Source organism: Neovison vison, chromosome 1 (assembly GCF_020171115.1).
Source record: "Neovison vison isolate M4711 chromosome 1, ASM_NN_V1, whole genome shotgun sequence".
In the NCBI taxonomy this organism is placed as follows: domain Eukaryota; kingdom Metazoa; phylum Chordata; class Mammalia; order Carnivora; family Mustelidae; genus Neogale; species Neogale vison.
The window spans coordinates 234,015,141-234,159,319 of NC_058091.1; the positions used below are offsets into that span (position 1 = coordinate 234,015,141).

The window sequence follows — 144,179 nt, forward strand, 5'->3', positions numbered from 1 at the left end:
ATTCTTTCTTGGTCATCGGCTCCTGACCTCAGCCCACCAAATCTCACCTAGGTTCTAGAACTTCATCAGTGGGAGTATTTACAGTAACTGCCATCATTAGGCATCGGGGCCTTGTTTTGGCGGTTTTTCAGAAGGAGAGCTGTCTGTTAACTATGTGTGAGTCCACTGGAGGGCTCAGTGGACCAGTGGAGAGACTGGCCTGAAACTGAGCACGGACAGTTCACTCACAGGAACAGAAGAGAGGGGCAGGGCATTTGGACAGCGGAGTAGACAGATGTGGTCAAGAATGTTTTCCTATTTACTAAGTAGAAAAGGGAACAAGGTAGTCATCTGAGGATACGGCTGGGAAGGAAGTGTGGGGTGTTTGAGGTGAGAGACTGTGGCACAGTTAGTGGATGAGAGAAATGTAGTTTGTTTGTTTTTTTTTTGTCCAGCACCATTAAAAGGCCCCTTGAGGTTAGTGGTTATGAATTTGAAAGCAGGGCTGTTATGGTGGGTGTGTATTTGTCTCCAGTCTCTTGCAGTGGCAGAAGTGAAGCCCTGAGTAACGGGAAGCTGGATTTACCCAAGTGTGAGGTTTTGCAGTGCTGCTATGACTATGTGTGTCGATAGCAGGCAAGATAACCGTGAAGGTCACCACCTCAGAGAACCACCTTATTCATTCAAGCTAAAATCACGCCCCATCCCCATAACCATAATCCATTATCCTGTTTGTTTTCCTGTTTTGTTTATTAGATGTCAGATCGCCTGGCTCACGCATCCTCTTTGCCAGCCGGGACCATACTTGATTCACTACGGAATGTGCAGTTCCTACCACAGCGCCTGGCACAGAGTAGATGCTCGGTAAGTGATAGGTCGAATAACTTCCTGAATAAATGAATTCACTTGCAAAATGAATTCACTTGCTCGATCTTGGAAAATCCGTGCGGTCCAGTGAAAAGTACTCGGATTCTTCCCATGTCCCTTTGTTCCTTGCTCCATGGTGTTTGAACTTTGAGGAGCATAGGAATTCCCTTACAGGGTCGGACATGCTAAGCCGCGAGTTCTTTATTTCCTGAACACTCCCAGGCTATATGGGCCCAACTTAAAGCTTTTGAGGCAGCTGTCTGGGTCGTGTATGCCCTGCAGTTGCTGACCTTTGTCACATGGGACTCAGGAACACGGAGGAGGGTTATATTACAAGCCAGACTTGGAGGCCGGTGGTTTCCGTATTTGTGATCACTTTCCTTAGGGCTGCTGCGTCTGAAGAAGCTCAGGCGAGGTGACAACAGAAAAGCAGGGTTCCAAAGGCGCAGAGCCCGGGGCGGTGGCTCCCAGGCCGCGGGCGGAGCGGGCCGCTCCAGGAGCCTGCAGGGCCCAGACCCCCGAGTCCGCGCCCCCGCCTCCCGAGGCCCGCCGCCCACACCCCGCGGTGGCGGAAGGGGGCGGGGCCCGACTGCCCGTCTGTTCCTGCCGGAGGACAATAAAGTTTCCAAAGTTTGAAAAGGGAGGGAAAAAACCCTTCCCCGCCCCTTTGGCCGGGCGGGTGTGGGCGCCCGCGGCGGCGGCAGAGCCCGGCGCGGGCGTGCGGGGATGGGGGTCACGGTGGACGTGCGCCAGGTGTACAAGTACCCCTTCGAGCAGGTGGTCGCCAGCTTCCTCCGCAAGGTACCCGCCCGCTCCGGTCCGGGCAGCGCCCGCGTTCCCCCCCACCTCCTCCGGCCGCCCCGACCCCCGGGCCCAGATGTCTGTGTCCCGGGGCGCCCGCCGTCTGCCCCTGCTCCTTCCCGTGGCCCCGCGGGAGTTCGAGTCCGCGTTCTCGCGCCCCAGCTGCGGGTTTTGCCTCGGGATGTGCGGGGCGTGGGTGGAAGTGCATTTCCTCGAAGGCTCCCCACCGCTCCCTGGGGTGCGGGGAAGGCTCCGTGCGCGGCAGCACGTTCACATCCTGCCCCACAGTCCTAGGGAATGCACGTTCTGGAGCCTGGTTGAGGTTGCTCATGACTTGTCGATCTTTCTAGTACATCATCCCCCCCCACCCCCCAGTACAAGCCAGTGGGAGCGGTGGAAGCGATCACCCTGGTTTACTCAGCACTGTTGCTCTACCACCTTAATATCTTTTGAAACAGCCGTGGGGCTTGCGGCTGGTAGCTTACCCTCCCTGTGCCTTAGTGTTTTTGATCTGTGAAATGGGGGAAATAAAAGTACTAACGGAAAGGGCTGGTTGTGAGGAATCAAGTGAGATAATTTATGTAAGTGCTCAGACTGGTGTTTAGGCCTCTAAAATGTTAGAGTTGTTCGTACGACTATAACTGCACCCTAGGCTCACTGCTCAGTGGTCCTCTTTATCCCAGGGGCTCCTGCTAGGACTCTGCTCCTGACAGTAGAATAGGGAATTTCTTGAGAAATCCAGAGCACCCAGGCCTGGGAGCTGAGACTCCTGAACTGTACTATGTCTCTGACTCTAGTTACTTCATTGGTCAAGGGTCATCTTCTCTTTTAGGCCTCTCTTTTTTCATCTGAGATAAGAGTGTTGTATTAGGCATTTTAGAATCCCTTTCAGCGTTCATTTTTTACAGCAAGATTTGCAAGAATTCTAATTTGCCTTGGGTAGCAGCAACCAGGAAGTGTGCCCCATATATAATGCAGAAGCAAAACAGAGAGGCTGGGAGAAGAAGTTAATTTTTTAAGTGGTAAGACGAGACCTCTATGGATGATGCGGTTGGGGACCCAGGTCGCAAGGATTGATTAGGACACTGGTTAACATGGTCTTGCCATAGAGCCCCCCCCCCATGTCAGATCGTTTGTATTTTTCACCTAGTAGATGCTTAATAAAAACTAGTAAATGATGAATGAATAAATGACTGAGAGCTTGAATTGTGGATCTGGTGGAGACTTTGCCTTAGGCCAGACTTCTGGGCCCAAAGGAGAAACAGTGCATACTCCATTTTTTTTATTAGGACTGGCAGTCTGGAGTGTGGATTCCTTAATGCCACTGCTCCCTTGGAATGCCTTTCTGGATTAGGATTATCCTTATCAAGAGCTGATCTCCATCTTGACAGAACTGGGGGAGCACTTGATCTAGGCATCACTACCATCTTCTCCAGTGTTGGATAGTTACTTACGCACATACCTTTTCTCCTCATGAGACTAAGCTTCTTGGGGGAGGACTCATTCCCGCAGAAGCACATAGCACAATGCCAAGCTCTCTTTTACAGAGGACTTTGCATGTGGTCATGCTTCTGGACTAAATGCTTTTCTTTTATTCAGCAGGTGTTTAGAGATATTTTTCTTCTGTGTGCCAGGATCAGTGCTGGGTCCACCCAATAGATGCTCTTCTCATGGAGCTGATGGTCTCTAGTTGGGGAGACTGACATTAATAAATGAACAGCTAATGAACACATACTTACAATTGGTGATGTGTATTTATGCAGAGAAAGTTCACGTTGCTGGGACCAAATATAGCAGGGAAGTCCTGCTAAAGTTCCCCAGGGTGGTCATTGGGAAAGGCTTTCCCAAAAAAGTGGCCTTTGTCAAATGATGGCTGAAGTGTATATAGGAGTTTCTTATGGAAGAAGGGAGGGGGAGGAAGTGCTTTCATACATCATCCCGTTTACTTCATCCAGCAGCTGTGGGAAGGATTTAAGGACAATTTCCATTTCACTTCCTAGAGAAACTGAGGTTCAAAGAAGTTGAAATAACTTTTCCAAGTTCTCACAGCCAGCTGTTGGGAAGCCAGGATTTCACATCTGAATCCAGTCTCAACCTCCATCTCCAGGCTGTGTGGCCTACCACATAATAGGCACTGAGATGATTATTGAGGGGGGGGAAATGTTCCAGAATCATCTTTGCTGTGCTCTTTATCTAATCCCAGTGTTCTTTTGTCTAGTCTTTTCTCAGGGTTTATTCATCGGGGACCCTCTGTGCCTGATATAAGGGCATAGTATTGATGTGTGCTAAGGTGAGAAAATACAGTGTTTCAGTTTTCTGTTGCTATGTAACAAATCACCCCTGTTACTTAGTGAATTAAACCAGTGGTAAACTTTTGGATCTCATGATTTTGTGGGTTGACTGGGCTCAGCTGGCTGGTTTTTGTGTGCCATATGTTTACAGGTGAGGTCATTCACAGCACAGAGCTGCATTCAGTTACAGCGTTTTAGTATTCTTACAAAACACTTGGCCAAGTGACCGGCACATAGTAAATAGGATATTTTGGAAGGTAGGGCTAGGGAAAGAATATTTTCAGAAAAGGCCTAGCAGTGGGACAACGCAAACACTATGGGTGACACCATACTTCTGTTCTTTTTATTCACAAAACAATGCCTCAGAGGGGCTGTGTGAGTCAAATTACGAGATTTCAGTAAGTCTATTTACTGTGAGCATTTCACCTTACATTACTTAAAGCCATGAACTGGAAGTCAGTAGATCTGGATTCTAATCTTTGTGCTTTCCCCATTAAAAGTGGTTTTTGGGTGGCCTTGGGACACGGTTTTCAACAGTCTGTACTGTGCCCTTGTGCAAATTAGAAAGAGGCCTCATCTGGGTGGTGGGCTCTACAAGCTCACAGACAGTGGGGCTAGTGGACAGGAAATGGGGCTATTTATTGAAAATTAGCAAAAGGAACCATTACCCAGTCAGGCTCTTGGGCTGTCTAAGCTCTAGAATTGGAGGCTGAGTGGGTGTTCCAGGCAAGGCTTTAACAGGGCTTAATGCTCCAGTACAAGGGAGACAGAAAAAAGATTCTGCAGTCTGGATCCCCAAGGAGAGGTTTTAAGGAGGATTTGGCTGAAAAAGGGTCATCAGTGGGGAGGTCCATCTTGGCTTAGATTGGTTTGGTTTTCACAGTCAAGCATCCCTCTTGGGTGGAGGGCTTGTACAGTGTCTGAGGTGGATCAGACCAGTTGAGAAGTGTGTCTGGGGAGGTGGTGTTTGGAGCTTGTGCCCCTTGGCATCCAGCTTAGTTTCTGATGGCAAGCAATACCTGCTGGCAGGGCTAGAAAACTGGGTTATTGTGGCTTGTTAGCCAGTTCCTGGGTGTGGGGACCTAAGTGTGGTCCATGCTCTGTCTCAGTGCTCCTTCCACTCGGTGGCTGTAGACCTGTGCCTGCTGACCTGCGACAGCCCTACTGCCTTAATTTCGTGTCTGTGAAACAATAATGCCACGTACCTCACCTGTCTCCCAGGATTGTTGTGAGGATCAAACATACGCGAGCTTGAGAAATATAAGCTTTTTATAAGTGTAAGGTAGTAAGAATGATCTTTGTGGGTTAATATACTTTTATTTTTCTTTTAGTCTTTATGTATTTTTTTTTTCAAAGGAAGGCACTTGGCAGAAGGAACAATCATATGAGGATCTCTGGAAACATTTAATCTGATTTTGCACAATGGTATGTTTGAAGCTGTTTCAGCACCGAGGATGTTCTATTTTAAATAGAGTCTACTGATCTACGTCTTTTGGTATGTTAGGACTTGCCTTCCAAGTTATTATATACTACTATTTTTAAAACCTGAGGAATGTTTGCTCTTCTTACACCTGCCTGTTGGATACCACAGGCAAAATATTAGCTACATGCTTTCAAAGCTAAATGGCACCTTGAAAACAAACACCACAGAACTCTTTGTTCATGGAATGTAGTGTTTCTCAATGAACCCTTATGGAGGAATGCTGTGAAACCCAAAATGGTTTATTCATCAGATGCTAAACTGTAGTTTCCATGCACTATATTGTTGGTGCACCTGACAGTGCATTAGGCTTCTTTGTATGACTCTTAAGCTTTCCAGCTCTTACTGCTTACAGCTGTTGCCTTCCTTTTACTTAAAACCACCTACAAAGAGCAGGCAAGGTTGCATCGGTGCAGGCCAGAAGCTCACTCATCTCTACAGGCTTACATGGATCTGTTTGCTGTGTTTGCATTCATGAGCTGGATTCAAACACTTCTTCAGTGTTGTCTACCTAAAATTTAAAGTAATTGAAAAGGACTCAGAGGGCCCTTGTGTTGACTGGATGTTCTTGTTTATACTCAGTTAAGGCCAGAGAAGGTAGAGTTTTTCTTTTTTTTTTTTTTTTTTAAAGATTTTTATTTATTTATTTGACAGAGAAAGATTACAAGTAGGCAGAGAGGCAGGCAGAGAGAGAGAGGAGGAAGCAGGCTCCCTGCCGAGCAGAGAGCCCGATGCGGGACTCGATCCCAGGACCCTGAGATCATGACCTGAGCCGAAGGCAGCGGCTTAACCCACTGAGCCACCCAGGTGCTCCGGTAGAGTTTTTCTTACTATAGAGTTGTTTGTGTTGATTTTCTTTTTGTGCTGTAGGCAAAGCAGGCATTGTGAATAGGGTGTAAGCTTTATGGGCAGAGATCTTTCATTTGTTCCTGATGCATCCCAAGCACCCAAAGAGATCCTAGAACATAGTAGGTGCTCAACAAATCTTGTGGAATGAGTGAATAAAATGCACCACTCTGGAGTTTAGCCCTGTGTAATTTCAGATGGAAGTTAGTGCGGGGGTCAGTCTTACGGCCCTATAATAAAATGGGCAGATTAAAATAATTTCTTTTTGCTTCAACACAGTGGTCTCAGGTTTTTATTTATTCTAGCCAGGAGCCTGCTGTGCTGAACAAAATGGTTTGAGTGTTTACCCTTAAACTCATAAAGGGGATTTATGAATGGCTATTTCCATTTAGAGTAGAAAGTTGATTGGGTAATTAATAATGTTTCCATCTCTGATCCTATCTTTTCTCCCTTGCAAATCTGCCACTTGTGGGGAACATCTCTTCCTGAAAAAAATCCTGAAATATTTGGGGTAAACTGATATTTCGGAAATAAATGATTTGACAAATTATAGGGCTAGTTTAACATAACAGTCATTTATCTTTTTACTTACACTGTAATAGTCTTTCTTTTATCTTCCTATCCTCAATCCTGCTAGAAGAAGATTAGGTACGACATGAAGCAGAATGGTGCAGAAAGAGCACGGGCTCTGACATCAGACGGGGGGACGGAGTGCTTCTAGCTGTGTGAGTTTGGGCAAGTCACTTCTTTGTCTCAGGGTCCTCATCTGTAGAATATGATAATAGTAACTGTCTTCTGGCATTGTTGGGGGAAATTAAGTGGATAATACACGTAGTTGCATGTAACGTACTTAACTTCATGTTGGCACACAGTAGGTGCGTTAAAGTACTTGGTAAAAATCTTGATAGTAATACTAACCACAATAACTTCTCACATTGATTCTATGAATATGAAAATAAAAAGCTGAGAGAAGTAGTCTGCAGAAATCTTCACCAACCTGGAATAATAAAGAAAAGAACGAGCACGAATAAATGTACACATTTGAATTATGACTTATTGTTTAACTGTTGTTTAAATGACGTGAAGGTGTGCTTGGAAACTTATGTAGTGGTGGTTGTGGCTTAATCAGTTTATAAAAACTCGGGTAGTTTTTAACTATCAAAACAGTAAGAGTGAAACTTTCGTATGTCTACTAGTGGACATTTATAATAAGTCTGTGTATCATTTTGCCTTTGGGAGATGAGGACATAAATAAAACATGGCCTGAGCCATCAAGGAGCTCACTGTTAAGGGGACAGAGGGAAATATATTAATTTTTATCATGAATGCTTTGTCAGGGGCATATTACAGACATAGTGTGTGGTGCAAGGATCGTATCTTTTTGTAAGATTTTATCTTTAAGTAATTCCTACCCTACTGTGGGGCTCGAACTCACAACTACCAGATCCAGAGTCACATGCTTCACTGACTGAGCCAGCCAGGCACTCCATATATTAATTGTAAATCTATGACAGCTTTTAGAGTACTTAGGGTTTATTGCCTTTTTAAAAAGTAAATATTCTCTCTAGTCCTCCTACTTCTCTGACATGATGCCTTCCCTAATGCTAATAGGAATGTGTCAGGAGTTCTTGTCACACGGACTTTGAATCAATAAAGCATGAGCTTATGAAGTTTTACAAGTCTGGAAAAGAAGAAATATCTTCTAATAATTTTTAACTCATCGCCTAAATCTGTTTGGTTTCCAGGAAGATACTAGGCATATACTCCATGCCACACCAGTGAATTGCAAGATAGGCACTGAAGTCCTGAAACTAAGTTTTAAAAATGTTGGTTTCATTCTTTAGCAGCAAAAACCACTACTGTTTATTGAGCACTGGCCTGGTGTTTGTACTTTATATAACATTATTCCCTTTAATTTCTCTGACAACTCTTTGAGATGGATCCCCCCCCCCCAATTGTATAGATGAAGAAACTAAGGCAGGCTGAGATTAAAGTAATTTGCCCAAGACTCCCACAGGTGGGCTTCAAACTGAGGTCTCTTGGATTCAAAACTCATTCTGTTTGCAGCACTCTGTGTTCTCATTTTCATTTTGTCTTTTATTTCTTAACTTTTCACTGAGAAATCATTTGACCCAAAACAACATAGTTTTAGGGGCCCTGGCCCCCACACAATTTAAACTCTGCATCTGTGTAACTTGTGACTCCCCCAGAACTTAGCTACGAAGACCCTGCCAGTGACTGGAAGCCTTACCTGTGATACTAGTAATCGATGAGCACATTTGTATGCTATGTACGTTTATGTACTGTATTCTGACTGTAAGAAACCTAGAGAAGAAAAAATGTTAAGGAAACTGTAAGGAAGAGAAAATGCAAATACCGTACTGTATTGTATTTACTGGGGAAAAAAAATCCACATAGAAGTGGACCCATGCAGTTCAAACCCACGTTGGTCAAGGGTCAGCAACCATTTGACTTACAAAATATTGCAAAACAGAGGAAGAATTCCTTTACCCAGCTTCCCTAAACCAGTGTATTACTTTTAAAACTAGGGAATTAACATTGATACTATGGTAACTCATCTACAGGCCTTACTGAAATTTCACAGTAGTCCACTCATGTCATTTTTCCAGTCCAGGATCCAAGAATCAGTCCAGGATCCCACATTGCATTTTGTTGTCGTGTCTTAGTCTCCTGCAATGTGGGATACTTTCTCCCTCTTTTCTTTTTCTTTCTTTTTTTTTTGTCTGTTTGGATCCTAGTACTGGTCAGTTATTTTGTAGATTTTGTATCTTTAAATGCATTTGGTTTATGTATGCCTTTAACATTGAGGTAGGAGGGTTTTCCTTTGTGTCATAATTGTAAGCTGTTTCCTTCTAAAAAATTAACTGTGTGAATTCTGTAAGACTGATGAATCACAGACCTGTACCCCTGAAACAAATAATACATTATATGTTAAAACAACAACAACAGAAACTTCCTTATGTCATTGCCAATTATTAGGACTTTTTTTTTTTTTTTTAAGATTTTATTTGTCAGAGAGATGACAGTGAGCAAGTGCACAAGAAAGGGGAGGCGCAGAGGGAGAGGGAGAGAGAAGCAGGCTCCCTGCTGAGCAAGGAGCTTGATGGCAGAGTCAATCCCAGGACCCTGGGATCATGACCTGAGCAGAAGGCAGAGGCTTTAACCTACTTAGCCACAGAAGTGTTCCTGTCAGGACATTTTTGAGTGAATAATGGTGATGTGACATCGTTGGCCTTTGTTTAGAACCATAACTTTTCTCAGCCAGACAGGACCTGGGTATCCCTGGCTTCACAGATGGCAGCATCACTGTCTGTACGTCTTGGCTCCTTGTCCTTTGCTCTTTCTACTTCATTCTCCTGCTGATCTGAAAGGCCAAGAAACAACCATTCAAAAATTTATTGACTTAAATATGTTTTGTCCTTGATCATTGAAATTTTGATTAATCAATGATTCATTTGATCTTGGTATAAAATTAGCTTCACTTTCCTCTAAGATACACCATTGCGTGTAGCTCATTAATTTGGTGCTGTTCTGGGGCACCTGGGTGGCTCAGTGGGTTAAGCCTCTGCCTTCGGCTCAGGTCATGGTCTCAGGGCCCTGGGATCCAGTCCGGCATTGGGCTCTCTGCTCAGCGGGGAGGCTGCTTCCTCCCTCTCTCTCTGTCTGCCTTTGCCTACTTATGATCTCTCTCTCTGTCGAATAAATGAATAAAATCTTTTTTTTTTAAGATTTTATTTATTTATTTGATAGATGGAGATCACAAGTAGGCAGAGAGACAAGGCAGAGAGAGAGTAGGAGGCAGGCTCCCCGCTGAGCAGAGAGCCCGATGCAGGGCTCAATCCCAGGGCTCTGGGTTCACGACCTGAGCCAAAGGCCGAGGCTTTAACCCACTGAGCCACCCAGGTGCCCCAAATGAATAAAATCTTAAAAAAATAAATTGGCGCAGTTCATGGTGATTTCCTTGTTTAGCTCAAGGCCAGGTCTCTCTTCAGCAGCTCCACCCCATTTGCACATGCATTTCTGAAAGCAGCAAAGATTCTCGTGGTACTTATAAAACAGAAATGTTAATATACAGACTTATTTTAGGTCCTCTTGACCTTTGTACAACTAACCATATAGACCTATCAGCTTAGTTGCTTCCTTGTGCTTTCTTGAATGATGCCATTTGGAAGTTGGGAAACAATGGTTCCTTCTGAGGTCATTAACTCTTTTTTGGGGGAGGTGTTATTATAAAAGGCAGGCATTAATTTCTGAGCTTTTTGGAAAGTTGGCATTTTAAAAACTCCTTACTCAAGAACAGGCTTTATGAAAGCTTGTATATTTTCCCCTTGTAAATAAGAAAGGTGAATAACTGTATCTTCAGGAAGCTCCTCCCATAAATATGTTGTATCTTATTCCTGTAATTAGATGGACTCAATTTCTTGGCCTCTCACATTTCATAGTTCTTTGTTTGTCTTAATGTAGATTTTCTTTTTTATCCAGTGTTTTGCAGTTTAGGTCCTCTTAACCTTTCAATGTGTAAAAGGAAATGAAAGCAAAGTATATGACATTGTAGAGAAGTCTGCATTTTAACCTTGTTAGACTGTGATATTTGCAGTAGATTTACATCTTGGGGAAAGATAAAGGATTTCTTTTATAGATTCTATAAAGGAAATAAGATCATAAGGAAGTTCAAAATGAAGTGAAATATACCTTGGAAAATACTGGAGGTCCCCTAGGATATATGGCACACAGGGCGAATGTACGTGGCCCCACGTGGTAATTGTTATGCTGCTACATTTTGTGGCCCACTGAGCCAGGTCCTGGGGTGGCAAGCAGTTTTGGCAGATACCTGGTGTTTAGACTACTTTGCTTCCATGAGAGTTGCTGGTTAGGAGTGGGGATTGGGAAATCTCTGTGACTCTGCTTGCGTGCAGGCTTTACGCCATTTCTGCTTTTAATGCAAACTCCTTGTCTTAGTAATAGTTAGTGGGCTTACTCCTTTGGGGAAGTACTAAATGAGATAATGCCTAAGATGGCCTCTGATACCCAGTGCAGTAGATCAGCAGATGCTCACCAAGTCTTCGATGGTCTTAGCTTGATCCACTCCATTGTCACACCATGTTTAAAAAGGTATCCAGAGAAACCTGTCTACCGCCTCCTGTCTTCTCAGATTGGCATTCCTGGTGGTGACCCTTTCTGAAAGCCTTCCCTCTCTCAACCCCTTGTTATCTGACTTCAGGTTCATGAATTAAATCATGAATATTCAAGTTACCACAAGATGGCGTTAGATCATTTCAAGTAATGCCAGGTAGGGGGAGCCTCAGCACAATAAATCTTTATTTTTAAAAAAGTTAGAATATATGCTTTTCACGTCATGGTATTTAGCTGTTGTAAATAAACCTCTCATTTCTTTTCCCATTCTCAATGTGGAAACATGAGACTGTGTCTGTTCAGTCTGAAGTAGTTGGGTGAGAAAATGACTTGATTCCTACAGATGATTTTACTAAAGTGAATTGTTTAGGATCACTTGTTGTTTACAAGCATTGTCTAATGGGTGACCCTTTGGTATTTTACAGTGACCCCTCCACAATTTCCCGTTTCCCCATTGTTCCTTAGTCTGATGGATTTTTCTCCTGGTATGTTTATTTTTTTGTTTGTTTTCCCCAACTAACATGGAAACTCTGTAAGAGGCTACAGTTTTGTTTGTTTCTTTACTACATCCTCAGTGCCTGGAACTGTGCCTGGTGTGGTAGGTACTCAAAACCTCCTAACTGAAGAAAGAATAGAGAATTTTCATTATTGTTTCAGTCAGTGCCCTTTGGCTTACTGAGAAATCTTAAAATTATGTAAAAGTATGAAGTTTCTGAGTTTATGTTCTTTAGGAATTTCACTGATAACTTAGTGATGTAATCCGAACTTTAAAGCTTTTATTACTGTCCTCCTCTGATGATTATATTTCACATCTCTTCCGTAATTTAGTTCAGTAATCTTCCTACAACTTACAGTATATTTGTAATATTCAGTCAGGAAGTATTGATGAATACAAAATGAGCAAACTAGGGCTTGTGAAGGAAATACTTTCAGACTTTTATTTTACCTTAGTATGAAAGTTTTTATTCATGCACACAAACACGCACGTAATTCAGGGGATCTGTGTAAGGCTTACATATTTTCCTTGCTTCAGGAGTGCTCTGTCAGGCCCCTTGCCGAGAAGCAGAGTAGCTAAACCTGACCAACCCTAGTGGACGTTACTTGAAGGTTAAACTTCAAGAAAGCAGTCATCGTAGTTTTGAGCATTTATTCCTGGAGCAAAAAAATGAATGAATGAATACTTAAGAATCCACTTTGTGACGAGTTCTCAAGATGGCAGTTGCCAGGATATGGCATGGGGCACAATGAAGTGTCAAGCCTGCTGAGGACTGACCCTCTGGATTCTCTTCATAGATAGGTCCCCAAGCAAAGTGAGGTTTATTTCCCAAATTGACCCCTGAGGTCAGCGAAGTTCATCTTCCTGATTATTCATTCAGCAAAAATTTATTGAGTGCCTGCTATCTGCCAGACACTGTGCTAGTGGTAGGGATAGAGGAGTGACTGAACTAGCTCGTATTCCTGTTCTCACAGAACCTGTGTTCTCATTCAGTGTCTTTTGAGGCCACAGATACCTTTAATATGTGTGAAAGTAGTTGACCCTTTTCTGCGAAGACCAGTTAGCCAACCTCTCTCTCTCTCACACACATGCTCACATGTGCGTGTATAGGTGGCTGTTGTGAGACGAGGAGACCCACACTGAGTGACATATACCACTTCCTGGGGTTCCGAAGACTTCCCCTGCCTGTCAGCCTCTTCACTGCTTTCATTCCCCCTCGGCACTTCGTGATGTCTTGGATGAGCCTGCCTGCAATTTCCTTTATAGGTTTGGTCACATCATGTAGCAGTGTGAGCTTCTAGAGAAAGGGCCCAAGGGGTGATCAGCAGGCTGGGATCAGGGAGTGTCCTATGGCTTGGAGGAAATCACTTCCACTCCGGAAGTCTTTTTCTTTGTATTGGAGCAATAGAAAGGATTGTATTGGAGTAATTCTGAGGAGATTTAAGGATAGTTTAGGTAGACACACTTAGAAGGCAGTAGAGAATATCTGAGGGTAAATTAGTCTTGGAGCTCTTGAGCTGGGAGGTTTTGAGCAAACTACTTAGTTTATCTGGGCCTTATTTTTCACATGTGAGAGGGGAAAAAGCAGCATATATCTCATGTTATTAATTTGAGAATTAAACTGAAATAATGTATGTAAACTTCCAGGACAAAAGTGGTAGCTTTTTTTTTTCTTTTTTCAGCCTTGTTATATCCAAATTGTCTTTCAGGGGAATTAATAGGTGAACGATTTATTGAGCACCTGGAGTAGATGACTTCTATAATTGTTCTCCTGTGATGCCAGCCAAGCTGCCAGGCAGTGGCATATGATTCGAGGGAAAGATTCACTTTGTATGAGGCCTGGTTTAATTTCACGGCTCTCCCACTGACTAGCTGGGTGATCCTAGACTCTCTGATCTTCATTCAGTTTCCATCTCTGACAGATGAGACAATGATAACACGTGACCCGGTCACAGCAGAGAGGCTCTTTCGGGATTTAAACAAGATGGTGTAAGTAAGTAGAGCATGTGGCACACGGCATGGCACAGAGGACACCCTCCATTTCTGGTTCCATAATTAACCTAGTTAAGCTCACCCTCCCTTCTCTGCCCAGGGCTAGGTTGGATCTCAAGAATGTTTTTCTTGGGTTTATACCGGTTCAGCTGACGATAGCCTCTTCCTTACCTAGTCCCAAGTAGTGAAGTGATGAGTCTTGACTGAAAACGGGCCTTCGAGGTTGCTTGAGAAATATATACTGTTCCTGCAGAGAGCTATGGTTGCTGGGAAAGAACTCAATTTGTTAATTCTTCTTTATGTGTTTTCATTTAGTATCCCAACCCCATGGATAAAAATGTCATCTCTGTGAAAACCGTGGAGGAAAAGACAGGTAAGTTTTCTGAATGTACCTCAGTTCGGTGGTGATCATTAAGTGATACTTATTTTTCTAAAGGTGTTTGTGTTTGTGTGTATAGCCTGTTACTTTTGAAACAGGTGTATTTCTGTATTTGAAGTGTTAGAAAAGAGTACCCAGCACTTAGAGCAGCAGAAGGCTTGCTTAGTATGCTCTTATCACTCTCTCAGTTAATAACTGATGACAGTAGTAATAGCTAACATTTCTGAGCACTTCGTATGTGCCAAGCATTCTCACTCATATTAACTCATTTAATCTTCAGACCAATGTATGGTGTATGTGTTATTATTACTCCCATTTAATATATGAAAAAACCAAGGTATGGAGAGGTTAAACAAATTGCCCAAGATCGCATGGCTGTAGCCCTATAATATATTCATGTCTCATTTTATAGGTGGCAAAACAGTTGTGATTAGTAGCATGTATGTAAAATTGACTAAAAAGTGATTAGACTACGGAATCAGACCTGTACTTGACAGCATGGTTCCATATTGACCAGAGCAGGGGCTGACGAACTATGCTTGTCCTGCTTGATGTTGTGAATAAAGTTTTATTGGCATATAACCATGCACACTTGTTTATATATTGTCTATGGCTTCTTCCTGTCAACAACAGCAGAGTTGAGCTGTTGTGATAAGACTATCCGGCTCACAAGACTAAAAATGTACCGTCCGGCCCTTTACAGGAGATGTTTACTCAACCCCGAATGAGACTGTAGGAGTTTCACTGCTTGCTGTCATCTGTATCTCACTGGAAGCATTTTCACTGTCCTTGCTTGGACTTGAGAACTGGGCCATGCAGGAAGCTTTAGTGATGCACAGAGTCAGTATATAAACCTTTGGAGACACCCAGGCCCACTTCTGACTTGCTCTTGGACCTTCTGGGAGAACATAAGATAAGCCTCTGTTCATTACATGAGTCTGAAGTATTCTCTGTGCTTGGTGAGCACGACACTGTCTTTTGCTTTTGAGAGTCCTTTCTTCATGTCCATAATTCTAAGTTAAAAAATCTAATTCTAATTAAAAAATCCTTAAAAAAACCTTTTCTTCCCCATGTATCTGCAGTCAGTGTGGAAGGGATATGTTATTTGGCATCAGAGAAATCTGATTTCAAGCCCTGATTACTACCTGCATAACCTTACTTGTTGAAGGCTCAGTTTCTTCATTTATTAAATGAGAAAATAATAATAATCCTGCTTTTAGTTTGTTGTGAAGATCAAATGAGAGAACAGTGTGCACATTGCAAAGTGATACAAGAACATTAATTATAATTTCAACCATTGATGGGGGTGTCTTTGCCTGCAGGAGCGGCTAATCTGTTTTAAGTATGTGTGCCGCAAACCTTGGATGGGATGGCTAAAGGAATGCCAGCCGGCAAGGAGATGAGCCCGCTTCTTACCCTGGCAGTGGCTTCTGGGTAGTCTGGGTGTTTGCACCAGTGTTCAAGGCTACTCTAGCCAGAGCTTTGAGAAACCCTGTAGGAGCTTGGCTGAGTCACATTAATTTGCAGGGCAAAAGACAACACTCAAGCGTTATTTTTTTCTCTGAACCGGTTTCCCTTTTCCTTAATTCACTTTTATTTTGTGTTTTTTTACCTTATTGGTGCTATTCTGGAAACCAAGTTCCAAAGCAGAGTAGTACCAGTCACTGGGAAGCTGATTCCCTATGAGTAAAGAGTGTGGCTCATATAATTAATTACAGATTTAAATTTTGTAGCCAGAAGCCTGTTCTTGAAAACATGGTTGGTGTAGAAAGTGGCAGAATCAGATTCTCCATTCTTTGTTAAAACATTCTCTTTGTTGAAGTTGAACAAAAGGCTCATTGGTCCTTGTCATTGGAGGCTTGACATTGATAGTCCAGAGCAGTGAATGGTTTGTGATTCTTTATCCTTGACTTCAGAATGTGCAGTGTGAATTAGCTGTCTTACCCTTATTCTTCGGTCACAGATGAGTGTATTTGGAATGATTTGGCCCAGAAAAGTCAGGAACACCGTATTTTGAGTTAAACATTTTTCTTTGGGAATTCTGCATATAGAAAATTGACATCGACATGAAAGGCTTTATTGACAAAGGGCAAGAATACTTTTCCTTAAAAATTTTTTTGAGTGTAAAAATTTTCTGTTTCTAGATGTGTCAACAGGGATCATCTATAGAAAGAGGATTGCAGTCTGTCAGAATGTGGTTCCAGAAATTTTAAGGAAGGTAAATTCATTTTAAAATTTAATCAGATTTGGGTGATTTTCACATAGTCCTGGAAAGAGACAGCATTTTCTGCTGTACAGGAGTGTGAGAACTTGTCCAGGTGTACCTTATAGCCCTCAAAGGGAGAAAGCACTCTCATATCCACCTCAGTTTTGGCAGATGCCACCAGAGATAGTTTTTTACCCTGTCTGTCTCTGCTTCTCTTTGCTGGAGGGCTCTTAGTGGACACAGAGATGACCTATAATTATTGTAAAGATACCTTGCACATTTTGCATGAAGTGACCAGCTTTTCTCATCTGTCCATGGTTAAATATGAATTTTAGATAAGAATGATCAGAAACGGACAGATGGTAAATATTTAGTCTCATCTTTAGCAAGGAAGATAAAAGCTTCAGTTTCTGTTTCACTATCAGAGAATAAGTTATTTCAGGGAGTATAATGTTCTCAGTGTTCTCTGTGAGTCTTTGTGTGTGTGTTTCTATAATGGTGGTGATGATGAAATCTTCATGATAGCAAATTGTTTTCTCTCTTTGAAATTCTTAAGCACTCTGGTGATGGTTGGCAAAGGTAAGTGGGAATTTTTAATAACATTACTTAAATCATAGTGGGATTATTGACAAGAGTCCTTTTAGAATCATTAGGAAATAAGACGAGAGCATCTTGAAGTGCATTTCATACGCTGTCTCTGGTGGTTGTTTCAACCTGGAGGTGATTCTGTTTGTGATGGAGAAGCCCATTAGCTTGCAGATTACACTGCTGTGCTGTTTGCTGTTTGTAGAAAAAATGGTGGCTTCTGTCACTTCCTGGTCATGCATTAAGACTGTCACATTCTTTGAAGGAAAGAAAGCTCTGATGTGACAAAGAACTTTATTTTATTTTCCACATGGGAAAATGTGTTGCACTGTATGCAGCAAATTATCATTGGCTTTTTCCACAGGGTGTATACCCTACCTTTGCCCTATATACAGGCTTTGAATCTATTATTTAAAAAGACATTCAACTTTGTCTGGTATCTCAATTCTTAAATAATTTAAGGACACCTCTGACTTCTACAATGCTGCCTTTGTAGTTTCCCATGTCTCTTCTACCTTGGAAACCATACATTTCGAGATATCGGACAGTTTAAAATGAAGAAGATATTTTATCTGATATTGTCCTGCTGCATGCGAGCCCATCTGTGGGTCCAATTAGAATCCATCAATTTAAGAAGGCCATAACCAGCCCTAGAGGAGACACGAAGGAGGTGGATAATTTGCTTAGTGTTTAGCAGTTAGGGGAATGAGGCCATGGACTGTACAGCCTGCATAAATCCTGGGCCATTTGCATGTCCTCACCAGCATTTAGTAAGGTCACGGTGTGTTGGATTATCAAGGACTCAGAGCCATTGGTGAGCCATCGTTTGCATATGAGCATCACTTGTCCTCTTAATTACCCAAGACTGAAAGAAACTCTGGACTTAGTCTTTAGGTGGCTTGCTCTTCCTCATTTGAGAGAGCCTTCCACTCTCTGTTGGACAGGTGAGCATTTTAAAGGTACCTAGTATCCAATTGGAAGAGGAATCCTGGCTCAATCCTCAGGAGAGAAACATGGCTATACGGAGTCACTGCCTTACGTGGACACAATATGCATCCATGAAGGAAGAGTCTGTCTTCCGGGAAAGTATGGAAAATCCAAATTGGTAAGATCAGTTGTGTGTGTGTGTGTGTGTGTGTGTAGGTTGGATGCAGGGATGCACGGATGACTGCATATATTAAAAAGCTATGATTCCATACTTAACCTCTGTTTACAACTCACATAAGGTACGTATTATTAATCTTTTTATCTTAGAGAGAGAGAGAGATCATGCATGCATGTGGGCAAGTGGGGGGAGGGGCAAAAGGAAAAGGAGGGAAAGAATCTCAAGCAGGCCCTAGTCCAGCATGTGGGCTCAATCTCATGATACTGAGCTGAAATCAAGAGCTGGACGCTTAACCGACTGAGCCACCCAGGTGCCCCATATTATTAATTTTTAATCTTGAAAGTAATTAATGAATAGATTGCCCTTTGGGGGAAAAAATAACAGACTTCAACTCTGTTCTGATTACCCTGTCCAGACTTGGTGCCCTTTTGCTCTCTTGAGAGGCAGTGAGTGTTAGCAGTGTGCTGAGGATTCTTCCAGACTTTCAAGAGATACCGTTAGGTACTTACATGTGTATTCACAGAGTCTGTATAGCTTGGTTTTGTGTCTTTTTACATATATGCTTTCATTCTGTGTCAGTCATTGGGTACTTATATTTTTTTGCTTAATAGAACTTTATCCATTTAACAGAGAAAACCTAGCTTACTCCTTTATACTGTTCGTGGTATTCAACCCTATGATTATACTGCATCTGGTTAGCTTTTTTTTTTTTTTTTTTAAGGTTTTATTTATTTGAGAGAGAGAAAGCACGTACGCACACTAGTGCAGAAACTGGGGAAGGGACAGGGAGAAGCTGACTCCCCGCTGTGCAGGGAGCCTGATGCAAGACTCGATCCCAGGACCCCAGGATCGTGACCTGAGCGGAAGGCAGACACTTAACCGACTGAGCCATCCAGGCGACCCTCTTCAGCTTATTTTTGGTAGAGATTCAGACGGTTTCCAGTTTATCTTTATTACAAACAGTAGTATAGTGTTTGTGAAGCATAGGATCCTTACATAGGCAATACGTGATTGTTTCTTTAAAGGAAAAGTTTTAATTGTTAGGTTTATTGAGTATATTATTTACAGACAGCAAAATTTATTCTTAATGTACAGTTTTATGAGTTTTGACATCGTTGTATAAACACTGCCACTGTCAAGCTATAGAACATTTATGGAAGACTTTGAAAAGCAATATGCCAACACTATTCAATGAAGAAAGAATGTTCTTTTTAACAAACGGTGCTGTCACAACTGGGTATCTACAAACAGAAGAATAAAATTAGAGCCCTACCTCATTCCAAATAAAAAATTAATTGAAGATGGATCAAAGACCTAATGAGAGTTAAGACCTATAAAACTTGAAGGAGAAAACAGCTGAAGATTTGTGAAATTGGATTAGGTAGTGATTTCTTAGATATGATACCAAAAGCCCAAGCAACAAAAGACAAAATAGGTGAAATTGTTTACATCAAAATTGAAAACTTACGCTTCAGGGGTACTGTCAAGAAGGTCAGAGGACAATGCAGATAATGAGAATGCTTGTAAACCATATATCTGATTATATATATATATCTCCATAATTTATGAGAGTGTACACTTATTTTGATGAGCCCTGAATAGTGTATAGACTTATTGAATTGTATTGTACACTGAATATAACACTGCATGTTAATTATACTTGATATTTTAAAAAAATTTAAAACATGAGCAAAAGATTTGAGTAGATATTTCTCCAAACAAGATGTGTAGATGGCCAGTAAGTACATGAAAAGATGCTTAGCATCATTCTACATCCAGAAGTGCAAATCAAAATCACGATGAGATACCACTTCAAACCTGCCTGGGATGAGAGCAGTCAAAAAGATACATAGTAGCAAGTGTAGGGAATGGTGGGGAGCCATTGGAAGGCTCTCACACTACTGATGGCAGTGTAAATGGTGCAGCTGCTGTGCAGATCAGGTTTTCAGGGCCTCAGAAAGTTAAGCATAGAGTTACCCTGGAGCCAGCTTTTTCTACTCTGTTGAAAACATACGTGTTTTGTGAAAACACAGAAACTTGTACGGGAATATTTATAAAAACATTGTTCCTGATAGGCAGAGTGTGAAAATGTCTGTCTACTGATGAGTATGTCACCAAATGAGGTATACTTATAAATGGAATATTATTCAGTCATAAGAATGAAGGACAGGTTTTATAATGTGGGGGAGGCTTGATAACAGTATGGAAGAAGCCAGTTACAAAAGGCCACATAGCCTATGAGTCAACTTACTTGAAATGTGCAGAACTGCTATGTCCATAGCGATGGGAGATAGATTAGTGGTTGCCATAGTGGGCAGCGACTGCTAATGGGCGTGGAGTTTCTTTTTGGGGTGATGAAAATGTTCTGGAACTCCCATTGATGGTTGCCCAACTCTAAGTATAGCAGAACTGTTGAGAGTACACCTTAAAAGAGTTCGTTTCCGTAAGCCAGCAGTTCCTATTCACATACTTTAAAAAAATTTTGCCAAAATAATGGGTGAGAAATGATAATCCCTTTTGAGATAGGCTTAAAAATAAAGGCTAAATATAAGGAGCATCAAGTATTAATAGTGATTACTGCTGTGAGTGCAGATTTTAGAAATCCTGTACTGTTTTTCGTTTTTCTGTATGATTTGAATCTTTTATTAACCTGTCATTTTCATGGAGATAGTAAGACTCTCAAGCTCAGATAACTAAAACCCCCGAATTTAAAATTCATTGTGGAGACCCATCACTTGTATGGATTGTTACTGCTCCCCGTGATTTCGGTCCTGCGGTGCTAATTCTCAGATGCTCCAGGTGCACCCGGAGGAGTGTGAAGGTCTCGGCTTACAAGCCTCTGAGCGGGTGTGCCTGGAACCACCTACTAGGTGTGTTTCCTCAGCCTCTCCCTTGACAGGAGCTTCACACGGAACATGGATGTTTGGGATTAAGTATAAAAGCTGTGGCTGGAGTATAGGGGAGTCTGTGTGTGTTTGTTTTGTACATGGAAGTAGTAAAAGGACAGAATTGTCTGAGTTTTATACAGAAAACAAAAAAGCCTTTAATCCACCTTGTTTTAGCCTTGGTTTTCTCAGAGATCCGGGCTATTGGCTAGTCTGCACTGGACCTTTACCAGTGAAATGTAAAGTGATAATTGGCCCTAACGATCCAAGGAAAACATCCTTCAGTACCTTTTCCCTTTGTGTCTTTTTTTTAAAGTTATTTTTCCAATACCTTGATTCTGGAAAATATGATACATGTGTCTTATAAAAAAATACTAATCAGGGTCACCTGGATGGCTCAGTCGTTAAGTGCCTTCCTTCGGCTCAGGTCATGATCCCAGGGTCCTGGGATCAAGCCCCGCATAGGACTCCCTGCTAGGTGGGAAGCCTGCTCCTCCCTCTCGCACTTCCCCTGCTTGTGTTTCCTCTCTTGTTGTCTCTCTCTGTCAAATAAATAAATAAAATCTTAAAAAAAAAAATAAAGCAAGCCAGTGGACTTATTTGGTTAAAAAAAAAAGAAATATATAAATATGTATACATACATATGTATACATATATATGTTTCATATATGTATATATGAAACAGTTCTAAGGGGAGAAACCAGTTTTCATTACCTAGAAATAGTGTTTATTTACATAGTTCATTCTAGTTCATTCCTAATTGGCATTTAGAATATTTTTTTGCATGTTTTTGCTATTACAGATAATCCTGTGATGAAATCCCTATTATGTCTCTCTGTAGTTATTCAATAATCTTTTAAGGTACATGGAGCAAAGTTGGATTTCTGGGTCAAAGGTTATATTTTGATACATATTATCAGATTGTTTTATAAAAAGGTTTGACCAATTACACATTTTTTCCTCTTTGATTTGTTACATTCTTGTCCTCTCCCAAACACTCTTTTTAGATTTTTGATGTATCAGGCCAATATTTTATTGACACCTACCATATCCGGGTCAAAAGCAGGTCCTTCTCCAGCAATGTTTTAAAGCTGAGGTTAAATAACTTATGCATAGTGAGAGGAAGTTGCCAAGCCAAGGTGTGAGTCCAGGTATCATGGATGCCACCTTGAGCAAAGTGGTGAGCTAGAAATATGGACATGGGTAAAGGGTGGAGTGATGTCAAACTGTAGAGCGCCTTGGATCCCAGGTTATGGAGGAAGGGTCTTGTTCTTTCAGCAGTCAGCAGCCGCATGAAGGTTTCTGAGCAGGGGATAATGTGATGAAAGCTGTGGTCCAGACTCTAGGAAACTTGTTGTCTTAGCTCTTGACATGGATTTAAGGAAGGCATTTTAGACATTCTAAATGAATTGGTAATCATGGGGGGACATCGAGGAAAGGACATTATTTCTTCCCCCTCCTTTGCCAGGGAATGTGACAATGATGGCTGGCCACTATACCCAGAAGATGAAATATGGACAAACCCCGCCCCCGCCTTAAGAGAAAAAGCTGTCAAAGCTGTTGAGTCTAAAATTAGACCCTCAAGCTGTGTGTTGGTTAGCAGGTGTGAGTATGTGATGGGAAACCAGATGTCATTGTGTCCCTATATGTGGCCTGTTGGCTCAACTCAGAGATGGGCTCCAAAAGGGTTCCTTAGAATTTGACTAAGCCTTGATCTGTGTTTTTTTTTTTTTTTTTTTTTTTTCAGAGGGAGAAGCGGGCTCCCTGCTGAGCAAGGAGCCCGATGTGGGACTCGATCCCAGGACGCTGGGATCATGACCCGAGCCGAAGGCAGCTGCTTAACCAACTGAGCCACCCAGGCGTCCCTGATCTGTGTTTTTTATAAGACACATGTATCATATTTTTATAATTTCACATTCCCTCAAGCACACCAGCTCTGGGGCTGTAAGCTCCTCAAATGGACAGTCATGGTTTCTGCTTTCTGAAATCTTACATCCCAAGATGAATTTATTAATTTCTTACTATTTTGTTCTATTTTTCCCAGGACTCAGGGATCACGACCTGAGCCAAAGGCTTAACCAGCTAAGCCACCCAACTAAGCCATCCTCCCTTTTTTTGTTTTAAAGATTTTATTTGAGAAAGAGTGAGTGAGAAAGAGAGCCTGAGCAGGTGGGTGGATCAGAGGGAGAGGGAGAAGCAGAGTCCCCGCTGAGCAGGGAGCCCAATGTGTGGCTTGAGCCTATGACCCTGATATCATGACCTGAGCCAGAGGCAGATGCTTAACTGACTGAGCCCCCCAGGCACTCCTGGCTCTTTTCCTAAAAACAGATTTTTAAAAAACTGTACTCTGTGGGCATGTAATTGATACAAATTTGATTTGGCTTTAATGTTGGATATTTACTTTATCCAGGCAATTCGAAAAAGATAGTCATCTTGTATTTTCTTGGGCTTTGCTCTTTCACCATAACTCTATGGGTTTTGTGGTCAGCAGTAATTTTTCTGTTATCTTGAGGCAAGATTGTAGTTATCACCATCAGTGGAGACTTCGCTTTATTCATGATGTTGCCGAGCTGGATTGCTTTTGCTTTAGGTTAAGAAGGCCATGCTCCCATGCTCATTGCTGAGTATCTTAGTGGCAGGTGTCTTTTCCCACCATGTGGGACAGCTTTTGTTTATTCATTGATGCCTGTAAACCTTATTTCTGAGATTTAAAAGGTGTAGCCTCATAGAGTATGTGGGTTAATAACATTGAATGTATTGACCTAACATTTATAAAATATCAAAGGAATTTCTCTGGAATGTAGTAAAAGAAACAAGCCAGAATCAAACTTTACACCGGGATTAAATTAATGGGATGAGCAGCTGTTTTCAGTTCAGTAAATTTTCATTATAATTGAAGTTACACTTATGAATATTCTTCGTTCTCATAAGATGTACAACATTTTTTATTTTTTATTTTTCAATTTCTGGATTAAAACATCCCAAGCCTTGAGTCTTCATCTGGTGAATCACAAATACAATAAATTTGCATATTTCAAGAGGCCCAGGCTTGGGCAGTATGTGTGTGTGTGTGTGTGTGTCTCCATTTTTTCCTTGCTTTGAAGTCTTTTTTTTTTTTTCCTCTCTCAGAGCAAATTTGACAGTTTGGTGACTTCCTTGTGTTGGGCACCAGCCTTTTTTGGTTGACCTTCAAACTTGCTATCACTGGAATATTAAAATACTGTGGCTTTGTTAACTTTACTTAGGAATTATTTCTAAGCCCTATTCCTGACAATAAAGGGCTTGAAGATGTAGTTACCAAATAACCCAGATAAGTACCACCGTATTCATCCCAAGACATAATACCCCATGCTTATATTCACCTTAATTTTCAGGGTACCAGGAGGTGATCAGACAATTAGAATGTATTGCCAGTTACAGGAAACTGATTAACAAGGCCTTTTCTGTGTAAATAAGATATCTGGGCAGGAGTCTTATTTTTGGTACAGAAGACTGCCCTCTAAAAGATAACCATTTGCTTTTTATGTTTGTGTTCCTATAATCCGAGTTTTCTCTGGTTTCCAGTCCTTCTGTATCTTAAGTACATAGCACAGTGCTCAGACGCTTGCAGAGGAAGCTCTGTGCTGTTCGTGGACAGAATGGCAGATTGTGCTGCTTATGTGCTGAAATGGGGACGAGGAAACTGAGAAGTGGTGGAATCGGAAGACGGTCAAGTGCAAACTGGGCAAATCCAAGATGAATTGGTAGGAAATTCAACATAGAGGAGATCTTGAAATCACCAGTAACATGGAGACCTTGCTCCTTTTTGCTGCTGGGTCACTTAATATCGGTTTAATTTTGGGAGAGGCAGAAAGCTGGCCTGAAGGCCCTCATAAAGTAATATGAAGATTTACTAAGATAACAACAAAGGAGAATGCTCTCTACCTGGAGAGTATAAGGCGCTACACGCATAAAAGTTGTTGTTGGAACTAATGGTGAATAAATTTTCAGTTTAGTGGCGTAAGCTCTTTGATTGAAAATAGTGGTGATAATTAACAAGGGTTTAGTTAGGGGAGCATTCTGTGCCATTTAAAAGTAAGAGCTTTTGAAATATCTTAGTTGACGCCTGTTGACTTTTTGTTTTTATCTTCTTTGCCCTTTGGGTTGTGTATTAGTGCAGGATTCAGGGGGAAGGTGAAATGGAGATTTGTTGTGTTGGCTCTAGTTTTGTAGGCGTGGGCTGGTGCTCGGGATTCGGTGTTTTAGAAGTTCTTGAGGCGAGTCTGTTGAGCAAATAGATTTGGGAGCCCCTGATATCTGGTCTGTATCTTGTGTTCCCAGTGGAAACACACTGCTAGCTCCTCTTTGAAATCCCATTTTTCACAAAGTTCCTGTTAATCTCCAATAGCATGACCAGTTGATAACCTGGCTTGTCAGGCAAACAGTAAACACTTTTTGGCAGAAGCACCTTCCTGGAAAGTTTAACAGAATTCAGTTGAGGGTCCTCTTAAATTTATGTCAGAAAGGAATTTCCTGTGGAAGTAACAGAAGAAGAAGGGAGACTTAATGAGTCTGACTACTGTCGAAATTGTGTTGCAGTCTCGGCTCTTATGGATTAGAGATGCTGCTTGTTTTCTTTTTCTCTTTTGGTTAGTTTCTTAAATCTGTAGTAAGTAAATATGTTGAGTATTAAAAGTTATAATACTTTATCACCATGCATTGATACCATGCAGAACAACCTACAGGTCTGAGGACAACAGAGCAGGAATCTGATGCCCGTCTGCTCATTTAAGGATCTGTCTTCTCCATCAGGTTGAGAATCGACATCTGGGAGCTTGGTTGTTGTCTTTCCAATCAAGGATAATATAGGAAATAAGGAAAGAGACGGAAAGTAAAAAAGCCACGTGGACTTCAGCTTCCTGGTCTGCATTTAAAGCTTCATTTTGAGACATCTCATGTGGAGGTGGAGGCAGCTCCCTTTCTATGTGTCTGACCTCAGGAGGGTTGCAGTGCTGAGAGGAATTGAGGTGGTGGTTTCTAGCTTATTCTTTAATCTCCCCTCTGCTTAGGGATGACTCAGCAGCCTTCTGTCTGACAACAGGAAAACCTAACCCTCACATAGTTCTAGTTTGGATGAATCTTATTCCAAATATCCTTTGTTATCATATGTTCTGATAATCGTTCCTCTTTTTTTTTTTTTCTACAAGTATTGCCTATTCACCATAGGATGGTTAAAGTATACAGATAAAAACAGTATGTTCATCCGCTTGTTGGGTATGTGCTCATTCTAGTCCGTGGCCCCAAAGGGAACCTGTATTCTGACTGCCATCTTTATAGATTAATTCTTGTGGAACAGAATCAGGGTCTGTACTCTGCTGTGTCCATTTTCTTTTGTTGAATATAGTGTCTGGGAGCCTCCTCGGGGTGTATCTGTACTCGTTCCAGTGCTGTGTAGCGTACCATCCTAGAGCATGCTGCACTTGCTACAGTTTATTTACTCATTCGGCAGAAAAATCATTTTTACAAACATGGAATCATACCGTACATGGTGTTCTGACTTTTACATTAATTTAACATTACATTCGGGACTGCCTTTCCTTATTAAATATGTCATTTTAAAATGATTTTCCATGGCTGTTTAGATGTATTTGTTGGATAAAATTATTCTGGTGTGTTTTATTAAATGCCCATATTGGGCATTTGCATTATTTCTCATTATTTGCTCTTCTACATAATGGTGTGATGAATTTCTTTATAGGCTGCTCTAAGCCCTCAACTAAGATTATTTGCTGAGGACACATTTTTAGAAGTAGATATATGAGTCTAAGGGTTTGCATGTGTTTGAGGCTTGTATAAGGTTAGGTATTGCTAAACTGAAGCACACATTTCTACACATCTCAGAAAACTCCCGAAGGGGAAGGCACTTGGCAGTGTTGTATAGACCTGCATTGCAAATGGGAGGGGGAATAGCTACCTAATTTACAGGGCCCAGGGCAAAATGGAAATACAAAGTCCCAGGACGTCTGGGTAGCTCAGTGAGTTGAGCATCTGCTTTTGGCTCAGGTCAGGTCAGGGCCCTGGGATCGAGTACCACATTGGGCTCCTTGGTCAGTGCGGAGCCTGCTTCTCCCTCTGCCTGCTGTTCTCTTGCTCCCTCGCTCTCTCTGACAAATGGATGGGTGGAATCTTCAAAAACAAAACAAGAAACAAAGTCCCTTGTTCATAGTAGTTGAGAACTTCAGGAATAGGGACATAGATCATTTAACCAAGTGTGTAGCAAACCATGCAACAGCACAGGTGGCATGTCCTTGAAGCCAGTACCAAATGGGATGTGCGCTCCGGGAGGCCTGATATCCCAAGGCAAGACTCCGAATGGACCAGCTCACAGACTGTTGTAGATTTTGAAACTTTGCCCACCACTCAGATGTCAATAAAGCTTGCCCTAAATAGACATTTTTTCCTAGGTAGTAAAGTTGCTGGAAGGGATATGGGATCTGAGGTTAACTGTGTGGATTTAAATAGTGGCCCTGTCACTTAACTTTTGTGAGACCTTAGCAGATTTGCCTCTTTGAACCTCAGTTTTTTAAAATCTGTACCATGGGGTTAATACTACTTCATAAGACTGTTGTGGGAATTAATGGAAATGTATGCATATAAAGGACTTAATGCAATACCATAGTGGGCTACTAAAAAGTGTTATTATATGGGGCACGTGGGTGGCTCAGTCAGTTAAGCATCGACTGTTGATCTCAGCTCAGGTCTGGATCTCAGGGTCGTGAATTCATGCCCTGTGTTGGGTTCCACACAGGATGTGGAGCCTAGTTTAAAGAAAAAAACGTGTTATCAATTGTAATTGATGATCAGTTCTTAAGCCTGCGTTTTAGGAGACTGAGCCACCTTGCCCTGTAACACGTACCTGCGCGAGGCTGTTGGGCTCCTGAGATTCCACCACTTGATAAGTCCGTAGTATTACGGAATTCCCTGCTGCAGCTCACGATTAATAATTTAGGACTCTGGTCAATAACGCATTCCTGGGACTTGTTAGAGGAGAGCAGCTCGGAGGGGGAGGGCGCCAGGACTGGGGGCTAGAGAGGCTAGTGGGTGCTCGGTTTCCCGTGGCTGTTGTGCAGAGTGTGTGAGTGTGGTGTGTGGTAGCAGGGTGAGGAGGAGGCTGGTAAGATGGGAGGGCTCCAGCGTGCGAAGGGCTTTGAATGCCAGAATGGGTCGGGAGGGATTCATTGCTAAGTGGTTTAGGGTGATTGAGTGTCACCTAGAATTTACTGAGGTGCACAGGTTTGGGAGTTGACCAGAATTGGATTTGTGCTGTGAGCATTGAACTTCCCAGGCTCGCTGTTTGTCTTTGTGTGAATGGGAATACTGATGGTGGTGGTAGCAGATGGCATTATTATTAGTGGCAGTAATAGCAGTAGGTTAGTATTATTAACTAACATTCCGGAATGCTTACCCAGATTACATTGAGTGCTTTACACATACTACCTCATTCCTCCTGTGGAAAAAACTATGTAATAGTTATTATTAATCCCATTTTACTGAGGAGGCTGAACCTCACATAGCATTAGGTACTTGCCTATGTTGGCAGGTCTCCATTCTGTGTGAATCCAAAAACTATATCCTTAATTATGTTCCCTTTCTCTTTCCGTGTGTGTGTGTGTGTGTGTGTGTGTGTGTGTGTGTAGGCTAAGACTGCTTGGCACTTACTGAGAACTCTGCCAATTGGATTGGTTCTCTGAGGAAGCATTATGATATGAGTGGGCTTGGTAAGACGGGGTGGGAGAGTCCCCGTATTCTGGCATGGTGGAATTCATGTAGGAGCCGGAGAGGGTCTCCAGCACTGTTGGGCCCACGGAGCAGGAGCAGGCAATCTGACCTGCAGGCCCTGCCTGTCTTTTGGGCTGTCCCTCTGTGTGGTCGCAGGAGAAGGCCAGAATCACCATGATTAGAACTGAGATGTCATCACAACAGGAGTATCTGTGGAAACTTTTTCCCCCCTCAAAGACACTTTAATTAAATTCCCATCATGAAAACAATTAGGCAAGATTTGCCATACCTAACCAGTCAATAATTCAAGGCCAGGATCTCATTAAGAGCTTTTGCTTTCCCGGAAACTGCTGTTTTGAGGATTCAGAGCTAGTGGCTGCATGATCTGGGAATTAATTTATCCATATATCCCCCGAACTTTTTTATTTTCCCCAGTCCGAAAGGAAACACATTTTTAAGTGACCCGAAAGTAGGAGACTGGTTGTATAAACTGGCATTCGCTTTCACAAAGGCGTTCCTAGGTTTGAGGTATGCATTCTGTCGTGATTCTGTTGTGGTCTGTGGAAATATGTCTGCCTGCCTGCAGACAGAGCGAGAGATGTGACTCTGATACAGGCGCCACACACATCAGGGAGCCTCCTCTCCTGCCATAATTTTCCAGATACTGTGGGGACTTATCTTTGAGCCAGGTGAAGGGTGCCCCCTACTGACCTTAGCAGGTAGAAATCTCGGGATTCCGCGTTCAGTTGCCCTGACCAGGGTATTGAGATGTACTATAAATTCTCTCATTCTTTTGCTTCCTTCTCTTCTCTCCCTGCTCTCCTTCTCTCCGTGCTTTTGTTCCTAATGCGTTACTGATTTTTCTACAATATGCTAACCATTGCAGTTGGCACTGAAGCAGTAAAGAAAAAAAAAAACACACACAAGTATAACCATTTAGAAAGACAGTTGCCGTCAAGTTGAAACTGCACATGTCCTCTGACCCAGACATTCGGCTCATCTGTATGTTAGAGACACTTGCAGACCTGTGTACCTGGATTCCCTGTAACATGTTCATCTTCAGTAGATCGGAGAAATAATTTGGAGTGTTTTCAAGCAAGGGAACACCATGCGCCAGTGAGAGCGAACGGACAAGTTACACGCAGTGGTACCGATGAATCTCCGCTGAGCAATGCAGGTGTATTCTCTGCGACTTCGTGAGTGGTCCGTGGCAAGATCAGCCGGTGCTTAGGAAACTGATTTGGGCAGCGTGGATTATAGAGAGCGTACACTGGAGACCAGGAAACCCCATGAGAGGCAGTTGTGGTCCTGGAGAGAGAAAATCGCTGGGCTAACCCAAGGCAGTGGCCATGGCAGTGGCAGGGAAGAGAATTGCGTGGGCTGCTGAGGGGCCGTTAGAAGTAAAATCAACACTATCTACTGACTGGCTGAGTGTTTGGGTTGATTAGGAACGGAATACTATAACCCGTTGCTGCGGTCTCGAGTATCATAGACGAGGAGGATGGCTGTGTCGTTAACTGACAAGGGAGCAGGACTGGGGTTTTGAAGCGGTAGGTAATGAATGTCCATCCACCAAACTGTATGACCCTGGGCAAGTTATTGAACAACTTCTTACCACAATATCCTCATGTGTAAAAAAGAGAAAATGTTTTAAGAGTAACGACCTCAGAAGATCATACGGTGTCTGATACACTGTTGAAGAGTAAAAGTGACCCTGGGTATGTAACATCATAAACGTGATTGGTCCTTCCTTTAGGCTGCGTAGGGATAAAAGACAGATGTAGGAAAACCTGAATCGTCTTTATGTCTCTTGAGTGAAACATCAAACACTTGAAGCTTGGGAGCAGTGGAAAGTCTCAGGACAAAAGGCACAAAAACCAGAGGTTGCACAGTGTGGGAAAAGGGAAATCAAGAGGTGATTTAACGAGATTTAAAGTGAATGATGTCAGAAGTTAGCATGTACCTTGACTGAGAATTGTCCTTGGGATTGCAGAGCCTTTTGAAGAATCACTTTTTATTTATATAGAAATGATCCTCAGGTCCTTATTATTATTGGTTTTGGTGATTACTAAGTAATACATATTATAGAAAATTAGTAAAAGGGAGAAGATAAAAAAAACTATAATTCTAACATCCAGAGATTCTTTTCATATTTTAGCTCTGTCCATTCGTCTTTCCATCCATCAGTCTATCTTTTCTTTCGTGCTTTTTTTTTTAAGAGCTGAAATTAAACTGTATCTTGTGCAACCTGCTGTGTTTTGCCAGGGAACTTAAAAGAAGGCTTATCTAGCATGAGGGATTTACTTTGGCTATGTGTAGTAAGAAGAAAATGTCTGATGTGCTTTGTCAATGAATTATTGAGGGAAGGTGCAACATTTTCTTCTCTAGCAGGCTTAAAATATACTAGGATAAACTCATTTCAATGATGGTGAGGGCATGACCCCGCTTTACTGCCCTGTTATTCTCTGATATGTTGACAAGCCAGGAGAGTGCTTTTCTGAGCACTTACATCTCCCAAAAGTAGCAGAAAGAAATATTGGTTAGAGTATGATGTAACAGAGACTTTTATTAATCCCTCACCTACACTTGCCTTGAGGACTGAAGAGTTTATCTCTCCCAAGAGTGTAAGACTGCTCAACTTTTCATTTTTAAATATTAAAATCACTGTAAAATTCTACTCTGACTAATCTGGAATAAAGACAGGAAAGATTAGTGTCACTAGGATATAGTTTTACATGAACAAATCATTTTAAATAGGCTTAAATCTAAGAGGTGGAAGCTGCTTTGCCTAGACTGACTATTTGCTTAGACTATTTATGTCAGATTGGCTAGGATAATTCTGCGTGTGTGAGAGAGAGAAGCTTTCCTTTTATGGAATGAACGATCGAAATGTAGAGGTTCCTGCTACTAGGGAATTAGAAGGTCTAATAAGAGTTATGCTAATTATTTTTTACCCAAATCACAGCTTTTTGGATCCATGATTTTCCTCGAGTATCTTTCTTGGTGTGAGCAAATGTGTCTCATATATATATATATATATATATATATATATGCCCACCCCCACCCCCGCCAAATCCACATACAGGAGACATGGCTCTCGTCTCTTTTCCATAGAGATGGATGAAGCTAGAGGAAATACTTTCTTTGTTGAATATTTTTGGTTACAAAGAAATTTGCTATTTATGAATTTATTCACATAACAAATGCTTACTGAACTCACTGAGTGTGGGTACTTTGTTGCAAATGGGGGATAGGAGATGGTCTAAAAGCATTTAAGGGTGGCAATAAGCTGTTTAGTCAGTGGTGCACTGTAACGGTTTGTCCGCACCTGTTACTTTGGTGACCTCAGAAGTGGAGTCCTTGCTGCCTGCAGGATAAAGTCTAAACTCCTCAGCATGAGTAAACCATTTGCCATCTGGTGGTCTCCATTTGTCTTCCAGTCTCCTCTCCTAATAGCTGCTGTGGCCATTTTATGCTCTGGTCATTCCTATGAACAGAGTTTGTTAAGCTCCTTACTAAGTACTGGGCATTTTCAGATAACTTGGGGCCTCTCAGACATTCTCTGTTTCTTTGTGTTCTCTTGCTTGGGTCCTTATGGTTTTCCTTACTGGAATGCTCTGACTCTGTTCGCTGGTATGACACTCAGCCACTCTGGCCATGAGATTTCTCTGGAAATCTCATTGGAGTTCTCTTATATGTGTTAAATTGCTTTTCCCCTTGCTGCTTTCAAGATTTTTTGCTTGGCAATGGCTTGATTATAATCTTTTTATTTATTTATTTTTTTAAAAAGAATTTATTTATTTATTTGACAGAGAGAGATCACAAGTAGGCAGAGAGGCAGGCACAGAGAGAGGAGGAAGCAGGCTCCCTGCTGAGCAGAGAGCCCGATGCGGGACTCGATCCCAGGACCCTGGGATCATGACCTGAGCCGAAGGTAGTGGCTTAACCCATTGAGCCACCCAGGCGCCCCTATAATCTGTCTTGATATAGGTCTCTTTTAGATTTTTTTTTTTTTTTTGGTATTCATTGAGCTGCTTGAATTTGGATGTCTAATTCCTTTCTCAGATATGACAAGTTTTCAGCCATTATTTCTTCAAATAGGCTACCTGCCCTGTTCTCTCCTTTTCTTTTGGCATTCCCATAATGTGTAATATTGATCATTTGGTGATGTCCCGTAAGTCCCTTAAGCTATCTCGCTTTTCTTCATTCTTTTTTCTTTTCACTCACCTTAACTCCATAATTTCACATGACTTGTGTTTAAGTCTTCTGATTCTTCTGCTTGTTCAAGTCTGCTCTTGAATCCCTGTAGGACATTTCTCAGCTCAATTATTTTTACTTCACCTTGTGAATTTGTTTGTTTGCTTTTTAAATGTTTACTGTTTGTTTGTAATCTCATTTTGTTCATGCATCATTTTCCTGGTTTTGTTTAGTTGTCTCTCTCTGTTCTATTTTAGTTTATTGAGGATTTTTTTAAGGTGATTGTTTTGCATTATTTGTCAGATAAGTCATAGATCCATTTCTTTTAGGCTTGGTTTCTAGAGGTGTATTTTGCTCCTTTGAGTGAGCCGTGTTTCTTTGTTTCTTTGTATACTTCACGATCTTTTCTGGAAACTCAAGCATTTGAAAAAACAGCCGCCTTCCCCAGTCTTAATGGACCGGCTTCATTGAGTGGAAGACCTTCACTAATCAGCCCAGATAGAGATTCTGGAGGTCTTTCAAACCTTTTTTTTTTTTTTTTTTAAGATTTATTTATTTATTTATCAGAGAGAGAGAGAGAGAGAGAGGGAGAGAGTGAGCACAGGCAGACAGAATGGCAGGCAGAGGCAGAGGGAGAAGCAGGCTCCCTGCCGAGCAAGGAGCCCGATGTGGGACTCGATCCCAGGACACTGAGATCATGACCCCAGCCGAAGGCAGCTGCTTAACCAACTGAGCCACCCAGGTGTCCCCAAACCTTTTCTAAGGATGATTCTTCTCTAGCTTTGTGTGTAAAATTTTTTTCTTTCTTTTTTTTTTTAAAAACATCTTAATTTAATTTTTTTTCAGTGTTCCAAGATTCATTGTTTATGCACCACACCCAGTGCTCCATCCAATCTGTGCCCTCCTTAATACCCACCACCAGGCTCACCCAACCCTCCACTCCCCTCCCCTCCTTCTGAGTCCACAGTCTCTCATGCTTCGTCTCCCTCCCAATTCCCCCCAATTCATTTTTCCTCTCCTTCTTCTGGTGTTTTCCATGTTATAGTTAAAGAGGTCTACCCCTGATCCCCAGTTGCCACGACCTCTTGCTGTGCCTGGTATCTGTCTGGGGCACTTCAGAGTCCGGTGCTCTAATAGGTTGCCACACTCACCTTTGTTCTCAGCAGCCCCCAAAGTATCCTGCCATTCCTTTCAGCATTCTGAGTCAGGTGAGAGTTGGGCAGCCCCCTTGTAAAGCCAGAATATTGGATATTCCGTTCTTCTGCTTGCCTCCCAAGGGAGAAGCTAGAAGTGGGGAGTTTTTCCTCAGTTGCACAGTGCTTTGCTCTGTGAATGGGAGCTAAGGTGGGTAAATGGAATGAACTTCCTTTCTCACTTTGGTGTGGCTTTTTTGACTTTGTACTCACCTGGCATGCTGCAAACTGTGGAGTTCTCCCAAAGGCAAGTTGGTCCATATACTGTTAACTTGGAACCTCCATGGAGTAGTGAGGGCCTGGAGTTTTCTCTTCTGCCATCTTTCTGATGTTACTCTCAAGTGTTACCTAATCCATTTTATGAAGTGGAGATAATACTGGTAGACCTTTGTTTTTTAAAGAATTTATTTATTTGAGAGAGAGCATGTGAGCAGGGGCAGGGCAGAGGGAGGAGACTCCCCACTGAGCAAGGAACTCGGTGCTGGGCTGAATCCCTGGATGAAGGCAGATGCTTAAGTGAGGGAGCCACCCAGGTGCCCGTATTTGTAGAACTTCAAATAGCATAGTGGCACATCTAATCACACCAGCCTCTCCCCTCAAGGATAAAAGAAGTTATTCCAGGCTTCTGTCTTTCCAGTCTGTCTCTACTGCCTGTTTCTCTGTAGTAACAGTGGCTAACATTTAGTAAATACTCATTGTTTCTCAGGAACACTTCATGTTCCCATTATGTGTATTAATTGATTTATTTCTCACAATAGTTAGGATGACACTATGATTATTCTCATTTTGTACATGAGGAAACGGAGTTAAGAGAGTCTTAGTAATCTAATCAAAGTTACACATCCGTTAATTATCTCAGATTCAATTTTAAGAGCCATTTTGTTATATGAAATGAATATATATATTCATAATTATATATATAAATGGGAATTAGTTAAGTTTGTTGTGGGACAAGTAGAATGACATTTTATAGATAGAGTACAGACCTCAACTATCATAATTTTATCATGAGATTACGTCATAGGTATGACTAAAAATCCTATATTCTGCAGTTGCTATAATTAGAATAATGCAGCTATATGTTTTCTTTTTTCCCTGAGCTTTATTGAGCTATAACTGACATATAGTGTAAGTTTAACATATACAACATAATTTTATGTATTTATATTATTGAAAATTTATATTACAAAATGTTTACTGTAATAAAGTTAGTTAACACATTCATCACCTCTCATAGTTAAACATATTTTTGTGTGTGATATTTATTTATTTATTTATTTATTTTTAAGATGTTATTTATTTTGACAGACAGAAATCACAGGTAGGCAGAGAGGCAGAGAGAGAGGAAAGGAAGCAGGCTCCCTGCTGAGCAGAGAGCCGGATGCGGGGCTCGATCCCCAGATGCCGGGATCATGACCTGAGCCGAAGGCAGAGGCTTTAACCCACTGAGCCACCCAGGTGCCCCTGTGTGTGATATTTAAAACTTACTCTGTAACGATATGAAAAAATATTCTTTAATTTGAATAAAATAATAGTATATATAAGCTATAAGTAAGTCTCTTTTTAACAAAAATTTTGTTGTCATAGGCAATTATTGAATTGTTATGGACATTGTTTTGTACTGATCATAAGTGATAATTATGCTGTTGGCAATCTCTGTAGTTTAAATATCCAAACATAGAATGACATTAAAGATGCATTTTTTTTTTTTTTTTTAACAGGACGGAGTTTATTCAGAGAGGCAGGATTTCAATTACAGGGGCTGGCTTTCTCAACTGCATTTTGGAAACTTTTGCCAGCACATTCTTAAGACAGGGTGCCCAGAAGGTAAGCTTGTTTCTGCTTTGAAACAATATTCATTTTAAGAAACCACAGATAACCCAATAACCCATTGGGTTATTGAATAAGGCTCATGAGCATATGTCATGAGAAAAAAAATACAGTTAATAAACAAAAATAAATAGATGTGGAAATAATTATGTTTGCTATTGATTACCTAAATCCAAATCACAGTAAACCTTAAGTGCTGTTTTTGACCCATTAAATTAAAAAATAGCCCAGTGAAGATTATGTAATTATATGGAAAATACATTGAGTCTAAATAAGAGATACAATCAGAACAAACAATTATATTTTCACTACATACAGTAGGGTGACAACTATTTCCTAAAAAAAGATAATAGTTAATATTTATTGAGCACTTACTATATACCACTTGCTGTAAAAAGAATTTTTAATTTTTCATCTAATTTAATCCCCACAAACGCTTGAAGTAATTCTTTTTACAGGCTTCTCGTGGTCAATCCTTGTGGTTTTCAGACTCCATGCTTGTGGGAGCTAGGCTTCCATGAAGGTGATTCAGAGGCTGCCTTACAGTTCTAAGGTCTATACTGTGTTTTAAGTAGTACTCTTCTATTTTTACATTTTTTTTTTTTTAAAGATTTTATTTATTTATTTGACAGAAAGAGATCACAAGGAGGCACAGGGGCAGGCAGAGAGAGAGGGGGGAAACAGGCTCCATGCTGAGCAGGGAGACTGATGTGGGGCTCGATCCCAGGACCCTGAGATCATGACCTGAGCTGAAGGCAGAGGCTTAACCCACTGAGCTACCCAGGTGCCCCTGTAGTACAGTTTTTCTAGTCAGAAAAATGGGATTCTGTTTTGTGGGGGAACATAATAGTTAGGCAAATTGTGACTCAAAGTTAGTGTTTCCTACCATCAAATTGCAAGTGTTCATTTGTAAAAACCATTCTTGTGGACCATACAAACACAGGTGGTGGATTAGATTTGGCCTGTGGGATCCACAGTTTGCCAACCCCCACTTAAAATGTATCAATATTCTTTGATTAATTCAGGTGGGTCTATATTCGACCTGTCCATCAGTCTGAACCTATTACTGGTTGTATATATTCTGATCCTGTGAGATGCATAAAGTAGACACTATTAGTCCCATTGTGTTGAAGAGAAATGTCTAGAAGGCATAAGTGTACCTAAAATGTGGGTGGCTGCTAGTCTGCCTGCCCTTTTCTAACATATACAGGCTGAGCACCTGCTTTGTGTTAGGCACTGTGGTAAGCATAGGCTAAATGGATTTACCCAAGGTCATGGGACTAGCAAAGGGTGGAGTCTGGACTCAACATCCCCATCTTTTGCAACAAGTCTTGCTCCTTGCCCCTTTACTGTGCAAGATACGTTCCGATAAATGAAGCAGAATGTTTGCCTCCTTAGCACCATCCTGTGTATTAGATGATTTATGTTGTGGTCTTACTCCCTCTGTAGTTATTACTACTCTTTGGTGGAAACTACTTTAGGCTCATTCACTGTAAAGGGTACAAGGGTAGTGAGGCAGGCAGACCGGCTTCAGAATGGTCTGCCTGGACAGAGAGCTGCCAGGAGCCCATGCTACTCCTTCTTCAGCAGAGAATGCATCTGTTTGATTCTCTTCTCTGCTCCACAGACTAGAGTATGACGTGGGCCTCCACCGTCCAGGTGTGCATGGTCTGTAGAGCTCTGGCCAGTAAAGAGACTGTCTGCTTATTTCATTCATTTCTAAATTCTTTGGAAGGGACTCTTACTGTCCTTTCATAGGTCAAGCATAGCCAGGAGGGTGGAAATCAAGTTTTATGAATAAGGCTTGACTTGGGATGTGAATGTTTGGGTCAGGGTTGGGACGTCACGTCCCAGGGAAGGGAGGTGGTAGGATGTGCCAGTAGTCCCAAAGGTTTCTGGCAGAGAGGCGTGTTTTATTAATCTTAATCCCAATTCCCCTCAACTCAGAGTAGCTAGGTCAGTGCTTCTACGTTTATGTGGAAATGAGTAGAAAGGAGGTAGAATGCATAGTTCTATCTCAGTTGGTTTCTGATGAATGTGATCTAGAAATCATAAAGTGACTAAGTGAGGAAGCCAACTAATTTCTCTTTTTTTCTCACTTTTGCTCAAAAATAAGAATATGTTTTTCCTGCTAGGTTTGCCTTTTCTGACTTTCTTTCTTTCTTTCTTTTTTTAAGGAGGCTTAGTTTAATGAGTTAGCTTTTCAATTTTAGGAGCCACTAGTGCTAAATTGTCTTTTACCTTTTATCCAAGTGCTGATGTTTTCCGGTATCAGCCTCACTTCGTGATAAACCTTCACAGCGGAGCCTGCATAAATGGCTTTTTGTGGAAGTTACCATGAGAGTGTTTTAGGTGACTTTATTTTCACTTTAGGACTTTATCCTTGAGGCTCTTCAGTGATGCTGAAGGTGGGATCTGATATCTATTTTTATCCAGAAAAAGCACAGTGAGGCAGTCAAAAAGTTTCTGTCTCTGTTTGTCAGCTAGAAGCTGGCCCTGGATACGGGAACCCAAGGTGAGGTTGCTTCTGTTTCTGTGCCTCCAAAAGTGGTACGATTGCTTTTCTCTCCTCTCTTCACTTGGAGGTGACTTGTGATTTGGGGGCCTTTCTGAGACAAAGCTGATTTTTCATATATCCCTTGGACCTCACTTTCCTGTTAGAATGAATGGAAGTTTGCGGGCAGTTGAATGACAACTGCCCCCTGTTAGCCAAGTCAACAACTAGGTTTTTGAAATAGAAGCTGTTCTAATGTCTAGCACTAAAGCCCCTTGTGTTTGTAATGAGGCACAACTCAACGTTATCCTCTGATCCTAAATTTAATTGTCTACAAGGTGGGAATTTAAGATTTTTAAAAAAGATTTTAGTTATTTGAGAGAGTGAGTGAGAGAGCAGGAGCAGGAATAGAGGGAAAGAGAAGCAGGCTCCCCACTGAGCAGGGAGCCTGATATGGGGCTCAATCCCCAGGATCCTGAGCCAATGACTTGAGCTAGAGGCTGACACTTAACTGACTGAGCCACCCAGGCGTCCCACAAGGTGGGAATTTTAATGCATTCCACAAATATGTGTGAAAACTATGTTTGAAAGTTTTCAGTTGATTGAAAAACAGGTTAAATATATATAAGGTGTTCTTCCTGTTTTCAAGAATTAAAAAAAATTGAAGTCACATGCTTTTTCATACTTTGTTTTTATGGTTACGTTTTTGTTTCTTCAAACTCATAGGAACACACAGTAGGTTTTAAACTCAGAAGTTTAGTTCCACAAACACTTTGGGTATCAACTGTGTGCCAGGCACTGGGTGGGATGCTGGAGACATAAATAGGAAGGAGAATTCATGAGAGTGGAATATGTGTCTTATACAGCTTTATTTCACAGGTATCTAAAAGCTTGGGGTGGGCAGCTTGACAGGCAATGAATAAACATCTGATAGTGAGAATTTATTGAGCCCCACTTGGTGCTCGGTGCTTGGCACTATGGACAGTGCTGAGAAGGGTGTTAAAATAACAACTGTAGTTAAAAGAGGTTACTAGATGCCAAGCACTATGCATGGCATACATTACCTAAATTACTTTTCTTTATCTCTTTCTCTCTCTTTCTTTTTCTTTCTCTCTTTCTCTCCCCCCCCTTTTTTTTAAGGATTTATTTATTTGACAGAGAGAGAGATCACAGGTAGGCAGAGAGGCAGGCAGAGAGAGAAGGGGAAGCAGGCTCCCTGCTGAGCAGAGAGCCCGATGCGGGGCTCGATCCCAGGACCCTGAGATCATGACCTGAGGCCAAAGGCAGAGGCTTAACCCACTGAGCCACCCAGGTGCTCCCTTTCTTTCTTTCATTTCCTTCCTTCCCCTTTCTTTCTCTTTCTTTCTTTCGTTCTTTCTTTCTTTCTCTCTCTCTCTCTCTCTCTCTTTCAGCTTTATTTACTTTTTTTGGTGGGGAGAGAATGAGTGTGAGCAGGGGGAAGGGGCAGAGGGAGAGAGAGAATCCAAGCAGACTCCCTGCTGAGCCCACCCAGTGTGGGGCTCCATCCCAGGACACTGAGATCATGACCTAAGCCAAAATCAAGAGTCAGACGTTTTAACCAACTGAGACACCCAGGCGCCCCTTCCACCCCCAAATTACTTTTCTAAACTCTGTGACATAGGAACTTTTAGTCCTGTTTTATGCATCAGGAAACTGAGGTCCCAGGCCATAAAGCAGTTTTCTCACGGTCACAGAATTAGTGGTGAACTTGGGATTTGAACCCTGACCTCGCGGGCTGTAGAGTGTGCTGTTAATGATTATATCCCACTGCCACATCTACCCACTCTGCCCTCGGGCAACCGCGTGTGTGGTGGCAGATGTGGCCTGCTTGCTAGAGCTAGAGCAAGGTGATGTGGTATTTACAGGAAGGACAGAGGAATGCAGAAGCAAAGAATTCATTTGCTATGGAAGAACTTGGAATGGCCAGGGGAATGAGGGGCTCTGATGTTGGTAGTTGAAAGGGTTTTGAATGGCTGGAGAGTGTCCTCCCTTCTGGTCAGAGCTCCCCGCTTCTCGTTTTACCCAGCTTCTACCTGGTCTAAATTCCAGAGTGTCAGACAGGTTGAAGGTATTTTCAGCTGTTAGTTATATCCTTTTTTCTGCTTTCCTATGGACTGTGAGTTTGTTATTGTGCTGTCTTGAAAGTATCTTCATATTACAAAAAGAAATTTCAATGGCATTTTTCACAGACGTAGAATAAACAGTCCTAGAGTCTGTATGGAAGTAGAGAAGACCTCAAACAGCCAAAGCAGTCTTGAGAAAGAAGCTGGAGGCATTGTGCTCCCTGATGTCAAACTATATGACAGAGTTGTAGTCATCAGACCCTTATGGTATTGTCTAAAAACAGACATACAGATCAAAGGGACAAAATAGAGAGCCCAGAAGTCAACCCATGCTTATTTGGTCAATTAATTTATAACAGAATAACCATGAATATACAGTAGGGAAAGGACAGTCTTTTCAACAAATGGTGCTGGGAAAACTGGACCTCTATATGAGAAAGAATGAAACTGAACCACTTCCTTACACCATACACAAAAAACAATAGCAAAACCCCTAAACAAATGTTAGAAAAAAAAAAAAGGGCAGAGGAACCAAATAGACATTTTTCCAAAGAATGCATACAGATGGCTAACAGGTACAGGAAAAAATGTTGAATATCACAAATTATCAGGGAAATGCAAATCAAAACCACAATGAGATACCATCTCCCGCCTGTCGGAGTAACTGGTGTCAGTAAATGGGAAATAATCTGTTGGCGGTGGGAGAAAAGAGAACTCTTGTGCATTGCTGGTGGGAATGTAAGTGGTTTTCCAGCCACTGTGGAAAACTGTATGGAGGTTCCTCAAAAAATTAAAAATAGACCTATCCTATGATCTGGCAGTTCCACTTCTGGGTATTCATCCAAAGGAAATGAGAACACTACCTCAAAAGATAGATATACGTCCATGTAATAATGAATTATTTATATTAGCTGAGATACGGAAACAACCTAAATATCCACTGACAGTATGAGTACATAAAAATACCGAATCATCACGTGGTAGACCTGAGACTAATATAATGTGTGTGCCAGGTGCATTTCAATAGAAGAAAGCACACCCGTGAAGGTGATGTGGGGAATGGTGTGGTTGGTGACATAAAAGACGAGGCAGAAATGTCACCTGTCAGTTGGAAAGTTCAGGGAATCGTGGATTCTCAGGGTGGAAGGACCTTCGCTTCCTGAGCTGCTAATCAAATCCAGATTCAAGCACAGCACAGATACTTTCTGGCTTAGACTCCTGGGGGCACGGTGGAGGACGAGCTGTTGAGTACATGCGACGGTCCGCGAGTTTGGGAAGTGGGGCCTCAGAGAAGAGGAAGCACGAGTTTTCCAGATGTTATTTGACTTGCCAAAATCATAGATCTAGAAGTAGAGGTAAACCTACAGTAAATATTTCCCGGTTCCCCACTCTCTAAATATTAAAAACTATATTAAAGATTTTTTGTTGTGATAAAGTTACATGTTATATAAAATTTACCATTTTGACTATTTTTAAATGCACAGTTTACGGTCATTAAGTGTATTCCATGTTGTGCAGCTGTCGGCACCATCCAAATCCAGAACTTTTTCACCTTCCTAAGAATAGCTAAGTAGCTAAAATGTTAACTCCCCATTCCTTGCTTCTCCCTACTCCCAGCAACCGCCCTTTTATTTTTGTCTCTATGGATTGGACTTCTTGAGGTAGTCCGTGTAAGTGGAATCATACAATATTTGTGCTTTTTGTTTCACCCAGCATAATGTTTTCAAGGTTTATCGGTGTCATGGTGTGTGTCAGTATTTCTTTTTAAGGCTGAGTGTTGTTCCATTATGTATTTGTACCACATCTTATTTATATTCATCTGTCAGTGGACACTTGGGTTTCTTCCACCTTTTGGCTATTGTGAGTAACGCTGCCATGAATATGGGTCTATAAATATCTGTCTTTGCTCTCAATTCTTTTTCTGGATTCTGTGGTAATTCTGTTTAAATTTTTGAGGAACTGCTTAAAAGTTTGTTTTTGAGATAGCTAGCTATCTTTGTCCATGGCAGCAATGGACTGTATACCATTACTCTGTATTTTTCTCAAGTCCGTCCAGAAGAGTGGTGCTATATATATACCCTCTACTGTTGGCTGGTGACACCAGTGAGCATGCCATATGGTGCTCTCCTCAGTCTGAGAGGCATTCGGTTGTCTCCTGACTCCGCCATAGTCTCTGTCCCTGTCGTAATTTTGGGTTCTCGGGAACAGTTTTGATCCATGACGGGTTGGAACTGTTGAAAAGTGCCATAGAAAAGTAGCACACTGGATACTACTTAAATACATATTTTAACTTGCCTTGAGGCAAGCAAGCACATTCAAAAAACAGATCCAGAAAACAGAGGGAAATGAAAGTAGAGGTTGAGAGAAGTCTGAGATGCATGAAAGGCATCATACACATTTCTGGAGCCTAGGGGGAATGGCTAACAGCTGTGAAGCAGGGCTGGTGGAGCCCAAGCCAGGCAGGTCCACCTCTGGGATCCTAGAAGAAGGACACAACAGAGAGATCAGGATATTCCATGGGTACGTGCAGCTCTGCAGTTGTCTGTAGTTCTGGGAAGGTAGCCTTTGGGTCTTCATCTTCAACCTTTTCTTCATTATCATCCACCCATAACCAGTGAATCTTTTTAGACTTCTTTTTTTTCTTGTTTGTCCCCTCCCCATGAAATATTAATGCCATGGGTATATGATTATCTGCTTATACATAACATTTTGCCTTGGTTTTATACATAAAAAGTATAAGATATTTTTCACTCCTCCAAATAAATTGCCACCTTGTTTTGATACGGTTCCCACTGAGACAGCGTGCTTCATACACACTGGTTGTAACTGTCTCCGAATCTCCCAAATTCGGTCTCCAGTCTCCCGGCCCCAACCTGCAAAATTCCAAACCAAAAGCAAAAGGACTTTTTAGTGATCTCCCAAGTGGTTCTTGCATATTTCCAGTTTTCTTCTTCTGGATGGGGCTTAGGAGATAATATGGGTGATAACACTCTTGTCTGGAAGTGTGCTTTTTTAGCTCCATTGTCTCTGTGTTTGGAGACACTGCAAAAGCTATGGAAATGCAGAGCTCTCATGATGTACTCAGGTAGAGATTTTTTCTTTCTTTCTTTTTTCTTTTTTTTTAAGATTGTGAAATACATTTTCAATGAGTAATAAAATAATTTGTTATCCTAGCCACTCTCCTAGTAAGGCCGCATTATTCTTCCCATCATTATTCTTGTGTTGATCGGGAGGCTGAAGCGGAGAGAGGCTGAATTCAACAGCACATGAAATATTTGTCACTGAAACAATGTGGGCAAGTCAGACAGTTTGAATATCAGTTTGAAGAAGATCTGGCCTACACATGCTTCAACTAAAGATATCTGAACATGCTGTTTCCATAGGGGGGTTATAAAAACCCATTTTAATAGTGGAATATAATTCCCTGAGACAGAAGATGCTATTCTTGTGTACATACCAGTATATATAAGTATGTGTGTGTGTGTTTGTATATGTATACACACACACTGTACACAACACACACACATGCACACATGTACACGTACCCTGAGACACGGTGTTTGTAGTAGTCCAAATGGGCATTTGAAAAACCTGGCTACTATTTGGTCGCCTCATTTCTGTAAACTCTGTTAGTCATCTGTGGCAGTATAACACATTATCCTGGCGCCGCACAGCTTACAACAACACGCACTTACTGTCTTTTGGGTTCTGTGGGTCTGGAGTCTAAGCATGGCTTAGTCGGGTCTTCTGCTTCATGGTCTTACAGAGATGTAATCAAGGTGTTGGCTGGGGCTGTGATCTCATTGGAAGGCTCTGTGGGGAAGGTTCAGTTCCAGATGCATTCACATCGTTGCTGGTAGGAGTCTACCAGCCGCCCTTGGTTCCTTGCCGTATGGGGCTCTCACAACGTGGCAGCAGGCAAGAGAGGGGGCAGGGGATTGCTAGCAAGGGAAAAGCCATAGTTTTTGTTACCTAATCATAGAAGTGAAGTCCATTTCTTTTTTTGTATTGTGTGTGTTAGATGTAGCCCATCCTCAAGGGAGGGGGATTACGCCGGGGCATAAATTTACACCAAGAGGCGGGAATCACTAGGAGCAATGTCAGCACTGCCTACCATTCTGACCTCAGCTGATTGGTATGCCAAGTCGCACGTACAACTGTTAAATTCCTTTTGACACCTGTTGGGAATTGATGATAATTAGAAGTTGTTAAGGGTCAGCTGCACCCTCACAATCTTACTACCACCTTATAAAAAAGTTCTGCAACGCATGCAGACGTTTTGTTAACCCTTTGTTTATAAGTAGGCACAAAATAGTTCACCTGTTTTATCAGTTTGATTAAATCTCTGTCCTTTCAGGTGCTTTGACCATGAATTACATAAGCAGCTAGCTCACTGAAAACAGCTGACACTTCCAAAGGCAGGATTCAACTGTTTTAAAGATAGCCTCAGGCAGCCAGATCTTCTGATCCAGTGGGCAGTCATAGGACCTGTGCATAAACATAGGACCATAGGCATAAACTTTGGGTGCCATCCCTAAAGTTGGCTGGTGTAGGGCTTGCTGGAAAGAATCTTAAGAGCTTCATTGTGCAAGGATGGGTCTGTCTCTGGAATTTTGAGCTGATTCCTGTATCTTAAGTTCCACTAATGAGATTAAGGTGAATCCATGTGGCACACTCACTAGGAAGTCACTAGCTTTACCAGTGAAAATTCACAGTTTTAACAATCCTTATTCCAATTATCAAAGCCCCTGCTGTTTTCAAGGATAGAGGTAACTGAAGTTTCTGGAGAGTAGGTTTGCTGATTAGAATGCTCATAGCCCGACACATAGAGCTTGCACCCTGCATCAGGACAACTGACACAGGCACCTGGATAAGATACTGTATGTGCTCACATATTTTGAAGCAAATTACAGATATCCTAATAATCATACCAGATACCAATTCCTGAACCTAGTATATTCTGCCTTTAGAAAGATCATTCAGCTTGAAACAAGGTTTTGGCTGGCTGTGTGTTTAACACGGGATTGAATATGAAGCTTCAGAGAAGTCGTCTTTGGTCCATGCTCTGGTTTTTTACTTCCTACACATTGCATTTCACATCTTGGACCCTGAATTTTCTCACCTCCAAAACGTAGTGTTGGTGGTCGTACTTCATAGGGTTATTTTATTTATTTATTTATTAAAGATTTTATTTATTTATTTGCCAGAGATCACAAGTAGGCACAGAGGCAGGCAGAGAGAAGGGGGTGGGGAAGCAGGCTCCCCGCTGTGCAGATTGCCGATTCGGGGCTCGATCCCAGGACACTGGGATCATGACCCGAGCTGAAGGCAGAGGCTTTAACCCACTGAACCACCCAGGCGCCCACATAGGGTTATTTTAAAGATTAAGTGAGGGTACATATATGAAATACGGCTGGCAGATAGAGAAGCTTCAAGAATTATTCGCATTAAGAGAAGTTCTCTGATGAGAAAGTTACTTTTATATGTAAGTACCTCTTAAATATTTATCTGGACAAGAATTTTAGATCACAGCAGTTTATTTTTATTTATTTATTTATTTTAAAGATTTTATTTATTTAATTGACAGAGATCACAAGTAGGCAGAGAGAGAGCAAGGAGGAAGCAGACTCCCCGCTTAACTGAGAGCCCAATATGGGGTTCTGATCCCAGGACCCTGGGATCATGTCCTGAGCCGAAGGCAGAGGCTTAACCCACTGAGCCACCCAGGTTCTCAGTTTATGGTGTTTTAAACATTATTTATCATTTGTTTAAATCTGTAATTTTAATACTTACTGTGTCCACATTTAACATTTTGATTTAGTTCCTTCTGTGTGTCTTTGTGTATGTTGGCATATGTATGTATGTATGGTACTTTTTTGGAAGACAAAATTGGGATTATTCTGTTTATTTAGTCCATCTTTTTCATTTATGGATACACTGGTAACATTTTCCTTGAAAACATGAGTTTTGCTGCCTTCATAGTATTCCATTGGCAGAATTGCTGCTGTTGATGGTTCCTATTTTTTCACCATTATAGATAATATTGTGGTAGGTCCATGAATACACATACTTGTGTATATTTCTCATCACTTCCTGGGTTAAAGAGTGTGCACATTTTTAAGGCCTTTGATGCAAATCACTAGATTTCTTTACAAAAGAATTTTTGCCAGTTTGTAGCTTCCATCAGAAGCCAACTGGGTATTACCAGTTTTCTTGCTGTGTGACTTGAATGAAGGACCTAACCTCTTAGAATTTCCTTTGTCATTAGGAAAGCAGGGTTCGTTATTCTACCCTCGTGGGATTCTTGCGAAGAGGAAATGAAATTGTTAGCTCCAGTCTTCTGATTCTTCTACAAAGACACTGAAAGTTAATGCTTTTGTCGTTAACTAATTGTTTGACCTCAGTCCTCCTCCAAGCTGATGGTGTTCCCTCGGACTGGTTGTCCTGAGCTGCTCAGCTCCTCATCTGTGAAATGAATGCCTAGTAGACACACACGCAGGGCAGTCACAACCCTAAAAAAGAGTGGACATTCAAAACCCAGTAATAGAGGAAGACAGCAAATAAAAATGTCATTCAGAAGAATAAATGAGGGTGCCTGGGTGGCTCAGTGGGTTAAGCCACTGCCTTCGGCTCAGGTCATGATCTCAGGGTCCTGGGATCGAGTCCCGCATCGGGCTCTCTGCTCGGCAGGGAGCCTGCTTCCTCCTCTCTCTCTCTGCCTGCCTCTCTGCCTACTTGTGATCTCTCTCTATCAAATAAATAAATAAAATCTTTAAAAAAAAAGAATAAATGAAAGTCACAACAAGTATGACATACGAACATCAGTGTAATAATCTGATGGCATGTTGGATACTTATATTTCCTTGGTTATGTGAATCTTTTCAAGACTTTTTACATCACTTGAACCACTTCAAAGAACTGATGAATTATTTTCTGTCCTTACTTCCACAGGGTTTATTTCCTTGCTCTCAATTTACCTCTGTTGATAATACTTTTTAATCCCACTCTTGAGTGCTCAAATAGATTGATTTATTCCCTATTTATTCATTAGATGCTGTGAGACTATTACCAGGAGTTCTGATTTTTAACAGCTTATTGCTAGATCAGTTGAATGATAGTAACAGCCCTCAGCTTACCTGTCCCCTCCCTGTCAACTCAGCTTGTTCTGCTAGCTCTGTAGAGTTTTAGTCCCGAGCAAGGTAGCCTTTGTAGTGAAAACCTCTAGGTCAAAATGAGTATGCTGTGAGTGGTTAACAGTCTTTGGTCCTTTCCCTGGGTTTAAGTCAATGCCTTTACCTTGACTGTGAGACTCGAGGATCCAGTATTCCTTGATGCTCAATTGAATTCATCAGGGTGGTAATAGACTGCTCATTGGTAAAGCTTTGGGGGAAACCTTGCAACCACCCAGTTGCAGCTGTGGGGCATTGCCTTCTATGAAACTCGATGAACCTGAGAGATTAGGTTCTTAGGTGAAATGGCAGAAAGTGGTTTCTTGAGCTCCAGATGAGTCATTGGCATTGTTTGCATAGACGTGCATCATAAAGCATTTAACGCAGGCTCCGAGAATCAGGAAAGCCAGGTGGTGACCCTCCCTTGGCCACAGTCAGTGCTTGGATTGGTTGCTCTGAACTCCAGGGATTGAACTAGGAGAGTTGATTTTAATTCCGACAGGATAACGATTTTGTTGTTGTTGTTGTTGTTGTTGTTTGGAGCCGTTCCTCCTTTCCTTCAGTGTGTAAATACCAAGATTTGAATTTTTTTTCTAACAGATAGTTTTTAAGCCTGCCTAAACATTCAGGAGTTTAAGCTAAGTGGGGATCAGGACTGTCAGAGATAATTCATGTAACAAGTAGGTAGTCAAGGGTTGAGGTGTTGGTGATGAGATACTTAAAAATAATAAACATGCTTGCATAAAATACTAGTTAGCAAGGTGATAAGCATTTGGTAGGGAAGTTACAGTTTCACTTGATAGTCCTACTCAGATCAGCTAAATAAAGTGCTTATTACAAAGATCTGTGGGTGTTGTAGGGGTCTTTGAGCTATGGGTACCCCATTATAGATATGTTGCCTTATTTTTAATCATGCTTTCTGAAAGCACAGACTGTTCTGGAAATTTGGAGAAAACTGGATACAATATTAATATTAACTATAATCTATTGAGTATTTACCATGAGCCAAACACTGCACCATTTTATAAGCAGTGGGTTCTCCCAATGATTCTGAGGGAAAGAGAGAGACTATTCTACTGCTCCATTTTGCAGATGAGGGAGTGGTGGCACCAAGGTTGTTTTACTTGCACGGGGTCATCAGCCAGCAGGTGGCAGAGCTAGAATTCCAGGGGGTCTGACATCAGAGCCCATCCTCTTCACTGCCATACTCTTTGACTCCCTGACCTGGAGGGCAGAATCCTTTCCTCCAAAAAGCTTGGCTGAGGAGACAGGACAAATGCATGGTGGGTCTCCATCAGCATGGGGTATGACCTTGGAGTCTGATGACCTTGAAGTCAACACTTGTTAGACTATAGGGAAAATGTCATTGTCTCGTAACACTTACTGAGATACTTGCTTTCCTAACCTTTCTTCACTCTCACTCCCACCCAGGAGTCTCTGGAGATGGGGGAGCCGTGTTCTCCCTACTGTTCCAGATGGAATTTGCAACCCATCTATTACTTCTCTGAGCTGACTTTCCCACTCTCTTGTGCTAAATTCAAAAGCAGAGACAATGAGAACATAGGTATTTGTGGCCACTGTAAATCTTCACACACCTCATAGAAACCCAAGGCAGACACAGAATTGAAAACTGAAACGGCTCTGGCCGGGTGGCATTGAACTATTGGAAAAATTGGGGCTGTGTCTGCAGATTGTGTGGATTAGATGTATTTGAGGCACAGTTTTTGTGGATCAAATCTGTTGTCGGACTGGACTTGAATTCAGCTGGGTTCTTTGTGCTAAATTAAGATTCTTAGTTTAACCAACAAGGCCGAGAAAATGTCATTGAGGCTTTTCAGATCAGGAATTAATACAGAACTCTGGGTAGAGCAACTTGAATTGCAAAGGTAATTTAATTTCTTAAAGGTACATCCAATAGTTAAACTTCAGTTGTGTGCTTAAGCCCTGCAGCATACTAATTAAATGCTCTGTGGGTTCTCTGGGGTGTCCAGCTGTTCCCCTTGATCATTCTTTCTCCTCTGTAGGTGGTGATTTCTTTTTTTTTTTTTTAAAGATTTTATTTATTTATTTGAGAGAGAGAGTGTGAGAGAGAGCATGAGCGAGGAGAAGGTCAGAGAGCGAAGCAGACTCCCCATGGAGCTGGGAGCCTGATGTGGGACTCGATCCCGGGACTCCAGGATCACGCCCTGAGCCGAAGGCAGTCGTCCAACCAACTGCGCCACCCAGGCGTCCCTGTAGGTGGTGATTTCTTACTCTGTCTCCCCACTCTGTGGTATAATTTTATCTCTTGCTGAATGACCCCTTTGGTTTGTGCCCACCCTTTGTGAGACTTGTGGTACCAGGCAGAACCCAGCAGGAGAGGGGCACAAGGCTAGAATGCCTGCCGGGTAAGGAGGAAAGAAGCCTGTGGCTTGTGAACCGTTTGTTGGAGTGATATTTCTTTGTCACTTTCCATTTCTTTAGAATCCCCCTTGCTGCCTGGAATTTGTCCCCTTCCTTCCTCTCCCCTTGAGAGAGTGAGGGGGGAGGGAGGGGCAGAGTGGGAGATGGAGAAAGAGAGGAACAATTTTTTTTTTTTTTTAAAGATTTTATTTATTTATCAGATTGAGAGTGTGCTCCAGCACAAGCAGGCAGAGGTGGAGAGAGAAGCAGCCTCCCTGCCAAGTAAGGAGCCGGATTGCGGGACGCCATCCCAGGACCCTGGAATCATGACCTGAGCCCAAGATGGTGGCTTAACCAACTGAGCCACCCAGGCATCCCGAGGGAGAGGATCTTTTTTTTTTTTTAAAGATTTATTTTATTTATTTATTTGACAGACAGAGATCAGAAGTTGGCGAGAGGCAGGCAGAGAGAGAGGAGGAAGCAGGCTTCCCACAGAGCAGAGAGCCCGATGCGGGGCTTGATCCCAGGACCCTGGGATCATGACCCGAGCCGAAGGCAGCGGCCTAATCCACTGAGCCACCCAGGCATCCCGAGGGAGAGGATCTTAAGCAGGCTCTAGGTTCATTGTGGAGCCCAACACGGGGCTTGATCTTATGATCCTGAGATCCACTTGAGCCCAGATCAAGAGTCAGACATTTAACAAACTGAGTCACTTGACTCCTTATTTCTTGTCTCGTTTTCTTTACTTAGATTCTAGCTAAACTATTTTTCTGTTTTTCTCTGAATTTCCTTAGTAAAGGAAAATGGTGGGTTTTTGAGAGTAGCTCCTTTCATATTGACACCAATTTAAGATTTACATCGCTCTGGTGGGGATGTAGCTTTTTCACTTTTCAAGATACTAACATTTTTTAAAGCATACTGTTTTTTTTCTGTTCTCTTCATTTCTTAATATGTTTGAATATTTCATAATTTTAAAAATGGCTGCACTTCTCCCAAAAAGACTCGTTTAGTCTGTAAACCAACAAAAAACCATGAAGGTTTTGTGTTAAAATGTTTTTGAATAGGTGCTGCCTGCACATAAGTGTCATAAAATACGTATTTTCAGCAGAGCCCTATAGGTTCTTTTGCCCTAGATCTCTTTGAAAACCAGCAGAATGTCCTGTACTGATCAGCTGTGTGACCTTCAGTAAGCCATTTAACTTTCCCAGTCTGGTTTTCCTTCTCTAAAGTGAGGATCATATTGGAACCTATTGCATCAAGTACTTGGGAGAAGTAAATGAGTTACATGCATGAAATGCTCAGGACAAGACTTGGCACACAGCAAATAGTTATTATTTGAAAAGAAAGATGCAAGAAAGTTCTAAGCGAGAACTTGTTTTTCCTATGAAGGCTACAGACAGTGGTTTTTAGAGGTTTTGATAAACCTGTCTTTGGGAGCCCGACCTTAAATCTCTGGGCCCCCTCTCATAGGGTGTGTACAGATTGAGCCTCTGATGGAATGTGAATGATAGTACTTACCTTCAGGAGCAGGAGAATAAAAGGGAATGGTATAAAGAAGTGCTTAAAATATCTTGGCACATATTAAATACTCCAGAAATGATAACTGTTATCTTGCTATTATAGCTCAAATTGGCATGTTCTTTTCAGTCTTTTATATGCAGATTTTTAAACAGCCATAATTGCGGTATAAGTACAATTTCATGTCTTGTTCTTTTCAAGTAATATTATATCACAAATGCCTACCACAGCAGCTATAGAAACTGCAAAGCCAACATTTTAATGACCACATAATATTTCGTTAAGTTGTCATAAAATAATTGATTGCCCTGTTTCTTTAGGATTGAGCATTGAAGTTGTTTCCAGGCTTCCCATTAGCAGCAAGACCATGTGAAACATCTTTAAACATGGAATCTTTCATATTTTGTGTCAACACCTTAGAAAAGATTCCCTGAAGTACTGTTACCAAGATGTAACTGTTGTCGTGATTCTTTGTCTTAGTGAATAGGAGACTTCAGTGTGGGACTTAGCACATAGCGCATACATAGTCCATGCTCAGTCAGTACTCACTCAGTTAGTGAGCACGTGTGCATGTTACTGGATGATTTTTTCCAAATGTATGAAGACTTCATGTTTCTATCCGATTTTTTTTTTTTTTTAAGATTTTACTTATTTATATGTCAGAGAGATCAAGATACCGAGCACAAGCAGGGAGAGTAGCAGGCAGAGGCAGAAGCAGGCACCCTGCTGAGCAAGGAAGCCGATGTGGGACCTGATCCCAGGACTCTGGGATCATGACCTGAGCCAAAGGCAGATACTTAACCAACTGAGCCACCCAGGTGCCCCTGTTTCTAGCTTACTTTATTTATTAAATAGTTTATTTATTAATAATTTACTAAAATAGTCTTAAAAGCAGTGAAGGGACGGTAATAACAGGTCCTATTTGTTGAGCACTTCCTTTGCCCCAGGCTTCATCCTCAGTACCTACCTGTGTTACCTCCTTCAATTTGCTTAACACTGCTCTGGAGTAAGGACTGTTAGGACCGTTTTATAGATGAGACAGGGGTGCGTTGACTTGCGCCCAAACACCCGGGTGCTGAGTGGTAGAACCCGTGTTCACGTGATCCCGTCAGACCCTTAGTCTCTGCACTTGATGAACAGGCTCCAGAGTCCTTCTGCTTCACTTTACCAGCAGCTCACCCTCTTCCACGTAGGCCAGTCTAAAAAATGATTTCCCAGGGAACCTGAGTTTCTTGGCCAGATTCCAAACGAAGTGTGAATCAGGTGTCCCTGAGCCTGGAGGGTTTTGCTTCAGTCTCCGAACGAGAGCCAGAATGCCTTATAGGGGCCCGTTCTTTAGAAGGAGTCCCACATTTGCAGTTCACCAAGTGAAGGATGTGCAAATCTATTTTTTCTTTTTTTATAAACCTAAGCTTTTTTTTTTTAATTGAAGGGAAGAATTTTATTACACTGTTAAACATTCAAGGCAGCTGGTAGATTTAGAACATCATGCATGTGGGAGTTACTAATTCATGAAGGAATATCTGGGACCAAACAATACGAAGGATAAGATCCTAGGGATTAACCAGTAATGCTTCCATTTAGTTAGCAATTGAAATACAGCAATTTTTAAAGAGTATCAACTGCGTTATTACCACCATTTCTTCACTCTCTCTTTCCCCTTATCAGTTTATTGTCTGATAATAATGGCAATAATGGGAATAATGGCTGGGGATTTTAAAGGATATTTGCATCTGTGAACACGGCATGGTATTTTTTTCCCCTTCGCAAATAAATGACTTTTAGAAAAGAGCAGGGGCTATTATTTGCACGTAGTGATTTTAGATTTTAGTTGTTTATTTGTAGCTTTTGTTCTGGTTGTTTGTGTTCATTTGTAATATTAAATGCTTGTATTTGCCATAGACGTCACGGTTCTGCCGTTGCACAGGTAATGTGAAGGATGGGGGAGTGAAGGTGAGGCCTCCCATTTCTATAGCTAACGTTCATGACAGCCCTCCGGCTCAGAGCTGTAACCTCAGACCTCATTCAACCTCCCTGGGGTTTTATCCCCAAGAAATGATGAAAGGCTTTTTTGTGGGAAGTAACAGCCTCACTAGTTAGTTGGCTTTCGATAAAACTGAGGAATTCTAATTGGCAGATATTGGGTCAAAATAGAAATGTTTCCTGTGCACGTGCCTGTCCTCCAGCTTCTTCCTGGTGCATGAAAGAGCTTCATTTGGTATCAACAGAAAACAAAGTGCATTTGGAGATGAGGTGAGGTGCTCTTATCCTTAGGCCAGTTTTAAGAATTACCTGTGGCTTGGTCGTCTTAGCCTGCCTCCCTAAGTGGATAAATTAAAATCACCCAGATGTACATGGAAATAACTTTGAGATGGCAGGAAGGGACTGTGCCCAAGGCAACATGTCATTTTTTGGTGATGTGAGAAGAGAACCTTGCAGATGTACTTTTTGAAGGAGGTGGTATATTGTGGGCTCAGTCACAGGAACCTGAGTGTGAATCTGGATTCTGCGCTTTCATTGCTGGGTGCTATTGGTCAAGTTTCTGAGCCTCTCTAAGTGTCATTTTCTTCATGTCGCTGACTCGTACATTGAGTGTGAGGATTAAATGAGACCAGCCTATAATGTGCCCGGCATAGCCTAGTAGGGCTGTAGCCTTTCTACAAACAGTTTTTTCCTGTGACCTGGATTCTAGTTCTATTCTTTTGCTGAAGACCTTGTGAGCTAGAGAAAGCTGCTTTACCCTGCGGGGCTCAGTGTTGTCAAATACAAGTTTCAGTAACTCTTAGAGGTGATGTGAAGATCAAGTAAAATGTACCTGGAGAAATCTGATCCAGGCATGAGGTGAGCCCTTGTGGACACTTCCTGTGGGTCACTGACCATCCACTGAACGGGGGGTGCCTGGTTGTGGGGGTCCTGTTGTGAGGGGCCCATAGTCAGTTTTGGGTCTGCTAAGAAATCAGCAGCCACTTTTCAGGCCCCAGGGAGTATAGGCAGGAATGCCTAATAAAAGTCTGTCATGTGTCAGGAGCTTTATCTGTTGCTTCCGTGAACCCTCACGGCAACCCTGCAAGGAAATATGCTTCCTCACTTCCTTCCGCCCATTGTATGGATCCAGAAACAATGAGGTAAATACTCATTGTGGAAAGAGTTGGAGAAATCCAGGTTTAAATTTCAGGTTGGTCACTTAACTTGCTCTGTGACCCCAAGCAAGTTACTCTCATTATGGCCCAATTTCCTTACCTGGAAATGGTGAGAGTGAATGTGTCTTAGCTGCGGGGACCATTGAGAGGATTAACTGAGATAATGTCGCTCAGGTTGCTCAGGTCGCTCGCAGGTAGTTAGCCCACTATCCTCAGTATTGGTGAGAGGTGTTGTGATGGATTTTTGACTGAAATATGGCTTTGGAAAATTACATTTTCTTCAGAGGACACACAAGATTTGAAGACAGTAGGCTGGCCTCACATGTAAAGAAAATTGTTGACATATAGAAGTTAATATGAATGTGGGTGAAGAGAAGGGGAGAGGTCAAAGATAAGAGAATTATCTGGGCATCTAGGGGCTTTATTGTTAGAGACAATAAGCATGCTGGTAATCATTTTATCTCAGAACGGGGAAGAAGCAAGGCAGAATTATGACTGCGCTTAAATTTGATGAATAGTGAATAAATGCCAGTAAAGAGAAATGACAGAAGCCCTGTTGTGTTTTAGTTTGTTTAAAGAGTTGGTACTAGACCCCTTCAGTGTGCCAGCCACTGAGGCAGTGCCACCTCAGTGTTGGGAAGACTATCTTATAATGAGGACTGACAGATGGAATAGGCGTAGAAAGCTTCTCCTTAGTGGAGGTTTCTAAGCAGGTAACCGAAGATCATTTGTCAGAAATGTCACGGATGGCATGTGGCACTAGGTAGGAGGCTGGTCTGTTGATTAGTCAGTGGTGAGAAAACCATATAGTCCAAGTCAGGAAAAATAAAATTATGTGTAGGTTGTTTTAAAAAAATTAAAAATGAAAATAGACTAATGGGGTTACATTGGAGGGTCGGGGAAGGAACTTCATAAAATAGGCAAGCACCAGTGCCTAAATGCCTTTTAGCCACTAAGAAGTTCGTGCCAGGTCAGAGTTTGAGAACCGGCAAGATGGAAACGGCTTGGGACTCTTTCATCTTGATACTTGATCCTGGGATACCTTTCTAAGTCAGGTGGGCCACCTTCGGTTCCTTGAAAAGACTTTCATCTCTGGACTAGGTAATACAGTGTCTTTTCCAGTTTTTAGATTTTATTATTTGGGGGTATATTCTTCTCCATCACCAGTTGTGAGATTAAACATTCTCTTTAAGGAGAGAGGGTGTTTTATCATGTGATGCACAGACATCTGAATTATTATATCTGTTCATGTTCTGCAGTTACACCTAAAGATTTTGGGTTACTTATCAAAATAAAAATGAATCTACTCAAGAGTTTATTAGCTACTATGGGAAAATTTTATATTGAGGTCATACATTCTATCAGCTCTGCCTACTTGAAAAGCATTGTATTTAAAATAATTTGTAGAGGTGATTAAATATTGATTCATATATTAAGAATCATGCCATTTAGTTTGGGAGCAGGGCTACAGTGTCTGATTTATTTATCAGGCTTTTTGAACATAGTGAATAGAGAAGGGAAGAACAAGCCCCTGCTGTGTACCCAGCGTTGTAACAGGCGCTTTCACATACGCCGTCTCATTTATGCCTTCCGCCCCCTTGTGCTGAAACATACTGGATCCTGGACTTGCAATCCTGATTGCTTTGGGTCAAATCAGGACTCAGCTTCTTAGTTATTGTGTGACTTTGGTCCAGATGCTTAATTTTTCTGAACCTCAGATCTCATCCCCCCACAAGAATAGGTTAATTCTCTAAGGCAGATAGGAGAATGAAGTAAGCCAGTGGCAGATAAAGCACTCAGCACAGTGCTTGGCATACAGTATGTGCCACAGATTTTGACTGTTAGTATTGGTTGGCGTTATCCCAGTTTTATGGATGAGGAAGACCTAAAGACCTAAGGAATTAACCTACATCAGATTGAAGATGCTTTATGGGGCAAAAGATATCTTCCTGGAGAAGCTTTGAGCAGGGTTTCTGTTATCTTTTTTTTTTTTTTTTTTTTAAAGATTTTATTTATTTATTTGACAGAGATCACAAGTCGGCAGAGAGGCAGGCAGAGAGAGAGAAAGAGAGGAGGAAGCAGGCTCCCTGCTAAGCAGAGAGCCTGATTCGGGGCTCGATCCCAGGACCCTGAGATCAGGACCTGAGCCGAAGGCAGAGGCTTTAACCCACTGAGCCACCCAGGTGCCCCCCATTCTTTATTCTTAACTTGTTTTGTTCTTTCATCCCCTGGGCCGCCCTTGTGATCCTGGCCTTTTCCACTGCCCTTTGAAGAAGGCTAACCACTGGGCAGATAGCAACTGTAAGGCTAAATAAAATTCAGCCTCTTTCAGTCTGGCATTGGAACGTAATCAGTGTATCAGCCTGGTAATCCATTGACATCACGAACCTTTTGTGTGTCAGATTCTGCACCGGTCTTTTATCGTTGTGGTAATTAAGTGAGCAGTTCTTGTTTTAAGAGCGCCCCATAGGTGTGTCTTTTGAAAACTGCTTTAGAAGTTTGCAGTTTTTACAGGGTCTGATATCCCTGTCTGTGGGGCCTCCTAGGTCACTCAGGGCTTAAGGAAGCATCCGTTGGAGAAGAGAATAAATACTACCCTGTCAGGATGGAGCAGCCTGTAGTTCCGTTTTTTCCCAGCTCCCCCTTCAGACAGGCCTTTTGTTTCCCACAATAATCAGCTGTTTCTCAGAGACGGTTAGTGTGGGGGATCTCTGAAGTGTTTTCAATCCGTGAGGCTCTGGGACGCGGGACGCCTTTGTGGGGATGTGCTTGGCCGGCACAGTGTTGTATTAGGGAAATGAGACCGTGAGAGGCCTCACTTATCTGTACATTGGCAAATAGAGAAAGATAGCCTTGTAATAGAAAAAAATCTCAGAGGGGAAAGGAGTAATAAAATCAAGCTGGTTTATGGTTTGTCAGTCCAAAAAGCTTTTAAGCCATATCTATAAAGGTGGATTCACTTAATGTTTTCTCTTCATTTCAGGCATCATTGTGTGATAAGTGGTGTAAATTTAGCCTCTTTAAGGCTGATCTCCTAGGGGTTGAGTTTTAAGCCTTGGAACTTTATTTGAAAGGACTCTATTGATTGGGCTTTATTTGGTCCCTCCATACTGTAGAGAGGCACTAAGTAATGGTTTGGCCTCCCTGTTAAGTTTTTTTTTCTTTCTTAATTCACTTGATAGGTCTCTCTCTCTCTGCCCCTGTTCTTCACCTTCTATTTCTAACTGTTCTCCTTAAAAAGACTAAAGTGGTATGGGGGGGGGGAAGGGAAAGAAAAATCAACTGTCACATTGTGAACATAATTGATTCAATAAATAACGTCTTTCAATTCCCAAGGCAAACCTCAAAGTCTTCACTTATGTCAATTAGTGTTCAGCTCGGTAAGTGGTGGCATTCTTAATTTGGACGGATGGGGAGAGTTCACCAGTGCTCACTTCCTAAGGAGGGAGTGTGCTTTTTAAAGACATACCACCAGATTCATGCAAAGAGATGGTTGCAGTGGAATCAACGTGGCCATTTTTATTCTTCCTGAAAACAGAAGGAAGGCATTTAATTATTGTTCAAGGTTTTGTTGAAACAAACAGATGGAAACAAGGGGAATGAAAACTACTGGATTGTAAGCTCCATGTGGGCAGGGTCCGTGTCTTGTTTGTTCACCCTTTAATCTCTAGTGCATGCAGTAGGTGCATCTTATTTATTGAGTGAATCTGTTAATGAGTGAATGAGAGCAGAAATGAATGGTTAAATCTTAGGGAAAGAGTTAGATTAAATTTCATTGCACTGGTGGTTTCGTCCCCACTCTCCTCCTTACCCCCTAAGTGTTTGCAAGGACAGTAACTCTAAGAGGACCAGAGGGCAGCATGTACCTTATCTTCCAAAATGCGTTCTCAGACTGGCAGAGCTGGGAGGGATCTTTGAGGTGGTGTCAGGCTGCCATTCACAGATTCTAGTAAATGAGCCAGTTTGGCTTCAGAACCACATGAGGTATATTACAAATCTGCAGGTTCCAGGCCCCAGCCCTAGAAATGCTGACGGCGTGGGTCTCAGCAGGGCGTGGGGATGCGCAGGTGCATCTGCGGGTTCCCCTCCCAGTTCTGGTGTGCAGCTGCACTACCCCTTTGGCCTGGCTGTCCTCTCTGCTCTCCGCTCTTAGTTACTCCTTGGTAAAGAGGGACTCAGCTAAAAATGCCCGGAATAACTTGGTAGTACTGTGACCGGAACCCGGGTCTCGTGACTCTGACAGCAGTGCTCCTGGTCTTAGAGTTTGCAGCTTTAGTCCCCCCCCCCCCCCCGCCCCCGACTCTGTGCTGGTCAGCATTCTGTCAGAATCCTTTAACTGATACTTCTTCCGTGTAGGTTGGGGCAGTATTGGTGGCGATGGCTAGCCACAATCTGAAGGAGCATCTAAAACTTCAAGGATATGTTACATTTTGTTTGGTGTACTTTGGCACTAAATATATTTTATGGTCTTCTCTAGAGGCTCACCCGCTTGCCGTGGCAGAGAGTAAACACCTAGTAGGAAGCCCCAGACTTTCTCATGAAGCTCCCTCACTGTTTCCCAGACCTGCCTGATCACGGGAATCCCCTGGGTGCTGGATAACAGTGCACAATTCTGAGGCCTGCTTGAGTCCTGTTAAATCAAAGTCTTCCTGTGTGTGGTCCCGGGATCTGTGTTTGAGGTTAGCTTAGATCATTCCTGTTTCCTGTAGACTGCTTTCTAGTCTCTGAGAACGGTGTCTCCCATTCCCAGATCCCAGATCCCCCCATATCCAGCTCTGACTTCCTTAAAACTCTCGTTCATAATTACATCATCATGTTGTCTTTCTCTGTGAAGGTTTGTGCCCTGGTCTGCAGAACTTGTTCTTGAACGAGGAAGGAGGGAATATCTGCTTTCCTCTTTCCTCCAGGGCGGATTTTGAATGGCAAGGTGGGTGTATGGAAGGTCGGGATGTGCAGTCATGGAGGGAGCTTGTGAGAAGGGTCAGGGAACCTCTGAAGCCAGAATAGAATGGCTCTGTTCTTTCCTTGCATTATTACTCAACAGATACATGATTTATGGGACATTGTTTAAACCTCTTGGAGTTACTGTTTCCTCATCTGTAAAATGGGAGTAAGAATAGTACTTGTTCAGGGGCTTTGTGTGTATCAAACCAGGTGTCCCAGGCTGGCTCTTGGGACACAGACTCAGAGATGGAGACTTTGGTGCAGAGGGTGACTGGAGAGAGCCTCTGGGAACAGCCCTTGAGAGGGAGCAGGGGAAACAGGTTTCAGGCAGGAGGGGCTTTAAACTGGGTAATGTTACCGTGAAGGTTTCACCTGATTCCATGAGGACCTCCAGATGTGGGGTGTCCTTCCCAGTTGTCTGGAGTTGAGGGAAGGGGCCAGGGCCTATAGACCTCTGTATCTACCAGTTCTTGGATGTGGGCTGCCCCTGGAGAGGGGTTGATGACCTCAGGTAAGGCAACTCACCTTTGGGTGAGGGTGGCTGTGCCTCCAGTGCTGGCAGGTGGGGAAGGGGTGCCCAGGTGCTGGAGGATGTTCGTGGTGTACCCTGCACCCACTGCCCAGGACCATGCTCACGAAAACCTGGGCAGTCAGCATAGCGCGTTTGTAAGTGCTCAATAAACACTTGTTATTGCTGTTATGATTCGGCTCTGGCAGTGCCACTGAGAGGGCCACTTTCAAGAAGCGGGCCACTTCTCTTGGCCTGTTTTTTTCTTAAGTTTAAAATGGAAATTCTAAACCCCTGTACCCGTTTTCCCTTGATTAATTCTGAGCCCATGTAGAGAAAATGGATGTGACTTTGGTGAGAAAAATATTGTAGAAATGTAAGGTGTGGCTATGAGCTTACTTTTCTGAAATGAGAATAGGACTGGATTCCTTGAAGGGAAAGGGTCACGATGAATGTAAAAGTGCTTGTCCACGAACTGTGGCGTTCTGATGGTTCTTTCTTCTCTCTCTAGGGAATTAGAATAATGGAGATGCTGCTGAAGGAGCAGTGTGGTGCCCCCTTAGCCGAATAAAGAATCATCAGTGAGTACCACAAGCAAAATCAGGATTATTTACTCCAGCCATGTTTTCATGCTTTTGAGTCCTGTATAATGCATCAGCCTCCCTGGGCTACTCCCCCGTACACTTCCCAGTTACAGGTGGAGGATACGGCCTCACAGGTGTTTCCTGATCGCTTCAGGACCGTCATTTACTTACTTCTTTGATTTTCAGCGCAGCATGGTGCCACGTGCTGGGTTGCAGCCGCATTCCAATTGTTCAAACTGCTCAGCACAATCCAGCATGATTGCGACCCTCACGGTGCCCTCGATTTGTAGACTGTGGTTTAGGATTAACTGAAGCTTAATTGTATTGTTCTGGGAACAATGAAAGGGGGAGGGGATTAAAAGCTGTATTTGAAGCAGGAAGAGAAGTAAGAAAGGGGCATGCTTTGATTGGCCAGTGAAAGAAATCTGTTTCACTGGCCATAAATCCTTTCCCTGGTTGGGAGTGGCTGCCTGAAATACTACAGAGAAGGATTCTGACATCTCGAGGACACTCCCAGGTGTGGGGGAGGGTGCCGTGTGTGAAGCTGGTGGATCGGCACTTGCCACATCTCCTTGAGGACAAACACTGTTGAGGTCTCAGGGAAGCAGGTTTAGAATCACTTAATTTTTTTTCCCTTAAGTTTTTATTGTCTACATGAAGGAGAATGGTGTCCATAATGGAAGGGACAGAACAACATTATTTTAGAGAGAACCAGAGCCTAAAATAAATTATAGTAATGGATTTGCTTCTGACCAAATCTATTGGACTTGGATTTTTAACACGTGAGAAGGTAAAACCTTGGAGTAAAGCAAACATTGTCATGGGTGATTCATCATTACCTCAGATTTCCTTATGTTGGCTTACTGTAGTATACATGGTTTCGTATAAGCAACCTTAGACTCTATTTGTGATACACAATAAAGTTTGAGGACAGTTCACCAAAGAAGAAGCAAAGTGAACTTTTATATACAAGTTCTTCTGCATTGAATGCATGTTAGCCTGGCCTGTGAATGGATTTATTCATGACTAGGGAGGCTAAGTAAGATAATTTCATTTAGCACAAGCATGGCACATGGCAGGTGCTCAAAAATATGGAAATGCAATCTAGAAATGCTGTGTTTCATCGCTTCTTGACCTTTTGGCCAAGACCAAGTGTAATACCTGTTCTTATCAGTGTAATATCTGATACGTCCTCTATCCGAGGACATTATATTAAATGGATTTTTGGAATTAGGAGATGAACTAGGAGCTGCTCCGTCCACTCCACGCATCTACCTGGTATTGCAGTACTTCCAGGAATGGTGCAGTCCCCTTGGGGGGAATTAACTGTTGTACCAAAAAAAGAACTTAAAAAAAAAAAAAATTGCTGTGTTCCTACATCTACTCTGTTCTTAGAAAAAAAAATTTTGAGGCATGTTTGTGAGACTCACCAGGTAGCTCTAGGGCTCATGTACTTGAGTGTGGATCCCATCTTACTCCGAGGTCTAAGGTCAACTCCTTAGAGCTCCTTAGTTAAATGAGAGAATGTGATGGGACTCCACTTACAAGTATACATTGATTTTCAAACTTCAGATTAATGATTTGGAATGTCCTTGAATATCACAATCATCTGGAGGATTTGTTCAATGTAGATTGGTGGGTCCCCCCTCTCATAGTCGCTGAGTCAGTAGGTCTGGGGTGTTGTCCGAGGATCTGTATTTCCAGCAGGTTCCCAGGTGATGGTGTTGGTGCTGGTGGTCCAGGGCCCACAGTTTGAGAACAGTTGCTTTAAATGAGGTCTTGTCCCTGAGTGAAGACATAAAATACAAGGGCCCTGAGGAAGCTAATAGCTGGGGTTTTCAAATTGTCGTCATGTATTTTACTGCCTTTAGATTAATCAGAGGAATGATTTTCTTGTGTGGCTTTTCCCTGATTTTAGCATCTCAGCCACATCCTGTTTAACTTCTTTTTTCCTGCTTTTATGGTGACAAGCTCCACCTTGGAGGAAAGACAACTGAAAAGAACAGAGATGACACTCACACCAACTTGTGTTTTTGGTTTTAAGTGAAATGAGAAAGTTCAGCCAAGCCTCACCTATTGTCCTAAATTACCGATGTTCTTGGGCTTTCTTTTTGTTTTGTTTTCATGGTGGTTGAATGCTAAGCCATGAACTTGGGGTTTTGCATTGTTTCTAAAAGCAACTGATTCTCCCCTTTCAGGTGTAGTGGTTGAGGTGTGGGGACCGCCAGGAGTGTAATGTGGGACAGTTGTTTGCAGGGCATCTAATGCAACAGAGGTTTTGAAGGATTTACATAATTCAAGCTCTCTTAATTTATGACCCAGGGAAGGCAAATGTGAAGTAAAGGATATATAGAGATATATTTATATATACCCTTACAACAGAAATCTAATCCAGATTAGAGCCTGTTGCTGAGGCTTTAAGCATTTTGTCAATATCCACTTTATTGAAGTATTATTTACGTACAATTAAATTGACCAATTTTTAAGTGTACAGTTTGGTGAGTTTTGACAAATCCATAGTTACGTAAGCATGGTACCAAAGATGATGTAGAACATTTTACGACTTTGTTGTGGCTGCCGTGTTTTTGCCCCCTCATCGCTTCCCTTTTTTTTTCTTGGCTATTATTACATAGTTTTTGCAAGCTTGAAATATGCCTATTTTAATGGAACATCTTTTCTCAAAATTGGCTCTATGGAAAATGGAAGAGTGGTTATTTTTATGAGCAATTAAATGTCACCTTTAAAGCAGGGGGGTAGCTATTAGGTCTAAGGCTGTAGAGGACGGGTCAGTCAGTTTTTGCCCTCAGGCCAAATCCAGCCTGCTATCTGCTTTTGTAAATAAGGTTTTATTGGAACACAGCTATGTCACTGGCTTTGTTATGGCTACAACACTGGAGTAAATAGCTGTGACAGAGAACTCCCCTCTCACAAGGTTTAAAATAGTTCCTGTCTGGTTTTTTACGGAAAAGCTTTACTGTTCCCTACGCTTGAGCATGCCCCCTCCTGTTATGATCAAGGAGCCTTGTGTGTTTGGTTAGCCTTTTTAATATAGTATTTGACCATATCTTACCTGTATTTCAGAGTTAATACTGTGATAGTTTATTTTCTCTGTATTAGCTCTAACCTCACCACTCGGATGATTTTATTTTAAGGCCTAAGAAAGCATTGAAATTGTCACAACAGTGAAGTTAAAATAGCAACAGTCATACTATCATTGCTTGTGAAGTTCCAGTGCACGTGCATAAGGGAGTAGAAAAGTCGGCATTTTGTTAATCAGCTAGAGCAGCCCAGCCATGTGGCTGGAGTCTAGGTGCTGTGTACAGTGGACTCAGTTTGCCAGTTTGGGAATTTTGTAGTTCTTAATTAAAAAAAAAAAAAAAAAAGAAAAGAAAGAAAAGAAAACCATTCTGTGGGATTTGGATGAATTTGCATGAGGAGGCATCATTTCCTTTTTTAAAAATCATACCATGTTTCAGATTTGTGTAATTTAAACTCACATAGACTGTGACCCCCTTGTATATGGTGCCCAGTCCTCAAGATCTTCCCCAGAAGTCTGTGGCCTGTGTATCTTTGTGGGCATTTGAAAATGAGAAAGCTTGTTAGAAGGTGGTTTGTCATGGGCTGAAATGGAGGTGCCTAAGTCTCACTAACCAGTATGCTTGTGGTACTGTTGCTGACCTGTCTAACCAGTATGCTTGTGGTGCTGTTGCTGATGCGTCCATTTGATAGATTTTTGATTTCCTGCCATTTCGGAGTAAAACAGATAGCCCTGACGTGTGTTTATTCTTGCCGCCGATAGCCGGGAGACTCGGCTTGCTGAGGTTTGACAATACAGCAGAGTTCTTTCACACTGGAGTGATTAAGCCTTCAGTATTAGCTCTGTCTTAACTCCCTTTGAACCAGCTCCTCTGGGTCACTGGACTTAATAAAATAAGGTGCTAGCTTTGTTCGAAGATCATTAGGAGGCAGAAATGCAGTTTCTTCAAGAATTATCCGTAATGATAGCATTCAAGTGACTTATTTTAGGAGTTGCTTCAGGAAAGAGGCAAGTAAGTATTGATTGGCGAGACATGTTTATTAGGTGATAACGCCTGTTTTTCTCTTGCAGGGGACCTGTGTTGTGCTACTTTTGCTCGAGAATCACTTCTTGGCCAGAACCCATCACTGATGCAGTTTTCCAAAAACGGGCTTAAGGAGACAGTGTCAGCAGCTTAAAGAAGAGGAGGCCTTCCTGCCAGGGTGTGAAGCTCTTGGACAGGAGGCCTTCTAGATGGATTTTTATGGCACAGTGTCTTTATAATTTACAAATAAAGGAAAAAACCCATAGAAGGTGACGTCTGCCCTTCTTCAGGATGTCCTGCTGATTGCCTGGTGACGGTGTCAGGGACACCAAGGACAGGCCAGAGGCCTGGCGAGTGGCACTTTTGCCCACGTTTATCAACATCATTGCTCATAGGATGCATGAGAAGATTTTGGGACAGATAAAGGAGTCGAAGCTGATACCTGAGGCTTACGTGGCCTACAACAGAAAAGAATGTACCAGGCCTGTGTTGAAGCTAATCCATATTTAGAGTAATGTTCTACCCATAAGTACTACCTAAGGGCCATCAGTATAGCTACTGTAGTGTAAGGTGTCAGCGTGTGATTTGGTCTTCTGGAAGAACATGGCACGGAGAGCGGGGAGGCAGGGTGTAGCTTTGGCATTGTGAGGGGTGGAGCAGCTTGTTAGCCTCTCTGTGTTTCACTGGCAAGTCGGGAGAACCCGGCGCAGATGTCTCTGTCTCGTGATAGTTAAGCTCGGAAGGACAGGAGGGATAGTTAAGTGTGCAGAGCCCAGGTGTGGGAATCTGAGGAACCTGTATTTGAGTGCAGGTGTTGCCACCCACCAGCTCAGTAATCGATCATGTACATAATTTCCAATCTTTCTGAAGCTCACTCTTTTTAATTGTACAAGGGGTTACAGGATTGACTTTGTGAGATTGTGGGACCGATCTGAGGTCACGTTTATCGAGTGCAGCATGCTGCCTCTTGCTTAGGAGAAGTCTTGTAAACAGAAGTCGCTATTATGTGAAACCATTTTAAAAATGTGCTTTTCAGATGTATTGTAAGGTAGTATCACTATTTGAAAATTAGGTGACAGTAGTTTGCATTTCCCGTGATTGGAAACCAAAATATAAATGCATATTACCTAACAGAACACTTGAAGAGAGGCAATAAATTGGAATTTATCTGCTTAAGATAAAAATTGGGCCATTACTGGGAAGACCAGGGGAAATTGTTCTTTTTTTTTTTTTTAAACTATTTGAAAATTTTTCACTTAGTGCAGTGATGAATTTCAAAGCACTTTAAAAAATTATTTCATATAAGCCTGCCAGTGTGAGTTTCTTCTTAATGTGTGTGAGCTGTTTGTGCTGCCTGAGTTTTGTCCCTTAGGATAATTCTCCTCATTTCTTTTATTCTTCAGGTGTGTTGGAGGGACAAGGAGTGGTAGGAACCAGAACACACTTAGACTTCCTTTTCCAATTTGTAAATGGCATTTTGGTAGGCTTTTGGAATAATAGCCCATTTCAAAACACAAAAGGTGATGTAAATTACCACAAAGGTGAGAGGTTAGAAGTCTGAATTTGGAGGTTGACATTGGAATGAACTTAATGCTTCCTACTCAACAACTGCATCCTCTGAAGGCAGGAGTTCTCAGCCTTGGGTATTCATTAGAACCACCTGCGGAGCTTTACCCCCACCCCCCCACCCCCTCCACCCCCACCCTCCCACCCCCGTTATGCCTCAGAGCAATACAACAGAATCTCTGTAGGGGGTGGGGAGACTATTTGGTGGAACCAGCCTCTCTGTTTTTTAAAGCTCCCTGGGTGGTTCCAGTAGGCCACTAGGGATGAGAACGCTCTAGTGAATTCTCGGTGATTTTCAGACATTATCTGATTCTTTCTCGACCCTTCTGATGTAGGAAAGGATCTTTGTAGCAAGAATTTTGTTTAGAACTAGAGAGAGTGAAGGCTGAATTTTTCCCTAATTGCCTGGAGCTGGGGTGGCCAGTGCAAATGGCTTTGGGCACCTGGCAGGTGATCTGGTGAGTCACGGAGGCAGGTGGCCCCTGGGAGACTGGGGGGGGGACGCACACCTGTGTAAAGATGGGCAGCTGCTGCCTGGCTCCCCCACACTATGGCCGTGTGGCTGGCTTTTCTGGTGATTCCATGTTCCACCTTGGTAGGAAAAGACAGATGTTTTTTAAAGAGAAGAATTCTCTCAGTTTTTACAGGTTGGCAGTAACTCAGAACTGTTTAAAACATTGTGCCGGCCCTACAAAACGTGTGTGCTGGTAGTTTTTAGTCTCTGCCTCAAGGGTGGTAAGGCCTAGTTTAAACATCCCAGCCAATTTTTAGTAGATTTGCGTTTCCCCATTCTGGATGTAAGCTGCATTCTGCCTCTTCTGCAAGACTGCTTTGAGATGTATTTTCTTCCCATTCCCAAGAAACCCTTCCCATTCCCAAGGAACTCAATATTTTTCTTAAACACTCTGCAGGCGTCCATTGCTCTGAGTTTCACATACATGGCTTCGAAATTGTAACACTTTTTAAAAAAACTAATGAGAGCTTGTTAGAGTTTATTTTTATTACATGTCAGAATCCTTTTCCTGTGATAAGACTATAGAAATGTCAAAACCAGGAGGAGTACCACCTTACGGGCATGTTAAGAGTAAGTGTGGGAAGAGGTTAATTCATAGGCCCAGCCAGTTAGTTGCCTCCTGACTGGGTGGCTGAGCCTACCCCTTTTTATTTTATTTTATTTTATTTTTTAAAGTAGGCTTCACACCCAGTGTGGAGCCCAGCATGGGGCTTGAACTCACAGCCCTGAGATCAAGAGTCAGACCCTTAATGGACCGAGCCACCCCAGTGCCCCTGAGCCTACCCTTTAAGGCAGTGATTTTGTAGAGTGATTCCCACACTTCTGCTTGTACCAGAAATTCTCGGGGAGGAGTGCTCAACTGTAGGTTCCTGGGCCATCCCCTGGAAATTGTGATTCATGAAATTTTATTGGGGGCTGGGGGATCTATGTTGTAAAGCGAATTCACCAGGAGATTCAGCGTGCTGTTCCACAGACCTTGTTTTGAGAAACATTGATTTCAGGGGCTGTGTTGTTGCCCTCTGTGTCTCCTAGCATGTAAAAAGGCAGTCATTTGGGTCCACTGATCGATAGCATTGACTGCTCAGGACACAATATAAAGTTCTTAATGCAGAGATAAGCTGACTGAGGCTATTCGTATGTGATGGTGGTGCTTTTACCACGAAGGGGCTTTTATGGTTTCAGTCATATGTGGATAAAAAAAGGTGCTGTATTCTTTTTATATAAATCACTTTGTGTATTTTATAAGCAGTATATGTGTGGTCATGATAATCCATTTGTCAGACATTGGAGGGTACACGGTGCAGACCGGTCAAGGCTGTTTTTAAAGTTACACGTCTTTTTTGCTTTATTTGAACCAGTGACGTTGTAACTCTCAGTATACATTTCCCTGCTTTGGTGAACAATCTACTAAAAAATAATGAAAAAATTTTAAGGTCATCCTTTATGTTTTTCATTGTTTCAGGCCCTCTTTGAGTTTGTTAAAGGCCTTCCACTGGAGGCTCTGCCCGCTGAGCTCTAGCGGTTCCTTGAGCCTGCCTATAGGAAACTTCCTTCCTTTCTGTCTGGGGTTGGGAACTCCTGTCCCTGCAAACTGTACATCTTAAATAACACTAAACAGGCTTTGAGGGGCTTTCTTGAGAACAGGAAAACGAACGAACGTTGCTGCATTGACCTGGTGACGGTATTTTGCTATTTTCCTATAACTTCCTGATTGCCCAAGTACACTTGTCAAACCTTTGACCTCAAGGTCGGTGAGATGTTGCTACAATGACGTCTTTTGGTCTAGAAGCCAGTGTCTTCCTGAACTGTGTTCATGGTTTTATATGTACAGTTGCATAATGTGAAACGTAAGTAAATTAAATGCACACGAACATTTCTCAGGCCATGTTTTTGTGCAGGATAAAAGTCTTCTTGATTCAGTGTTACTGTGATTTGGGGCTGTCTGTTAGTTGGATAACTCTGAAATTCAGTCCTGTGGACATTCTGAAATAAGGGTGTTACGACTGGTACTTAACGCATGATCGTTAGTTTCTGGGGGTATCACGTCACCCAGCAGAGCTTGTGTTTGTTGTTGGTAGTGATGATCCTCGTCCTTCACGACAGTTCCAGATGCGGGTGTTACACTGACCATATGGTGAGCCGGTGAACTTTCTCCCAGGTGAGCCCCGAGGTAAGCCAGTAAACTTTCTCCCAGAAATAAGCAGAGGCTCCTTTTACTGGGTAATCTGAGGGGGCCATGTGCTCATAGGGAAAGGTCCAGTGTGGGCCGAAAGAGAAGAAACGAAGCACCACACAGACAGGCAGCAGCGGGAAATCACATGACCCCCAGAGAGAGGGAGGCGTGGCTGCTGCTTTTTGAGTTGTGGGGCTCAGCTCTGCTTTCTGTACTGTGTTTCCATGAGACTTCATGAGATCCTTTCACTGGCCTGCTTTTCACTTGGATGAATTTGAGTGGCTTTCTCTGCCTGGTTTCCAAAATGCCCTGCCCCAGCTCTGTCAATGCTTTTCTTTTATTAGAGCCGAGTACCTTTAGGGGTAGAATCCTTGGTTCAGCCAGCATTTATGGAGCACCTACTGTGTTCAGGAAAAAGGCAGCCTTTGTCTTCTGTTTGGACTTGATCCACGGGTTTCTAGGAGGCCTGCACCGACATTCTACAGACAGATGGCAGTGGTGGGCACCAGTTGATGGTTAAGACCCAATGCACGGACCTCCTGAATAAATCAAACAATATTTGCTCATTTAAAGAATGCCGAAAAAAATCAGCCCAGGACATGCAACGAAGAGATCAAACACATAACTATATAGCGTGGTGGCCTGAAGCCTCACTGGCAGATTGCACCATTGTGGATGACCCTGCCTGAGTTAGAGGCACACGTCGTACCTTTAGAAAGGTAACCCGTTCTCTCTAGGGTGGCCTTATAGGTAGGTGGAAGAGTGGAGCTGCCCTGCATGAGACCACCACCTCATCTGAGCCACATAGCATATCCCCACTGCATAGTGCTTGCCTGGTACAGGATAGTCAGGCATAAATACCTTCTACTTTCAGACTGTTCTATCACAGCTTGCTCCAAGGAGATTCCTGGATTCATGGCTGCAGGATAGTAGTTCCCTGATGTCTGGGTTGGGGATGCTAACTAGGGCGGATAAATCCTGTGAACTCCAGAGAACCTTCACACAAGCATTGGAAAGATTGGAGCGGGTAGAGAGGTGGAATCCTAACAATGACAAGCCCCAGTGTGATAGGGGCTAGGAATAGAAATTATATTAACTTATTGTAACAATTTCTAGAAATGTACAAATAGCAATATTTAAAATTTTAAATGCAGTATTTCTTGCATACCTTGATGGCCGATCGTAACCCCTTGGGTTGCTTTAAAACACACTGATGCTTTTGTCCCAGCCCCAGAGATTCTAGGTGGTGGCCCTGGCATCAGGATTGTGTAAAGCTCCCCAGTTGATCCAGAAGCCATGGGTGGAAATTCTACCACGCTCAGAAATGATGTCTGTTTTTCCCTTAGTGGGAACCCTTACATAGCTAGCTGGAAGAGGGAGTTGGCAATATGAGACCTCCCCCTTGCCCTACTCCTTCTGGTGAATTTTGTCTCTAGGCCTTCCAAAAAATGTAGTTTACTTTTGAAGAAAAAAGTGCTCCGGTGTCTCTTAAATACTAGTGGAAGAAAAGCGATCCTAAAAATACTCTACCGTGCGCACTTGGCTTTGTTATGATCAAAAGTTTGAGTTGCATTTGTTGGAACAGAATCCAATGCAGAAGAAGGCTGCTGTAGTAAATCAAGATCCTTGCTCGTCACGAAGGGTTAACCTGTGAGCTTGCACTGCTGGACCCTAGGAGGCAGTTCTCCAAGCTGTGGCCCGGCCTGCTGTGCAGGAGGTGCTGGGCAGAAAACAGCAGCCCCCATCCTGGTAAAATTAAACTCCATGGAGCTATTCGCCAGCCTTCTCAGAGAAGGTTACAGCCATTTCGTGCCTGCCATCTGTTAGGCTGCTGATGGAATCATTCCTCCTTTGTGTTGGTGCCAGGCTGAACTTTTAGATCCGACAATGAAGGAGAAAAGATGAACTGTTCACTTGTATGTTTTTGTTTTCTTACTGTGAGTTTAGATGTCCCCCTGAATTCACAGGTCCATCAGTTGCGCCAACTTGGAAATGACCATGTGGTCGATTTTCTTCAGAGGTTTCGGGGAAATTACTTTCTGGACTGAGGCTTCTGTTAGTTGTGTTTAGGAATGTAGTCATTAATCTCTTCAAAACCAAAGTCATTCTTGCCAGTCTGTCAAAAAAAATGTTTTTCCCCTAGTCTCCAGGACAGTAGGCTTATGTAAAGTGCCTTGAAAGACAAATGAATTGCCCCAGAGTCTAGTCTTTGTTGCTGGAAACAGGGTATGGGGCCAGGAGAGGGAGAGAGAAAGGGAGAAAACATACCGAGGTTATTGAGTAGGTTAGGGTGACTGTGAGGAAACCTAGGGTGACCATTTGAGCCTCAGCTCATGTCTTCATTTCTCTATATGTATTCATAGACACAGAGAAAAAGTTCATTGCAGCTTTTTCCTGGTCTTCCTGATTGGATCTAAAGACTTTGGAAAACTTAGAGGCACATTTGAGACACTTCCTGGCTACAGTTTTTAATTGCAGTTTTAAATTGGATTAAACGAAGCATCAGATTACAGTTGGAACTATTCCAGTATGGAAAGTAGTCTTTCTGTATGTGCTAAGTCAGAAGCTAGCTTTATAACTTGTTTCCTTAGGTGTTAATTGTTCTGTCAAGTGCTATGAGAACTATTTCTCCTGGAAAAATAAGTGCTAACAATGTTTTGGGGCCTTACTAAGGCAAGGATTTTGCAGAGAAGAATTGGGGAAGAGGAGAGGGTCAGGCAGGCATTTATTTCCCCCTGATCTTCTTCAGAAACATCTACCTGAGGAGTGTCACCTGCAATTTCCAAAACAGAGTATTTGTACCCTTGGGAATATATAGTCATCTCCATGAGGGGTGGATGAAGCCATCAACCAGGAAGGTATGATGAACAGAATGCTCCTCTTAAAGCATTCCTTTTTCTTGAAGATTTGTGGGAAATCTTATTTTTATATTAAACATGTAACTTTGTAGACTGTAAGATTGGAATGGAACCTTAATTTAGGAAAAAGCAGAAACCCTCAAGTCCTTTTGCTTGGAGCATTGCTTAGCGTGCTGCCTAGAACATGGCAGGTGTGATAGGAGGTTGAATCTGTTGAAAATAACCAAGAGTGGCCATCACCCGTCCTTCAGCCTGCTGCAAACACTTGGCAGGTAGCATATCCCAAAGATTCCAGGGCCCTCTTCTGCTAGTGGGAGTCAGGTTCCTCTCTGGAAAAGTTTGGGAAAGCTGATGTAGCCCCACCTCAGTCCCCAGATCTCCCAGAATTCCCATGTCCCTCAGAGGCAGCCTTGCATTCCAGCAGCATGGCCCTCCCCTGCCAATATCTTGTGATACAAAATGGGGCAGATATCCTGTAAACTTCGGTGGGCCTTGCCATCAGAGGCATCATGGATTATTTTGAGGGTTAGGTTAATGCACAACTTTTTGTTGTTGAGAAGGAGGTATGTAAGTATGAAGAGTATTTATTATAGTTTATTTTTCTCTCATTTATTGGGAGGTAGTCATATTTCTTCTTTTGTTAAGAGAAAACACTAGTTGGGCAAATTTTGGTTGTCAGTATGTTTTTGACATACCGTATTTTCCTAAATGGAGGCAGTTCAGATGTACCTGTGTACCATAGCTTTTCTAAGCACTCTGTCTACAGTGCTCGTTAAAATCCATGGGAAGGGGTATAATTAGTTTTGATGGGGTAAAATAACAAGCACAAGGAAAAAAATTAATGAAGCGGTGTTTTGATTCTTGATTCTTGTAATTATAGTGGTGCGGCTGGTTCTCCTATAGTGAAGCTTTTAACCATTTCCAATAATAAACCGCTTTTCTTGTTGTATTATCTCAGATATGTTTTAACTGTCATCTAGATGGAAATTGTATGGCAGTTGCCAGCAGGAGTAACCTTTACTTTTGTTTACAAAACACATTTCTGTTGAGAATGCCAACTATGGTAGTATCCCAGGTTTCTTGTTGAAAGAACATGTCCTGGCCAGCTCTGAGTTTTCCTTTGAAAAAGTGAATTTTGACTATCTATTGGGTAATAGATGAGGATTAATATACAAGAAATCTAAGCATTGATTTGTCCAGATATACCCTAGAAACCTAAATTGGGAGTTCTGGTTATGTCAAACCTCAGGTGCGTATGTAAATTCTCAGGGCTTTGTTTGTCATATGGGAGGGAGGAATAATGGGGCCTATTTTTTAGGGTTATCCAAAGGATTAAATAAGCTCAAGACATGTAAAAGCTATTGGAATAGTACCTGGCACATAGTGAACATTCCAGTCTCTGGAAGAGATTGTGTTGAGTTGGTGTTCTTTAAATGTCTGCTAGAATTCTCCAGTGAAGCCGTCTAGAACTTAAACTTTCTGTTCAAGGGAGATTTTTAATCACAAATGTGGTATTTCTTTAATAGTTGGAGGGAATTCAAATATTCTGTTTCATTTGGGTTGAGTTGTGGTAGTTTGTGTTTTTTGAGGAATTGGTCCATTTTATCTAAATTTTCAAATTTACATGTGTAGGATTGTTCATAGTATTTTCATTTTAACCTTTTGATGTCTGCTCGGTTTTTAATGATAGGCTCTGTTCTATTCTTGATACTAATAATTTGTGTCTTCTCTTTTTTTCATTGTCAGTTGCTAGGTGTTTGTCAGTTTTATTGATCTTTTCAAAGAACAAGCTTTCCATTTCATTGATTTTCTCTGTTGCTTTACTGGTGTGTTTTATGGATTTCTGCTTTTTATTATTTCTGCCTTCTGCTTTATTTGGGTTTATTTTTCTGTTCTTTTTCTAGGTCTTCAGGTGGGGGGTTAGATTATTGTTTTCAGAGCTTTTTAAATTTTTAATGTATATATTTAGCGCTATAAATTTCCTTCCTACCACTGCTTTAACTGTGTTCCACAAAATTTGTTATGGTATATTTTCATTTTTATTCCATTGAGTGTATTTTTAAAATATCCCTTGAGATATCTTCTACCCATGGATTATTTAGGAGTGTGTTGTTTAGTTTCCAGTTGTTTGGAGATTTTCCAGCTGTCTTTCTGCTATTGACTTCATTTTGATTCCACTCTGGTCGGAGAACACACCTGTATAATTCTATTTCTTTAAATATGGTGAGTCTTCTTTTCTGGCCCAGGATATATAATCTGTCTTCATATATGTTTCATGGGCATTTGAAAAAGAAAGGATATTCTGCTCTTGGGTGTAGCATTCTACAAATATTGATTGGATCCTGTTGGTTGATGTTAGTTTCAAACTCTTCTATATACATATCTTCTGTCTTGTGTTATAAATTGTTGAGAGAAAGATATTGAGGTCTCCATATAGAACTGTAGATTTGTCTGCTTCACATTTTATTTCTGTTGATTTTTGCTTCACATATTTGGCAGCTCTTTGTTTAGTATGTACACATTTAAGTTTGAGGTATCTTCATTTTGGCTTAACCCTTTTCTCTCTTTTCTCTCTCTATCCCTTTTCTCTCCATCCCTGGTATTTTTAATTGCCCTGAAGTTTCCTCTAGCTAGAGTGCCTTTAATGAGAATTCCTATATTTGTTTTTATTAATATTTGTATGTTATACCTTTTTCAGTTATTTTTTCTTTTAATTTGCCTGTATGGTTAGATTTGAAGTGACTTTCTTGCATATAATTTGGCCATGTTTTTTAAAGCACTATGCCAATTTCTGGCTTTTAATTAGTGATTTAGATCATTTACATTTAATGTAATTATTGCTATGTTAGGGCTTAAGTCTTCCAGTTTATTAATTGATTTCTGTTCTGTTTTTGTTTTCCTTCCTTGATTATGTGTGTGTGTGTGTGTGTGTATGTGTGTGTATCTTATTGCAGACTACTGGTGTCATCATTTTACCAGTTTGAGTGAAGTGTAGAGACCTTACCTCTCTTTACATTCCTGCCTCTTCATGTTTATAGTTAATTGCCTGAATGAAATATTTCTTCTACATGTGGTGAGAACCATATCAGCTGTTAACAGCTTTTTGCTTAACCATCAGCTATAATTTAAAAGACTCAGTAGGAGAAGGAAAGTTTACTGCATTTACCCATATTTTATTTACTGTATTCTTCCTTCCTTCCTGATATCTTGAATTTTCTTCTTTTATCTTTGTTTCTCTGTTTAGAGAACTACTTTAGCCATTCTTTTAGGATAGAATTGCTAGAAACAAAAGTTTTTCAAGTTTTCATCATCTGAAAACATCTTGATTTCCACTTAATTCCTTAAGGATATTTTCATCAGATAGGATTCAGGATTGACAGTTCTTCTAGCACTTGAAATATGTTTGTGCCACTTTCTGTGGCATCTGTGGCTTTTGATGGGAGAAAAATCACTATTTTTCTATTATAGTTGTCATTTCCCTCCCACTGTTTCCAATTTTTTTTTCTTTTTGCCTTTAATTTTATAAAGTTTAGCTGCATTGTGTTTTGATGTGGATTTCTTTGGCTTTAATCTGTTTGGTGTTTCTTCAACCTGTCGATTTATGTCTTTGCCAAATCTGTAAAGTTTTCAGTTATTTCTTCAAGTACTCTTTTTAGTACTTCCCAGTCTCTCTCTCCTCTCCTTTGGAACTATGATGACAGGAATGTTAGATGTTTTGTTATTGCCACATAGGTTCCTGAAGCTCTGTTTATTTTTGTTTCTTCATTTTTTCTCTGTTGTTCAGATAGAGTAATTTCTATCGCTGTGTCTTTCAGTTTACAAATTTTTGTTTTTGTTGTTGTTGTTCTTGTGTCCTCTTTGACCTCATCCATGGAGCTTTTTACTTGGATTATTATTTTTACAGTTCTAAAATTTCTAATTGGTTCTTCTTTCTAGTCTTCCTTTCTTTTTGTAGACTATTTTGTTATTTGTGTCATACATCTTTGTAACTGTTCACTGAAGCACATTTATGATTACTCAGAAATACTTGCCAGATTATTCTATTGTCTCTTTCATATTAGTGTTAGCATCTACTGATTATTTTTTGCCTTTGTTCGGAGATCTCTCTGGTTTGTGATATGAAGAATGATTTTTGACTGAATTCTGGCATTTGGAGTATTACATTATGAGATGCTGGATCTTGTTTAGACAGTCTGTTTTAGCTGGCTTGTTGTGATACCACTCCAGTAGGGGAAAGGGTGGGTACTGCTTTATTAACTGGTACATGGGGTAAAAGTTCCCTGCCCAGTCTCCATAGACATCTGTGGGATGGTGAGACCTTCCCTGCTACAGTGTGGTGGGTTTGGGGATTCTGGCTCTCTGCTAGTCCCCACGGATACCTTCTTAGCTAGGAGGGATAAGAGTACTTAATTAGTGCTCCCCACCTGGTCTTCACTGTTACTGTGGTATTGTTGCATACTCTGACTCTCCACTGGGTCTCCCCTGACACCACCTCTGCAGAGAGTGAGGGGAATAGCTTCTTCCTGCCAGGTAGAGGTAGAAGTTCAGTGTTGCCCTCTACCCGCAAGGACGACAAGAAGTGCCAGTTCAGATGTATCTTCTCTCTCTTTATCTCCTCAAGTCTACACACTTATATACATTTACATGACCAATCAGCGAGCAGGGTGACCAATAAGGGGCCAAGCAATGGGGAGAGCCAATGAGAGTCCTGTTACTATGCTGATTAAATTTGAAACAGCCAATGACTATGTCCTCCTTTAGGCGGGCTTCACCAGAATGTTCGTTGTTTACTTGCAGTGTATTTTGCTGGCAGTGAGCCAAGCGCCATCTTGTAATGGCGGGGATTTTCCCGGCCGGAGGCGGTCCCCGACAGTTCAGGCCCCTCGTCTCCACTGAGGGGATGGAGAGGGTTTTCATTACCACTTGGTGGGAATGAAAGTCCCAGCTCCCTATTCAGTCTTCTCTCACATCACCCTGGCAGGGGGATTGTGAATCTCTGTTTAAGTCCAGTGACAGTGTAAGTCTGGGCTCCTCACTTGGCCTTTGCTGGCATGGGTTGGGGTAGCAGCCATAGTATTTTTTATGGTATGGAGTACAGTGACTATCTTCTAAATGTTTTCTGTCTTGCTGGGTGGCTCCTTTCCTGGTCCTTTGCTGAGAGAGTGCAGAATGTTATATTGTTCTCAGAAGAGAGGCATTTCTAGGTTGCTGGCTTCTCCTGAACTCAGTCTCGCATATATGAAGCAAAATGAAAACCCAGCAAATTCATTGCAGTGTTGTTCTTTGGATCTCAAGTTCCTTAGATAGGCTGCCTTCTTTGCTCCACTTTTCTTAGTCATCTTGTTTCAAATATAATGTCTAGCAGTTTTAATTGTACCATGACTTGACTCTTTAAAGTCCAAAGCCATTGGGCTCCTTGCTCTACTTAAGTTCATCTTTCTTTTAAGTCTTCACTGAAGTGTGATTTGCAGGAAACTGTCCTCACTGCACTCTAGGCTGGGTGTCTTACACTCCTCGATAGCACTTTGCATTTCTCCTTGCAATAACTTTGTTCAGTGTCTATCTCCACCGTTTGACTGTAAGCTTCTTGAGGCCAGGAGCCGGTCCCATCTTGACCAAATGAGTGGTATTGTCATTTGCAAAATGAGGCAGCTGGAATAGATGAATTTAAAGACCCCCAGTCTCTACATTTTCCCTTCTTTCTCTCTCATTCATTCTCTTTTCTCTCTCTCCACCTCCCAAATAATTTCCAAAATAGAGTCATACTGACACTTGCTCTTTCTGCGTCCTGTCAACATCAGGTTTCATCATGAAAAACAAAATAAATTTTGGTTATCTGTTAGATAAATAATGATGATTTAACTACAGTTTTATTTTGTGCTTATTTGAACACCAGGGAAGTTCATTTATCCTGTCAGTAAATACTAAGTGTCTGCTATGTTCCTACCTCTGTGGGAGGCTGTGTGGAGATAGAACAGTTGACCAAAGCCCAAGTTGTCATGGAGCTTACAGTTGAAGGTTATTTTTGTTTTTCATATTATTGATCACCTACATATATTTTATGAATTGCCTCTTTGCATCAGTTGCTTGTCCACCTGCCACCCTCTCCTTTCTACTGCTTAGTTAGCAAATATTTTGCTCAGGAGTATGAGAGATATAAAACTTAGATAGTCCTTTTCACAATTCACTTAGCGTCCATTCTGACTCACCAATTTACACATTCAAACAAAAACACTTCCCTCAGAAAAGAGGTCTGGGCAGCCCAGTCATAACTATATTGCTTATACTTTAAAGAACTTGAGTAAAACTTAAAGGCCAAAGTGCCTATGATTTTGGTATATTAATTTTATAATGCATGTGTGACTGTATAGCAACAGTTGAAAACCGTACATGGCAAAAGGGCATTGAGCAGTTGGATTTAATGAAAGCATTTTAGCAAGAACCAGTTGCAGTGTTAGGTTGTAATTGCAAAGGAACCTGTCTGGACTTCAATTTGTCATCTTGCTTTCTTTTAAAATGCTATTTAATTTGCATTTCTCAGACATCAGAGGCAGTGATGGGAGGTCCTGGGTGACAAGCCTGTAACATCAATATGGTTTTAAACAAAACCCAGCATTTTTCTGATGAGCTAAAATTTTACTCCAGAGGGAGCCCTTAGTAGACTGCTTTCATCTCATGATACAGTTGGTTATACTGATCTTCATCTCTCTTATCAGTAGGGGACGTTTTGGTTTATTTATTAAGCACTTCCATATCCGTTATCTCATTTAATTTTTGAAGCAACCCTGTGAAGACGGTAGGAGGTATTTTACAGATGAGGACTCAAAGGCTCACTGTGGGTTAAGTGACAAAGGGAGGAGGTGGCGGAACTGTAGTCCTTGTCTGGCCACGTATTTATCAAACCTCAAACGAAATTTCATAGTAGGGTGCCTGGGTGGCTCAGTGGGTTAAGCCTCTGCCTTCAGTTCAGGTCATGATCCCAGGGTTCTGGGATCAAGCCCCACATCGGGCTCTCTGCTCAGCAGGGAGCCTGTTTCCTCCAACCCCCTCTCTGCTTGCCTCTCTGCCTACTTGTGATCTCTCTCCTCTGCCAAATAAATAAATAAAATCTTTAAAAAAAATTTCATAGTAATGCTGTGTAATGCTGGATACATCAAAGAAAATGTTTCTGTAGCTCGTGATTTATATTTCCTGATTACAAACTATTACTTACACTGTGTCTCGTCCTTGTCATGTGATCTTATTTGCCCTCTTTCCTTGAGATGGAGTAAACTCCATTTTGATTCCTCCCTTCCTTTCTTGAAAGAATGGTGGGAGAGGGAAGCTGGGAGCACAGAGGCCCAGAGGGAGTGGGACTCTCAGGCAGACTCCCTGCTGAGCCCACAGCCCAACACCGACACCAGGCTTGATCCCACAACCATGAGATTGTGACCTGAGCCCAGACCAAGAGTCTGACGCTTAATTGGTGAGCCACCCAGGTGCCCCCCCCGCCCCCGTCGCTTGATGTGTTTCTGAGTGTGTGTAAAACATGTTTTGTGAGAAGTCCTTTATACGCCTCCTTTCAGATTGTCATGTTTTGTTATTCTATTTCTTGCTATGACCTTGACTACTATGGTGATAGAGCTAGAATTAGTTAGACTAATTGCAGTTTTGTCATCTATAAAATGGGGTGTTTGAGTTAGCATCTGGGTATTGTAGAAACTCCAGTTTGGAAGGGGCTTTAAGAGCCTATGCTTTTGAATCAGAGGGATCACAGAGCAAGTGTTGGCTAGTAAATCTGCCATTTACTAGCTGTGAGTTCTGAGGCAAATCATTTCCAGTCTGAATTTAAGCTTTCTCACTGGTGAAAAATAACTGAGATTAATGTATATTTACAGAATGGTTGTAAAGTGATTAGCACAGTGCCTGGCCTATAATGACCACTTCAAAAGGAGCCAGTAAATAGATACTCTCTCTGAGGATTAAGAGCTTGGTCTGCTGGATTGCTGAATCTCACCATTTTCCCATAGAACATGCTAGTTGATGCCCATATCATCTTGAATAATCATTGCTGGTGTTCCTCACTCATGTTTGTCCACTTCTGGTCTCACTCATTGTATTACATGTTTTGCAAGGGTCGTTTGCATCCTAAATCAGTTTATGCTCATTTATAATCATTTAATTAACTGTTCTGTAAACTGTGTATTAGTCTTCTATTGCCGCTTTAATAGACAAGGACAAACCTGGTGACTTAAAACAATACAAATTTATTGTATTACTGGGGGTCAGTCTGAAATGGGTTTTACTGGACTAGAGTCAAGATGCTGTGTTTCTTCCTGAGACTCTAAGGGAGAATTTGTTCCCTTTCTTTTCTAGCTTCTAGATGCCATCCTCATTCCTTGACTTGTGACTGGCTCCTTTCTCCATCTTCAGCCAGTAGCATAGTGTTTTCAGATTTCTGTCTGGTTCTCCATCCTTCTTTTTCACAAGACCTTTATGCTTACGTTGGGCTTACCAAATAATCTAGCATGATCTCCCTGTTTCAAGATCACATTTCCAAAGTTCCTTTTGTCTGCAAAGTAAGGTATCCTTAGAGTCTGAGGATTAGAGCATGGACATCTTTGGGTGGCAGTTATTTTGCCTACCACATCTGTTGGCATTTGAAAGAAGAGAGAGGGTATTTTTATGAAATCCAGTTTCTTGCTTTGGAAAGAGTCCTTAAGTTACAGTGAAAATAATTGGTTTTGAATTACATGAGGGTTAGATAGCTATCACATTTTGGCAAAATTGTGAAAGTCTAGAAGGATTCCACACTTAGATTGCGTCAGAAGTGTCTTTATGTTCTTGCTCTATTTAGAGGAACTCAACGGAAACCAGCAAATGCTTTATGGTTTTGATTTATGGAAGAAAAATAATGTAGAAATCTAGTCAGTGCACTCATTCACAAAGAAAAGTCCTTGGCTCCACACGGGAAGACTGGTAAAGGCAAATACATGTATTTTCATTTATTATAAATTGAAATAAAAATACTTTACGAGTACTTTTTTTATGTCTTCTCACTTTAAGATAAAATTTCTCACTTTTTTGGTTAACTAGCCAACTGCCAATCCCAACTGTGTCAGATAAAAATTGTCTATTATATTATTTAACTAACCCACATTCTATTTCCATCCCTCTGTTCTGAGGTTTTTCACCCCTAGCTCAGAGATTCTTGACATATTGGTGGAATCTTGCACCTCTTTGAGAATTTGATGAAAGCTAAGTCTGACCTTGAAAAATACCCGTACAGACAATTTTTTCTTTCTTTTTTGTATCTTGGGCACAAAGAGTTGAGTTATTATACTCTTCATTTCTTGTTCCATTATAATTTTTAGTCTGTGCAGATCCATGCTCTTATTTTTATTTTATGTTCTTTTATTTTCACCTTCACATCTCATCCACACCCCTGTAGATACCCACCCTAATTTCTTTAATACTTAATCTAGAATAACTAGATATTACTGGAGGATAAATAGTATTGTTTTGCATAGTTGACATTTCATACACAGTTTTAGGTCAACTTGTGTGTCTTCTGAAGGCTGTTCTTGGACACTGGGAGGTCTGTGGGTCAAAAACCTTCTCTTTAATCTGCACTATTCAGTAGAGTAGCCCCTAGCCTCATGTGACTATTTTAAGGTGATATAAAATCAAAAGGTAGATTTCTCAGTGACTTTAACCACATTTCAGGTGCCCAACAACTATCTGTGGCAATTGGCTCTATACTGTGTAGTACAGCATAGATACAGCTCATGCTCATCAACCCAGAAAATTCTGTTGGACAGCCCTTACCCAAGTGACCCAGAAGAACTCTCCCAGCTTACTTTAATTGGAAACATTTTCTCTAACTGGCATGACTGTGTTTGTGTGAATAACTCATTCCTCAAGACTAAAAGGGTCCCCAATAAAACAGATGGGAAGAGGGTTTAGGGCATGAAAACTGTAAGTAATGGTTCTCGATCCAGCAAATTAAAGGGCTTCAAATCTGCCCCTACCCAGATGCTCTCTGAGGAATTCTATGCTGACATACACTATAATCCTTGAGGTCATAATGATTTGAAAACCTATTGATTTCAGCTGCCTATGGTGATAAGTTATTATTGTAACCATTGGTTTTTCATGAAATGTCCAGATTGGCATTCAGGTATGAAAAATGTAGAAGTTGATGTATGAGAGGTTTTTACTTTCCTCACTGAACCGCCTTTTGGTCTATGCTAAGATATCATTCAGAGGCTTCTAGTTTCTTTGATCTCCTTCTGTGGAGATCAGGGTTCTGGTTCTCTTATGGTATCAGGGTGTGAGTCCTCTAGTCTGGTCCCTGCTGAACGGTACAAAGTAACTCATTAGGACTTGGTCTCTTTAAAGAAAGACACTGGGTGTTTAGATTCTTCAGAATGGAGACAAATAAACTTTTCTCTTTCTTAATTTGAGTTTCTCATAGCATAATTTTAATAGGAGTGTGGAGTACAAGGAACAAAATGAGGCAAGGAAGAGGGAAATGATCTCCTGGAGTATAGCCTCATTTTCTGATAATGATGCTGAGGCTAAGAATGGGTCAATGTCATGCCTAAGATTATTCAGCTTGTGAGTCTCTGCTCCACATCTGTTGCCCTTTCCTGTGTCACACTAACAGCTTGGGGTAAAGAAGTCCACAGTTCCCAAACCACTTTGATGTATGACTGTGTCTCATACATTGGACTCCTTGAATTCCAGTTGGTATACATCTTAGTTACTCTGAATCTCACGAATTGAGAGGTGCTGTGACTGAGAACAGTGGTTGATATGAACATTTGCCATGATCAATAGATGCAACCGATGAATCAGTGAATGGACCCTGATGTTCAAAACTAAATGTCCCAAGAACTCTGATAGTCCTCAAATTTATAGCAGATAATTTCCCCTGGTGGAGCTTAAGTTTATTTTATAAGAATGTTTTATAAGAATGAGTGCATTTGCAACAACAGAGAGCGGTGAAGTTGCAGTGTGATAGGACGTGATGTGGATGTTGGGCAGTTACCTTGGTTCATTCTTATTTATTTATTTATTTATTTGACAGAGATCACAAGTAGGCAGAGAGGCAGGCAGAGAGAGGAGAAAGCAGGCTCCCTGCTGAGCAGAGAGCCCCATGCGGGGCTCGATCCCAGGACTCTGGGATCATGACCTCAGCCGAAGGCAGAGGCTTTAACCCACTGAGCCACACAGGCGCCCCACCTTGGTTCATTCTTCAAGAAGAAACTTGCTTTGGTGCTCTCTCCAACCATCTTCATCTCATTAACATGCATGATTCAAATTCATGCCTCCATAAAATCACCAGTGATTCTTTACCATGGATCTTTATGACTCTCGTGAATAGTCAAAACGATCTTTTAAGTTTGGCATTTTGACAGCATGCTAGTGTTAGTATGGCTCATTGAATATTACGTGCTCTCTACCTTTTGTGCATATGGTAGGATTGAATTTTTCTTTCATTCATTGCGACTGGGCATGACCAAGTGAATTAGTTTGGCCAGTGGAATGCTGCTGGCCGAGACATGAGTCACTTGCAGACAGAAGCCTTAAGAGCCAGTGTACAATGTGTATGGGAGGACCAAGCTCCCACTGTCTGGGAGAAAGCCTAACTTTGCAAAGTTGATAGACACGTAGTAGGGTAGGAACCTGTCAGGGTAAAAATCCACAACTGATGCAAAAATCCAGCCAAAGGGATTTGGTGAGGAATTACATACCATCTCCATAATGTGTACCTACCACATTTGACCTATCCAGGGGCTCCAACTCCTTGATCCTGAATACAACCTATAGTGGACATACTAGTACATATCTACTTGCCTGTCCCCCCGCCTTTCTAGCTCTCTCATCTTTCCATGTTAACATCATCAGGAGTGAAGTTGCCAGTGGATGTTGTCTAAGACTACCTTAATATCCCCTTCAGCTTTAGTAAACTTCAGAGAAGTTTCCTCCTGATTATAAGTCCCTGACTTTTCTTTTCTCAGTATATTTACTTCCGAAAGCTTGCAATTGTGTTATAAATGTCTACACCCCCAGATATGTATTTCTTAAGGAACTATGAAATTTAATCAAGGAAGGATATAGTCTCCATATCCCAGGAGAAGATTTTCTTTAACAGTGTACATATGTTTAATTTGATTAACTAAGAAGTGCCAGATTGTTATATAGAATGGCTATACTAGTTTATAGTTCCACATATGTGTATGATGTATAAATACCATATATATATCTGGTAGCAGGGCGTAAGGATTCCTACATCTGCATATTTCTGATAATCCTTAGACTTACTTAGATTTCTTATGTTTATAATACAGAGTGAAGTGATACTTCATTGTTTTTTAAAATTTGCATTTCTCAAATTACCAGTGATTCTGAGAACTTGTTTTTTATTCATTTGGTAGCTATGGGGGTTTCTACCTCTGTAAATTGTTCATAACCTTTGTCTTTTATTCTATTGGGATAGCTGTTTTTTTTTGTTTTTGTTTTGTTTTGTTGTTGTTCCTTTGCAGGAATTCCTTTTATAATCAGTCATGTGCTTGCAGATTTTAGACGTTGCAAATTTCTTTTCTCATACTTTCAACCGCTGGTGAATGTTGTCTGTGTTGTGATTCGTTAAGTGGAAATACATGTTTAAAAACCCATTTTGAACTTCAAACTTGCACAAAAGCTGTAAAACTAATACACAGGAATTCCAGTATATTACTTATTCAGACTCACTAACTTTAACATTTTACTCCATGTACTTACCTCTGTCTTTCTCCCCACCTCCACACACAGACGCCCATACTTTTTGTTTTTTAAAGAACCATTCACAAATAAATTGCAAACATATTTCTTTGCTCCTAGTTATTTCAGTGCGTTTTCTAAGAACAGAAACAACCTATAATCAGAGTACAAGCATGGAATCAGGGAATTTAACATTGATTCAATATTATCTCATCCACTATGCAAGTTCAAATTTTGTCAATTGTGAATTGTCAATTGATTCTGAGTTTCATAGTTATTTTCTCCCTCCAATCCAGGATTCTATCTGTCACATCTCTTCCTACCTTCCTGCTTGCTGCTTGCCTGCCTGCCTGCCTTCCTTCCTGTCTCTCAGGAGTCTTTATTTTTCATACCCTTACTATTTACTATTTTTTTCTGTACATTGTTCCAAAGTATGTGTTTGTGTGATGTTTTTTCATGATTATGATTTTTTTTTCAAAGCCGATATTGTATTCTCAGGACATCACATCAGGAGGCACATGTTATCAATTTATAACATTACTGACAGTGATAACATTGGTTACTTAATTAAGCTGAGTCGGCCAATGACCATTTTTTCCTTTGTAACTAGCTACTTTTACATCAACACTGTGTCTATGGGAAAATAAGGGAATATAAATACATCTGCATTTTGTATTTGTCACATCAATATGTGCTGAACTCACTTCATACTAACTCACAGAAATCTTCTATTTTATTCTTTATTATAAAGCACCCCATTGTGAGTATGCATCATAATTGATTTTTACCAGTCCCCTATGCAGAGAGATTTAGGTCATTACCAGCAGTTTGCATTTACAAATAATGTTCCATTGGGGAACCTAATGCACTTGTATTTTCTTACTGCTAGAGGTATATCTTCAGGGTAAATTCCAAGGACTGGGATTGTTAAATGAAAAGGAAACACATATGTAATTTTGTTAGAGATTGCTGAATTCCCCACTGCAAGGGCTCTATCATCCACCTTCCCACCAGCAGTGAGAGAGAGTGCCCCACAGCCTTGCCAGCACAATGTGGTGCCAAGCTTTTAAAGTTTTTGCCAACCCCAGAGAAGAGAAATGGTATCGCAGTGTAATTTTATTTGCTTTTTTCTCATTACAAGTAAAATCAAGACAGTTTCATGTGACTAAGGACCATTTTTTAAAATGACTTGTTCCTTTAATTCATCATTCTATTGAGGTTTTGGTCATTTTTCCCCTTTATGAGTTTTTTCAAGTATATTAAGGATAATACCTTTTTATTTGTGATCTATTGTGATGCAAATATTCTTCCCCAGCTGTCATTTGTCATGTGGCTTTTTCCATGAAAAAAAAATTTTTTTTGGTTTTTATATAGTCACATTTATCTTTTTTTTTTTTAACTGGATTTTAAGTCTTCATTAGAAAGTTTTCTTATATTCCTGTTATAGATAAATTCAGCTGTGTCGTCTTATAGGACTTGCACGGCTGAATATTTTACCTGTATATCTGCATAAGTAAATCTTACTTTACATTTTATATCTCTGGATCCGTATGGAGTTTTTTTACGTATGATGTGAAGAATGCATTTACTTGCATCTTTTCCAAAAGACCTTCCAGTTGACAATGAAAGAAAATAATGTTCACCTTTGCCCAGGGGTTTGAGAGCCACGTTTATCATACGTAACATTTCCAAAGGTGCTTGGGTGTTTCTGTGGGCTTCTGCTCTATGCTTCTGCACCAGTCTGCCTGCTTGTTCATGTGCCGGTACTGTTACATCGTTTTAATGATGGAACCTATGTAGACTTTAAAAAAAAAAAATTATTTATTTGAGAGAGAGAGAGACAGCGAGTAAAAGTAGGGAGGAGAGGGAGAAGCAGGCTCCGTGTTGAGCAAGGAGCCCGACGCAGGGCTTGATTCCAGGATCCTGGGATCAGGATCTCAACGGAAGGCAGATGCTTAACTGACTAAACCACCAGGTGTGCGCCCCACCCCCCTTTATAGACTGTTTTAATATCTGATAGGACGAGTCCCTTTTCATAGCTGTGCACTAGCTAGCTATTCATGCCTATTTGTTTTTCCCTAGGAAAGTTTGTTGTGACTTACCTAGCTTCATAAAGACCTTATTGGTATTTTTTATTGTGATTACTGTAAGTTTATAAATTAGAGTAGGGAGAAGTCCTCTTTTTATGATGCTGAGCTGTCCTGTCCAAGAACGCGGATTACCTTTCCATTTGTTCACATCTGATTTTGCGTCTTTCAGTGGTGTTTTTAAGGTTGTATTATACAGGTTGTACTAGTTATCTCTTGCTGCGTAACAAATAACCTCTGTACTTGGTGTCTGAACATGATAATAACCATTTATTAGCTCACACATTTTCTGTGGGTCACAGTTCAGGAGTGGACTATAATTCTGGCTTTCGGGAGTTTTGGGAGTTTCATGAAGGGGTCGCCAGGATGGTGGTTGGGGCTGTGGATAACTGAGACTAAGCTGTTGGTTCTAAGACGGCTCACTCAAGAGGCTGGCAAGTCGATGGCCACAGTTTTTCACCATGTGGTCCTCTCCATAGGGCTGTTAGGGTATCCTCAAAACCTGGAACCTGGCTTTCACCAGGCAAATGATCTGAGAAAACAGGTGGACACTGCAGTTGTTTTTTATAACTTAGCCTTGAATGCCATGCCGCATCATTTCTGTGGTTTGTGTACTGGATCCACAGATGAGCACTACTCAGAATGGGGAGAGGTCTATACGCAGAGGTGAATTCATGGGTATAGTGATCATTAAGGCCATCTTGGAGGTACACATCTCACACGTATCTGTGGTGTTTTTACACTGAGGAAGATGTAGTTTTGGAATCATGGTGTATGTGTGTTTATTGGAAATGTGTGTTTAATTTTTAAAAAGTTTTCTTCAAAGGAGCGCTTGGGTGGCTCAGTGGGTTAAGCCTCTGCCTTCGGCTCAGGTCATGATCTTAGGTCCTGGCACCAAGCCCTGCATCAGGCTCTCTGCTCAGCAGGGAGCCTGTTTCTCCCCTGCCCTGCCTACCTCTCTGCCTACTTGTGATCTCTCTCTCTCTGTCAAATAAATAAATTAATTAATAAATAAGTTTTCATCATTTATAAGGATAATAACATGATTTTTCTCCTTAAATTTATGATATTTTCTGATAATAGAATTCCCATATTGCATGTACTTTGAGTGCCTAGAACGAATCCTGCCTTGTTACTGCATATTATTTTCACAGTGTGGGAACTGATTCTGTTTGCTAATAAATACTGAATATTTTTGAATCAATAATCAAAATTATATTGGTTGGTAATTTTATTTTAAAAAATTTGGATTATGTTGGGGCACCTGGGTGGCTTAGTCTGTTAACCATCTGCCTTCAGCTCAGGTGGTGTTCCGGGGGTCCCAGGATGGGGCCCTGCTCTGGGCTCCCTGCTCATCAGGGATTCTGCTTCATCCTCTCCCTCTGCCTGTTCCTCCCCCTGCTTGTGCACATGTGCTTGCTCTCAAATAGATAAATCTTTAAAAAAATTGGACTATGCCATATTTGGCTATCAACATTATATTTTCTTCATAAAATGATTTCAAAAGTTGTCCTTTATGTTCTATGCTTAGGGACAATTTTATTACATAAGGGTTGTCTGGTTATTGATAGTTTGGTAAAATTTCATTGTGAAACTTTCTGAGCCTGGTGCTCTTTTGTGGGGTATATAAACTTGGTACATTTCTCTATTTTTTTTTTTCTAAGAAATAACTGTACTAAAAGGATTTTGGTAAACTGTATTTCTTTAACAGTTATTCATTTGAGGGGTACCTGGGTGGCTCAGTCACTCAAACAGCTGCCTTGGGCTCAGGTCTTGATCCCAGAGTCTTGGGATCAAATCCCGCATTGGGCTCTCCTCTCAGTCGGTGGTGAGTCTGCTTCTCCCTTTCCCTCTGTGATATCTCTCAAAGAAATAAATAAAATCTTAGAACAAAACAATTATTCATTTGATATGGGTTTTTAAATTTATTTGCCTAGAGGTAAGTGAAGTGGTCTCATGATTTTAGTTTTCTTTTATCTCAGTGGCCATTTCTTATTATTTGTGTATTTGTGCTTTCTTTTCTTTTCTTTTTTTCTTTATTAGGCTAACTATTAATATCCCCACTTCCTTAATACTCTTCAAAGAACCAGAATTTTGATTTATTAATTAAATTTCATGTATTTATCTTCTCTGCTATATTAGTTTTCACTTTTAACTATTATTTTGTTTTTATATGCTTCATTTTAGTGAACTTGGTTGTTCTTTTAAAAAACATTTTCTGGAAGTAACTCTTAGTTTTGTGGGCTTCCCTTGCCATGACTTGGTCCCCCTGAAGTTTAAAAAATGTAGTTTTAGTTTGCAACTTAGTTTCTATGTTTGTTTTTATTGTTAAAAATATATGTCAATTACTTTTTTTCTGATTATTACTTGAATATATTCCATAGATCCTGATAGGCAGTATTTCCATTATCATTACATTTTTTAAAAAAGGTTTTATTTATTTATTTGCCAGAGAGAGCGAGCGAGCAAGAATGAACATGAGAGTACAAGCAGGAACAGCAGCAGGCAGAGGGAGAAGCAGGCTCCCTGCTGAGTAAGGAGCACAATGTAGGACTTGATCCCAGGACACTGGGATCATGACCTGAGCTGAAGGCAGGCACTTAACTGACTGAGCCACCCAGGCATTCCCATTATCATTACATTTTAGAGAATTTGAAATTTGGGGTTGTGTTTGCTTTTTTTTTTTAAGATTTTATTTATTTGTGGGGTGTCTGGGTGGCTCAGTGAGTTAAAGCCTCTGCCTTTGGCTCCAGTCATGATTCCAGAGTCCTGGGATCAAGCCCTCCATTGGGCTCTCTGCTCAGCAGGGAGCCTGCTTCCCCAGCCCCCCGCCCCCCGCCTCCTCTCTGTCTACTTGTGATCTCTATCAAATAAATAAAATCTTTAAAAAAAAGATTTTTTTATTTGTTAGAGAGCAAGAGCACAAGCAAGGGGAGCAGCAGGCAGAGGGAGAAGCAGGCTCCCCGCTGAGCAGAGAGCCTGATGTAGGACTCGATCCCAGAACCCCGGGATAGTGACCTGAGCTGACGGCAGATGCTCAACCAACTGAGCCACCCAGGCATCCTGTGTTTGCTTTCTCACTGAAGAGTTAATAGAAAATTTTTAATTCCCAGGTGCAAGAGTTTTCTTAATTTTAAGAAGAAATTATAATTAGAGTTTATACTATTTCTTTTGTGTGACTGATGCTTTCTTTGTGACCTAGTATTTGATCCATTTTGTAAATGTTCCAGTAGGGCTTGAGAAGAGAATGTATTTTCTACTTGAGGGGTTTAATGTTCGACATGTTTCTGTAACATCTGTTTTTTGGTTTTTGTTTTTTTAAGATTTTTTTTTACTGAGAGAGAGGGAGAGCGCCTGAGAGAGGACAAGCGATGGGGAGGGAGAAGCTTGTTCCTTGCTGAGCAAGGAGCCTGATGCAGAACTCGAGCCCAGAACCCTGGGGTTGTGACCTGAGCTGAAGGCAGACACTTAATTGCGGAGCCACCCATGACTCTCTAAGATCTGTTTTACTGAGAATGTTATGTAGGTCTTCTATAGCCCTATTAATTTTTTGTCCCCTTGATCTATGTAATAACGAGAATAAGTTGCTCAAGTACACTAGCAGTTTCCTTTGTGTATTTGTATTTGCTTCTCCTGTAGTTTCTGCTTTATAAAGATGGTTGTGGTGTTATTTGGTATATAGATATTTCTAAATGTTTTATCTCTGTTTTGAATTGCAGCTTGTAGTATTAATAGTGGTCGTTTTGTTTCCTTTATTTGTTTTTGGCTTGCATTCTACTTGCTATCAGCATTGCAGACACTGTTTTCTTACTGATTTCCTTTTCCTATTGTGTCCATATCTATCCCTTTGCGTTTAGTCCTTCCAAGTCACTGATTTTCAGGCATAACTCTTGTGTACATCATAGATTTGATATTTCTTTGTGAGTCATTTTGGAAATATTTTTATTTTTTATTTTATTTATTTATTTTTTAGATTTTATTTATTTATTTGACAGACAGAGATCACAATTAGGTAAAGAGGCAGGCAGAGAGAGAGATTATGTATTTCAGTGATAACCTTTGTACTTACACCTTTTTAAATGCCCTTCTGCACTGTTTCCTTAACCTTCATTATCTAATTTGTCAGTTGTTTGCTTTCTTTCTTTTTTTTTGATATTTTAATTTTTTTAAAGATTTTATTTATTTATTTGACAGAGAGAGAGAGAGAGAGAGAGAGAGATCGCAAGCAGGCAGAGAGGCAGGAAGAGAGAAGGGGAAGCAGGCTCACTGCTGAGCAGAGAGCCCGATGCAGGGCTCGATTCCAGGACCCTGAGATCATGACCTGAGCCAAAGGCAGAGGCTTAACCAACTGAGCCACCCAGGTGCCCCGATATTTTAATTTTTAAGTAAACACTGCACCTAGTGTGGGGCTGGAAATCACAACTCCAAGATCAAGAGTCACATGTTCTACCTACTGAGCGAGTCAGGTGTCCCTAATTTGTCAGTTTCTAATGTATCCTCCCTCTCTTTCCTTTCCTGTGCACAATGAAGGTTCTCAAACTGTTGTCTCCTGAGGTCTCAGAAATCCTTTCAGGAAGTTCGTGAGTCCAACTGTTTTCATAATAACACTAAGACATCATTTTGCTTTCCTGTTCACTTTTTCTCAAGAATTCACATGAACGCTTTCCAGAGGCTATATGATACTCGATAATGTTATCACCCTGATGGCTAATGAAATGTGTGAAGCATTATGGAAACCCAGCTATCTTCTATTAAGCCAGACCGTAAAGGGATTTGCAAAAAAATGTAGATGACACCACTGTTCTCACTGTAATTCAGGGGAACAGTATTATTTTTCATAAAACTGATACTAATGTTAACATGTGACAGGTTTATTATTTTTATTTTCAAGTAAATAAATAACTTCACAGGTTTAACTGCTAATATGGAAAATATTGCTACCTGTATTAATTATATTCAACTAATGAATCATTGAACATTATATCAAAAACTAATAATGTACTATACCTTGGCTAATTGAACTTAAATTAAAAAAATTTAATAAGCAGAAACCTTCTGAAGTTCTTAAAAATTTGAGAAGTGCAAAGGATTTCAGAGGACAAGAAGTTTGAGAAGTACTTCTGTGTAACCTCAGTGAATTCATTCTCTTTTCCACTTCTCTCTTTCACTTTTTCCTCACCTCATATTTCCTTTGTTGGACTATATGGAATTTTATTTTATTTTTATTTTTTATTTTTTTTATTTAAGATTTTTTTTTTATTTATTTGACAGAGAGAGATCACAAGTAGACAGAGAGGCAGGCAGAGAGAGAGAGGAAGGGAAGCAGGCTCCCCGCTGAGCAGAGAGCCCGACGTGGGACTCGATCCCAGGACCCTGAGATCATGACCTGAGCCGAAGGCAGTGGCTCAACCCACTGAGCCACCCAGGCACCCCATATGGCATTTTATATTATTCTGCTCTTCTCTCCATTTTTGACTTAGCCTTAAATCTAAAATTAAATGTATTAAATCTTTCCTGTCACTCCTTTTGCCTAAACTTCTTTAGTCATAACTTGGTTGGATGAAATTCATCCCTTAGCAGATTCTTCAAGGACTCATGAATCCAGTATTCCCCAAGTTCTTGCATGTGAAAAAATGTTTTTAAGTTACAGTGTATTTATGGCCTTTTTTTTCCAATTTATTTATTTTCAGAAAAACATTATTCATTATTTTTTCACCACACCCAGTGCTCCATGCAAGCCGTGCCCTCTATAATACCCACCACCTGGTACCCCTACCTCCCACCCCCCCGCCACTTCAAACCCCTCAGACTGCTTTTCAGAGTCCATAGTCTCTCATGGTTCACCTCCCCTTCCAATTTACCCAAATTCCCTACTCCTCTCTAATGCCCCTTGTCCTCCATGCTATTTGTTATGCTCCACAAATAAGTGAAACCATATGATAATTGACTCTCTCTGCTTGACTTATTTCACTCAGCATAATCTCTTCCAGTCCCGTCCATGTTGCTACAAAAGTTGGGTATTCATCCTTTCTGATGGAGGCATAATACTCCATAGTGTATATGGACCACATCTTCCTTATCCATTCATCCGTTGAAGGGCACCTTGGTTCTTTCCAGAGTTTGGCGACCGTGGCCATTGCTGCTATAAACATTGGGGTACAGATGGCCCTTCTTTTCACGACATCTGTGTCTTTGGGGTAAATACCAGGAGTGCAATTGCAGGGTCATAGGGAAGCTCTATTTTTAATTTCTTGAGGAATCTCCACACTGTTCTCCAAAGAGGCTGCACCAACTTGCATTCCCACCAACAGTGTAAGAGGGTTCCCCTTTCTCCACATCCTCTCCAACACATGTTGTTTCCTGTTTTGTTAATTTTGGCCATTCTAACTGGTGTAAGGTGATATCTCAATGTGGTTTTAATTTGAATCTCCCTGAGGGCTAATGATGATGAGCATTTTTTCATGTGTCTGATAGCCATTTGTATTTCTTGATTGGAGAAGTGTCTGTTCATATCTTCTGCCCATTTTTTGATGTGTTTGTCTGTTTCGTGTGGGTTGAGTTTGAGGAGTTCATTATAGATCCTGGATATCAACCTTTTGTCTGTACTGTCATTTGCAAATATCTTCTCCCATTCTGTGGGTTGCCTCTTTGTTTTGTTGACTGTTTCCTTTGCTGTGCAGAAGCTTTTGATTTTGATGAAGTCCCAGAAGTTTACTTTCGCTTTTGTTTCCTTTGCCTTTGGAGACGTATCTTGAAAGAAGTTGCTGTGGCTGATATCGAAGAGATTACTGCCTATGTTCTCCTCTAAGATTCTGATGGATTCCTGTCTCACGTTGAGGTCTTTTATCCATTTTGAGTTGATCTTTGTGTACGGTGTAAGAGAATGGTCAAGTTTCATTCTTCTACATATAGCTGTCCAGTTTTCCCAGCACCATTTATTGAAGAGACTGTCTTTTTTCCACTGTATATTTTTTCCTGTTTTGTCGAAGATTAATTGACCATAGAGTTGAGGGTCCATCTCTGGGCTCTCTACTCTGTTCCACTGGTCTATGTGTCTGTTTTTATGCCAGTACCATGCTGTCTTGGTGATCACAGCTTTGTAATAAAGCTTGAAATCAGGTAAGGTGATGCCGCCAGCTTTATTTTTGTTTTTCAACATTTCCTTAGCGATTCGGGGTCTCTTCTGATTCCATACAAATTTTAGGATTATTTGCTCCAGCTCTTTGAAGAATGCCGGTGGAATTTTGATCGGAATGGCATTAAAAGTATAGATTGCTCTAGGCAGTATAGACATTTTAACAATGTTTATTCTTCCGATCCAAGAGCATGGAATGGTCTTCCATCTATTTGTGTCTTCTTCAATTTCTTTCATGAGTGTTCTGTAGTTCCTCAAGTACAGATCCTTTACCTCTTTAGTTAGGTTTATTCCCAGGTATCTTATGGTTCTTGGTGCTATAGTAAATGGAATCGATTCTCTAATTTCCCTTTCTGTATTTTCATTGTTAGTGTATAAGAAAGCCACTGATTTCTGCACATTGACTTTGTATCCTGCCACGTTGCTGAATTGCTGTATGAGTTCTAGTAGTTTGGGAGTGGAGTCTTTTGGGTTTTCCATATAAAGAATCATGTCATCTGCGAAGAGAGAGAGTTTGACTTCTTCATTACCAATTTGGATACCTTTTATTTCTCTCTGTTGTCTGATTGCTGTTGCTAGGACTTCTAATACTATGTTGAACAAGAGTGGTGAAAGTGGGCATCCTTGTCTTGTTCCTGATCTCAACGGGAAGGCTGCAAGCTTTTTCCCATTGAGGATGATATTTGCTGTGGGTCTTTCATAGATAGATTTGATGAGGTTCAGGAATGTTCCCTCTATCCCTATACTTTGAAGCGTTTTAATCAGGAACGGATGTTGGATTTTGTCAAATGCTTTTTCTGCATCAATTGAGAGGACCATGTGGTTCTTCTCTCTTCTCATATTAATTTGTTGTATCACATTGATTGATTTGCGAGTGTTGAACCATCCTTGTAGCCCAGGGATGAATCCCACCTGATCATGGTGGATAATCTTTTTAATGTGCTGTTGGATCCTGTTGGCTAGGATCTTGTTGAGAATCTTAGCATCCTTATTCATCAGTGATATTGGTCTGAAATTCTCCTTTTTGGTAGGGTCCTTGCCTGGTTTGGGGATCAGGGTAATGCTGGCTTCATAGAAAGAGTCTGGAAGTTTTCCTTCTGCTTCAATTTTTTGAAACAGCTTCAGGAGAATAGGTGTTATTTCTTCTTGGAAGGTTTGGTAGAATTCCCCAGGGAATCCGTCAGGTCCTGGGCTCTTGTTTTTTGGGAGGTTTTTGATCACTGATTCAATCTCGTTATTAGATATCGGTTATTCAGGTTGTCGATTTCTTCCTGGCTCAATGTTGGTAGTTTATATTTTTCCAGGAATGCATCCATTTCATCTAGGTTGCTAAGCTTATTGGCATATAACTGTTCGTAATAACTTCTGATGATTGTTTCTACTTCCTTGGTGTTAGTTGTGATCTCTCCCTTTTCATTCATAATTTTATGAATTTGGGCTTTCTCTCTTTTCTTTTGGATTAGTGTAGCCAGTGGCTTATCGATCTTATTGATTCTTTCAAAAAACCAGCTTCTAGTTTCATTGATACGTTCTACTGTATCTCTGGTTTCTCCCTCATTGATCTCAGCTCTAATCTTGATGATTTCCCTTCTTATGTGTGGAGTTGGTTTGATTTGTTGTTGATCCTCCAGTTCTTTAAGGTGTAGAGACAGCTGGTGTGTTCTGGATTTTTCAATTTTTTTGAGCGAGGCTTGGATGGCTATATATTTTCCCCTTAGGACCGCCTTTGCTGTATCCCATAGGTTTTGGACCGAAGTGTCTTCATTCTCATTGGTTTCCATGAATTGTTTCAGTTCTTCTTTGATCTCCTGGTTGATCCAAGCATTCTTTTTTTTTTTTTTTTTTTTTTTTTGGAGTTTCAAAGACTAGTTTATTTTTTTTTTTCCCCCAATTTATTTATTTTCAGAAAAACAGTATTCATTATTTTTTCACCACACCCAGTGCTCCATGCAAGCTGTGCCCTCTATAATACCCACCACCTGGTACCCCAACCTCCCACCCCACCGCCACTTCAAACCCCTCAGACTGTTTTTCAGAGTCCATAGTCTCTCATGGTTCACCTCCCCTTCCAATTTACCCAAATTCCCTACTAGCATTCTTAAGCAAGGTGGTCTTTAGCTTCCAGGTGTTTGAGTTCCTTCGGAACTTTTCCTTATGATTGAGCTCCAGTTTCAAAGCATTGTGATCTGAGAATATGCAGGGAATAATCTCAGTCTTTTGGTATCGGTTGAGTCCTGATTTGTGACCCAGTATGTGGTCTATTCTGGAGAAGGTTCCGTGTGCGCTTGAGAAGAAAGAGTATTCTATTGTTTTAGGGTGGAATGTTCTGTGTATATCTATGAGGTCCATCTGGTCCAATGTGTCATTCAATGCTCTTGTTTCTTTATTGATTTTCTGCTTCGATGATCTGTCTAATTCTGAAAGAGGCGTGTTAAGATCTCCTACGATTAGTGTATTCATATCAATATGACTCTTTATCTTGACTAACAGTTTTCTTAAGTAATTGGCTGCTCCCATATTGGGAGCATAGATATTTACAATTGTTAGATCATCTTGGTGGATAGTCCCTTTAAGGATTATGTAGTGTCCTTCTGTATCTCTGACTACAGTCTTTAGTTTGAAGTCTAATTTATCTGATATGAGAATAGCTACCCCAGCCTTCTTTTGAGTCCCATTGGCATGAAAGATGCTTCTCCACCCCTTCACTTTTAGTCTGCGTGTATCTTTAGGTTCAAAATGGGTCTCTTGTAGACAGCATATGGATGGGTCCTGTCGTTTTATCCAATCTGCAACCCTGTGCCGTTTTATGGGTGCATTTAGACCATTCACATTGAGAGTGATTATTGATAGATACATTTTTATTGACATCGAGTTACCTTTGAAGTCTTTCTTTCTGTAGACTGTCTCTATATTTCTGTTCAATGCTATTTTTGGGGTTTTTCCTCTTTTATAGAACCCCCCTTAATATTTCCTGCAGTGTCGGCTTGGTGGTTGCATAGTCTTTTAAGGCTTGTCGGTCTTGGAAACTCTTTATCTCTCCATCCACTTTGAATGTCAGTCTTGCTGGATAAAGTATTCTTGGCTGCATGTTCTTCTCATTTAGTGCCCTGAATATATCTTGCCAGCCTCTTCTGGCTTGCCAGGTCTCTGTGGACAGGTCTGACGTTATTCTGATGGGCTTCCCTCTGTAAGTAAGGAGCCTCTTTGCCCTGGCGGCTTTCAAGAGATTATACCTACAATTATAATTCCTCAATTTGACTATCAGGTGTCGTGATGTTTTTTTGGAGTGTATAATCTTGGGTGTAGACCGTTCAGCCTCTAGTACATGAACGCTGGTTTCATTCGCGAGATTCGGAAAATTTTCATGAAGGACTTGTTCCACGATATCTTCTGGACTTCTTTCTTTCTCCTCCCCTTCAGGAATTCCAATAATTCTGACGTTGGAACGCTTCATGGCATCATTTATTTCCCTGATTCTGCTTTCGTGGGATCTAAGCTTTTTGTTCCAGGCTTCCTCCTGATCCTTTCTCTCTATCTGTTTGTCTTCCAGATCACTAATTCTATCTTCTGTCTCAGTTACCCTAGCTTTGAGAGAGTTTAGATTAGATTGGAACTCATTGAGAGCATTGTGGACCTCCTCCCTGGTAGCTTTAAGCTCCGCCCTAACATTGTGAACATCCTGTCTGGTCGCTTTCAGTTCAGCCCTAATCAATTCTGTATGGTCATCCATGGCTTTCTCCAACCTAGCTATTGCCTGGATAATTGTTAGCCTGAATTCTCTTTCCGACATATTGTCTATGTTGATAGCCGTTAGCTCTGTTGCAGAAGGTCCATCCTCTGTATTTTTCTTCTCTTGGGCATTCCTCCTCCTAGTCATTTTGGTGGGAGAAGACTGAACAGATGTAGCTGGATGTATCAACTCTGGTGCAGTCAAGGTGCACCCTGGAACAATTCTGAGCAATCAGGATTCCCCACCCAAATGAGAGACAAAAGAAAAGAAAAAGGAAAAGAAGAAAAAGAAAAAGAAAAAGAAAAAAGAGAGAGAGAGAGACAGGAAAGAAAGGGAAGATGAAAGAGAAGTTTCAGCCCAGATGGGCCCCAGGTAAGATTTATGAAGTAGACAAACAAAAAGAGATAAAAAGACTGATATAATTATATGGCAAGAGAAAGAAAAAAATATATATATGCAAATAAAGAAAGAACCTCGTCAAAAAGAACCACAAGTGTAAAATTTATATGCTATCAGGACAAACTCAAAAAACACAGAAACACTGGTGGAAGAAGATGGGAGAGTTCTTATAAATTCTCAGTGTGTGCGAGGAAGGTTGTTTTGATTCTTCCTGGATGTATCTTGATATCTTTGTTAAAGGACTCAACTTTCCTAAGATAAAGGGGATTAAAAATTGGTTTACCTATAGGGGTAGTATTGATTGGGGAAAGGGGATTACTTTGAAGTTAACTCTAGATGAATATTAGAGGATAAAAATAAAAAGGAATATACTAGACTAAACTAAACTAAAATTTAAAAAAAAAGGAATTCAAAAAATAAAAATGCAAAAGAAAAACATAGGTGTATATACCAAAAAGTTCAGGTTAGAAAGGTATTATGGAATTTGATGTACTGTACAGCTCGCTGTGATGGTAAATAGGTTAAAAAAATTACCTATGTGTAAAAAAAAAGAAATATATATATATATGAACCGGTATAGTGGAAACGAGTGAATAATACGAGTTTTCCTATGAAGTAGTGGTGGTTCTCTTGTAGTCCTTTTTTTTTTTTTCTTTCTTGGTTGGTTTTCTGGGGGAGGGGTCTGCCACGTGGGTTGTCAGTCAATGATGTTTCCTGAGTTGAGTCCCCCCGCCCCCCTCAAGGGGGTAGGCTCTGGGGAAACTGGTTTTTTTCAGGCTTTTGTTCTCTGGCGGTTTTTTTGCTTGTTCACTTTTTTCCCTCTCACCTTGACCGCCTTTGATGGTTTTTGTAGTATTAGAAGAAATCAAACCGCACCCTGATCTATGTCTCAGAGAGAAGCCTCAGTCTGGGTGCAGAAGCTGAATAAATTCCCCCTTGGCCGCTGGCAGCGCAGGTTCCAAGTTGCAGACCCTGGGGGCACAGGATCTTTTGCTCGTCCCAAAGCCAAGGCAGTGGCATCTGTCTGGGAGCTCCCGACCGCCAGAGAGGTTCCAAGCAGCGATCGCACGCTGAGATTTTGCCGCCGGCCCGGGCTGGGAGTGCCCGGCTTGCGCGCACCTCTTTTCAGAGGGGGCTGTGGGTCGGGCGCGCGTCTGGGGCACTGAGAACGGGGCGCTGGTCCGTAAGCCGCAGACTGGGCTTTTGCGCGCCTCTGTCCAGGGAAGTTTCACGCGCGCACGGCTTAGGCTTTGAAACAATGGCGCGGGTCAAGGAGCGTCCGCTGGGCCTCAGTAACCCAGGAGAGCTGGAGGGACGTGCGCGCGCGTCTCAAGCTTTGTGGTAGGGCTAGCCCTCGTTCTGCAGACCGGCGGAGCTCCCATCCCCTCACAGGAGCCGGAACCCACGCGCTCTGGGGCGTGCTGGCGGCTTAGGGACCAGGAGCCGGTTTCTCCGCCACACTCTCTCTGCCTCCGCGCCGGGGAGGCTGTCTGGGACCGGGGACTTAAGCCGCGGTCCCTAGCCGCCCCGATTCCCACAATTTCCCCCCGTGATCCTTTGTTCTTTTGGAGTGCTTTCAACCAGTCTCCAAGTAATGCTGGTCCCCAGAAACAGGGCACTCTCGCTCGTATTGGGGTATTACTTTCCCACTGGTCCCCACTGGTGGCTCCCTCCCCCTTTTGTTTATCTTCTGATATCAGTCCGCCGTTCCCATTCCGCTTTACCTGCCCACTGGCGTCTTCTGCCCCTGTAGAGATCCAGACGTGTATAATTCTGATCTCAGGCTGATTTCATGGGTGATCAGAGTTCTTTGGTAGGTAATCAGCTCACTTTGGGGTACCAGCTGAAAAGACGCCTCTTCCTAGTACTCCGCCATCTTGTCCCCCCCCCATTTATGGCCTTTTTATTGAACAGCTTAGCTGGATATAAACTCCTTGTTTTGCATGTCTGCCCCTTGAGTTCTTGCAAATGTTGCTTTTGCTTCCTGCGTTGGTTTGTATTTTGCTCTTGGGAAGAGTGATCCCAGGTGAGTTTTCTTGCTCTTTTAAAATTTTTAGTTCCTTTTGCCTGAGCGGAGGCTACAGGTTTTTTCTTCATCTCTCAAGTCTAATAGTTTTGTTAGGGTATATCTGAGCGTTGATTATTCTGGGCTAATTTTCCCAGGTACCTCGCGGGCCTGTTCCGTATGTGGACTTAGATTTTCTGTCATTTCCTGAATCTTTTCACGGTTATATTTTAGAATATTGGTTCTATTGTATTGTGTCTGTAAAAATTTATTTATTTATTTATTTATTTATTAAAAGAGAGAGAGTATGTGTGCAAGTGGTTGCGGGGGTGGGGCAGAGAGAGAGACCCTTAAGGAGACTTTCTGTTGAGCTGGAAGCTCAAGGTCCAGCTTGATATCGTAACCCTGAGATCATGACCTGAGTTGAAATCAAGAGTCAGATGCTTAAATGACTGAGACACTCAGGCGCCCCTATTGTTATCTTTTAAAAGATTTTATTTTTAAGTAATCTGGACACCAAACTTGGGGCTCCAAATCACAATTCCGAATTCAAGACTTGCTGGCTTTACTGAGCGAGCTAGCCACGTGCCCCTGCATTGTTTTGTTTTTCTGTGTAACTAGATGGCCTTGGTTCATTTTCCATTTAAACAGCTTTCTTTTTGACCTTTTCTTATGTTTTTATCTTCTATTTATTATCTTAGTTGGCTTCCTATATCCCTTCTACTTATTAAATGTTCATTTGGTTCTAAACTTAGTAGGGCAAATTGCAAGTTAATTTTTGGTTCCCAAGGTGACTTTTTTCTTTTTCTTCTATTTCGTTTCATCCACTTTTACTTTTTTTCTTCCTGTTTTATGTCCATTCTGGTTCCTTAGATTTTTAATAATCTGATTCAGGTATGTTTATAGTTCCATATGCTTGGTTGAAAATACTGGATTTGGTTTGGAGTATTGTGCTATGTAGTTTCTTCTGCTTTGCTGTTATTTTGGGGTGGTGTGGGAGAATCTTCACCGGTTTAAATGTTTCAATTTTAGGTTTCAGGTTTATACTTCCAAGTTTGTATAGATGTAGACTGTCCATGTAGACTGTCTTGGAGTCTGTTTTGCTTTAAAACATCAGGATCAGGTTTGGGAAGACTGAAAGTGTTTATTTCAGGAGCTTTCATGACTGTGAAGTGAGATGCAGTGTCTGTAATGTGTATCTATCAGTAATCTGTCTATCTGTCATAGCAAGAAAACTGCCAGGCATTCTCTGATTTAAAAATGTGTTTTGGAGGTGTCTGGGTGGCTCAGTGGGTTAAGCCTCTGCCTTCAGCTCAGGTCATGATCTCAGGGTGCTGGGATCGAGCCCCGCATTGGGCTCTCTGCACAATGGGGAGTCTGCTTCCCCCTCTCTCTCTCTGCCTGCTTCTCTGCCTACTTGTGATCTCTCTATTAAAAATAAAATAAAATAAAGATTAAAAAATGTGTTTTGGTCTTGTAGGATACCAAATTTCCTCCACATGCTTCTTTTTTCCTGACCAACATAGACTCTAAAATGTTTCTTCTCCCTTCAGATGTTGTTCCTTTCTGAGGCTGCCACCTTGGGTCCTACAAACCCTTAACTCTCTTTTCTGTAGTCGTTCTTCTTACTGTTTTGTCACAGTTGGTATGGACGTGTTCTTTCTGGAAGTGCTTTTAACACAGTGTTAGGCAACTACCCCCTATTGGAGGAGGTCATCAAGAGGACATGACCTTTGGTTGAACCTAGGCAATCAGAGGTTCTCCCTTCCTCCCACCTTCCCCCAGCTAGAGTCATTCTCAAGGACATAGTGTGGAGGTAGCTTTGTGCTATTGAGAACATCTGTGTGATGTTCACAGTGGAAGCAGTCAAGGCCTCTTCATAAACTCATCAGACGGGGCAGCTGGGGGTGGAGTTCTCCCAATTTTGCAGCGTCTAAGAGAAGCTTCCTAGGTAGCTTATCTTGTTTTTTAGTGTCTGTCCCCTACTAGTGTGGGGGGGCTTATGCCTGCTTACTTCTTCAGTCTCAGCCTGCCCTCTGTGTATAGGGCTAGTATCATCCTTGTCTGTCCCTCCCCAGTTTTCCTGCGTTTCTGTCATTTTCCATAAGAGCTTTTTTGGGGAGTCACTGTTGTTGATCTAGTAGTGAGGCCGAAGTCTTGAGCAGTTTGCGGTTTTATTTGTTCTTACAGTTGATCTGTGGACTTTAGTCCAATTGTGGAGTGATGCCGATTTACGTGCTCTCGGCCCACCCCGGGTGGTGATGCAACCAAATCAATCATCTTTCCCCCCCCTTTCCCGACTAGTCAGTACCTTTTTTTTTTTTTTTAAACTTAAGTTTAAGTTATCTTAAGATAACTTAAGTTTAAGTTAAGTTTAGCTCCCTGTATGTTTTTAGTTTATTTGTTTTGTTTATGAAGCTCAAGAAGTTTTATTTTCAGTTAACACTCTAGTTCTGTTGCTTTTCTATCTCAAGCCTATTCAGAGTCTCCCTATTTATATAGTGTTAGAATTTTTTTTTTAAGATTCTGTTTATTTATTTGACAGACAGAGATCACAAGTAGGCAGAGAGAGGAGGAAGCAGGCTCCCCACTAAGCAGAGAGCCCGATGTGGGGCTCGATCCGAGGACCCTGGGATCACTACTGAGCAGAAGGCAGAGGCTTAACCCACTGATCCACCTAGGCGCCCTTGTATAGTGTTAGAATGTTTTTATAGTTTGATTTTTTTTTTTCCCCATGTAGTGAACAAATTTTCTCAACACCTTCTTTTAAACAACCCTTTTTTACTTGCCCTTTGTTGTATGAGGTTTTCATATACACATAAGGATTTCTAAGATATTTATTCTGCTCCACTGGTTTATTTTATTATTACGGCTTTATAGTGTGTTTTTAGCATCTGCTTGCCAGCTTTTTCAACTTTCTATTTTAAAGTTGACTGAGCTATATGTGGGCCTATGCATCTTTCTTCCATGTGAATTTTAAAGCAAATACTATTTCTCAAATGTTGAAGTTGAAATTTAGGGATTTACAGATTAGTGATGGCAAATTTTACATGTAAAAAACTTGAAATTCCATGTGTTCTGATCATCCTTGTCCTTCATTAGATTTTACAGTTATTTTTTTAGAGAGGTATTTTGTTTTACTGCTCAACTTAATTCCTTAAATATCTTCTATTTATGTTCATTCTCTTACTATATTTTCTAGCTGGTTATTACCAAAATTGAGTAGTAAGATTGACCTTTGTAGGATAATCATATATTAGCACTGCTGAGCTCCCTTTCTTATTCTAATAGTTTGTCTCTAGATTATGTCTGTTTTTCTAAGTAGATGATCATAGATAATTGACACAGGAAGCCTCCACTTTGTCCACCCTCTCTCTCAATGGATTTTGAGCATTTCATTGTATATTTTTGGGTGAGATGAAAGTAGGAAAATACACCAGTGTTAGATTTGTACTTGGCTGTCCATGAACAAATTTCTTTACAATTTACAAAAAGAACAATATTCTTTACCCTTACTCTTCAGTGTGATTATCGGAGAGCTGGCAACACCTGTGTGTGTATATTTTTAATGTAGTGTCAGTTAGAGCCATGGAGAAAATGTAGAACTAGAGAGGAAGAAACTCTTTTTGGTCATTGCCTCCAGTTCTTTCCTCCACCATGAGCTGTGTTCTGTGCATCCTTTATCCTTTTCCTTGATTTTTAAATTATTTATGTGTATATTATACCAGTTCTTTATTCAGTTACTTCTTAAATATGTTCTCTATTGTAATAGAACTCCCATAGCAAGAAGCCCCACTCTTGTCAAGTGGACAATTCAGTGCTTTTTAGGGGTGTTCACAAATTACACACTCCTCCCCAGTGTCCACTTCCAGAACATTTTTGTCACTCTGAAAAGAAACCCCGCCACTCTTCATTTCTCACCCCCAACGCACCCCCACTTCTGGCAACCACCAATAAAGTTGCTACCATTGTGGATTTGTGTGAATGGAATTAAACCACATGTGGTCTTCCTTAGCTGTACATGACTTTTTAAAGTAAGTCTTAATGGGATGCTGCTTCTTTTCCTCTTACGTATTTTTATTTTTACATCTTTTTTTTTCTACTTGGGTTAGAAGCTTTAAACCTATTTTCTGTATTTGTGAGTAATTATTTTTAAAAGAGGTATAATCTCTACAGATGAGATGCATCATTGTTGATTGACACTTTCCATTGGTGGATATAAGTTGTAGCCAGTCATTCTTAAAAAGAATTTCCTACTGAAATTGGTTGAGAACTACAGTGTGCGTGTGTAAGGGCCTTGTCTGGAAGGGGAATCTACAAAATGGACATAATATACCTACCTTTAACTTACTATGCAGATAAAACAAGGTAATACCAGGCTTTGAACAGCGCCTGGCAAATAAACTCTGAAATGGTAGCTATCATTAATATTATAAAAATACTCAGTGTCCTAGAAAATGTGTATAATAGCAAGTATAAAAAGCAACCCAGTAAAATGGTGAACATTCTTTGGCTGTAATTTTGTGAAAACTGTATGTATCTGCTTATGAGTAAAAACTGAAAGGAAATACTTTATGTGTGAACAGAAGTGCTTTGCTTTGATGATGGTATTATGGGTTGCCTTTTCATGTTTTTCAAAATCTTGAGTGTTACAGCAGTGTAACATTAAAAGGAAATGTAGAGAGATGAAGTCTTGACTTACTCTTGAAGATGAGAAAGAGGTTCCTAAGCACTCTGAGATGGGGGGCCCCCTCCAAGTCAATTTGGCTCTGCAAGGGGTGAGTCGAGACCATCGATTCATTCAGTGCATATTTGTTGAGCGCTCACTGTGTGTGAGGCAGTGTTTGACATAAACTATGATGGGCAATGGGGAAGTTCTTGGATTTTGTGTTCTAACATTCTGAGACTTACAGCAACAAATAAGAAAAAAATAAAGGACAGGTCTACACAGATAAAGTGCAAGAATGCATGGCAAGAACTGGTGCTGGTACCTGACTTGGTAGGTCCGTGGGGAAGCAGCACTAACCTCTCAAATTCATGGCGGAGGAGATGGGGGAGGGAAGAGCCTTGGTGGGCCAAGAAAAGACACATCCACACAATGGAGCCTGAAGGTCTAATACCAGAATTCTCTTACACAAGGTTTGCTCAGTATGGTCTTGGAGTCAGCTCAAGAACTGTCACTCATGTTTACGCTACAGGATCAAGGGATGGAGCAGATTTTTCTTTCACTTGCCCCAGCAGAATTCATGGCATCTCACAACTTCTGTGTGGTTTTCTGGCCATACATGGCGGCAGCTGTAGACCATGTCCTTGATGCCAGTTTGGGGAATTTTCCACAAAAGCACACAAGGATTTGTCCCACCCGACTGAGAAGGCTGTTTTTCTGGATGGATCTCTATTTATGCATGAGAAAACTTGGCACTGGTGAAGCGGTAGCTTATTTCTCTTTTTTGTTTGGTTTTATTTCGTGCTTCAGAAATAGAACAGATTAAGCATTACTTGCTTTTGAAGGCTCCAGCTCTCTCTACAGCTTGACTTTAAATTCTCTGCTCCCCAGGCGAGAACGTGGAAAACATCTCTGCTAGCTTTTGTTAAAAGCAATGCAAATTCAAGGTATACTTGGGAGGGATTTTTTAGTTTAATTTAATTTATATGTCTTTGAAAATAAGTCTTCCTACAAAAAAAAAAAAAAGGCTTGTTGTAAAGAAAATAAAGCAAAAGAAAAAATGAAATTGGATGGTAATTAAAATGATGAAATAAAACTACATCAGAACACGAAGGACCTTAAAAATAATGGAACCAGACTTGAACTGTCTTATGAAGGATGAACATGGGGTCCCAGGAGGTGAAGCCACTTGCTTAGGATTCCATAGCTAATAGGGTTAGAATCCTCTTCTTTCTTGATCCATCTTGTTTTCTTGAGGTGGGATTGCCAACATTTTAGTGACTTTGTAGCGAGGAGACTCTGGATGGTAAATGTAAATTACAAGCCAGGTACTGGGAGAGGTGACATTGTAGCTGGATGTGGGGAGGAGCTCTGGCATGCCTGCTCTATCCACCCAGGGTCCCCCAGCATTCTCTAGAGACACCCCTGTGGAAGGCTTTGGATTTCCTGGGGCAGTGTTGGATGTATTTAGTAGTAATTGCCTGCTACTACTTATTTACTTGTTAAAAAGTAAATTCCCCCACCCTCCTGACCTAATTAGAAAATAGTTCAGTCTTTCCTTGTTTTGAAAAGATCCAACATTTCTCAGTGTTCATTCAGAGACATTTCTCTTTAGCTGACCGAGGGTTTAATAGTTGCCCTGAGACTAATTTCCATTTCCACTTTTATTACCAATGAGGAACTTGACCATTCCAAAGGCTGCCATTTCAGCATCTTTTGGACAAACCTCATAAGGATACTATACATCCTTAATTAGAAGAGGTTAAAAAAATTTCTCACGGACAAAATTAAGTACCCTATGCCTCTTGTCCCCTAATGTAGCCTATTAACATTAAAAATTGAATGTATAAAATAGAAATGACTCTGTTTATGACATCCGTTGTAAACTCCATTCCCAAAGGTCACCTGAACCATCTTCCAAGTTGGCTGTGTGGTCCTCAACCTCCTTTGAGTCCCTGATAAAAGTAGGAAGGGCAGATGGAGAGGTGTTGGGGTTCTTGGAGTCAAATCCCCCGCTTTTCAAAGGCTGTGATTGTTGGCAAAGTACTCCGTCAGCCTCTGGTTCCTCACCTATATATTAACATTAATGGGTATGAAATGGGGATAATTTTGTCATTAAAAAATCTCTTCAAGTGCACAATGCCTGACCCACAGGCACTTAGTACAGCCTGTTTCTTTCCTTTCCTTGTAATCTAAAGAAGTTTCTTAGGGCAATGACTTTATTGGGCACATGACACCTGGGGATTGTCAAAATGCAGATTGGCCATCAGGTCTGAGGGTGGGGCCTGAAATTCTGCATTTGTCCTAGGCCCTTGGTCATGGATGCTTAGTGACTTGAAGATCTGTGTTTGAATCCTGACTTGGCCACTTGCTGGCTGGGGAGATTCCCTGTGCCTTTCTGAGCCTCTTCTTCGCAGCTAGGGTGATTAGACATGGAAGGTCAAGTGAAGGCTTAAAATGAGTTCCAGGAGTATTGCACCATTATGGTTGGTGCTCTTTTAACTTCATATTTATTAAAGTAAGCCTTAACGGGAAGGATTGGGGAGCATGCTCTACTGCAACTGGTGGAGAGAGTGTGTCTTCTGAATAGCCCTTAGCATCATGCCTGGCACACAGGAGGTAAGCCCTGGACATTGACACGCAACAGCGCATGTAAGTTCCTTCCAGCCCCTGCTGGGGGGTAAGCCAAAAGGGCTGCTATGCGGTGTTATGGTTAGTTGGGATGGATGCTCCCTTGAGGAACCCCCTTTAAAAAAAATTAACATATAATGTATTTGCCCTAGAAGTACAGGTCTGTGAATCATCAGTCTTATACAATTCACAGAGCTCATCATAGCACATCCCCTCCCCAATGTCCATCCCCCAGCCACCCCATCCCTCCTATTCCCCTCCTCCAACAACCCTCAGTTTGTTTCCAGAGACTAAGAGTCTCTTATAGTTTGTCCCCCTCTCTGGTTTAATTTTGTTTCACGTTCTAAAAGGAAAAGCAACTACTCCCTGCTCAATCTGGATCTGCCACAATTAGAAACAATGTTCTTGGGGTGCCTGGGTGGCTCAGTGGGTTAAGCCTCTGCCTTCACCCCAGGTCGTGATCTTAGGGTCCTGGGATCGAGCCCCTTGTGGGGCTCTCTGCTCAGCAGGGGGCCTGCTTCCCCCCATCTCTGCCTGCCACTCTGCCTACTTGTGATGTCTCTCTCTGTCAAATAAATAAATAAAATCTTAAAAAAAACAAACAAACATAAAAAACAAACAAAAACTATGTCCTTCCAGGCTGTGGGTTTTTAATATGACTCATGGAACTGGAGGCTAGGATAGTCGAGGTTGTGAACGTGGTAAAGGATCTGTGTGTTGATGGGGAAGCTCATTTCAGATAAGATTTCCTGCGTTCCCAAGTGGTACAGTCCTGGCTTTCAGTGAGACTTCTTGGACTAGCCCCCAGGAAGATGGAGGGCACAGGAGGGCTTGCACATTCCAGCCCTGACCTTTTTCTTCCTTCTCCTTGTCTTTGAATGACATTTCATGACCTCACTTTTTTTTCTTTTTTAAATATATAACTAAAACTAATTTAAGTAATACATGCCTATGCTAGGAAAACAGAAAATATATGTTATTGTTGGGTCCCCCAATAATGTGTCCATGATCAAAGGAGCGAGACTGATACAAAGCGAAGGTCAAGCAAAGCTTTATTTTGCACCAAGCATCGAGAATCAAACTGACTGGCCAGCGCCGTCCCTTGCAAAGAGGCGGACCCCTCCCTGCCTAATAGACTAACTTAGAGAGCAAAGGCCATGTAGTTGGGCCTGGCCACACAGAGGTGGGCAATGAGATTGTAACACACAGAGAAAGCTGCACAGTCATGCTAGGTCACACATAAGTGACCAATTGAATTGCAATTTACTCTATAGGAGACATTTGAACTAGCCTATCTCCTTGGTGAGAATTGGCGCCCGAAAGGCGGGCCCACACTCCTTGGTAGCTAGGGAGACAGTATGTGCGCTCTACTGATTGGATGTCTCCACCTGAACCAACGCATCCCTGCATTCAGGTTGTTATCTCCACCTGACCTGACCCACCCTTATATTTGGGCTTTGTTACCTGCCTGGGACTGGTTTCCCAGACTTGCTTTTAAGTAAGTTCCCTTGGTGGGGGGGTGGGCAGGGTCATTTAAGTTTTACTGCATAAACAACAAAATGGCCGTTCAACTGAGGTGGGGCCACTCTGGCTAAATAGGCCTCTACAGTTCTCAAAAAGAAAATAAGTATCCCTGAAATGCAGGATTTTAATTTAATTTTATTTTCAAAGCTGTGTGTGTTAGTATGTGTGTAAGCTCACAGCTAAGAATATGTTTTAGTATCTTTTTAATAGCTGAGGAAAAAAAATCAGAAGAATACAATTTCGTGACCTGAAAAACTTAAGTGAAACCCACATTTGTTGTCCATGAATAGCATTTCTGGAACGCAACCACATCTATTTATTAATATATTACTTATGGCTGCTTTCTTGTTTCAATAGAGTAGTTAGAACAGAGATCATGTGGTCCAAAAAGCTTCAAATACTCATTTGCGATTTGGCTCTTTACAGAAGTTTGACTCCTGGTACAAAATTCTATTTTGGGAACCTGATGATCAACTTAATGACAAATCTTAAACATCTTTACATGTTATCAGATTCCTTTTGGCCAAATAATTTGTTTTTCATTGAACTTGGAACATTTTGGTCAGATCAGTTGTTTTTGTCAGTCGTGAAATGGATTCTCCTTATCAGTTTTTATACTAGGTTGCCTATTGCAAATCATTATTATCTCCCTTAATTCTCAGAGCTGCCTAGGGAGTGAGACATGAGGAATTCTTAAAAATTATGTGCTTGAAAGTAGCAGAAACCAACTTAAATGTTTTAACCAGAGCAGGGTATTGAGGAAGATTGGTGTAAGATTAAGGGATTCGCCATGGAACACTTTGGCAGGACTGTAGCTGGGATTTTTGCAAGGGCCTAGAATGCAGCTGGGACTCTCCTGATTCCCTTTCAGCTCTTCTGTGTGTCTTTTAAAATCTTTTTGCATAGATTGTTTCTCTCCTCTGGTTAGTACGAGAGATGAACTCTCCGTGATGACAGCATGAGGTTCCGTGTTCCTGGTCCCACCACTCTCAAGGAGCCTAATTATTCCCTTTCAGGCCTAATTCTAAATACTATGTGGGAAAGAAATAGAGTTGGCTCAGTATGGGCCAGATTTTATTCCTGGTCCAATCATGTGCAATGACTATGAAAACGGTTGTTGTATTTACAATGTGGCACCTTTATAAGCCATGTGGTGGCTTCAAAAGTAACCCATTTCATTATATTGCTCCCATTTTACAGAAGAGGGAATGGAGTCTTACAGATACCCAATGAATTACCCAAGCAGCGAAGTAATTTGTCAAATAAGTCTTCTGAATCCAATCCCGGGTGTGTTCAGAGTGCAACCCACTACTTGTTGACTCTTGGGGACTTGAGCTGTTGCAATAGTATGTCCTATTTGGGCTACAGGTCCTGGTTTGCTCATTTTTCATCTCCTTGCTTGATAGATCCTTGGAAACGGAGAATTCCCTCCATATTTCTTGCTTTGGGTCTAGGCGGCAGCTGGGAGCTTGATGGATAGATGCAGGTTTTGGAATTTTCTCCTGGTTGACCACTGTGCTCAGAGTTATGCGTGACAGTGATCCATGTGCTAATGTGGGCTGGCATGTCATCCTGTAGCCCAATTTTGGTTTCACATCTTTGTGTCTAATGCCAGCAACTAAATTTCCAAGCTTGATTAGGGATGCTTATAGGACAGGGAGCATGAATCCAGAAACCACTTTGACACGATGTTTCATCTGTGAGAGCTGTAGCCACAAAACCATGAACCAACTGAGGAAGTTGCCTCTGGTATGTTGACTGATTCTAGGGTACTTGTGGAATAAATGCCATGGTTTGATTAATCTTTTTTTGTCTTACGTTGAATGAATCATGAGTCATGTGGTCGGTATAGTGTAGCTCGGAAATATTCCTGGAAATTGGAGGCTTGCTGGAAAGATTCTTCCAAGGAGGTACAAACTCAGATGTGGAGGAGCAGTTTGTTGTTTGCTGGACCAATATACGTGGCTTTCTACTCCCTCCCTTGGACTATATTCTGAACATACCCACTTAAATGTGGCTGGGGGGTGGGACTGATCCCAATGACAGAGAAGATATACTATGATTGACCCATGCCAACCTTCATATTCTTCCCCTTGGTTGCAGTTACTAATTTAGGTTTAGCCAAATAAGACTGTTCTGGACAATGCAAGGTCCTAAGACCTGGCTATGTGCCATGAATTGACTTACTGTTTTCCACAGATCATTAATAAGAAGAATGTGGGATTTAAATCTGAGGCAGCCATTTTGTCATAAGAGTGAAGTTTGAGCTGTTGTGTAGGTGGACAGCATGTCTGTCATATGGAGTCTGATGTTGAAGCTATCCCAACTGGAGGAAAAACCAATAAGAAATGCCGGGAGTCCTTGGGAAGGATGAATCCATAAGTTTCTTTGAAAGCCCACCCTGGGTATATTGTTGAAGTCATTTAGCCTGTGTTGTAACAATTTGCATTAAAACAAAACAAAACAAAACAAAAAAATCTCCTCAGATGCAAATAGTGTCTGTAATTGTCTACTCTGAAAAGATTGTTTGCTTGGTAATTTGACTTCTTCCAAAGGCTTAACATACTTGTTAATTGATGGCCAACAGGTACTGCATGGAAAGTAAAGGAAGGTTTAACCTTGCCCATAATTTGGACCCAGCTTCATATTTGCATAGTTAGTGTACATTTTTGTCAGGGTTGAAAGGTGAGTGGTTGGTTTATTTTACAGTGTTTGGTGTCTTTTGACAGAAATGGAAATAAATATCATCTAAATGAGTTGGCATTCTTTTTTTTTTTTTTTTAAGATTTTATTTATTTATTTGAGAGAGAGACAGGGAGAGAGAGCATGAGTGAGGAGAAGGGCAGAGAGAGAAGCAGACTCCCCGTGGAGCTGGGAGCCCGATGCGGGACTCGATCCCGGAACTCCGAGATCATGACCTGAGCCGAAGGCAGTTGTCCAACCAACTGAGCCACCCAGGCGTCCCAATGAGTTGGCATTCTTAAGCTCTACCTTGGTGAACTCGTGTAGTAGATGTAGAATTTAAGTCTAAGAACTCTCCTTTGACTTTGGGCTGAAGTTGTCTTAGGGGTGCTCTGGAATGTAGGGAATACCCTGAATGGCATCACTGATGCCCTTTCTTCCCTCATGCGAGTGGTTGGCTTACAAGGTATATATAGCTCAGTTCTGGCCAACAAGATGTAAATGGAAGGTGGAGGTGGGATTGCTGCAGAAAAGTTTAAATCTTTCAAGACTAAGATACCTTGATGGGATTGAACAGCTTCCCCTTTTGTCTTCTTAGATTGTGAGATCGATGTTCCCAGATTCTGACTGTCATACTATGGTATGAGACTGCTTTTTAAAATATTTGTTGTTTTTTTTAGTGCTGTTTAACTCAGGCCATAGGCCACAGAAAGCCTCCTGATGAATTCTGGCTGGACCACATGAAGTAAGGGAGGGTTGATCCCCCTAAGGAGGGATGCTGAGACTCTCACCTCCCACACCCAAAACAACAACAACAACAACAACAACAGTGCACATCTGTCATTTTCCTTGATTTTTATCTGGATATCCTGATGGTGCATAGCTCTATCCTCAATCATAGACGAGGAGTGGTCTGTGGGACATCCAGATTTGCAGGTGTGTATTGTGCAAAGTGGTGGTGCTTGCGTAACAACTAAGATGATGATAATTGTGCTAGCTGACCCACCTACACACTTTTTTGGTCAGTAAATGCCATGGTGGTATGTAAAAATACTTAAGAAGCATTATAGTAGTATAGTTAATGTATAAATCAAGCTATACACAAAGTGTTCTTTTTAAACTTCTGAACTCAAAAAACTGCTTACCAAGAACGAAATTGTAATACACATAGTTCATTAAACTAAAATTTACCGACTTTGAGATTTTTATTTTATTTTTTTAGACACTGGTGTTCCCTTTTGGTGGCATGGCTGTGGTGTACTAAATGACACCTTGTGGTTTGACAGGGTATTACATCCACGTCTTGTACCCACCATTTTGTTCAAGTCATTAGGTGAGTTGCAGTCAAATACAGAATTTCTTTTAAAATCAGTAATACCGTTTAAGGTTCTCTTTGAGCTTCTGCTGAACTAAGCAATTACATTAAAGTTTTTTCCCCAGATTTTAAAATGTTGCCCAAGATTTTTATATAGCCAAATTCTGTCCTATTAACTAAGCCATGAAAATCGCTTACTAGAATGTCATGTTTAATTAATTTGAAAATATACTTCAGGCCAAATGGTGGTGCAGTGGGAAGGTTAAGCATGTACCCTCTGTCTCTGAGATGACCGGGTTTATATTTGGTCTTCGCTATATTCTCTGGGGAGTGTGAACGATGCAGTTGGAACTTCCTGCCATTGGTCTGAGCCTGCAGTGGCTCCTATCTCCTGGCCTGACCATATGCTCTACTCATCTTTTTCTGGTTTTCTCAGAGCCTGGCTGCCAGTGGCTGAAATTTCCACCAGTGGCCACACAGATAATTGGAGGGAAGGTCATCCCAAGGTGGGGAGTCAAAGCCTTCTGGGGGCCAGATAGGCACAGAGGGCTTCCTCAGCTGGGTTACAGTGGCTACAGTGCCTCCAAAGGCATACCTACCCCACCATGCCACTCAGGACACCCTCTGGCTGTGGAACGATAATGACATCTGGGAGCATAGTGACTAGACTGCCCTGTATGTGTGTGTCAGGTTGGTCGGGGATCCTAAGCCTGGAGGAGGGCATAGGTGAAGCATGGCTAGCCCTTGGGGTCCCTGGAAGCAAGTACAGATACTTTGGGGACACTTGGAATGTCTTGGGCATCAATGAATCAGAAAGGATACCAGCTGTGGGGTCTTAAAGGTCCCAGATATGTGAGCTAGACTATGAAGAGATTCTGGGGATACTGGGAGGGACTGTTTCTTGGAAAGCTCAAGGCAGTTGCTCTATACCATAATGAGAGATAAATTTTAATGGTTTTTAATCCCTATTACCCTGCTTATGAAAATGAGCAGAATAGCAAGGGGGATCTAGGAAGGTAAATTAATATTTTTTTGAGCATGTGGTCTAAAAACTGAGGCTCAGGTGAATCACTTCACTTGCCCAAGATCAGAGCCAATGTGAACAAGATTAGGGATTGAATTCTGCTATTTTGTTTCCAGAATCATTACAGGTGAATGTTCAGAAGAGAGGAAAGTTGGGACCCGTTGGTGACTATAGAATAACCTCTGGGTACCACTGATGCTTGGGAAGCATCCTCTAAATAGCCATTAGAGGGGTGGAGGTCACATCACTCCTTTCTCATTATTTTTCTTCCACTGTCAAGTGAGAATTAAGTGACAAATAGATGCATGGTTATGTCTTTCCACAGAAATGTTTGCTGTAAAGGGAGAATGGCTTTCTACTTGGGTGGCTGTAGAGCCTGAGATCCTAGGCTTTGCTTCCTGACTCTGGGTGGCATCCCCTGCAATGAAGAAATAGTGTCGGGACCAGGAAAGCAGGTAAAGGGGAAATGGCATTTCATAAAGCACCAGTGTCTATTTTCATGAATGTCCAAGAGTCCAAAGAATTGATGGTTCTTTCCAGAAAAGAAATACATGAAGCAGCTGTGTTAATGAGGGTGGGGTAAGTGGGCTGCCGGAGTTGTAGAGAGCATGCGGTTGAGCTTAAATGACAGCTTTTGACATTTTCTTCTCTTTGCATTTGGAAACCTTAACGTAAAATCCAATGGCTCTGAAATTGATTTCCCTTCAGAATAGTCCAGTGTCCCACAAACTGAAATGGGAGCTGGGTGGTGTTTCCAAGCCTGGCCAGTTTCCTTAGGGTCAAGGAGCTGGGAATGGGTGCACGTTGGGACAATGGCAAGCTGTGGTCACAGAGCCAGGCTGAGTTAGATGTAGGATTTGCCTTTTTCTGGGTCAGTGGATGTGTTGGCTGTTCTTCCAGACTCAGCTGAGCTATTGGTAAGTTTATGTCTGTATGTAGAAGGGTAAAAATAAAATGTCCAACTTGAGTATGTTAAATACTCTATCCTGGTCCCAGTTTAGCCAAATCCTTAGCATTTCAGTGTGTAACTGTTGGAACAAGGGACAAGGGTACTGTTTTACATATAATTTACTTGGCCCCGTTCCTCTTGTTCCCATCACAGATGCCACCTCCTTCAAGAAGCTTTCTTGGTCTTCAAATAGGATTGAGATGTTCTATTATTCTCTAGAACCTTCTTCACACATTCTGGACAATTTAAATGATAGGATTATTTCTATCTGTGTTTGAATTCTCTATTATTTAACATAACATGAAATTCCTAGATAATAGAGACATACTTGTTTCCTGTCACTTAAAAGTGAAAATACTGGGGGCGTCTGGGTGGCTCAGTGGTTTGAAGCCTCTGCCTTCAGCTCAGGTCATGATCCCAGGGTCCTGGGATCGAGCCCCGCGTCGGGCTCTCTGCTTCGCGGGGAGCCTGCTTCCTCCTCTCCCTCTCTGCCTGCCTCTCTGCCTACTTGTGATCTCTGTCTGTCAAATAAATAAATAAAGTCTTAAAAAAAAAAAGTGAAAATACTGGGGTGCCTGGCTGGCTCAGTTGGAGGAGCATGGGACTCTTCATCTTGAGGTTGTGAGTTCAAGCTCCACATTGGGTGTAGAGATCATTGAAAAATAACTTTTAAAAAAAAGTGAAAGTGGTATTGGTGAGGGGTATGTAATACTAAATAGACTGATTGTCTGAAATGTAACTTCTGAATGCAATGGCAATGCTAGGCACCTAGTAGGTTTTGAGTAAAAAAATTTGGAATGAGTGAATACTTGAGATTTTGTGGAATGTAATTGAAATATGAATTTCCTTTAGACTTAAAATGGAAGTTTCTGTGTTTGAGCCTGCAAAGAGGCATGGATGCTATTTTTAGTTAATAATACCCAAAGTCCTGAATTTATAGGTTTTCATTGCCTTGCAAACCACAACATCTCTAAGAAGGATCTGTGTGTTTGAGGGGCATTGGGAGAATCACAGGTCTCCTCTGTGAACTTAGAAGTAAAGTGGGCTGCAAATTTTTAGTGATTTTTATTTTGGAGTGTCAGATAACTGGCAGCTGAAATCGAAACAGCTTCAAATGTCACAAAATGTCTTCTTGTAATTCCTCTCAAGCATTAAATGTATTAAACCTTAAAGGCACAGTCTGCATTTCCCAACTCTGTGAATGTTTTTATTTAAAAAGATTGTCATGAGAAGGATTTTCCCCACATCCTCAAATGAGTTTTTCAGATGAGATCATAGGTAAGAGCAGGGGGTCAAGAAAATTCTCCTGTAAAGGGCCAGATAGTATTGTGACCATAGGATTTTTAGACTTAGTTGAGTACAGCAGGACCTGTGACAGCTCGGACACTGTTGCATCTTTGACTTCCAGCCCGGGACCTGACATTGACCGAGTGCTCAGTAACTTTTGGTGGAATGATGGAATGAATATTTATAGGCACCAGAGAAGTTTTCATCAGTTCTGGTGTATACCAATCTCTTGGCGAGGCTTAGTAACTCCCCTCTTCTAAAACTGAGGCGCTCTCTGTGGTTTCTTCCACTCTGCCCTAGCCTGGCACCTCTGTTTTCTAATTTGTAGACCCAATCATCATCCAACATCCTGCAAATGTTACTGATACTTGTTTTGGTGCCCCCGCCCCCACCACTCCCCAAGAGAATGTACAAATACCTGAGGGCAAGGGCTTTATGTATTCTATCCTCAGAGCAGATACTTAAAATAATTAAGTGAATAAATGAGTGACATTTCTGAATGCCATATAGGGATAATTGATGCCAGGGAATAAAACATTAAACAAAACCATAGTCCTACCTTACTTTATATCATAGACTTTGAATTCTTTAACCTGTGAAATGGATTTGTGCTTAGTTTCAAGTAAAATCTGCAGATATATTACTTTCTAATGTGCTAGTTTAAAAAAAAGTGTTTTATTAATAGCCAAAAGCATAAATGGAAAGGTGATTTTATTTTATTTTATTTTTTTAAAAAATATTTTATTTATTTATTTGACAGACAGAGATCACAAGTAGGCAGAGAAGCAGGCAGAGAGGGCGGAAGGGAAGCAGGCTCCCTCTGAGCAGAAAACCCGATGAAGGGCTCGATCCTGGAACTCCGGGATCATGACCTGAGCTGAAGGCAGAGGCTTTAATCCACTGAGCCACCCAGGTGCCCCTGGAAAGGTGATTTTAATTAAAAATTACAAATGTTCAACAAAAAAGTGCTTTCTTTATTCCTGGAGAGTTAAAAAAAATGTGAAAATTGCCCTTATTATGGACATAATCATTGCTAATATTTGGCATACTCTTTCAAGTTTTTTTTTTTGTGTGTAATATTTTCATTGTATTTAAAAACAAACCTACTCTAAACGTTAAGAAGAACCAGTGTCGATATTGCACTACATGAACAGCTCTATTCTCAGTTCTAAACCTCATTTATCCTTTATATGGCGCAACGCCTGGTGATGGAAGTGCTAATATTACATCATTTCACAGAGGAGGAAACTGAGGAACCAGGAAGTGAAGTAGCTGGGTTGAAGCCCGCCAGCTAGTGAGCGCTAGAACTGGGCTTTGAACCAAGGTAGTTGGGCTCCAGAATCCATGCTCTAAACCATAGTTTTTGCTGCTTCAAATACTGCTTATGACTTTTTTCCCCCCTATCACTGAATCAAAACCATCTTCCTGATGGTTCTCTGTTCCATTGCAATGTTACTTGTAGTGTTGGAGTACTTGAATACTCCAATTCTCTCTCTCTCTCTCTCTCTCTCTCTCTCTCTCTCTCTATATATATATATATATATATATAAAGAAAAAGGAATTGTTTGGTTCCTTTATTTTCCCTTTTTCCCCCCTACTATGAATAAGCTTCCAAAAAAGCAACTTGAAGATAAATGCACACCTATATGATGGTGTATTTAGGTTTAATTTCTCAAACTGGTATATAAAGCTCAACATGAGTATATACAGTAATTTAAGGAATTTATGGGGAATAATTTTGAAAAGTAGGCTTTTTAAAAAAATACATCTGGAGTATGAGGGAACTGCCTCATCAATGTCTTCCAGGGAGGTCCACATGCATTTCTTCTTACCAAATGGTTGCTTCTCCTGAAAACAGGGTTGGTAACCCACCAAATACAAGTGAAAATGTGTTTGTTAATGGAATTATTATATAACTGTGGGAAAAGCTCTGAGTGAGAGCGGAGAATTCAGAATGGAAATTGAGGTAAAGATGGAGCAAGTGAAGTAAACCATAGCTGTATACGTAACACCCTACGCAGATCAGAGTGTTATTTCAAGCCAAACAGAAGATTTTGCTGTATGAAGACGCAGAGCTAATTAATCTCTGTCAAAGTGTTTTTTAAATACTTGTCATCTGGATAATCCAAACTCACTATTGCAGGAATTAATGTCTCTCCTTAGCCATTTGTAACTGTTGACCTGAGAAGCATTTCTTTCTTTCTTTTTTTTTCTTTTCTTGGTAGCATAAAGTGTTAATGGTGCAAAATTAACATCATTAGACAAAATGTCATGCTTTGAGTGAAAACACTGAACATTTTTACCTCCCAAAGTATCAGCCCAAATTCTTGTGATTGATGTGTGGTGCTATTCAGGGGTAAGTCTCCAGCTGGCCAAGAACTCCCTTTGCTAATAGTGAAACACGGAGAGAATACAAGAGAGGCCTCCTGGCATGTGCAAGTATGTCTGTGTCTGTGTTTCTGTGTACATACAAACTTGCAGGACTGCCTGGACAAGAGTACACAGAAACGTTTTTACCCCAACAGCTTTCAAAATATTCAGGTGCAATCATTGTAAAATGTATTGCTAATTAAACAAGCATTTATTGGCCATGCTTTGTGTCCGTAGTGGAATGTGTCCTTGCTGGAATGCAAGGGTGAAAGACAAAGTCGGAGCTCACGGTATTCTGGAAACATTAGCCTGGTAAAGAAGTAATTGGAAGCCAAGCTATGTTGTCATGAATAATAATAAATGCAGGGAACAGCATTCTCCTGCATCCCGGGAAGGAGAGATTTAGAGCAAACAGCACAGAGCAGGCCTCACTGCTGTTAGGTCTTGATGAAGGAATTCATCAGGTGGCCAACGTGGGAATGGGGATTGTAGGGAGAGAGGGAAATGTTTAAAGACAAAGAGTTACAAAAGAGCATGAAGTATCAGGAGATTTCAGTCCCCAAGAACTCCTGCAGTCCTAGGAGCCTGAGCTCCTGCAGAGCCCATCCACGTTCTGCTTCTCCTCGGGCTCCAGAAAGGGGCAACTGAATACGTGTGGCCATGGGTCATCCTTGTGTTAAGGTTTTAGTACCATGGGAAGACTTAGGAGTCTGAGATAATTTCTGAAGATGCTTGGAATTCCATTACGACTGATTCATTTGGGATTAGTCTTGGCTCTCTTTCCCCCTGTTTTGAGTGCAAATACTCCCAGAAAGACCTCGATCCTAGTCTCTTGATGCATCACTAGCTGTGACTGGTTCTGTGCTCACTGCTACGCAGTTTGCGCTGTGTGGTAGGTATGGGCTATGTGTTTGTTGACTGGGATATTGGAGGGTTACAGTGAGGAGAGCTAAGACTTGAAGGAACTTCGAGTCTTCTTGCAGAAGGGCGTTACAGACATGCAAAGGACTCGCAAAGCAGGATATGCATAATTTGTTATATGTAAGAGGTTTAACAAGATGAGATAAACTCCAAAAGAAAAGTTAACCCATGCTTCATTAGGACAGAAATCCAATGTAGCATCCTTCATATGGGTAAGAACACCATATTCTATATGTAGAATGTGGTGTACAGTTTAATGTCGTCAAATAGGACATGAATCAACTAGAGTTCTATCAGGAGGGTCAAGCCAGATAGAGAATGATCTCTGCAACTACTTTCTTAGGATAAATGTATGAGTGTGTGATAACTGGGTCAAGGATACTGAGCACTTTTAGGCCATTAATACATGTTACAATGTGCTTTCCCAATAGCTATACCAATTTACCCAGTCATGTGCAATACAGAAATGCACATGTTTTGTTTTATCATAATTTTGTTAGAGTTGTTATTTTCCTTTTTAAAGTTTTTTTTTCCAAAAAGATTATGTATATATGTATGTATGTATGTATTTTGAGAGAGAGACAGTGTGCAAGCACACGAGGGAGAAAGAAAAGCAGATTCCTGCTGAGTGGGGAGCCAGACATGTGGCCCCATCCCAGGACCCTGACCCTGAGATGCTCAAGCAACTGAGCCACCCAGATGTCCCTAAAAAAAATTTTAAGGGGGCAATCCCTTCATTCTCTTTGTAATGTGCATTTCTTTGGTTACTAGTGAAGTTAAACAATTTTTACTTTGTTTAATAGTGTTGTTTTTTTATCGTATGAAGACCTTTTCCTGCTGGTACTGTGTTCCAGGAGGAGAACAAGGAAAGATTGTTTTGCAAATGGAGAAAAGGTAGAAGACACTCGTGTTACACTTCAAAAGGTTTGAATTAAAAAAAAAAAAAAAAAAAAAAAAGGACATTTAATAGTTGACCTACCTAAAAGTTGCAGACAACAGATTTGGCTTTAGTTGTAGCTCAAGACTCCATTCATGTCACCAGGATCCATTTCCGGGCACTGGGCTTCGCATTTGGGTGTTGTAGTCCCATGTTTAAGTAGGCTTCCCAGCTGCGGTGGTTCTGTGGCTGCAGCCATTGCCGGCTTCATATGGCAGAGCAGAGCCTGCTTCTCAGTCTCACGGGGCTGAACTGGAGCCCCAGACCTCCTGAAGCATTCACAGCGGCGAGGAGAATGAGGGGTTCCGACGGGGACAGGCTCCGGCGTATGGCAGGTGCTCTTCTGCTAGGCTGATCTGGTATTTCACACTGAGTGTGGTCAGAGAGGAGGTGGCTGCCCAGAGTGGGGAAGGAGGTTTGAGGGTTCCATCTGTATGACAGAGCCATGGTTAGGGAAAGGTGGAGTTTCAGGAGAGCATCTGCAGTGGGGGTTACACGTGAAATAGAAGAGCCCCTGGGTAAACTGCCTGTGGCTGTATGTGGCCTCCAGCTGAGCCTGATGAACCTGAACTCTTGCAGTCCATGGAAGTAGGGCTGCCATGATTCTCCCAATGCCCAGATTCCTTCCCTGTATTTTCGCCCTCCAGGATGGGTTTCATTTCCTTCTTTTGCTCCCTTTCCTGGGAACCAGAAGGCTGCAGACCTTGGAGGTAGTGGTCTATAACCTTTGTCCCTTAGTAGCGGGTATGTCCGTGTTGCTCAGCTTGGTGATACTGGGGCTGGGACTCTGCTGACCGCATTTGTTCCACGGCTTCTTGGGAGGCTTTCTTGGTGGGATGGGGGAGCCAAGAAGGTGTGAAACTGGAGGAGGAAGAAGGCCCTTGCTGTCACCTGTTTATGTAATGCAGCAGTGCTGCATCACCTTGCCAGTGATAGTTGGTTCCAGTCTGTTGGTCTAACACTGGCACGGGCTGTGCCATGGTGACCTCTTGGAAATCTCTGTACCTCCCAGCCAGCTTTTCTTTTCTTTTTTTTTTTTTAATGCATAATATTTATTTTATTTTATTTTATTTTCCAATTTATTTATTTTCAGAAAAACAGTATTCATTATTTTTTCACCACACCCAGTGCTCCATGCAAGCCGTGCCCTCTATAATACCCACCACGTGGTACCCCAACCTCCCACCCCCCCGCCACTTCAAACCCCTCAGACTGTTTTTCAGAGTCCATAGTCTCTCATGGTTCCAGCCAGCTTTTCTTTGGAAATCTAAATCCCAGCTCTGCGGGATCTTCTCAACTTGCAGCCCCGCAGCATCCTCACCTCTGAGAGCTAGGCTGGAACTCTACAGCACCCCTTCCCTCAGCTTACACACTTTGATAATGCCAACTTCTTCTCTTTGCTTCTGTGGCCCTTGAAATGGTAACTGCTTCTGGCAGTTACTACATTGATGCCTCTATGTCTCCTTTTGGTCTTTATGTTTTTCCAACATTTGATGAATAACTCTTTCCTTGAAGATCGCTTTGTTAAAATAAGGGGTGCGGTTTATTTCCCGAGGAGACCCTGACAGAAGCAGTACCGGTCTCCTTGCAGCGTCGTACGATCCTTCCAAGTAAGCCTGAAGGAAAATCATCCTGATGGAGGATTAATACTGGCTTCCCATTGCCCTTAGGATAAAGTCTAGGCACTCGGGCCCTGGCTGGTTTTATGGCTACATCTCTTGCCGTGCCTAGCTTACACCTTAACATCTTAAGTTCTTGGCACGGGGAACTCTTTTAGGTTCTTCGGATGTTCCCTCTGTCACTTCAGACCATTGAAGGCACCATCCCTTCTCCTACGAATGCTGAGAATTTCTGGGTAACTGTCGCATATCCTTCAGATGTCAGCAGAGGTATCCTTCTCCTCAGAAAGGCTTTTTATTGATTTCTCCCCTCTTCCCATGTTATCCTGTCCTTTGCTTCTGAAGCATCCATTTAACTGCTCGATTGCCCTTTTCCCCCACCAGACTGCAAGTTCCTTGTAAGTGGAAACTGGAATTTCGTAGGTAGCTTAATAAATCCCTTGCCCAGGACTTCCTTAGAAAATCATGGTGCTTGCTTTTTACTTTGCTGGAGCAAGGACAAAAATGCAGCGACCGTTGCTGTTGACGCAAGTCATGCCCTATGTGATTACCCGGGGTTTCATCTCCTATCCAAAGGACAAGCTAATGTGGTGAAAATTGCCAAAGTGGGACTCAAGGGCAACAAACAAGATGCCTTAAAGACCTGGGATGTCTCTGAGGCTGCCATGTGTCACTCCCGTGATGGAGGAGGACAGGGATCAGCTATTGATTCACCAGGTTAAAAGCCTTCCCATCACCCTCAGCCGCCGAAGGCATTGTGTCAAAGATAAGCAGCAGAGGAAAATGAAGCCTTGTCAAGTCTTCACATACAAAGTTTCCAGATGCTGCTGAGAGGTATCGGATCAGACGGGAAGACTGAACGTGCCTGCTTTCCTGGGGCTGCACCATGTGAGGAAAGAACAAAGTCCGTGGCACCAGAACTTCATTCCAGTCTTGGTTTTATCAGTGGTGTTAGAGCTCTGGGTGAGATGATATGATGACTAATCTGCAAAATGGAGCCGATAGCCTTTCTTTAACTTGATTTATTGATTTGAAGGGAACTAAAAGAAATAACTGATTGTAAAGTACCATGCACAGAACTAAGAAGTCGTGGTGGTTTGCGGAAAAATACTTGGATTGGCAGAGCTGATTCCACTCAAGCATTCATTCATGGGTTCAAAGACCTCCTTGAAGGTCTCTTAAATGCTAGTGATAAAAAACCAGACACATTTAATGTTCTTCTCTTCATGGAGTTCTCCCTAGGATGAAAACATGTGAAAAGGTAACAAATCAGCAGAAGAATGACAACTTTGTCAGTTGCCTTGACATTGTTCCTTATGGATTTTTTTTTTCTTCCTCCTGATCGAGCATTCTAGTCCAGGATCATGCCTTGGGTTCAGTCTCTTTAATAGTCTTTCCTTTAGAATAGCTCCTTGGCCTTTCCTTGATTTACAAGACATTGACATTTTGAAGAAGCTGGGCCAGTCATTTTGTAGGAGGTCTCTCAGTTTAGGTTTGCCTGTTTTCTACCCATGGGCTTTTTAGGACCATGCAGCCAGCAAATGGTGCAGCTATGCCTGACCTCATGTCTTATACTCTTTCCTTTTAAATCTGCCAGGAGGCTCAGAGATCAGAAGACACTATAGCCCCAGCCCAGAAGAGTTGTCCTGGTGACACAGCCAGCTTATGGAAATAACAGCAGCTCTGAAATGCTGATAACCGTCGGGAAAACCTACTTCCCATTTAAACCTCACCATTTGCTTGGTTGTCATCTAGTACCTCCAGGTCTGAGTGACTATTTTGTTAAAAAAAAAAATCTGTAGTTATTTTATTTCTTCATTTTGTCTTAATCTCAGAGTGACAATTTGTCCTGCTTTAATAGAGCAGACAGGAAAGACATTAGGAAAATTAGACCAAATGTAGTTAAATGCCATGAGACAATTTCAGTTCTATTATGATGTGTTTTTCAAAACTGTAGGACATTGAACAAAATGCACTAAAATTTAAAAAAAAACTTTTTATTTGGAAAATTCTTTTTAAAAGCTGAACAATTGATGCAGCTAATCTATAATTTACCCAAATGTCGGGTCCTTTATTATATTGGCATGCTAGGAGTTAGCTCACTAAATTTTCTCAAAGAAATGGGGGAGACAAAGAGGCAAGTAATTGGTGTTCTGAGCCCATGTTCTACTTTCAATTTCATGAATTGGACCTCAAGTACATTTAAACATTTGTCTAGATGTTATTAAGAAAATATGTCCAAACCAGCTCTAAATGAACTCTGCCATTTCACAGCTTTCTCACTCCTAGTTGAGCCTTTACTTTATTTTTTTTTCCTTTTATCCCTAAAGCAGTTGAGGAGGATGTCTCTAGATGTGCTTGGGAGAAGACCATCCCCACATTTAGCTCTCATTGCCACAATTTGTAGTGGGGGTGAGCAGTGAGGGAAAATACTTCAGGTATCGATGTCCCACTGGTGAACAGTGATGGCCATGTGTAGGCTGTTAATGGCATAAACATTTATTCAAAACAACTATTTCCAATGGTGGAACACACCATTAAATGCAGGCACCATAGTAGGTAGCAGATTTAACAAATGAAGAACTCTGACTTGGTTCCCATTTTCAGAGAACTTAGTCCTAGGTATGTGCGGGGGGTGGGGGGGAGGTATTCATGAGGCAATTGTGTAGGCTAATCACAGGATGGTAGTGAGCACGTAATTAGACTTGGAGGGAGGTAGTGTGGGTAGGCTTAAATGTGTATTTTGCTCATTAATGGCTACTTTTATCTCATGGAAAAAGAACAAAGGCAGAACAGCATTTGGCTTGCTTAAGAAGATCCGTATGTCCATGCTGTCCATTTGCACTGAACTTGGAAAACTAATGACCAAGGATTTTCAAAGAATGGTGATATCAGGGACCCAGGTGACCAGAGAAATCAAGCAGCTTTTCTGGGTTCTTCCTCAGAAAAGCCTAGAGAAGTTTGCTCAGAATTCTGAGACAGAAGCTGTCAGGGACAAGGGTGTGGAAGATTATCAAGTTTTTTGATTCCTTTTGAAGGTGAACCAGTGATACTGCTCTGTACAGAGCAGGTCCATTTTCCCCTTCTGAATTAGTGGCTTTCTCTCCTCCATAGGCTCAACCTCTTGTCTTTTCCGGTGATAATTACTTAATATTTATTATAGGTATTTGTTCTCCAGTCTCTGTCTCTCTTTATTCTTCTGATTAATATGCATAACTTCCATCTCTACACCCACAGTTTTTCATAGCACTGTGAAATGGATGTGAGATCATAACAATTATAGTTGCCTTGGTAGTGACTGTTGAGGGTTGAAAGAAATGGTGGTGAGGGAGTTTCTGATGTGATGAAGTTTATCTTTCCAATTCTTACTGTTGCAGAGAAGGCTTCCAAAAAGTGCTGTCTAAGCTGAGACTTGAGGCGTGGTAACAGAAAATGTGCTCTCTATAGCAGGCAGAATACTGCCAAAAACCTGGAGATGAGAGAGAACATTCTGGATGACTTCAGATATGCTGATGAGAGAGTGAAAACAGGGCACAAGTGAGAGATGGGATTGGAAACAGCTGAACCACAGAAAGCCTTGGAAACGTTCTATCCAACACCATCTCTTAGGGACCATGGGGAGCTACAGAAGACATATGGGATGGAAAGTACTAGAATCAGATTTACGTGACAGAACACTGTGGTGGCAGGGGAATGAAAGTAGTAGTGGGGCAAACCAACTGAGACATCTGGATGAGGTGGGTGGTAGTTGGGATGAAGGAAAGGCCAAAGAATGATAACTATGTGGGAAGTGAGACCAATATTCTGGGATGAATTAGATGTAGAGAATGAGAGAGAGGAGGAATCAAAGATGAACTACCCAACCTTGTACCTCCTTCTTGCTCTCAGACCTGGAAGCTTCCCTCTGTCCTCATTTCTTCCTCATACCATGACCTCAAATCTTGACCTTGACCTAAGGGTCCATGGTACCTATTTATGCCCTGGTGGTGCTGACTGCCCCCATGGCTACAATCGGTCCTCTACACATTACTGCTGCTCACTACCTGGGCCCAGCCTTGGTCCTTTGACACTTGCTCTGTCCTGGATGTACAGTCACTGGATATCACGGTGCTTCAGAGCACAGACTTCAAACTGTGATCCGGTCGCATGTCCTAACTCTGCTCTTACTTTGTAGTGTGACCCTTGGCGACTCACTAAGCGTTACTTGTAAAATAATAGCTGTTGAGCTCACAAGGATGAAATGAAGGCATAAATGAGAGATGCAATGTGGCACATAGACAGAACAGAATAAAGGCCGACCAAGCTGAAGGAGAGAGCTAAGAAGATACTGTAAAAGAGGGTGATCTGGTTTAGTTCTACAGTCTTCACTCTGACACCCCACAGGAAGGAAACCAAACCAGTCATTTGGGTTCAGAGGAAAAGGAAGAATCTGTTTGAAGTAAATGAGATGTGCAGGGAGTCTTTCTGACCATGTGAAGTTTCTGACTCCCGACCCCTGGACTGCAACCAAATCTGGGTATGGGACTCCTGAAGAATCCTGCACCCAGGATGCTATAACTAGCCCTTTCGAGGTGCTTTCCCTCCCTCCACTTAACGTTCTTCTTCTTGGTCTTTGTCTTCAAATACCCATCTTCCCTAGGTCTCCTTCTCCTTTCACACACAACTGTTGTCACCCTGTCTCTTCTCGTTAGGTAACTTTTTTTTTTTTTAAGATTTTATTTATTTATTTGAGAGAGAGACAGTGAGAGAGAGCATGAGTGAGGAGAAGGTCAGAGAGCGAAGCAGACTCCCCGTGGAGCTGGGAGCCCAACGTGGGACTCGATCCCGGGACTCCGGGATCATGACCTGAGCCGGAGGCAGTCGTCCAACCAACTGAGCCACCCAGGCGTCCCTCACTAGGTTAACTTTTAAAGGCAGCAGGTATTTGTCTAATTCGAGGGACAGGCGGGGTGTAGAAGTTGACATTGACTGAGGAGTACTTTGCTTTCAGGAATCGGGCCTCTAGGAAACATTGGATTTCTCTCCCTGAAAAGATGGCATGTCTCTGAGTAAAGGCAATGTTAATAAAATTCAATCATAACGGGAACAATAACTTGTTTGTGTCAATTCTCTGTGTTCTGCTTGCTCTGATTGGCTAGTGGTTAAGCAGCATCTTTTCTAATCCATTAGCTTCCATGGTCAACCTGTGGTTACAGGTTAAATTGTCTACCATCCAAATTAATATATTGTAGCCCTAACCCCTAGTGTCTCCGAATGTGACTCTTTGGAAATAGGACCTATAAAGAGGTTGTTAAGTTAAAGCAAGGCCTCTGGAATGAGCTGTAGCCCATTCTCACTGGTGTCCTTCTAAGAAGAGGAAATTTGGATGCAAGATCTCAGAGATGTGTGTGTACATAGGAGAGAGACTACCACCTTCTTGCTGTGGTCATCGGGAGGTCAAGGAGCAAAGCCTTAGCAAAAACCAACCCCGCCAACACCTTTGTCTTGGACTTAAAGGCTCCAGAGCTGTGAGAAAATAAAATTGTCTTGTTGAAGCCACCTAGTCTGTGGTATTTACATGACTGCCTTAGCAAACTAATGTACCGGTGTGATCTATTTCAGACTCTCATGTTTGAAAAGAACAATTGTACTAAATAGTGCTTATATACTCTAGAGGTAAGATAGAAAACACCATGATATCTTTAGGTATTATTTAGGTATGCTTATTCCCATTTTTGCAAATGAGGAAACTGAAACTTGGAAATGACCCACCCAAAGTCAGAGTCACAGAGCTAGAAAGGGAGCTGGTTTGCATTTAAGTGGAAATCTTTTGGACAACTGTGCCTGGGATCTTAACCACTGTACTCTACTGTCAAAAAAATGTTGGTCTTCTCTGCCTGTTCACTTTCCCCCAGTGTTAATAATGCCCTTTATTTTTCTCTGTAACTCTTTTTTTTTGAACTCCAGAGCACTAGCTGTGGTTTGTAATTATAAATTTAATTCTCTAATCATTTTTTCAATTTCTACCTCCTCTACTAGTCCTATAGTGTAGCTCTGTGCTTATAATCATAGAAGACGGGGTTGGTTTTGGAATGAACCTCTTGATTTCTCTGCCAGGTGAAAGGCAGCCAGCCCTGTGCATATGGTGAAGTGATCAACCTCTGTGGGCACTGGCAAGTAACCAGAACTACTGCTGGGCTCTTCAGTTTATACCTTAATACTGTCCACATGTGGCTTCAGGAGTGGAGTGCATCCTTTAACCTTCCCACATGGTGAACACCTGCGTCTACACTCCTTGCTGCTTCGGAAGAGCCCTGCTTCAGTAAGCCCATGTTCTGGAACTTGTTTTTCCATTTTGTAATGTGCTTTAAGAAGGAAGCTGTGAGCCACCTGATACCGCATTGGTAGCTTTGCTTTGCCTTTCTTGACTCTCCACCCTCTTAAGATGTGTGGGTGAAGTGGTAGCTGCCTTTTTTTTTTTTTTTTTCCCTTTAGAAATAATGGAGCCTAAAAAAATGTAGCCCAGTCTATTACAGCAGATTGTGGCTTCTCAATGAACAAGATCACTGCAGACACTTGTTTTAGGGGTCAGACGTGTTAATCACCTACTTCAGCCAATGTAATGTTATATTGAGGGTCGCTATTATTTTCACAATGATATTTCCCATCAGAGGTGGCAACACACATGCATTTCCCCATAACCCAAACTGACAGAGAATTTCTATATACATCCCCAGGCCCAAATTTTGTAGAGAGATTTTTTTCCCCTCTGTTGCCCTTTTATTTTTAGTTTCCCTTCTCCCTCTTCTACTTGTTTTCTTTTTTTCAAAAAATCATTTAATGCTTTCAAAAAGAATGAATAGTATTCTCCATTTTTGTATTCTAAGCATAACTCCTGCATAATTCTATTGAAATTCTTTGTTGGTCTTTTTTTCTCCCCCCAAGTTATGGTTTTAAAAATAATCTAGAACTAATTTGCCTAATGAATATGCAATTATTTCGAGAGCCTTTTGAAGTTTTTGAAAACCTTCAGTCAGCATCTTTGTGGGACATGGTGATGAATGTCGCATCAGGCACTTAGAAGCCGTTTCTCATTTGGCATGAGCAGGTATAATTTTTGCACATTTCAAAGCTGGGCACAAGGCAGTCGTTTACCCTGTACTCACTACCATGGTTATCTCGTGCTTTCTTCTTAGCCTAGTTCCCCCTACTGGTAGAGTGGATGAATCATGGCTGCTGGAACACTTGCGAGTTAAAATAGAAATCAGGCAGGACAGTGATGACAATGTGTAGGAGAGAAGGGGGCACAGTTTGGTTCAGTCACTGATTAGGCTAGTGCTTGCTAATAATGCCTACTACTGGTAGTGTGCTTATTCCCGTAGTGTAGCTTACCGACATCTTAGTGGTCACTTAGCCATAATCCAAGAGCGAGGGGCTATTAGCTCTGTTACATAGTCAAGGAAGATCAAAGTTGGAGAAGAACATTTTCCAAGTTCACACAGGAAGTAAGTGGCAGAGTCCGTGTTCGTAAACAGGTTTTCTGTGTGAGGCACTATACCATTCAATTTGGGAAATGAATTTGACCTGGATCCTACTCAGAATGTGTATCTTCTGGTAGAAAGAGGACAAAACAGCATGGTCTTTAGCCAAGAAAATTCAGAGAAGAGACAAGATAGAGGGCCATGTCATGGAAGCAGAAGCAAATGAAAGGGAGGAAGATTTTAACCCAATAGAGATGAAATTTGTCCTCTGAAGGGGACACATAGGCAGGAGTTTTTGTTCACAGCTCCTTGTTTCCTGCTTACCGTGCACATCGTGGTTTGGAACATGGCTCCTGGATAGAATTTTTCAGTAATTGTTTTCGACCTGGGAAACCAGCTTCCTCCTGTGTACTCCTCCCAGCCCCGTGCCTCAGTGAAGCCAGCTGGGCTTTCTCCAGTGCCGAAGGAGACAAAAGCTTCCCAACCCCAACTGTGGGATTCATTAGTCTTAGCTCTCAAATTGCCGTGATCATGAGGGTGTGAAAGACACCCTCCAGTGCCTTCCCAGTCCTAGCCGGGGAGCAGGCAGTGCTAGCCGCCCCCCAATAAAAGTACACAGACCCGCTGTTGGGTATTGACACATGCCATCACGTGAACTGTTGCCTTCTGATGGAATTGATTTTGTTTGCTTCACCAAATGGAACAAAGTGACTTCTCCCATGTTCAGTGTGTATCACAATTTTTTTTCTTCTGGTCCTATGTATGTATGTGTGCTCTTCTAGTTGCAGGTAGCAGAAACAGTCTAACTAGCTTAAGAAAACCAAGGAGAATTTATGGTAAGAATCTAAGGGACTAGACCCAGGAGCAGAAAAATCATTAGGAGCCAAGACAGTTACCCTCTTGGTAATTCCACCTCCTGTGGGTTATATGGATTTATGCTTCTGGTTGTTTCTTCATATTTGTTGATGTTTTCTCTCTGCCGGCCAAGTGTTCTCAAATATTCATGCCAGGAAAGGCATTTCATAATTCCCAAATGTCCATCTTCTCAGTCTGAGATACCAAAAGAAGCTGCTGGTCTGGGTCTAATCACCTGCAGGGGAAGGGTCATATAAGACGGGCATAATTTCAGGCCTCTGTCCTTTCCCCAGCTCCAATGGGTGGGGTGAATTTGGCTGAAAAAGAATAAGTCAAAGGACAGGCAGTCACAAGGTAATTGCATATTTATATGCAATATATGTAAATATATATTGCATATATATGCAATATATATATATAATCTTACATAATTTTATATTGGTTTGGGAGTCAGTACAGCATAAAAACTGTCTGGAGTAGTGCAGTGTCTATGGAGATTGGTTATTTTCTGGGGAAAAATTGAGTTCACTTGAGCTGTGTAAAGACTAGAGCTGATGAAGATATCCCTATAATATAGGAAGAAATCCACTGCTGAGAGAGAATGTCGGGATGTTTTGAATTAATTAGGCTAGTTTATGATACTCAAATATACAAGATAATTGCTTAGGCAGCCTCATCAAAGTATGAACAAGATTCGGGTGGTTCTGACTATCACTGGGAATCTAAAATTACTTCTTTGTCTCATGCCTCTTCTGCAAGAGTTCTCTTCAGTATCCCAAAGCAAGTCATCTTTCCTCCGTTTAAATTTCCCAGAGACGTTCAGTCTTTCTTGATTCCTTATACTTGGCTTATGCTCTGATCTCCTGATAGATTGTTGCTTGCTTAAAAGAGCATCTGTCTTATTTTATTGCCCCTAAGATCATAGCACTTCATTAATAGTAAATTCCTAAATTATATATACTGAATACATCAGTGACTCCGTCAACCAGACCAACTAGTAGTAACCATAGTAAATCAGACTAGTCACTCTGCATTACTAGTCTATGTAACAGACTAATTACATATAGTAATTACATAGTAACTAGTAACTAGTAACATAGTAAACCAGTAACTCATAGTAAACCAGACCGACATAGTAACCAGACCAACTAATCCTTGAATTAGAGATTCTTCGACTGGCTGATTAAGTACTTGGTGAAATAAATCTACTAGTAACAACAATGTGCCTAGCACTGTGCTTAGCACTAGTATGTGAGTGGATTTATCGTTTATGAACTATTATGACCTTAAGGAATGTCTTAATGTGAATGTCAGTGGCCCATCATTAAACTGGGAGTAAGGGGAGCGGAGGAAGGACCCTTGACTCATGGGATGATTGTAAAGGCTAGAAATCATACTAGAAAGCACCAAGTACATGGTAATCTTGTTTTTATTTTGTTGGGGGTTTAATTGTAGTTACTGCTTACTGTGGTTGCTATGAATTTTCTTATATAATTCTCAAGGGCAGGAAAAGTCACATTTCTTTATTTTTCTGATTTTTACTGACTTTTTTGATCTCTGTGTTTTTCTAGGAGAGATGCTCAATTTCAGTTGTATTCTCAAGGCTTCTACACCTTCCAAGGGTGTGAAAATTCTCTGTAGATTTTAGCAGTTCTCTGCAATTGGAAAAAGGCTCTAACCTTCTGCCTACTCTGCTTCCCACAGATGAACTTGTCCAAGCCCTTCTTGACCCATAAAGGTCAGTGCCTCACCATCTTTTTGGTTCAATTTGGGTTTGAAGAGCTCTAACCATGGTTCCCCAGACTACAACTCATGTTTTGTACTTCTCTTGGCTGAGAAGTCTTCCTATTTGTTGGTTTGACCACCCGCCCTGCCCAAACCCAACTATAACAACTTGAGGCAGGGCAGGAAAGTGTTTTTGAGGAATTTGGCAACTTTTGCTTCAGTTTCTGAAAGACAAAAATTGTTGGTCATCACTTAGGGCAAAAACAAAAAAATCATTTACATACTTTGTTCCCTTCTTGATGTTTGTGAGAGAAAATGGCATTCACTCTTCACATTTTACTACAGCAATCAAATAAAGATTAATGCCTCAAAATATCACCCAGTTCCATGCTTCCCATGCTGAAGTCTGACTGGTCTTCCTTCTGTTCCCGAATGTGGAACTTGCCTCAGGACATTGTGTTTGTCATTTCCTCTACTTGGAACATCCTCTCTACCAGTTCATAACTGGTTTCCTTCTCAGTGTATAAAGTCTTTCATAAAATGTTAATCTCTTCATAGGAATCTTTCCAGAATACCCTTTCAAAAGTAGAAATCACTTCAATAATCAGCCAATTGCATCACTATTACGTTATTTTCAAAGAAGTCATCACCACTTTGACTTATCTTATTAGTTGTCTCTTTTGTGCTAGGATGCAGTTTTCCCAAGGGCAAGGACCATGTCTTATATACTATGGTACCCTTAGCACGATGCCTGGCATATATCAGATATTTAGGAAATAATTCTTGAATAAAAGAATTACCCTGCCAAATGGTGAAGCTAATGGTTGTGAAGGAGTTGATGAAAGAGATTCAACATAGTACTTGTTTGAAGATGTTTGAAGATGACTTTAACTATCTTATCTTAATATTAAAGAAATAATTAGAGGATCAACTCAAGGGTTGGATGGAGAATCTTGGAGGGCTGAGGTGGCATTTATACACACACACCAACCCACGTGCACGTGCACACACACACATACACATAAACACCTAAAAGTTCACAAGTTCTCTAAATTTTTATGCTTTTTTTATTAAAGGTAATATAAGATCTTCATGTTTATCAAAAGGGGACATGGATGTTATTAAAATCTTCAGCAATATTGGTTTAAATTTTAGTGCCAGAGTAAGTTCTGTGCTAACTCCATGTGAATGACTAGAAACTTGTTAAAAATAGAGGTGAAGAACACCACCCACGGAGTTTCTGATTCAGTAGAGCTGGGATGGGGCTCTAAAATATGTATTTTGAAAAAAAAAAAAAAGACAGTTGAGGTGATTTTGCTTCCTAACCAAATTTGGGAGCCAGTGGTTTATAATAAAAGTCTGTGGGATGTAAGGCACAGTGACTTTAGAAAGGGGATCGTTGTGGATGATGTGTAACTTGGGCTCCAAGAAGAATAGAATTTTCAGAGCAATGTTCATGCTTGGTGATTAATTGTTAATGAACCCATAGGTGGTTACCAATTTGAAAATTCACAATACATACTTCATCCCCAGTGCCTGAGGAGAGTGGTTGCGATGCTGCCGTTTTTCCTTTTTTTCTGGTTGCATTTTCATATGAAGAATTTTGATTATAAATGGAAGTTAGTCCGTGCCCCTGCCCATTTCTCTCTATCAATCAACCCTCGGTTCCCTCAGTTTGGTTTGTATCTTTAAGAGTCTGTTATGGTTTGCTTCCCTCTTTTTTTTTTTTTTTTCCTTAGCATAGGTTCATCTGTTTTTTTTTTTTTTTTTTTTTGGCTAAGATCAAGTTTTTTTTTTTTTTTTAAATTCCACATGAGTGAAATCATGTGTACTTGTCTTTTTCTGATTGATTTATTTTGCCTAGCATAATACCCTCTAGCTCTATCCATGTCGTTGTAAATGGCAAAATTTCATTTTTTTGATGGCTGAATAATACTCCATTTTGTGTGTGTGTGTGTGCATGACATTTTCTTTATCCATTCAGCAGTGGATGGACATTTGGGCTATTTCCATAGTTGGGCTATTATTGATAATTCTGCTGTAAATATCAGGGTGCATGTATCCCTTTGAAATAGTACTTTTGTATCGTTCAGAAAATACCTAGTAGTACAATTGCTGGATTGTAGGATAGTTATAATTTTAACTTTTTGAAAAACTCCCATACTGTTTTCCAGACTGCACCAGTTTGCATTCCTACCAACAGTGCAAGAGGGTTCACCTAACTCAGCATTCTTAACAACACTTGTTGTAGCCCGTGTTGTTAATTTTAACCATTCTGACAGGTGTAGATTTTGTAATTTTAAATGTCACATTTCCTCAATTGCTTCAGAAATGGTTTTCACAACTGGCTTAGTTTCAGATCTAGACAAGACCCCATCTTTTAATTTATTTGTAAGTCTTTTAAGTCTGTTTTGATCTCTAGGTTTTCTCTGTATCTTCTTGGCAATTCATTTGTTGAAAAAAATCTGGTCACTTTTTTCAGTAGAAATTCCCACAGTCTGAATTTTACTGAGTTTATTTCTGTAGTGTGATTAAAAACATTTTTCAGTCCCCTGTACTTTCTACAAATTAGTCACCACATTTAAAGGCTTAACTAGTTTAAGGCTTTTTTTTTTTTTTAACAGATGACTTATAAATGATGATTAAAAAAAAATCTGGAGGCATATAATGTCTTGTCCCTCTTTGTAATTGTAGCAGCTACTAATGATAATGGCCTAGAGACAGTATTTTATTAGTGATGGCAGAAATGGTGATACTAAATTTATCATTTCTTCTTGATTTATTAGGTGTGATATTTCTGTAACAAATTATTTGATTACTCAGAAAAATCAGGTTAAATGCTTTGTTTTTTTTTCCTTTTATTTTTCTGTTAGAAAATAAGTTGGATCTTTGGCATCTGTATTAGTTGGCATGGGCTGCTATAGCACTATACCATGAACTGGGTGGTTTAAATAAAAGAAACTGATTATCTCACAGTTCTTGAGGTCAAGGTTACATTAAAGACAAAGTTCCAACAGGGTTCAGATTTTGGAGAGATGCTCCTTTTCTGTTGCAGGTGGCGCCTTTGGGCAGTGTGCTTACACATCCTTTCCTTGATACTTTGCATGGTGGGAGAGTGAGAGTTCTCTGGTGTCTCTTCCTATAAAAATATTGTTTCTAGGGGGCACCTGGGTTGCTCAGTGGGTTAAGCCTCTGCCTTCGGCTCAGGTCATGATCTCGGGGTCCTGGGATCGAGCCCCACATCGGGCTCTCTGCTCAGCAGGGATCCTGCCTCCCTCCCCTCTCTCTGCCTGTCTCTCTGCCTACTTGTGATCTCTCTCTCTCTGTCGAGTAAATAAATAAAATCTTTTTTTTTAAAGATTTTATTTATTTATTTGACAGAGAGAAATCACAAGTAGATGGAGAGGCAGGCAGAGAGAGAGAGAGGGAAGCAGGCTCCCTGCTGAGCAGAGAGCCCGATGTGGGGCTCGATCCCAGGACCCCGAGATCATGACCTGAGCCGAAGGCAGCGGCTTAACCCACTGAGCCACCCAGGCGCCCTAAAATCTTAAAAAATATATTGTTTTTCTTGCATCAGGACTTCAACTTTATGACCTCATTTGCCTTAATGTTTTCTTAAAGCCCCTATTGCCAAATACAGTAACACTGGGGGCTTGGACTTCAATGTATGTTTCTTGAGGATACACAAACATTCAGTTTGTCACAGTATCCTCACAAAGTGACTGATGCATGGTTTTCTTTTTGGTTTCTTTAATGTTATTATCAACCTATGTATTGAAAGAGATTCTCTGTGTTTCAGTCCATTGCAGTTACTGCATTTAGTCCTCACTTTTTTTTTTTTCTAATGATTTTTTAAAAAAGATGTTATTTATTTATTTGACAGGCAGAGAGATCACAAGTAGTCAGAGAGGCAGGCAGAGAGAGAGGTGGGGGAAGCAGACTCCCTGCTGAGCAGAGAGTCCAATGTGGGGCTTGATCTCAGGACCCTGAGATCTTGACCTGAGCCGAAAGCAGAGGCTAAACCCACTGAGCCACCCAGGTGCCCCCTCATTGTTCTTTGTTAGTGTAGAATTTCACTGTGTTGGTGTACCATGTTGATTTACCCACTCAGGGTTTCAGCACACTTTTTCTGTAAGGACAAGATAGAAACTTACCTGTCCCTTTTCCCTCTCCAAACCCTTTAAAAGTGTAAAACCAGTCTTAACTTAAAGACTGTTCAAAAACAGACTGGTGGATTTGGCCCAAGGGCTGTAGTTTGTTCACCCCTGAGTCAGTTTCTGTTTGATAGCTGTTTGGTCTGTTTGTAGATTTATTGCAGTAAGCGATGCTGCAATATAATTGTATACATAATTGCTATTTTTGCCATGAGGATGGAGTTCTAGAAGTGCTTGAGGTGTAAAGACGTATGAATTTTTTTTTTTTAAGACGTATGAATTTTTACAGATACTGCCAATTTCTGATCCATGGTTTCATTCTACTTTAAACCAGAAATGTATGAGAATGCATATTTTTTCCAATCTTGCAGCAGAAGATTGTCTAACTTCTAGGATTTTGTTGCTTTGCCTGAGTGATTAAGTATAGTCTTAATTTGCTTTATTTTTATTATGAGCAAGATTGAGATTCTTTTCATATGGGGTTAAGAACAATCTACATTACTTTGTGAACTGTCCATATCTCTTGCTTATCTTCCTGTAGTATATTAATTTATTTCTTCTTTTTTAATTTTAGTATATGTGCTGCCGAAGCGAGCACTATTTCTTCTTTTTTAAACTAACATATAATGTATTATTTGTTTCAGAGGTACAGGTCTATGATTCACCAGTCTTACACAACTCACAGTGCTCACCATAACACATACCCTCCCCCTGCCATGTCTATTACCCAGCCACCCTATCCCTCCCACTCTGCTCCCCACCAGCAACCCAGTTGTTGGAATTTGTTTGTTTGTTTTTCCAGTTTGTTTTCTGAGATTAAGAGTCTTTTATGGTTTGTCTCCCTCCTCAGTCCCATACTGTTTCATTCTTCCCTCCCTTCCCTCTGTGACCCCCCACCATGCCTCTCAAATTCCTTATATCAGAAAGATCATATGATAATTGTCTTTCTCTGACTTACATATTTTGCTTAGCACAATACCCTCTAGCTCCATCCATGTTGTTGCAAATGGCAAGATTTCATTTCTTTTGATGGCTGCATAGTATTCCATTGTGTGTGTTCATTTCTTTTGATGGCTGCGTAGTATTCCATTGTGAGGTGGTATCTATCTATCTATCTATCTTTATCCATTCTCTTTTATCCATCCATTCTTTATCCATTCTCTTTCTTTTATCCATTTCTCTTTTCTTTATCCATTCTCTTTATCCATTTCTTTATCCATTCATCTGTTGATGGACATCTAGGTTCTTTCCATAGTTTGGCTATTGTGGACATTGCTGCTATAAGCATTTGGGTGCACGTGCCCCTTCGGATCACTGCATTTGTATCTTTAGGGTAAATGCCCAGTAGTGTGATTGCTGGGTCATAGGGTAGCTCTATTTTCAACTTTTTGAGGAACCTCCATGCTGTTTTCCAGAGTGGTTGCACCAGCTTGCATTCCCACCAATGATGTAGGAGGGTTCTCCTTGCCAACACCTGTCATTTCCTGATGTGTTAATTTTAGCCATTCTGACTGGTGTGAGGTGGTATCTCATTGTGGCTTTGATTTGTATTTCTCTGAAGCCAAGTGAAATTGAGCACTTTTTCATGTTTCTGTTGCCCATTTGGATGTCTTTGGAGAAATGTCTGTTCATGTCCTCTGCCCATTTCTTTTCTTTTCTTTTTTTTTTTTTTTTGTTTAAGATTTTATTTACTTATTTGACAGACAGAGATCACAAATAGGCAGAGAGGGAGGCAGAGAGAAAGGAAGGGAAGCAGGCTCCCCGCTGAGCAGAGAGCCCGATGCGGGGCTCAATCCCAGGACCCTGAGACCATGACCTGAGCCGAAGGCAGAGGCTTTAACCCTCTGAGCCACCAGGTGCCCCTTTCTGACAATTTCTTGATTGTATTATTTGTTCTTTGGGTGTTGAGTTTGATAAGTTCTTTATAGATTTTGGATACTAGCCCTTTATCTGATATGTCATTTGCAAATATCTTCTCCCATTCTGTCAGTTGTCTTTTGGTTTTGTTAACTGTTTCCTTTGCTGTGCAAAAGTTTTTGATCTTGGCGAAGTTCCAATAGTTCATTTTTGCCCTTGCTTCCCTTGCCTTTGGTGATGTGTCTAGGAAGATGCTGCTGCTAAGCTCAAGAGGTTTCTGCCTGTGTTCTCCTCAAGAATTTTGATGGATTCCTGTCTCACATTGGGGTCTTTCATCCATTTTTGAGTCTATTTTTGTGGGTGGTATAAGGAAATGGTCCAGTTTCATTCTTCTGCATGTGGCTGTCCAATTTCCCAACACCCTTTGTTGAAGAGACTGTATTTTTTCTATTGGACATTCTTTCCTGCTTTGTCAAAGGTTTGTTGGCCACAGAGTTGAGGGTACATTTCTGGGCTCTTTATTCTTTTCCATTGATCTTTGTGTCTGTTTTTGTGTCAGTATCATACTGTCTTGATGATGACAACTTTGTAAGAGAGCTTGAAGTCTGGAATTGTGATACTTTGGTATTGTTTTTGGTCTTGTTTTTCAACATTCCTCTGGCTATTTGGAGTCTCCTCTTGTTCCATATAGATTTTAGGATTATTTGTTCCATTTTCTTGAAAAAAGTTGATGGTGTTTTGATAGGGATTGCATTAAATGTGTAAATTGCTCTAGGTAGCATAGACATTTTCACAGTATTTGTTCTTCCAATCCATGAGCATGGAATGGTTTTCTATTTCTTTGTGTCTTCTCTAGTTTCTTTCATGAGTACTTTATAGTTTCTGAGTACAGATTCTTTGCCTCTCTGGTTAGGCTTATTCCTAGGTATCTTATGCTTTTGGGTGCATTTGTAAATGGGATTGACTCCTTAATTTCTCTTTCTTCTGTCTTGTTGTTGGTGTATAGAACTGTAACTATTTCTGTGCCTTGATTTTTATATCCTGACACTTTACTGAATTTTTCTTATGAGTTCTAGCAGTTTTGGAATGGAGTCTTTTGGGTTTTCCACATATAGTATCATATCATCTGCAAAGAGTGAGAGTTCGATTTCTTGGCCGATTTGGATACCTTTTATTTCTTTTTTTTTTTAATTTGACAGAGAGAGGTCACAAGTAGGCAGAGAGGCAGGCAGAGAGAGAGGAGGAAGCAGGCGCCCTGCTGAGCAGAGAGCCCAATGCGGGACTCGATCCCAGGACTCTGAGATCATGACCTGAGCCGAAGGCAGCGGCTCAAACCACTGAGCCACCCAGGCGCCCCCTGGATACCTTTTATTTCTTTCAATTGTCTGATTGCTGAGGCTAGGACTTCTAGTACTATGTTGAATAGCAGTGGTGTTAGTGGACAGGTCTACCATGTTCCTGACCTTAAGGGAAAAGCTTTCAGTTTTACCCCATAGAGAATGCTATTCCCTGTGGTTTTTTCTTAGATGGCTTTGATGATATTGAGGTATGTATCCTCTATCCCTACAGTGTGAAGTGTTTTGATCAAGAAAGGATGCTGTACTCTGTCAAATACTTTTTCAGCATCTATCTGAAGATATATCTGAGAGTATCATATGGTTCTTGTTCTTTGTTTTATTTATTTATTTATTTAAAAAGACACATTTATTCAGCGTCATGATCAGACTATTACATTTAGCAATCAACAACATGGGTGCAAAAAAAAAATCTACATTAAAACCCTTTGTTGGAATGCTTTACACTTTCCACAGAACAGAAACTAAAATAACCTGTTATACAATTAGTCACAAATACAGTCCTCGAGTTTTTTTGCCCATACACATGAGTATTGTCTAAAACATGTCTTCTTTGTAGCAGCTGGGCCCTGCCACCACTGTGCTTGGCTGAGTTCACAAATCTGTTGTAACCTGTAGCTTCCCTGTCACTTCTCTGGCTCTCCTCTCCTGCTAAGCTTTGTTTCCTGGCAGTAATTAAAACCTTCTGCCACTGCCATAGCTGCTGCTGCTGCTGCTGGAACCACCATAGCCACCTCGGTTTCGTGGTTTGGTGAAGTACTGGCCTCCACCACCATAAGGGCCAGAGCTTCTGACTCCAAAATTGCCTCCTTTCATGGGTCCAAAATTTGAGGATTGATTGTTGTAATTGCCAAAATCATTATAGCTTCCGCCACCTCCAAAGTTGCTTCCATCATTACCAAATCCGTTATAGCCATCCCCACTGCCACCATATCCACTACCACCTCGACTGCCACCAAAGCCACCTCGACCACTGAAGTTTCCTCTGTGACCAAAGTTGTCATTCCCACCAAAACCACCTCCACGACCACCACCAAAGTTTCCAGAACCACTTCGACCTCTTTGGCTGGATGAAGCACTAGCCATCTCTTGCTTAGAGAGCGCTTTCCTTACTTCACAGTTGTGGCCATTCACAGTATGGTATTTTTGAATGACAATCTTGTCTACAGAATCATGGTCATCAAATGTTTACAAAAGCAAAATCGCTCTTTCTGCCGCTGCCTCGGTCAGTCATGATCTCAATCACTTCGATTTTCCCATACTGTTCAAAATAATCTCTTAGATGATGTTCTTCAGTGTCTTCTTTAATGCCACCAACAAAAATCTTTTTCACAGTTAAGTGGGCACCAGGTCTTTGAGAATCTTCTCTTGAGACAGCCCTCTTTGGTTCCACAACTCTTCCATACACCTTGTGTGGCCTTGCATTCATGGCTGCATCCACCTCCTCCACAGTGGCATATGTGACAAACCCAAAGCCTCTGGAGCGCTTGGTGTTCGGATCTCTCACTACCACACAGTCCGTAAGTGTTCCCCATTGCTCAAAATGGCTCCTCAGACTCTCATTGGTTGTTTCAAAGCTCAGACCTCCGATGAAGAGCTTCCGCAGCTGTTCAGGCTCTTTGGGAGACTCTGACTTAGACATGACGGCGGTGGGAGGGGAGACTTTAACGATGCTTACTCGGTGGCGTCCACGGGCAGAAAAGCTCTTTGTTTTATTAATGTATTGTATTAATGGGTCAATTTGCAGATATTGAAATAACCTTGCATCCCAGGAATAAATCCCACTTGGTTGTGGTGAATAATCCTTTTAATGTACTGTTAGATCCTATTGGCTAGTATTTTGGTGAGAATTTTTGCATCTGTGTTCATCAGGGATATTGGTCTGTAATTCTCCTTTTTGATGGGCATCTTTGGTTTTTGGAATCAAGGTAATGCTGGCCTGATAAAATGAGTTTGGAATTTTCCTTCCATTTCTATTTTTTTTGGAGCAGTTTCAGGTGAATAAGTATTAGTTCTTCTTTAAATGGTTTATAGAATTCCCCTGGGAAGGTGTCTGGCTCTGGGCTCTTGTTTGTTGGGAGATTTTTTTTTTTAAATTTTTATTTATTTATTTGACAGAGAGAAATCACAAGTAGATGGAGAGGCAGGCAGAGAGAGAGAGGGAAGCAGCCTCCCTGCTGAGCAGAGAGCCCGATGCGGGACTCGATCCCAGGACCCTGAGATCATAACCTGAGCCGAAGGCAGCGGCTTAACCCACTGAGCCACCCAGGTGCCCCTTGTTGGGAGATTTTTGATGACAGCTTCAATATCCTTACTGGTTATGGGTCTGTTCAGGTTTTCTAATTCTTCCTGGTTCAGTTTTGGTAGTTTATATGTCCCTAAGAATGCATCCATTTCTTCCATTTTGTCAAATTTGCTGGTGTATAGTTGCTAATAATATGTGCTTATAATTGTTTGTATTTCTTTGGTGTTGGTTGTGATCTCTCCTCCTTCATTCATGATTTTATTAATTGTGTCCTTTCTCTCTTCTTTTTGATTAGTCCAGCAAGGGGTTTATCAATCTTATTATTTTTCTCAAAGGACCAGCTTCTAGTTTCACTTATCTGTTCTACTGTTCTTTTGGTTTCTATTTAATTGATTTCTGCTCTGATCTTTATTATTTCTATTCTTCTGCTGGGTTTAGGCTTTATTTGTGGTTCTTTCTCTAGCTCCTTCAGGTGTAGGGTTAGGTTGTGTATTTGATACCTTTCTTGTTTTTTGAGAAAGGCTTCTATTGCTATATACTTTGCTCTCAGGACTGCCTTTGCTGTATCCCAAAGATTTTGAACAGTTGTGTTTTCATTTTCATTTGTTTCCATGAATTTTTAAAATTCTTCTTTAATTTCCTGGTTTGCCCATTCATTCTTTAGTAGGATGCTCTTTAGCCTTTATGTATGTGAGTTCTTTCCAATTTTCCTCTTATGGTTGAGTTTAAGTTTCAGTGCATTGTGGTCTGAAAATATGCAGGGTATGATTTCAATCTTTTGGTACTGGTGAGACCTGATTTGTGACCCAGGATGTGATCTGTTCTAGAGAATGTTGTTCCATGCACACTAGAGAAGAATGCGTATTTTGTTGTTTTGGGATGGAATATTCTCAATATATCTATTTGTGTTGTCCATCTGGTCCAGTGTGTAATTTAAAGCTTTTATTTCCTTGTTGATCTTTTGCTTAGATGATCTGTCCATTTCAGTGAGGGGGTGTTAATGTCCCCTATTATTTTATTGTATTGTTGATGTGTTTCTTTGATTTTGTTATTAACTGGTTTATACAGTTGGCTGCTTCCATGTTAGGGGCATAGATATTTAAAATTGTTAGATCTTCTTGTTGGACAGACCCTTTAAATATGATATAGTGTCCTTCCTTATCTCTTACTATAGTCTTTGGCTTAAAATCTAATTGATCTGATATAAGGATTGCCACCCCAGCTTTCTTTTGATGTTCATTAGCATGGTAAATTGTTTTCCACCCCCTCACTTTAAATCTGGAGGTGTCTTTGGGCCTAAAATGAGTTTCTTGCAGATAGCATATGGATTGGTTTCTTTTTTTAATCCATTCTGATAGCCTGTGTCTTTTGATTGGGGCATTTAGCTCATTTATATTCAGAGCACCTATTGAAAGATATGAATTTAGTGCATAGTATTGTCTGTAAGGTGACTGTTACTGTATATTGTTTCTGTTCCTTTCTGGTCTGTTACTTTTAGGCTCTCTCTTTGCTAAGAATGAATTCTATATGCTGTGTTCCCCTAGATCTGAAGTTTTGCAGTTCTTATTGAACTTGGTCTTGGCTGGATGTTCTTGCTGACTCTTGGCTTGATGTTCTTGGTTCCTGTTGCAGTGATTCTCAAATTCCCTTTCAATTTTTCCTGCAGGGCTGGTTTGGTTTGCAAATTCTTTTAGTTTTTGTTTGTCCTCGAAGCTTTTTATCTCTCCTATTTTCAATGACAACCTAGCTGGATATAGTACTCTTGGCTGCATATTTTTCTCGTTTAGTGCTCTGAATATATCATGCTGGTCCTTTCTGGCTTGCCAGGTCTCTGTGAATAGGTCTGCTGCCAATCTAATATTTCCACTGTGGTATGTTACAGACCTCTTGTCCCAAGCTGCTTTCAGGATTTTCTCTTCATCACTGAGACTTGTAAGTTTTCCTGTTAGATGACAGGGTGTTGACCTATTTTTACTGATTTTGAGGGGGGTCTCTGTGCCTCCTGGATTTTCATACTTGTTCCCTTTGTCACATTAGGGAAATTCTCTGCTATAATTTGCTCCAATATAGCTTTTGCACCCTCTTTGTTCTTCTGCTGGGATCCCAATTATTCTAATATTTTTTCATCTTATGACATCACTTATCTCTCAAATACTCCCCTTGTGGTCCAGTAATTGTTTATGTCTCTTGCTCAGCTTCTTTATTCTCCACCATTTGGTCTTCTATATCACTAATTCTCTCTTCTGCCTCATTAATCCCAGCAGTAAGACCCTCTGTTTTTAATTGTACTTCATTAATAGCTTTTTTAATTTCAACTTGGTTAATTTTAGTTCTTTTATTTTTCCAGGAAGGGGTTTTATTTCTCCAGAGAGGGGTTCTCTTATATCTTCTATGCTTTTTTAAGCCCAGCTAGCATTTTGAAAATTGTCATTCTGAACTCTAGTTCTGACATCTTACTAAT

General features: G+C 41.3%; 1 protein-coding gene, 1 non-coding gene and 1 pseudogene across 6 annotated transcripts; 2 read left to right on the forward strand and 1 right to left on the reverse strand.

Annotated features, from left to right (window-relative positions):
- The first annotated feature begins 1,517 nt into the window (after window positions 1-1,517).
- On the forward strand, window positions 1,518-66,112 carry PRELID2 (PRELI domain containing 2). 5 transcript variants are annotated; one of them, XM_044225209.1, is made up of 10 exons: window positions 1,586-1,647; window positions 3,866-3,937; window positions 5,295-5,363; window positions 6,902-6,989; window positions 14,222-14,279; window positions 16,430-16,503; window positions 18,021-18,181; window positions 35,936-36,041; window positions 60,795-60,864; window positions 64,976-66,112. In XM_044225209.1, the coding sequence occupies exons 5-9, from the start codon at window positions 14,234-14,236 to the stop codon at window positions 60,852-60,854; spliced, it is 447 nt and encodes a 148-aa protein (XP_044081144.1). In that variant the 5' UTR covers window positions 1,586-1,647; window positions 3,866-3,937; window positions 5,295-5,363; window positions 6,902-6,989; window positions 14,222-14,233; the 3' UTR covers window positions 60,855-60,864; window positions 64,976-66,112. The 5 variants fall into 5 exon arrangements, with proteins under 5 accessions (XP_044081117.1, XP_044081144.1, XP_044081126.1 ...); XM_044225191.1 differs by lacking the exon at window positions 6,902-6,989; XM_044225201.1 differs by lacking the exon at window positions 6,902-6,989 and having other exon boundaries at window positions 5,299-5,363.
- LOC122896799 lies at window positions 61,990-62,179 on the forward strand. Its single transcript, XR_006382435.1, has one exon. It is a non-coding gene; the product is annotated as a U2 spliceosomal RNA (small nuclear RNA).
- A 74,036-nt stretch (window positions 66,113-140,148) lies between the features above and the next one.
- On the reverse strand, window positions 140,149-141,179 carry LOC122901353 (annotated as a pseudogene).
- Window positions 141,180-144,179: the final 3,000 nt, after the last annotated feature.

Bases quoted from the DNA above. Each gene is read 5' to 3' on its own strand.
- PRELID2 (XM_044225182.1), top strand. From the start codon at position 1,573: ATGGGGGTCACGGTGGACGTGCGCCAGGTGTACAAGTACCCCTTCGAG. The intron at 1,648-14,221 runs GTACCCGCCCGC...GTTTTCATTTAG, and splicing joins TCGCCAGCTTCCTCCGCAAG to TATCCCAACCCCATGGATAA. The intron at 16,504-18,020 runs GTAAATTCATTT...TCTGTTGGACAG, and splicing joins TTCCAGAAATTTTAAGGAAG to GTGAGCATTTTAAAGGTACC.